The following is a 144,179-nucleotide window of genomic DNA, read 5'->3' as shown; positions in this document are numbered from 1 at the left end:
TCTGCCAACATGGCTAGTTACAGTGTGGTAATTGGTCATATTGGATCCTTAATCAAAAAGCTCATTATTTCCTGAAAAGGAACAATTACGGCCCCATGTGCTGAGATGAAATGAAACAATTACAGGTGATGGAAGCCAAAAAATCTTTTGAGGGAAATCTCTAATTCTATTCAAGACCCATAATGGAGCTAATATAGGTCACATAGAAATAATCCACATATTTATTTTATTCTTATTTTTAATTCTTATTCTGTTTGATTGTTTTTACATATTTAAAAAAGGAAATCTATTTGCAACCATTACAACGATTTGTTTACAACCAGAATGAAAGGGTGTTGTAGGTGGTTTCCATGCTTTGTGTTCAGTAGGGCTGGGAATTGATACAGATTTCCCAGTTCGATTCGATTCTGATTCACAAGCTCTCGATTCAGTTCTGATTATTGTGTATTTTATTGTTTGTAAATTGTGTTTTTAATTGTGTTTTTTACTTCTACTCCTTATCTATCTATCTATCTATCTATCTATCTATCTATCTATCTATATATATATATATATATATATATATATATATATATATATTTTTTTTTTTTTTTTTTTTTATCGTAAACTGTGGGTAGAAAAGTCATACCAAGAATTTCACTACATGTCGTACTGTGTATGGTTATGTATGTGACCAATAAAACTTGAAACTTGATTCCTCTGGGTATATTTAAGTTATAATGTCCATTTGATTACATATGAAAGAAATTCTCTCTCAGCTAATGCTGTTAATTATTCAGGGAACCTTTTAATTTGGAAATATGAAAATATAGATTTTTACTCATTTTAATTTATCATTTCTTTTCATCATTTTGGTCACATTTTATCTTCAAAAAAATGTGTGTATATATATATATATATATATATATATAAGCAATATCACATATATAGCCATACATCAGCACTGCTGTGTGTATATACAACAGTTAGTTCTGGTCCTCGAATTTGATTGGACGAGAGACGTTCCATGAGTACTGATGGTCTCACACCATCAGCACTCGGACGCTTCACTGTGTGTATCACTCCGCTTGTGTTCATGCCATTCTAAACTAAAGTGTAAGAGCAGTGCAGATGTGTTAAAGAGCACCTATTATGGTTTTTAAATGTGCCTTATTTTGTTTTAAAGGTCTCATACAATAGATTTACATGCATCCAAGGTCAAAAAACACTTTAATTTGCTCATAATTTAAATTGCAGCATTACCTTTTTTTCCCAGTCTCAAAAACGACTTGTTCAATGATCCATTCTAAAGGATTCATTCTAAACTCCTCCTTTCAGATAGCTTACTCTGCTCTGATTGGTCAGATGTCCCAGTCTGTTGTGATTGGTCTACCACTTAGTGTAGTGTTTGAGGGCGGGTCAAAGCTGTTCGCGAGCAGCAAGTGAAGACCTGAGGTGGGTTTTTTGTTACCAAATTACGTAGGTTAGTACAGGAAGTAAGTTTGGAATTACTAACGACTCGTTTCAGGTGTTCAGAATCGGTTCTTACTTTTGGGAGTCAATAACTCCATTTGTTATGCACTTTGATTTTTGAAACTTTGCAGACTTTTTTACATTCACAAACAGCTATATAACACACTACATGAAAGGTAATATTTGAAAAACCATAATAGGTGCTCTTTGAGAGCTATCTGTCTCTTTACATTTAATTTTGTGACATTACATAGTTTAGCCAGCAGGTGGAGGCAAAAGACCATTTTTGTGTGTAATATGAGCCAGTTGGTGATGTGAAGTGAGTCAGCATCACTCAGTGTTTATATTCAACAACACTCCATGATCGCTCATATTACTACTACACTTTTAAATCTAGGAAATAGCTTTGTACGGCTTTAAACTAACAACTTCAGCATTAAGACTCATCACAACTGAGAGACACAACAGACTGATTATTTACACAAACTCAAAGCACTTACCTCTTCCACATTTCAGAGGACATTGTGACAGATGTGACAGATTGCGGTTTCTATAGTGAAAGACTCTTGCGCACCGGTTACCACGAAATAAGGAGGAATACCCCTGCTTGGATGGCTATTTTTCCACTGAGAAAATAGGATGCATTTCACCAAAATGACATTATCTTCAGAAAGCCGACTAACAGATTACAGCATCATCAACAGGTGATTGCACATGCTCCATCTCTCTCTCTCTCTCTCTCTCTCTCTCACACACACACACACACACACACACACACACATACTGTACATCCTTGTTTCTCCAATAACATGTTAGAAACAGTCCAAGCCATGATACTAGTAGTTCTAAAGGGATGTTTTTGAGAGGCTTGGACACATAATATTTTTGAACCAGCAATTTAAGAAAGTAGTTCCATGCACAAACGCGTTTGATATAATGGCAAGTGATTTTCTAGTACCAAATTAGCAATTTAGCATGATTACTCAAGGATAAAGTGTTGGAGTGATGGCTGCTGGAAATGGGGCCTGTCTAGATTTGATCTAAAATGACTTTTTTCTAAATGTGATTGTGCTGTTTTTTACATCAGTAATGTCCTGACTATACTTTGTGATCAGTTGAATGCCACTTTGGTGAATTAAATTACCAATTTCCTTGTGAAACAGCAAAATCTGTACATTATTCCAAACTTTTGGCTGCCAGTGTATATATATATATATATATATATATATATATATATATATATATATATATATATATATATATATATATATATATATATTACATGTTTATTGTTAACGTTAATAATTTGTACTATTTGAAATTATTTACATTGACTTTTAGAACTTGTAGTTTTGTCGCATATGTGATTTATTAGCATCAATGTTTTTTTTTTTTTTTGGAACTGATATTGGGATCATTCAAATGAAGTTTGCGATGCATCGGAAAATCAATATTTTTACCCACCCCTTGTGTTCTGAGTGTTTATTAGCATATTAGATATTAGATTTATTAGATATTCTATCCTTTAGATATGGCTCGGGTTTCTTCTTCAATGTAAGTCTATGGGACACACCTCTCCTCAACAAGCCGCATGGTATCATTCATGTCCGTAGCACTAATGATTAGGGGTTTGTTGATCATACAAACCAATCTAAGATGTTTATATTTATGTGAGTTAAAAGAATGTATGAGCAATAGTAATAACGATACTTGCCATAGAAAGCACTACATTAAAAATGTACAGTACATGTATTACACAAACATTATCCTACTCTGTCACAGTGACACATTTATGAGTTGCTGTGAGTACCAACAAGATGTATGGAAACATAAACTAAATATGTGTTAAAATCAACAAGAGGTCACCCTCAGAGGTCATCTAGTCATCAGTAGGATACAGAAGAGGTTGCGAAAGGTCAGGCAGATAAACACCTTCATTGATGGTTGTGCAAGTCACCAGCAGGGCAGGAAATGAAGAACCCCCCCCCCCCGAGGACACAGTTTTATGACGCTGGGCAACAACACGGGCTGCTCTGGGAAAGCACAGATGAGTCTGCAGTATTGGTGAAATAAAAGTTGTGAATCACCTCCTTCCAGGCAGGCTGAGCTTTTAGTATAATGTGAACTCTTTTAAACAGCTACTGCATTGTACATTCTCCAAAAATATAATTATGCATATATGAATTAAATGAATAATTTAATTTGTTAAAAGAAATTCAATTAATTTATCAATAGTGTAAGTCATTTTAAAGATGGTGGATGCTTTTATGTTGAAAGATGATCAAAACTGGTGGCCTGTTGATGGCCCATAGGAAACTGAAAACTGCAAAGGGATTGGAAACCAAGGCTGTGCTGCTTCAAAGTAGAAACTGCATTTGAGCACTCTAATTGGAACAAGAGGTGTGATTGACATTTCTGAAAGAAAAATGACTAGCTTGACTGTGTCCATAGTGTCAAGGAGCATTTGACAGTCCGTTCCAGAACAGAAGAAGTTTCAGCATCAGACACTGATGCACAGTTCCGATCTGATTGGCTGGCTTTATGCAAGTGAACACAATGTCTAAAAATATATTTCAAAAACTTTTCTGTGCTTTCTGTACCTTTTTTTTTCATGCTGGTCTAATATAATCTATATGATAATCTATAAAGTCTATTTCTAGCCTGATCTCATTATGATTTGTGTTATTAAATATGTAACATTTACACATACAGTACATTTTTGTATGCTTAGACGCTAAAACATACAATATGGGCATATTATTGACACAACTTAAACATAAACGTTTTTATGTATTTACAGCTTTAGAACCTTAAAATGATTCTAAATCCTTTATATTATAACTATATTTGTAAAGTTAAATTCATTTTTATATTTATCTTTTTTTTATATATTTAAATCCCCCTAAACCAACGCAAACCCTAAACCAATAACAACTTCTCAACAATATAAAAAATGGAATAGGCAGATAAATGTATAAATGTGACAATAATTAATAACTAATAATTTAGTTACAGTATACTATTACTGCATGAGGATATTTTTTGAGATGCTAATCGCATCCTTACCCCTAAACCTAACCCTAAACAATTTTTAACTAAATTAAAAACATAACAAGCAGATAAATAACATTAATTTATTGCAAAAAAAAAAAAAAAAAAAAAAAAATCAGAAAGCAGTACAAAAGTAGTCCAAATGACAATGTGCAGAATTTGAAGTGTTTTCTGGTGGCATACAGTAGATTTGTGTGTGGTATAGAGAGTGGAATTTAAATTGTTAAATTCGGTCAATTTCATTGCCTTTTTTTATATTCATATTCAGAAAACTAATTTTACTTTATTTTACTTCATCTGAAGCTTTTTCAAAACTTAATTATAAAATTTTAAACTTTAAAGTCTTGGTTAAATTGATGGTATCATTTTAAACAAGATGAATACGGCACCAGAAATCATATAGAACAGAATTAAACCAAATTAATAAGTAAATGCGTAAACCGCGTTAAATAAATTGGACATTTAATTATTCTCACTGATTTTAAATACATTAAAATCAACCGAGGAATTCCATTCAATTAATATAAGGTTTCATCAATATTTGCATGTCTCTAAATTTGTTCATATGTAAAATGATTAACATTTTAGATACTGTCAATATGTCAGTATTGTACATGTCATTGTCTATGCCCACCCCTAAATGCCTCGTAAAAACAAGAAGTTCGGTTGGCCACTTTACATGTTGGTCAGACGGTTTCTTCCTGTCACAGTGGGCAGTTCTTGGTCAGAATACGCTGCAAAAAAGTCTTTATGCTGTTGTCAAAAGTCTGGTAATGCGACACTGGGACAGAAGTGGCCAGGCTAGGCATCTGAAATTAGCTTTTCCCCAATAGTTCCATTCATTCCTAGTAATTTAACCTATGTTTATGGGAGCATCTATTTTTACATGGCTGGAGCAAGATTAGGCACTCAATGACATCTCCTGAGTGATCGCTCTAAAGTCATAGGTCCAGAATATGATAATGAGAAAGCCATGACTGCACTCCATTTCTCATGCAAGTTCTTGTGAAAAATTGTAGTATTTACTCAGTACGCTAAATCTAAATGACCCAGGGATGTATTTAAGGACCATGACTTACTCTGCCTGTGTTTGTTAGTGGGAAACACACACACACATGGGCTATATATTAAGACATTCACAGGGAGGTCTCTGTTCCAAGAAGACCTTAAATAAACTGGCACATAGTGACCAGGCGGATGCAGCTGGACCATCTATCTGACTCCCAGAACTGGAGCTGAATAGACAGAGAGAGGGGAAGGGGTGGGGAGAGAGAGAGAAAGAGACTGAGTAAGTGAAAGAGAAAGAAATACAGGCGGATGAGGGCAGAAAGGAGTTCTAAACTCAAGAGCACAATGCATGCACCTGGATAAAACTCCCCCATATTGCTCAGCTCTCATCCGGCCCAGTCCGGATACACTCTAGAAAGGCTCTCTTCAAAGAACCCTGCTGTCCAAAACCCCCTCTCCCTTGTGCAACTTTCCTTTCAGTTTAATAACTCCTCTTCCTGCTCTTTGAATTATTTTTTACAGCATCACGTTTTAGCTTTAAATATTTCCTGGGACTACGGGAGGTCTTAGAACGGCTTTGTGAACCTCTTACAGAGGACATTGTAGCCTATTGTACTTAAACTTTAGCAGCAGCCATTAGTGCAAAGCTGGTCAATCCAAATTCTATAAAGAGATATCAAAACAATGAGCCATGACCTAGCGGTTTACATATAGTTTGTATTCTGACACAGTAGAGGTGCACTCAAGTAATTTTGTTCTCATTTAAAAAATTGTACAGAAAGAATTCCTGTCATATTAGAAGCCTAGGAAAAGCAGTTTTATTCTGCATGGAGCTCCGTCATGGGGGCCGCCATGTTGAGATCACATTACCAGCTGTGTCTTGCTATTTGATTGGGTTTTTAATAATATAATAAGCTTACTTTATATAGCACTTTTCTGATGCTCAAAGAGCTTTACAAAACATAAATATCTACACAAAATAAGATAACCAAACAACACAGCAACAAAACTCACAAATTAAAGGCACAATATAAAAAAGAAGCATACAAACCACCAACAACATGTGAAATGTGTTGTATAAAAAAGAAGAAAAGGAACAAAACAGCTCCAGTTTAACCTACAGAGTGAACAGTTAAAGGAATATTCCGGGTACAATATAAGTTAAGGTTGGTTGAAAGCATTTGGCATAATGTTGATTACCACAAATAATAATTTTGACTCGTTCCTTCATTAAAAAAGGCAAAAATCAAGGTTATAATGAGGCACTTACAATGAACATGAATGGGGCCAAATTTTGGAGGGTTTAAAGGCAGAAATGTGGCACTTATAATTTTATAAAAGCACTTGTATTTAATTCTTCTGTTAAACTTATGTATTATTTGAACTGTACAGTAATTTTAGGGTTTGTTGACATTAAATTGTCATCGTCAATAGTAAGCTATTTTATCACACTAAAATCACATTAATTTGCTATTGTTGTCTTGTGGCAATGCTTTTGAAATAGTGAGTATTTTAACGTTTATGGATTGACCCAATTTCACTTCCATTGTAAGTGCCTCACTGGAACACAGATTTTAGCTTTTTTTTAAAGAAAAGGAGGGGCAAGCCAAAATAAATTTTTGTGGTAATCAATATTATGCCACAAATGCAGTCGATAGGCTTAACTTGATTTGAACTCAAAATATTCCTTTAATAACGAACTTCTTGCATCCAAACCAGTTGGTGTCAGTATAAAGTCCAAGATATCTAGAGCGAATAAGAGTTGATCAAACATGCACAAAAACATACTGAATGCACCATTAAGCCATTGGTTCTTATGTGGGTGGTTTGAATATGAGTCTGAACATTTCACTGTCATTTCTTGTTCTATCTTTAAGTGTATCTATAAATAAGTGTCAAAACCTCCCAAGAAATCGTTTAGAGACTTAAAAATGTATAGTAAAAACATACTAGAAATGTCTATTGTCGATCTTTATGAATAGCAGTATATTTGACCTTGTCAGTTGTTTATATTACCCAATCTATTCAAGTCTATTTGCATGATCATTTTCTCCTCGGACCTGTTGATGAAACTATTCTGAGGAACAAAATTCAAGCCAGTTTGTCTCCCAGCATGCTGCTGCTCTATAAAAAGCCGCTTTAATGTTGAGGCAGAAAGGCCAATGGCCCTGCATAGCTCTGAGGGACAGGAGAACAGAGGGTCATCTACAGCATGGCTGATGAGGCTTTGTCTGTAACCCAACTCACTAAAGGAACAAAAGGTCACAGAGGCCACAACCCCTCACAGTCTCTCAGCTGAGTGGAGAGACAAGAGTTCAGAGAGATAAAGGAAGGATGTGGATATGGTGAGTCATTAGCTGCTATTCAGAACTGCAAGTGTCAAATATCTCAAAAACAAAGTATGTGAATATGGGAAAAGATACTGCTAATCAAAACTTTGGATGTAATTCATTATTTACAGTTTAGAAAAAAAACAAAAACATAAATAGGATAGAATGAATTAATTTAACGGCCACTAAAGGGACAACTTCAGTTTAAACCCTGTTAATCAACATTATGTCCCTCATTAAAGGGATAGTTCACCATTTACTTACCCTTATGCCATCCCAGATGTGTATGACTTTCTTTCTGCTGAAGAACATAAACAAAGATTTTTAGAAGAATATCTCAGCTCTGTTGGTCCTTACAATTCGAGTGAATGGTGACCAAACCTAGGCCACGTAAAAGTAATCTATAAGACTCCAGTTGTTTATTCCATATCTTCAGAAGTGGTATGATAGGTGCTGGTGAGAAACAGATCAATATTTAAGCCCTTTGTGATAATAAATCTCCACTTTTACTTTCACTTTAAACATTTGAAGAAAAAAAATAATACAAGTAAAAGTGGAGATTTATAGTAAAAAAGGATTCTCACCCACACCTATCATATCGTTTCAGAAGACATTGATTAAACCACTGGAGTCATATGGATTACTTTTACTGTATGTGGCCTTTATGTGATTTTTAGAACTCAAAGGTCTGGTCATACACATCTGGGATGGCATGAGGGTGAGTAAATGATGAGATAATTTTAATGTTTGGATGAAATATACCTTTAATCAAATCCAACTTCTAGAATGTGTGTGTATTCAACATTGCATAAATAAAAAACCCTGGTCATTGTTATTAAAATATAAACTCTATTGTAAGCCAATATTCCAACATATGGGTCTTGGACACCTACTCTGTATTTCTAGCCCTATTCTTTGTGTATTGTACCACCCACAATCTCAGTCATACCTCTCACCTAATAGCTGTAGCACAAGGCCCTCTGGAAGAGTCCGACTCCATAACTTATTACTGTGTCTTGTTTGATTCTGCAAGGCACTCATCGCAAGGCTATGTGAACCGATTGGAATATGGTTTCACGCCTGGCTGGTAATTTGATTAGGTATACCGAAGGTTTATGTGATAAAGCACCAGCCAGGTCTCGCTGTATGAGTAGTAAGCTCTGTTCCAATTCACAGACAAGGACAAGAAGAACACATGTACTGTACGTGACAAGCAAAGAGTTTAATATCATCTTGCTGCAGTATGTTCCACACACCTTTCTGAGAGTGTAAAGCATGATTCCTATGAGGGAAAGGCTAATTCTTCCAAATATCATATACTCACTGTCATGTCATTCCAAACCTGTATGACTTTCTGTCTTTTATGAAACACCAAAGGAGACATTTTCAAGCTGCTCTCTTCCATACAATGAATGTGAATGGGGACCAGAGGCTTCTAAGCTCCAAAAAGGACCAAAAAGCACCATAAAACTTCATAAATGTAGTCCATACAACTTATACACTATAGTGGAAGTGTTGTGAAGCCATACAATAGATTTGTGTGAGAAACTCACTGAAATTTAAGTCATTATTTACAGAAAACCTTACATGATAGCCGTGGCCACCATTCACTTTCATTGTATGGAAAACAGCAGCTTGGACATTCATAAATGACTCCTTTTGTGTTCCTCAGGAAAAATAAAGTCATATGGGTTTTATTGTTTTATTGACCTTTCAGCATTATTACAGATTCATAAAGACAGTTGTCATTAAAAACACCAAATGATTTTGCTGTTACAATGGAACATCAATATTAAGTCATTTAAAATAGACTAAATAATTTAAAATCAACCAAGATTTATAATTTGAATTAGCTAATTTAAGATCTAGTATCTCATTTCACTGACTAAATTCTAAAAACTGCTGTCATTTAGGAGTCTGCACAAATAGGGGATTGGCCGTTTCTGCGTGCCTTCCAATAATTTGGCCTGGTCTACAGTGAAAGAACTGTGCCATACAGGGATTGTGTACTCCAGTACCGGACGTACATAGCCTGCCCTGTATAGATGGAAACCAATTCTGGGTCTCGGACACCAAATTTCTACAGGTGACGCAGAGCAAATAGCTTCCTGTTCGCTGAGGTCAACATGAGTCCACCTGACTGTCCCATCTCAAGTTACCCTGGATGGTGATCTCCAGGACTTTGACAGTATCACAGACTTCCAATATGTTCTGATCAATGGAGAGAGTTGGCCGGGCTGGTGTATGTCTCATGCCGGTGACATGTAAAACTTTACATTTCTTTGGGTTTAGTTTCATTTTATCGTCCTCTACCCAAGTATCAAGACCATTCAGTGTCTGTTGGAGGGTACAGGGTAGTTGGGGCATCCACATCTCGGCCAGAGTCATATCATCCACATATTTCCAGTGATCTATTCCATCCTGGACAGCAAAGTTGATCAGTTCTATGAAGAGTATATGCCCAATAAGGTTCCCTGTGCAACTCCACATGTGGGGTATTCCCAGTCAGAGAGATGCCCCTGGTAGCACACTTTCTGGCAACGGTCAGTCATGAAGCTGCAGATCCATGGAATGAGGCCCAGTCTTACTCCAAGAACAAGGAGGCACTGTACTGCCACTGTGTGATCTACAGCATCATGGCCTTGGCAAAATCTGTTGTAATTAGTGTGCACAGTGTGCCTGAAACATCACAAGCCTTGTACACAAAGTCTATCAAACTAACTAAATTGTGTGTTGTGGAACATTTCTGTTGGCTGCCAAACTGCATAGGATCTAGATTTGGTGTGATGTCATTCAGAATCCATTATGCAGCTAACTGTTCGCAAATTTTCGAGAGCTGAGCTGTTAATGACATCGGCCTCAATTCGTCAATGTTTGGAGGGGAAGATTTCGGTATGGGGACAACAGTAGCCTCTTTCCATTGTCAAGGAACGACCCCTTCATCAAACAAACTATTGATGATGTCACAAAGAGGGATCTCACATGCAAACTCTTTCAATATTCTTGGGGGAATCATGTCTGGGCCAGGGGATTTGTAGCAATTATTGGAAGACAATCTGCTATACACATCCAACACTGGAATAGTAGGCAATGGGAGGGATGGTAAAAAAGGATATAAAGCTGAACGTTCAAAAGGCGGAAGCGACTGGGACACTTTGACAACCTTTGTGTTGGTTGCATTAGCAATTGTCACAAAGATCGGGAAATGAATTCCAGGGATATTCATTTGTTTCGCCTTTTTCACAGTTTTGCACATCGATTTAATTCTGTTGTGCCAAGCCCTTGAATTCACTTTTTCCATGCCTTCCACTTTGGATTTGTAAGTGTTTTTTATCCTTATATACAGTATTTCCTTTTGGATCGTGTTTCTGTCTAACTTCACCAGGGCACTTGATTTTATATTCTTAAAGGCTTTTTGTCTCTGGTGTATTCAGTGCTTGATCTTGGGTGTGATCCATGGTTTGTCCAAAGGATAGATTTTCACTGTCTTCATAAGGAAATATCTATCAATTTTAGGCAGTATAGTATTGTAAAAATTGTTGGCTTTTTCATTGGTGCTGTTTGTTTCATTCACCTCCTGCCGTGGATGAGTGGTAATCCACCTGCCAAACTCGCTCAAGCCAGGCTCCCTATATGTCGTAATACCTGTTTATTGTGCTGAAGAGGTCTTAATTGTGCTTTAGGGCTCCAAAGGACACAGTTATGGTCACTTGAGCTAATGGGAGGGAGAATCTCAGGTTTCAAATACACTGATTTCATATTAGTGATAATCATGTCAAGAATGTCTTCACCTCTGGTGTTGTTCTGAACCACCTGACAGAGTTTGTTATCTAGGCAGATGTCATGGACTCTGAGGTGGTAGAAGTCTCCAAGAATTACAAGTCCAATGTCTGAGTACTTAGTGCAAAGCAGGTCAGATGAGGCTATTAGATGTTCAATGAGTTTGTCCTGGTGTGGTGATTGAGGTGGTGAATACACCACACACACAGCAATAGCAGATATGTGCCATGGGAGTCTCAGGGGTCTCACTTTCACCCACAGACATTCTAGATGATCTGGAACACTGATACAAGTTAAGAGATATGTTGGAACACAGTCTCTGATATACAGTGCAATACCTCCACCACAACAAGTGGTTCAGCATTTGGAAAACAAGGTGTAGCCATCAATTCCCAATAATTCTTCAGACATGTGGGGAGTAAACAAAATTTCTGAAATTGCAGCCACTTCCATATGTTTTTTTTTTTTTTTTTTTTATCAAAACGGCCTGGAACTCATCAATCTTATTTATAAGAGATCTGGGGTTCAACATCAAGAAAGTTGGTAACATAGTGTGGCTGGATGGTCTGTTGTTCACTACCTTGTCTTTAATTAGGTTTGATTGTGATTTGTCTTCATTCCTAAATCCAAACAGTTAGAGTCTTCTGCCTACAGTCTTAATCTTGTGCAAAATGTTCTTACCCCCGCTTCATAATCTTTTCCTAGTTGGTATCCTAGTTGGTATCCTTGCCAGCCCTTCTTTGCTTAAGATCTTTCTCAGCCGAGGGCTTTGTGGAGAAGCAGATTGTTTGAGCCTCTTGAGGAATTCCATAGAGTACTTTAAAACTGGTGCCTTTTCTGCCATTATGTAAAAAAAAAAATAATAATAATTGCCCCAAAATGTTCCAGACCAGTTCATTAACACAATACTCCAAAAATAACAAGCAGATGGCTGCTCCAAAAAAGAAAAAAAAAAAAAGATTTTTATTGGATTCCAGAACCACTTCTCTATGCACAAACGCATGAGGCAGCCATCTTGGATGCTATCTTCTAAATCTAGCAACATAAGGATGAGTATTCCTTTAAATTTATAGGAAGGTCCTGTTCTTGTGAAACAGAAGCACTTATACAATGAAATGGCATTTAGAAAAATACTTTTTGATCTTCGAGCAAACTTACCATAGGCAACCTCTTTTTCAGAGAAGTGTAAGGGTGATGGTCTGGTTTGTGTCTTAGACATATTTATCTTCAGGATCATCACATTAGACTTCTTTCATTAAACCTGTCTGGGGCTGTATTATTGATTTCTGTAAATGCTACCAACTTTCAACTGCATTTATGCCAAACAGTCCCTCACATATACCAATACTGACAGACATGATTGCTGTCTTGCTGTTTTACTGTTTTCTGGCTCTCACAATAAATGTTTGTGGGTTTAGCTTTGGAGGGTAATCTGTTAAGTTTTCTGTTAGCCACCACAACCATTTGTACATTTGGCCCAAGTCTGTCTGCAGTGTGATACGAGGGGCTGCGGGCAGGCCGATTAGAAAGCTGCTTCATTACCCTTTGTCACATCAGCTCAGATTTATGGGGCCTAATGGAGGACACTCTGTTTAGGTAATTTACCAAGGGAGATGGGGAAATTAGAAGCTTTTTGCTATCCGGTTCAGTCACCACATTGTGCTGTGGAAGAGAGATTGACTTTTTCAAGCTGAGAGATGCTGTCCAAGTCAGACTCCTTGTCCTGTCAAATTGTGTCAGTATCCAAGTGGTGTCATCTATTAAAAGATGTGCTGGAAATGTGATGTGTGTTTTAAAAATTGGGATTGTAAATTATTTTGACCAACAGCATTCGTTATTCTTCAGCTGTGAAATGAAAGCCGTGTCTCCATATTGATATACGTAAACAGGGCGGCATCTGCTGGTTGTCAACATTAATGCATTCTGTCCTGTAATAATGTTAGTGGTGCTATTGCCCATAGGGATTTAAACAAACTCTTAACACTAAACAGGGACTAAAAACGGTTCAAGGAACGAAAACAAACTTTTTTTTTTTGTTTTTTGTTTTTTTGCAGAACATATCCGAAAATGGGAACAAAGTGATTTTCAATTGAAAACGTTATTTTTAAATGCAGGTAACCGGTTATAACCAGTTAATTTCATTCCGATCATGTTTTCATGAAACAAAATGGTTTATCACAGTAAATTTTTTGAATTACATCTTTTCATGTTGCCTGTAAAAATGAAACATGTGATTTGATGCTGAAGGAAACCTCTGCATCACACATTTCATTGCACAATTGTCCGCTGTGGATTAAGCATTCTGTGAATGAAGACCTATTGAACAACTACAGTTATGTATAATTACTACATATACCTGCATGATTAATCCAGATATTAGGAAAAATATAGATTTCTCAGTTTTTTCCAAGCCTTTACTGAATTTTTGTTAGATATGATGCATTAATGCAATTGCTGAGATTTGACTGAGAAGCAGATCTGTCATTAAAATTATTCTTAACTGTTAATTAACTGTATGCTTATGATTTCTATTCTGATAAATCCACCACACAGGAAAATAATATTTTGCTTATTTTCACTTATTTTGGTGAGGCAAATGGCTTATTTTGATCTTGTTTTTACAGACCAGGTTGCTTGTTTCTGTTGCGAGATCTGGCATTTTACCCACCCTTAGAACCGCATAGTCATTTTAAAAGCAACGTTATTAACGGTTCTTTTATTTTGTACTATCTAAACGGCAACCATTTGGAAAGGAGGTTGCGGAACTTCTGAACCGGAACAAAAAAATAAAATATTTGCTCAGAATGAACTGAAATGAAAAACATTTCGTTTTTAGTCCCTGACACTATTAAACTTTAGCACATAACTTGTACCGCACTTACAGACATAATGCCTCAAAGTGTGCGCCTTGTTGGATAGGTTGTGATAATATTTTTCGAAGTGATTAGACTTACGGTTTTCATAATCTTACATTTAAAAGGATAGTTCACCCAAAAATGGAACATCTCAAATCATTTACTCTCCCGCATGCCAACCCGGATGTATATGACTTTCTTTCTTCTGCAGAACACAAACAACAATTTTTAGGAGAACATCTCAGCTCCATAGATCCATTCAATGCAAGTAAATGGTGGCCAGACCTTAATTGAAGCTCCAAAAATCACATAAAGGCAGCAAAGTAATCCATATGACTCCAATGGGTTGAATATGTCTTCTGAAGCAATGCATTCACACTGGGTGAAAAACAGACCAATATTTAAATTCAGAATGTGAAAGTGGAGATTTATCGTAAAAAGGACTTGTATTTATCTGCTTCTCACCCCCACATATCATATCACTTCTGAAGATATGGATTTAACCACTGGAGTCTTATGGGTGACTTTTATGCTGCTTTTAGTGTGTTTCGGAGCTTCAAAATGTTGGTACCCATTCACTTGCATTGTATGGACCTACAAAACTGAAACATTCTTCTAAAAATCTTAATTTGTGTTCTGCAGAAGAAAAAAAGCCATACTCTTCTGGGATGGCATGAGGGTGGATAAATGAGAGAATTTCATTTTTGGGTGAACTACCCCATTAACTAATGCCCTAATTCTCTCTCCTTTGTTATTTATTTATCAGATAATCTTATCTTGATAGACATGCTATTTGTTCCATAAAATGAAATATTTTCAATCATCAATGTAACGTTGTAGGCCCAAAATATGATTAAATAACCCAAGTGCAGCTTCAATAGTGAAATACAAAAGGTACAAGAACGCTATCCAAACTCAAAAAAAACACATTACACAAACAATACCAAACGAAGAAATAAATGTATGGGGGCCTATATATACACAGACATGGGCAAATTGTATAACAAGACAACTGACAACAACCAATCACAAAACAGAACAAATTAAAGAGATAGAAAGGCTCATCAAAATAATGAACCAAGAACCAATGGCAAAATAAGACAGAACCAATAGAAACGGGACACATGCCAAAACAGGAAACAGGAAGATCACATGGCATATTCACAATAAAAGTCCACATTAAGACAAGACAGAAAACACCAACAGTAATACAAAATAAAGGACATGACCTAAATCAAGAACACATGAAACCATAAAACAGAACTGCTAATAAAGCATGAACTGTACAACATGAACAAATGAAACATGACATTGCACTTAATAAATAATTTATAATATAAATAATAAATAAATAAATAATTTCTACATATGCATTGCTGCCCAAATTGTAGCTAATGCAACAATACATCTTAATAATCTATGAATAACATAAATATATTATTAAAATATTGATAATTTAACAATATATTTTCACAAAAAAAATAAAAATAAATAAAAAAAAAAAAAAGGGAAAAAGTGTCCAAGTATGTGTTTTAGTGTTGGTTTCATCTTTATTTTTTCATTGTAAAGGCCATAATGACATTTGCTGTGGGGGTGTTTGGTGTCTAATTATTTTTGATCTGTTGCCCCCTGCTGTCTGTGTTAGTTACATCCTCTTGTGTAATGTTCTCCATGTTGGCCTGCAAAGTGAAAGCATTTATTTACCTAATGACTTAGTATTCTAAGCATTCTACATTCCTTTAGGCATATATTCTTTTTCTCGGGTGTTTCATCTCAGATTACACATCTTCGTTTACTAAAATTACCTTTTGAATTTAAATTAAGTTAAATCATTATTTACATATCAATTTTATGTTATTCTCATTATTTCTAGAGATATGCAGAATAAGATTCATTTACAAGTCTTAGTGAAGTTAGGGACGCATTTAAGATGGATGTGTTGAAGTCGAGACGGTCATCAAGGGATATGGAGACAAGCATGGATGAAGGGATATGATTGAGTTGGCATGTGGCAGGGTTGTTGGACTAAAGAAAGTTGTAGACCTCTGTGGGAAGAAAAGTGAAAGTAGTGAATGGTTAATTCCTGAAGGTGTTGTGGTAGAATTTGATAGGGCTGGAAAAGATGTATTAGTGGGCTCAACCTTATTTTTGTTAAGTTATTGGGGTAAGAGGATGGAGTGGGTGGATGTGCTTTGAAAGGTTAGAAGAAGATGTAGGAGTGCTTCATCCTGGGGTTAAACATGCAGGCAGTACAAAGGGAGTTCTTCTTGGAACTTGTAACATGTCTTGAAAGTTTAGGACGTTTTTCGAAAGAAAACAAGCCAAAAATACAGGAGAAGCACACAGGAGTAAACACACAATGAATTACCAAACCTGTGATGTACAAAATAATTTTACTTCCTGGTATAAAAATTAAACTTGCATTTTTATCTAGATACAATGAAACCTGTTGTGCTGCATTACTAGTGTGCATTAGAAAGAACGTGTTTTCAATAAGAGGTGTGACCTTGGTAAATAAAACATAATTTCCCCTTGTGCTACCAGATCAGCTTTCATCATGAAGATGCTAGTGTGTGCTCTTATTATGGTGCTCCTCTGCAGTGCCTCAGGTAAGATTTAGCCATTGATTTTTCTGTTTTATTTTAAGCTATCTGTCTGTCTGCCTTTCTGCGATTGCTAGGTCCGTCCATTTGTCTATCTGCATTGCAATATACCATTTTCTTAATCTGTATTCTTCTCTTGTTTTCCAGTAAAATTATCTAAACATCATTAAAACAAGATAACTGTAATTAAGAAGTACTTTGTTTTCAGATAATATATCTTGAATAAAAATACTCTTTAAGAAATATGTATCTAATCTAATATGTATTCTGTAATTCTGTAATCTTCATCAGTGCACTCTCTGACATGCTACAACTGTGTGGATGGGAACTGCAAGACCCCAACTGAATGTCCAGCCTCGAGCAATTACTGCAAAACTGTTTCAACACGTATGTGCTCAATATTCAAATCAAAAACAGTCAAAAACTCTTGTCAGTAATAATTATTATCCCTCAGCGTGTGATAGTTCACCCCAAAACAATTCTGTCAATATTATCATGTTCATGTTGTTCCAAACCTGAATTACTTTCTTCGGTGGAACACAAACAGACATGTTAGGCACAATGTTTGCCTTAGTTACCATGTACTTTCATAGCAACTTTCCATTCAATGAAAGGGAAGTCATATAGGTTTAAAAGAGTAAGGATAAGGTAAGGATAATATGACAGCATTTTTACCTTTGGGTGAACTATCCTTTTAAAATGAAAAATTGTGAAAGTTTCGATAGGATATTGAGCTTTGTTTCTCTATTTCTCTAAACAATAGCTGATGTTTTCGCCCGGACATGTGAGGAGTTCTGTGTCCCTGGAGTGAATGTCTACTGCTGCAATACCGACCTGTGTGACTGATCTTCTCTTAACATCACCAGTCCTGCTGATCTTAATCAGTAGAGACACTATTAGTCAGACATCAATGCTTATTGTAATAGCATAGTAAGAAAAATGGGTCATTGTAGGTGTTCATTATATTCTAAAAATTGCAGTTTTTCTAATGACCTTTTTCCACCCTGACTCAATCTGGTTTGCCTTTATGTATCACTGCTTTAAGGAATGTCTAATAAGTGATGTCTCTGTCCTCTGTATCTGATTTGATTTATGAATGAAATAAAAATACCTAACAAAATGATGTGTGTCTGTGTGTGTTTGGGTCAAGGCAGTATCAGAGAGATCTAGGTCATTTTACAGAGATGGTATGAAGCCATATGTGTCTAGATTAACTGGCACTTTTAACAGATGAGAAGGCTGGAAACTAAACATGCACTACAGGCATTAACATACCTACCTTTCACGAGAGCGAAAATGCATTGTGATTGCAAATATTGATTACTAGTGAATTCCTAATTTCATAATTACCTGTATGCATCCTCACAAGCTTCACTCTATAAGATCTACTTCATAATTTGTGCTTTGTAACTTAAGAATGGTAAAGAAATACTTTCTCAGCTTTAGTCAACAATCAGAATCAGAATCAGAATGAGCTTTACTGCCAAGTATGCTTACGCATACAAGGAATTTGTCTTGGTGACAGACACTTCCATGTTGGATAAATATAAATAGATTAAGCTGTGTATTGCACATAATTATTGCTCAATGGGGCAGTTTTAACTGTTCATGAGATGGATAGCCTGAGGGAAAAAACTGTTCCTGTGCCTGACGGTTCTGTTGCTCAGAGCTCTGTAGCGCCTGCCAGAAGGCAACAGTTCAAAAATGTACTGGGCTGGGTGAGTGGGGTCCGGAGTGATTTTTCCAGCCCTTTTCCTCACTCTGGATGTTTACAGTTCTTGAAGGGAGGGCAGGGGACAACCAATAATCCCCTCAGCAGTCCGAACTGTCCTTTGTAGTCTTCTGATATACGATTTCATAGCTCCACCAAACCAGACAGTTACTGAAATGCAGAGGACAGACTTAATGACTGCTGAGTAGAACTGTATCAGCAGCGCCTGTGGCAGGTTGAATTCCTCAACTGGTGAAGGAAATACAACCTCTGCTGGGCCTTTTTCACAATGGAGTCAATATGGGTCTCTCACTTCAGGTCCTGTGAGATGGTAGTGCCCAGGAACCTGACTGACTCCACTGCTGCCACAGTGCTGTTTAGAATGCTGAGGGGGGTCAATGTTGGGGTGTTGCTCCTAAAGTCCACAATCATTTCCACTGTTTTGAGTGTGTTCAGCTCCAGGTTGTTTTGACTACACCAGTGAGCCAGCCATTCAACCTCCCTTCTGTATACAGACTCATCGTCATCTTGGATGAGGCTGATGCCAGTAGTGTCATCTGCAAACTTCAGGAGCTTGACAGAGGGGTCCTTGGTGGTGCAGTCATTTGTATACAGGGAGAAGAGCAGTGGGGACAGCACACATCCCTGGGGGCAGCAGTGCTGATTGTACATGTACATGTACATGTACTTTCCCCTGTCTCACTAGCTGCTGCCTGTCTGTCAGAAAGCTGGCGATCCACTGATAGATAGATGTGGGAATAGAGAGTTGGTGTAATTTAGTCTGGAGAATAGTTGGGATGATGGTGTTGAAAGCTGAAATTAAGTCCACAAAAAGGATCCTTGCATATGTCCCTGGTCTGTCCAGATATTGCAGGATATTATGCAATCCCATGTTGACTGCATAATCCACAGACCTGTTTGCTCAATAAGCAAATTGAAGGGGATCTAGTAAGGGTCCAGTGAGGTGGGCCAACATTTCATGACCACAGACATCAGAGCGACAGTTCTGTAATCATTAAGTCCTGTGATTTTGGGTGACTGAGTGTTTGAAGCAGCATGGGACTTCACACTGCTCCAGTGATCTATTGAAGATCAGTGCGTAGATGGGGGATAGCTGGCTAGCACAGGATTTTAGACAAGTGGGTGAAACACCATCTGGGCCCTGTGCTTTCCTTGTCTTTTGTTTTTGGAAGACACGGCACACCTTCTCTTCACAGATCTTAAGTGCAGGTTGAGTAGCAGGAGGGGGAGGAGGGGTTGATGTTTGTGTGAAGTGAAGGTCAGAGCAGGTGTGGGGTGTGAGATTGGGCCTTTCAATTCTAGAGTAGAACACATTCAGCTCGTCAGCCAGTTGTTGGTCCGCTATAGTGTTGGGGGTAGGAGTCCTGTAGTTAGTAAATTGTTTCAGTCCACTCCACTCTGATGTAGGGTCGTTAGCTGAAAACGTATTTTTCACCTTATCAGAACAGCTTCTTTTAGCTGCTCTGATTTCCTTATTCAGTGTGTTCCTAGCCTGATTGTACAAGATTTTATCCCCACCCCTGTAAGCATCCTCTTTTCCCTGAGGAAGCTGCCTGTGTTCTTCTGTACATCTCGTTTGTCAGTGTTGTATGTTAAATAAGTCCTAGTGGGAATGCACATATCCTCACAGAAACTGATATATGATGTCACAGTATCTGTGAGCTGTATCTGCAGCCTCAAAAACACTCCAATCAGTGCAGTCAAAACAGGCTTGTAGTTCCAGCTCTGCTTCATTGGCCAATCTCTTTACAGTCTTTACTACAGGCTTAGCTGATTTTAGTTTCTACATGTAGGTTGGAAGAAGATGAACTAGACAGTGATCAGAGAGTCCCAAAGCTGTTCTAGGGACAGAGCGATATGCATCCTTTATTGTTGTGTAGCAATGATCCAGTATATTTCTGTCTCTGGTTGGGCATGTAATGTGCTGTTTGTATTTGGGCAGTTCACGTGTGAGGTTTGCCTTGTGAAAATCCCCAAGAATAATAATAACTGAGTCCAGGTATTGTTGTTCCATGTCTGTGATTTGATCAGCCAGCTGTTGCAGTGCTGCATTCACGCACGCGTGTGGTGGGATATAAACACTCACCAGAATAAACGAGGTAAACTCCAGCGGTGAGTAGAAAGGCTTACAGTTAATAAAGAGCGCTTCCAAATTAGGACAGCACATCTTCTTTAACGTTGTTACATCTGTACACCAACTTTCATTGATGTAAATGTATGTTCCACCACCTCTTGTTTTCCCTGTTAACTCCACGATGCGATCTACTCTGAACAGCTGAAAGCCCAGAAGATGTAATGCACTGTCCGTAATGGCTTTACTCAGCCAGGTTTCTGTGAAGCACAAAGCAGCAGAGGTTGAAAAGTCCTTATTTGTATGGGTGAGGAGATGTAGTTCGTCCATTTTGTTAGGAAGAGAACGGAGATTTACTAGATGAATACTCGGCAGCGCTGTTCGAAAGCCGCGCTAACGGAACTTGACCAGCGCGCTAGCTCATTTTCCTCGCCTGCGTCTCTTAACAACACAGCTGCAACTCCGACTAAAATGTCCAGCAAAGCGTCCGATTAGTCAAAAACTGGGAAAAAATTGTCTGGTATGTGCTGCCGAATGTTCAGAAGTTCGTCCCTGGTAAAACTGATTGGAAAAAGATTACTAAACACAGGACAAGCAAATAAAAACAACAAAAGAATTGGAGAGCTCCACACCGAGGCTGCCGTCCACGGCGGCATCTTGAACTTTCAATAATGGAAAGTTATCAAAATTTGTGTGAATCCTGAGAGCATTATGTTATAAGTAATCTTTAGAAACTGTATGCCATTTACTTTTAAGCACATGACTAATACAATGTAGAAAATGTTTGGTCATTTAACCTAAAAAATGTCAAGCATACAGTGGCAAGAAAAAGTATGTGAACTCTTTGGAATTACTTGAATTTATGTGTGAATTAGTTTTAAAATCTGGGTTGATCTTCATCTGTTACAAACACAATCTGATATAACTAATAACAATAAAATTATTGTATTGTTCTTATACATACTGAATACTGTGGTGAGCAGGGCGTAGCCGAGCGATAAGGATGGATGGCTGGGAGAGAATTATCGCGATCAGGTGAGAGAGCGTTAAAGAGGAGCCAGAGCCACAGTTCGAGATAGAGAGAGAGAGACACACGGAGCTGTGTGTGTGTGTGTGTGTCGATGTGTTTAACATGACTGCTGAAAAGCAGTGTGTGTCAATGTGTTTAACATGATGTTGAAAAGCAAAGTTGATGTTACACTGAAAAGTGCCAATAAAAGTGTCTTATGTTGGATTGTCCACCTGGCTCCCACTTCCTCCTTCGTAAAAAAGGCAGAGGTCTGCCACACTGGTGCCGTGACCCGGATTTTGGAGGAGGGAGGATGCGCTGTCATGGAGTCCTTGCCGTAAAAAAGGCAGAGGTCTGCCACACTGGTGCCGTGACCCGGATTTTGGAGGAGGGAGAGAGGATGCGCTGTCATGGAGTCCACAATGAAGATCCACAATGAAGAGGAGTTGCCCGATCTGGTGGTGCTGGAGCAGTTCGTCAGCTGGTGACCGAAAAGGACAGCTGAGTGGGTCCAGTGCCATTGCCTGGCATCACTGATGGTGGCAGTTCAGCTGGCTGAGGACCAGTTGGCGGCGTATTCGGGGCCAGCGAACCCTCCTCTCTCTCTCTCTCTCTCTCTCTCTCTCTCTCTCTCTCTCTCTCTCTCTCTCTCTCTCTCTCTCTCTCTCTCTCTTTGCTCTCTTTCTCTCTCCTCTCTTTTCTCCTTCATTAAAAGTGTCTTATGTTGGATTGTCCACCCGGCTCCCACTTCCTTCGTACAAGAAAGATAGAGATGTGCCACAAATACATCATTCAAACATTCACAGTGTAGGTTAGAAAAAGTATGTGAACCCCTAAGCTAATGATGTCAACAAAAGCTAATTAGAGTCAGAAGTTGGCATCCAATTTATGAACGAGATTGGAGGTGTAAGTTAGAGCTACTTTGAATTATAAAAAGCATTCAAGCGTTTTGAGTTTGCTATTCACAGGAAGCATCTGCTGACATGGAACATTCCTCACAAAAAAGAGATCTCAGAAGACCCACGATCAAGAATTGTTGCTTTGCATAAAGCTGGAAAGGGTTACAAAGTTATCCCTAGAAGTGGCCATTCAGCCAAGATGACTCAAAGGGCACACCACAGAATGGTCAATGAGGTATAAAAGAACCCTAGAGCTAAAGACTTGAAGGAATCATTGCAACTGGTTAACATGTCTGTTCATGAGTCTACTATACGGAAAACATAAAAAGGCATGGTGTCCATAGCATGACACCACAAATGAAGCCACTTCTTTCCAACAAAAACATTGCTGCGCACCCGAAGTTTGCCAAAGACCACCGTGACACACCACAAAGCTACTGGTAAAATGCTTTATAGACTTATGAGACTAAGATTGAATTGTTTGTGAAAACATGCAGCACTACTTATGGCATAAAATGGGCACCTTATTACAACATGAAAACATCATCCCAACAGTGAATTGTGGTGGAGAGAGCATCATGATTTTGCGGCTGCTTTGCTGCTTCGGGGCCTGAACCAAAATGAAACTGTAATATCTATAAAGTCTTACAGTGATCATTGTGCAGTTTGATTAAATATGATTGTAAAATGTGTATAGAAATTAAATAATTAAATAATAATTGTATTTAGAACCCCAGTGAGCAAGCCGAAGGCGACTGTGGCAAGAAACACAAAACTCCATAAGATGTTTGTTAATGGAGAAAAATAAACTTGGGAGAAACCAGGCTCACTGTGGGTGCCAGTTCCCCTCTGGCTAAACAACATGAATAATGCCAATATTAGTTATTTTGTGGATTTTTATATTCTTGGAATTATTAACAAGCCAGAATTTTGTGATCGTAATGAACGTGACGGAATATAGCGTGTCAGAAGGTCACTTAAGTACTGTGGTGCTAGACCATTCAAAGCATTGTATGTAGTTAACAGAAATGTTCATTTAACAGGTAGCCAATGTAACAACGATAAAATAGGGCTAATGTGATCATATTTCTTGGTTCTAGTCAGCACTCTGGCAGCTGCATTTTGAACCAATTGGAGTTTATTTATTAAACTTGCTGGACATCCTCCCAGTAATGCTTTACGATAATCTAGTCTTGAGGTCACGAACGAATGAATTCCTTTTTCAGCATCAGCAACAGAGAGCATGTGTCTTAATTTAGCAATATTTCGCAAGTGAAAGAATGCTGTTCTACAAACATTGGAAATTAGATTTTCAAAGGACAGATTGGTATCAAATATAACATCTAAGTTCTTTGCAGAAGAAGATGACGTAACAGTACATCCATCGAGAGTCAAATTATATTTTAGAGGCTTATTTTTAGAGGTTTTTGGTCCAATCATTAGAACCTCTGTTTTGTTGGAATTGAGTAGAAGGAAATTTCTGGCTATCCAGTCTTTGATTTCATTGAAACAAAGAATCAATAGAATCAATAGATCATAGAAGCTGGATGATGCAACAGGACAATAACCCTAAACACTGAAGTAAATCCACTACAGAACTGCCTAAATAAAAGGAAAATCCACTTTTTGGAGTGGCCCAGTCAGAGCCCAGTCCTTAATACAATAGAGATGCTGTGGAATGACTTTAAGAGAGGATTGACAAGTTATTAAATCCAATGGTTCACATACTTTTTCCACAGCACTGTGAATGTTTAATGGGATGTGTTCAATAAAAACATGAAAGATTATAACTGTTTTTGTGTAGTTAGCTTAAGCACATTGTGTTTGTCTATACTTGTAACTTTGATGAACATGAGATCTTTATGACCAAGAAATGCAGAAAACCAGCTAATTCCATAGGGTTCACATACTGTTTCTTGCCACTGTATTATTTAATATGACTCAAGCAACCTGACTACAGTATATTAAATTACACCAATGAATGAATTAATTAAATTTCACAGGTCAGGTCAATTAGATAAGCCAACCTTGGGGAGTAACGGAATACATGTAATGGAAATACATATTTAAAATACAAAATAAAAGTAACTGTATTCCACTACAGTTACAATTTAAATAATTGGTAATTAGAATACAGTTACATTAAAAAGTATTTTGATTACTGAAGAGATTACTTTGCATTTTATTGTCATTTAATATTTAGTCCTTTTAGATGGAAAGCATTTATACATATAAATGGTGCGATCCAAAGTGTATTTGAACAGCAGTGAAACACTTTCTTATGATGTGTTACATTCATACGAGCAGACAGAGAAGTAAGTTTGAAGTAAGTCTGGAAATTGTCAGATTTACGCTAAGCTAAAATGCTATTTCTAGCCATTTTACATGCACACGTTACCAAGCACGATCATATTTCACGTTGGATCATAATTTCTCTTTTCTAGTAAGACCTTTGATATTAGGGCAAAAATCGTATTCTTGATAATAATTTTTGTATTGTTTTCTTGTAAAAATATCTAAAAATCCTTAAAACAGGGGCCTAGGTAGCTCAGCGAGCATTGACGTTGACTACCACCCCTGGAGTCACGAGTTCAAATCCAGGGCGTGCTGCGTGACTCCAGCCAGGTCTCTTAAGGAACCAAATTAGCCTGGTTGCTAGGGAGGGTAGAGTCACATGGGGTAACCTCCTCGTGGTCGCTATAATGGATTGAGGCCAGTCACTACGCCACCACGAGGACTTAGAGCACACTGGGAACTGGGCATTCCAAATTGGGGAGAAAAAGGGGAGAAAATCAAAAAAAGAATTTAAATTAAATTCCTTAAAACAAGATCAGTTTGATTTATCTTGTTTTAGAAACAACACTGCATAAGATATTTAGGTTTTTCAGAGAATGTGTTTTTAATATGTATATTTTGTCTTACTGTACTGGCAGAGTTTTTATAGTCAAAACAAGCGAAAAAATCTACCAGTGCTGAAGAAGTAATCCAAAGTATTTAGAATACGTTACTGACCTTGAGTAATCTAACAGAATACGTTATAAATTACATTTTACAGCATGTATTCTGTAATCTGTAGTGGAATAGATTTCAAAAGTAACCCTCCCAACCCTGTAGATAAGTCCAACCGCACGTATCCACTTTTTACAGGATAATACATATAATAATCCTCGTTACAATAGGTATAATAGCCTACATTTGATTGCAGCCTTCTTTATTCATTCTTGCAGTGAGATCAAACATGCTCTTAGTAACACAGCACACAATGTTTTAAAAAATAGCTTCCCCCTGTACACAAGTAATTTAGTCCTGCTTCTGATATTCTTAATTCAAACAGGCAAATATTGGTCAGACATGAATTAATCCTTTTATCTTTATTTCCTTTTACATATCTATAGGGTTAGTTATTAAAGAGATTGAGGATTTTTTCCCCCCTTTAAAACTAACCAGCTGTGAACCTGAGCACTTTCATGCACCTACGCGGTGTCGAGCACAGCAATTTATCCTATCACGTTCCGTAATGGAGAGCAAAAGATTAAGAGGCCTCGATATGTTGAAATGACATTGTGTTTTTGTACATTTTCAAGTTTTTCATGTCTACGACATGAGCAAGTGAATGAACTGCTGAGAATATGAGCTTCTTGTTAAAAAAGATAGATTTCCAAGATTATTCTCGAACATTGCAAAGGAAAATAATTTAAAGGTAAAATGTGTAATTTTTTTTGTACCACTAGAGCCACCAAATAGAATTTAAAAAATGACTGATTTCTCCTCTGCCTAGACAAACAGATAGTCCCGGCCCAAACTCAAGCTATTGGTTGAGCCAATGTTGCTGTGTTTAGTTGGTTAGGGTGCTCAAACAAACAAATGTTTTGATAGCACCACAAAGTCAAAGCATGTACACTTTTCAGGGGAATCAACTTATGAATGGCTTACTTATAGATGTCCCTGCGTAGTAAGATGGGATATGAGAAAGTATAATAATTGTAATAATATCACCTTTCACCTTTTTAGGGAAACAGCACATATAAATATGATGCATTGAAATTTAACTGAATCCAAACTGAACAACACAATTCTGACAAAGTGACCTAAAATACCCAACCAGACTATATTGGCTTGGCTGTGATTAAAATGAAATCCACATCTGCTGAAACCGAGCTGAATCACAATAATAAATGCATTTAAAAATATGTAATTATAAAAACCGTGACATTTATGGGAGAACAGTAATTATTTGAGTGCAATAATTGTACTTTGACTGCCAGTCTTCCAATCACCTCAAAATGCCCTTTTCATAGTAACACACAGTATAGAAAATGAACAGATTGCATAATTTGGCAAACCTCCAACAATCAAAACAAGCAGATCATCACTGAGGCCAAACAAATGTCTAATGACCTTGATTGCATCCTCATACTGAGGAGACTGTGTGCGCTGCAAGAAAGAAACCATGAACACTTCAGTTTCATATTGACCTTCTTCTACCAGCTTAGAGATTCTTAAAGCAGATTCGCCCCCTGTCATGAGGTCTGAAACTCTACACAGTGCACCATAATCCTCTGGGCCTATTTCAAGACAACTCCAGGTATAAAAGACTTAAGGGTTGTTGACAAGACATCGCATGCACTTTGGCTAAGAAACACTCTGTGAGCTAGCAGGTAGTGTCATATGCCACGATGGTGTACTTCATACACAGCTGGGTAGATTTCCTCTTGCCCATAATGTATGTAGTGAGCTTTTCCCAAGTGACTGAAATATTAGTTATAAAAGCAATAACCTTGCCACACTCCTTGAATTGCAGTCAGGCTTTTTGAAAAGACTTGAATTATGAATTCTAGAAAGAGAATGCTGAAAAACCACCTGCTTTTCTCCCTTCCTTCTTGATGGGGCCGAATATGGCACTTGTTTAATAAAATATTTCTTACAGCAGTATTTAAGTATATTTCTGTGTCACTAGCAATGAGGTCAGAATTCCTTGTGTAGAGGGCTGCTCAGTTTACCCATAAATTCTGGTGCTCTGTTGCGACTTATATCTACATATTTGGTAAAAACAATAATTGTGTACCATTAAAGTTTTTTGTTTTTGTTCTGTGAATTCTACCCCTGGGCAAACCAGTGAACATAATCAAACACACCTGCATACATTAAGGCAAGGGTAAACTATATTATGAAGGCAGCTTTTTACAGTAAGGTTCAAATGTGTTCTTAGTACAAAGTTGTTTTTCATGAAAGTCAATTTAGATTGTCATGTTTGTTTTAAATGTTATAAAAATATATAAAATTGCAAAACAATGGTTTGATATTTTGGTAACACTTTACATTAATGTTCCCTTTGTTAAGAGTTTTATAAAGGTGTTCATTAATGTCTAATAAGTAATTTACAAAAGCTATCCAGTTATAACAACATGAATAAAAAAGAACGACTTTCATGCAATATTTGACAAAAAGTAATGAGTTTAACTCACATGTTATAAATGTTTAATAAATACACTTTTTATACTTCTATTAAGCAAAAACATAAAATGCCCTAATTCAAGATTTATGTTAAAATGCAGAAAAATATACTATTACGGAACTTTATTTACATAGGTTTCCAATATTGACAACTCTTCAAATGTGTCCACTTTACATTAAGGTACATTTAATCATCATCATAGGTTACTAATGTTGAATAAGTGTTATTAAGCATTTATAACAATATTTGGCAGGAATTGCATGAAAGCCTCCTTTTTATGCATGCTGTTATAACCTAATTTAAATTATGTATAGTGCATTTGTAAGTTAATTAATTAGTCATTAATAAAACCTTTTATAAATATTTAACAAAGTAATATTAATGTAAAGTGTTACTGATAAGTTTGAAGGTTACCTTTTCTATTTTTGTTGTTCCATGAATTATTATGAGCCTCATAATTGTTTGCCTTTTTTAATTTTGTTGAGAAGCCTCTAACAGGCTGTTTGTCCTGTGTGTAAATACACCTCCAGATCACATTTTTAAATCACACCAGTGACTCATCTTGGAATTACTCAAGTGACAGTTTTCACTTGTAAGTAAACAAGAGCAGTATTACCAAGCTCAGCACTTGATTGAGGGGCTGCCTGGAGTGGTGATGGTCCTCCACATCTATTGGATTAGAGTAAGGGATGTCATTCAGTATTAATCTGTAGAGCAGCAGGCTGCCTGTAACACTAAGCACTCTGCTCTCTGTCTGCCTGTGACTCTCGTCCCATTGTTCATTCATTGCTGTTGGCACTAGAAAGACACCACTCTTTCCAGAATGAATCTTTTCTGCTTCTCTCTGGTAAGATGTGATTCACCTTTTCTGCTCTGTGGTTTGTTGGTTGACAATGTGTGAGGATGAAACTTGAACTGCTGGAGGGTGGTAACATGACAGAGTATGAAGATCAGGAGCAATGCTTTAGTTCTTTGAGGGCCTGTTGTTTGTCTTTCATTTTTCTTTCTTTTCTTTTTATTAAGAACATGTATGCAATGAGATATGTTGGGTACTGTCTGTGCTGTAGGTTGTTATTGGTGTGATTTAAACATTTTAATTATGCTTAATGTATTTTACATGTTGCATTTAAAACATTTGTATTATAGTAAAGATAAAATATTTATTTCTCTTTTTCATTGATTAAGTCATGATTTTGAAAAACAAACTAAAATACAGTATATGTGGAGTCTGCCTGCCAGATGTTTGGTTGTTTTGCACTATTCTGGATTAATGGTCATCTCACACACACACTGGTTTTATGTAAGCGAATTAACGCATCTGGGTAGTTTTGTTTTGGCTGATCATTTGCACAAATGGATTTTTATTCAAATGAACCTTTAAAGCTTGATTTGATGAATTCAAAGATTTGAAGGGTATCAAACAGTGGATTTCAACAGGTTTTGCTTCAGGATCCAGATTTTACACTGGACATAAACCCAACACAGTACCAAAATGTATTGTACAAGTATAGAAAATGTCCTTAAAATGAAACAGTAAAATAAAAAAATAAATATATAAATAAAAATACTACTAACACTAGTGCTACTACTACTACTACTACTACTACTAATAATAATAATAATAATGATTATTATTATTATTATTATTATTATTAATATTATTGTTATTAATATTATTAGTAGTATTATTATTAGTAGTAGTAGTAATATTGTTGTTATTATTGTTATTATTATGCCAAGAATTCCCCCCACACAAACACATTGTGGTCAGCACAAACCATGTTTATCCTCTCTACAAGTGAACCTGTTTCTTTTACATTGTGTAGTTATTAAACTTTCCATGTTGGTATCTGCCTAATTTGGCTTGCCTCTACTAAGTGACAGATGAATTTGTGGCAAAACGGATGTACACACTTTAACATCAACAACAAAAGAAATACTGTAGGAAGTGTTTTCTCCTCCCTTTCAAAAATTAGATTAAAGATAGGCCTGATAAGCCTATTTATTTTGGGACAAATATATAGTTTTTTCTTTTTTCTTTTTTTTTTTTTGCATTTTTATTATGTGTGTTTAGCATTGTTTTTCACTGCTATCCATGACCCTATCAGAACAGACCTGCAACCCCTTTTCAGGTCATGACACACACATTATTACTATTACATTCCTTCATTGGCTTATTGGTGATTGTCTTATAGACTCTACATGCCATGCATGTTAGCCTCAAAGTTTGTGACTGAACTGTTGTTTTCTATGAGGGCTCTATGGACAGCCTGTATGAGGCCGTACAGCAGTCCTGTGAGGCCCAGGTGTACACCATCCCCAGCAGGTCCTGCAGCCCAGCTGTCCTCTTAGATGACAACACCAAATGGAGGAGTGCAGGCCGTTCCATCTCCATGGTAACTGTATGAGTGTCTGACAGTGGTCCTGTCCACAAAGAAGTGTAGAAGTCATCATGCCATTCTAATATTTAAAATGTCTGAATGCTAGAGCAGATTGTTTGCTTTCAGTGGCCTATCAGGTTATAAATATTTTCAGATGAAAAAGTGTAGTATGCATACTGCAATGCTAACAGAAATGTATTGACCATCTGGACGTACACAATAACATTGCTGTAGACATGATGAGATGTCATTAAATGAAAACCTGTTGCTAATAGAGTGTGCCGTAAACATATGGAAATGAAAATTCTGTCATCACTTACTCACCCTTGTGTTGTTCCAAACCCGACTTTCTTTCAGCAGAATTATAAGAGACTGACAGTCTTGTCACGATTAATTTAATTTAGTTTTTTGTTCATATAATGAAAGTGAATGGTAACTGAGACTGACGGTCCTTAACATTCTGCATAGCATCTCCTTTTCCTTTTGTGTTCCACTGTAAAAACTAATTTGTTGACCTTACTTAGATTTTTTAAGGCAATCGCTTTGCATGCTTTTTCTAAGCAAACATACTTATTCGGCTCAAATAAACTGAACTTACATTTTTTAAAGTAACATTAACTAGTTACAAGTAAATTTAACTGATCTGTGATTAAAGAATAATTGTTTTTATTTAATTAAATTGAGTTATTGCATGTCTTATACATATAAGGGAAATTATGACTGGAATCTCCTTACAGTCGCAATTTTGTACTTGATTATTTTGTGTTAGTAGTACTTGAAGCCAAAGTTTAAAGAAAGTATATATTTGAGTTATGATTCCAAAATATTTAAGTACTGATTAATTAAAACAGTAAGAATAGTAAATTAAGCTTAAGTTGAGTAAACCTTTTTTATTTATATTTATTTGAGATAACTATTAGTATTTACGGTGAGGAAGAAAGAAAGTCAAACAGGTATAGAACAACATTAGGGTGAATAAATGATGACAGAATTTTCAGTTTTGGGTGAGCTATCCCTTTAATGTCTATTTGAGAATGGTCTATGTGCAAGAAAATAAAATAGGCTTAGATAATCATGGGAACTCATTAACATGCAAGCATGATTTCACAGAGGTATACATTTTAAAATGTTACCATGACAAATTGTACTTAAATGTCTTTATGCTGTATTCATTCTCAGGAAATTTCACAAATCAACACAGACAACAACAAAAAGAAGATACGAAGGTGAGTTCAGTCAGTTTTTAAGTAAAAAAAATAAAAAAAAGATTTTACTTCCCTTCAAAGTAAAAGTGAAAGGAATGAAATGGTCCCCTTTGGTTTTCTGCATATGTAAAGATTATATTTTAAGCAGAAGATCTAAACAACGCCTCCTGTCCTTTCATGTGTAGATTTTAATAAGCCTTGTGTATCAGTCTAGAATAGTTCTTTTTCCTTAAGACAAGGCATAAGATGTGACTTGAAAGTAATAAGTAATGGCACAAGAGATTCTTCAACAGAGATACTGCAATGAATCTGAATCATATATTAAACTTTATATTTAATATCTTTAACTCTCAGTTCACACTGAATTAATAGTTTGTATATCACTCATTAAATGTCTTTAAAAGCATACAGTATGTACTTTTGATATAAAAATCAAGTTTTAGGATTTGAGTCATTTGTTCTGATAGGGAGGGAAAATCTTAAGAGATGTCAGTGTTCACTTTTTGAATACTTGCACTTGTTAACTATAACTTTTTACATAGACTAATTATAAAACAACGCTCTAAAACATGTTTCATTGTTTTATCTCTCAGATCACTACCTAAGTCTGTCTCTGAAAATGAAGCTTTAGGTATGTAAAACATTTTAAGAAATCTTAAAAAAAAATATTCCACTCTTGTTTCATTTTTTTTCTGCATCACATGACTAACTTGTAATTGCACTACTTCCTTTTTCCCGTCACACGCACATAAGAAAACGACTTTAACTACAATCACAGCACAAACCAAAAGTAATCAATTGGTAAACAATAAAAGAAAGTTTTATTTTCAGTGGTTATCAGATCATTAAGAACATAAATGAAAGCAATATTCCCTTCATTTCCTTGCTTTCAAACAAGATTTCATAAGAAGAAAAAAGTAAAAGCATGGCACATTGATGGACATTGGTGAATTAATAAACCCTTAATGGTATTAGTTTCCCTCCTGCAGATAATACCGTCTGTACTAATTCCATCTGGCAGGCCGCCAAAAAACAAGAAGACTCAGTCCTTCTGAGGAACAATCAGAATAAAGGTAAAACCGGTTTGCGGATTTATGGGTTAAGCCTTACTAGATTTCATTTACAAGACACCCACAGCTAAGCAACATCCAATCAGGTGCCCTACATTCTGATTGCGTCAAGTCCCATTCACAGTGAATGGAGAGTGGGAATAACACAACGAGCTGTGTTGTGCAGCATCAGCTCACTTACAGTAAAACATTGTCTTGTCATTTGTGGGATTAATTAAAAAACAGCAGTTCAATATAAGTTAAGCTCAGTTGAGAGCATTTGTGGCATAATGCTGATTGATCTAAAAATTTATGTTCTTAAAAAAAAAGCAGAAATCTGGGTTACAGTGAGGCACTTAAAATGGATGTGAAGGGGGTCAACCAGTGAACGTTAAAATGGTCACTGTTTCAAAAGTATGGCCAGATGAGGAAGCATTGTGTGTAAACTTTAAGTGTGTTAAAATCGATTATTAACCTTTTCTATGTAAAGTTAAGTCCAATGTTATGACTTCGTTGCCATGATGACATAATACTGTAAACCCTAAAACAACTGTAAAAACAACCATTTAAACAACATTACTGCTCAAATAATACACAAGTTTTAACAGAAGAATTAATGTAAGTGCTTTTTATAAAATTATAAGCTTCACATTTCTGCCTTTAAACCCTCCAAATACAGGACCCATTCACTTCCATTGTAAGTACCTCATTTTAACCTCGATTTTTGTTTTTGCTCTTTTTAAAGAAAAGTAGGTAAAAGTTGAAATACATTTTTTGTGGTTATCAATATTATGCCACAAATGCTGTTGATTGAACTGAACTTGTATTGAACCCGAAATATTCCTTTAATTGTAAATAGGGCACTACACTTCATACACGTACAATTATGGATTTTCACAGACAATGTATTTGCTGCATAAACTCTTCTTGAATTTTTAGGTTGGGGTTATGTGAACAAGTATGAATATATTTTAATCAGTATTTTTTTAACAGCAAGGAACAATAAGATTAGATGGGTAAAGTTTGTCATGAGAAACTATGATGTTGGCTTGACAAAATCCTGTTCTGAATGTTAGTTTCAAAAACCAATGTTTGAAGGTGATACTGTAGATAGATAGATTGATAAATAGATAGACAGACAGACAGACACAAGTACATTCCAAATCATGGTGAACATTTGTTTATGTTTGGTAGTAATGCTGTTAAACCTGTTTGCATGGATGTAACACATTTCCTTGACTAAGCAGAGTAAAATCACCTGTCAAATGGTATTTCCCTTTGTCAAAAGACATGAAAAAGCAAAACAGGAAAAGAGGTGCAAAACCACAGAGCTTTTCTCATACGGAATGTACTATTCTGAGCTCTGCTTTGGTTAACCCCCATTTCTTTACTTTTTTTTCCTTTCTTTTTTTTTTTTTTTTTTCATTACCAGATATTCTATAATGTCATGGTGTTATGTACTGAAGTCTTGCTTTAATAAAATCAATATTTGAGTATAGAGCAAAAAAGGTTCCAGTATATGTGTTTGTGCATTTCAGATCTGGTGAGAGCTCTAAGGAGGGTTGAGAGTCAGACAGTGGCGGACAGACAGACTCAGACCATCTCTAGAAACACACAGAAAGAGCCACCTGTCCAGGTCAGAACATTTTGATATTTGTGTCTGGCTAATTTACATAGCTAATATTTCAATGTGGTGACCTATTAAAAAATAAAAAATAAAAAATAAATATTCTATTTATTTAATTGTACCTGTAGTAATATATGCAAAAATTAAGACAGGAGTTCCTTTGCATTGCTTTTTATTCTTATTCTTAATTATGTTGTTGACAGATTGTCTATAATGATGGATGTAATCCAAACCAAGATCGACCAAGCAGCAGTCAGAATGCTGTGGTGAGTTTAAAACCTTTCTATCCAGGTGCTTTGTGCAGCACATACTTTATTTGATCATCATGTGTTACATAGAAACAAGAATGAGAACAACAGTTGTCCCTTAATAGGGGCAATAACATGGAACAGTTGTTGACTGCTTTGTCTGCTGTACAGATGGTTGGGTGAGGGGCAATGTTCTGCCTATGTAATCCTTTTGCCCACATGGCATTAGAGTCCCTCGAGACTGCTGAAATTGTAATGTGTTATCGTGCAAGGCCCAGAAATGAAAATGGCCAAAAATGCTCCACCCACCAAAAACTTGCTGTGGTTTGCAGTCAAGGAGGTTTATAATAATATCTGAAGAAAGCTATCGATTAGCACAGTGGTTCTTCAAGGGATAGTTCACACAAAAATTTTAATTCTCTCATCATTTACTCACCCTCATGCCATCCCAGATGTGTATGACTTTATTTCTTCGAAAAAAACACAAACAAAGATTTTTAGAAGAATATTTCAGCTCTGTAGGTCCATACAATGCAAGTTAATGGTGGCCAGAAATTTGAAGGTCCAAAAAGCACATAAAGACAGCAAATAAAGAATCCATACGAATCCAGTGGTTAAATCCATGTCGTCAGAAGCGATATGATAACTGTGGGTGAGAAACAGATCAATATTTAAGTCCTTTTTTTTTTACTATAAATTCTCCTCCCTGCCCAGTAGGTGGCGATATGCACAAAGAATGCAAATCGCCAAAAATAAAAGAAGAATGTGAAAGTAAAAGTTGAGATTTAGAGTAAAAAACATTATTAAATATTGATCTGTTTTTCACCCAAACCTACCATATTCCTTCTGAAGATATGGATTTAACAACTAAAGTCATATGGATTACTTTTATGCTGCCTTGAAATGCTTTTTGGACCTTCAGTGTTCTGGCCACCATTCACTTGCATTGAATGGACCTACAGAGCAGAGATATTTTTCTAAAAATCTTCGTTTGTGTTCAGCAGAAGAAATAAAGTCATACACATCTGTGACGGCATGAGGGTAAGTAAATGATTAGAGAATTTTCATTTTTGGGTGAACTATCCCTTTAATTGTTTAGGTCATGCCCCCTTTAAAAATAGAAGAACTTCTGCACAGTGGCGGGCCGTGCATTTAAAGTCTAGGCCTTCAGTGTTATTCATGCCATTAAGAAAGCACAGTTTTACAATGAATAAGACACCCTATGCCTTTGGGCATCATACATCATGTCGCAGCATCCACGCACGAAAGCCAGAACTTGAAAAGACACTTAATGCTCAAGCAAGCCTAAATTTTAACTGCAGCATGACTGTTTTGTGAAATGAACGTCTCTCAAGCAGACATTCAAAAATCATAATTTTCATATGAATCTACGAAGGAGGTCTATAATACCTGGAAAAATCTATCTCATAATATTTGCAATTTAAATGTTGCTTGCAATAAATTTAGTTTTGTCAGGGTACATGGTTATGCTGCGTTCCATTCAAGTTGGATGTGGGATATTCCTACTTGAAATCTCCGACCATAAATGCATTCCATTCCCTGATATTCGGAATTGCAACGCTCCCGTTAGCTTAGCAGGGGTTTGACTCTCATTAGAGATGTCTCCTAGCAACCCAACTGATAAACAATGCTGCAGCGCTAGCATTTGCGCTTCAGGTGTACGATTATCAAAAGAGATTATAATTTACCATGTTTTGTACACCTGCTTCTGCAGCAGGCGTTTGTTAAACAAGCTTTAATATCATGTAATGTGGAAACTAACTCATTTATTGATATTACTTAATAAAGTGAATGTTAATCTCTTACTTTGTATATCTCACTGAGTGTCGACATGTTTGTGTGACATCATGCCCCTGCATCTCGGCGAAATTTGTGTTGAGAATTTCTGCACGAGCCTACAAGTTGTAATTCTGACTTCAAGATGCATTCCATTGCTCTTTTCCTAGTAGGAAGTTGTAAAATCAGACTTTCCGAGTTCACTACTTTTCAAAACTTGATCCGACACTGAATGCTCAAGCAGCCTAATTTACACTTAGAAAACTCCTGATGTTGCTACAACAATGCAAAAAGCACTTACCAATTTGCTTGAAGTGAAAATCAGTCCTCCTTTCCTGTTTAATAAATTTAAGCAATCACACGGTCATGCAGAACATCTCCTGTTTTTAAATCCATAAGGATCTCTTTCTCAGTGGTGATGTGGCAGTGACAGCCAACTCGTCAGCAAGATCTTGCGCTCTTCGCTCTCAAATTACATACATCACTTAAAGCATGATTGCGTCACTCAAGACCAGCTAGAAGGCCTCGACCGGGACATATCCTAAAGATCACACCCACCAAGAACAAATAAATAAATCTGATTGGCTGATGAATCGGACAATCTGACTTTAGTTGCTCATTCATTTGCAGAGTTGAGGGATTCTACAGAAATTCTGAAGGCCTGACGTGATGGAGCTCATCTCACACGCTGCTTCGGGCATGTGATTTGTGAAACAGTTGTCACACTTTGCTTGTAAGCATCAAGGAATAAATTCTGACTGGATAAACTTTTCATTTTTCTCTATTTGTAGATTAATTAAGAGTGGAAATCGGTTAAAAATACATAGGCAAAAAGGTGATTGAGAATGAAAGGATGAAAAATATATATTTATTTGGCATGTTAGGCCAGCAGAGAAGGCTTTGCTGGCCCTGACAATTTGCCACTGCTTTTGCATCAATGTAGAAAGAAACTGTTTGCAGCCAGTTGGTGTAGTTAAGGCATCTACCAGCAGAGGCTAACTGGACCATGCTAACCAACCAAACCTTGACCTTATGCTTGCAGTTTAATTAGCATAATGAACTTGGTGGATTGCTAAATAAAAAAGACATAAAAAAATATTAAAGGTGCACTCAGTTTTTTTCTCATGAAACTCCTAAAGACATGAATTGTAATTTTGTAATATCTGTAGGAAATCATGACCAGTCACAATAAAATGAAGATTCCAGTCATATCAGTAACCTTATAAAAGCTGTTTTATTCCACATGGAAAGGGTCTGCACATGGGGGCTGCCATGTTAGAATCACATGACCAGCCGAATACTACAAGCTTAATCTCAGTAACCATCCTGTTATTTTTTTTTAAATAAATTATTTTTCCCCTTTTTTCACCCAATTTGGAATGCTCAATTCCCAATGCGCTTTTAAGTCCTCGTGGTCGCGTAGTGATTCGCCTCAATCTGGGTGGCAGAGGACAAATCCCAGCTGCCTCCGCATATGAGACTGCCAACCCGCGCATCTTATCATGTGGCTTCACGCCATCCACTGCGGCATTCACGCTCAACTCACCACGCGCCCCACCGAGAACGAACCACATTATAGCGACCACGAGGAGGTTACCCCATGTGACTCTACCCTCCCTAGCAATCGGGCCAATTTTGTTGCTTAGGAGACCTGGCTGGAGTCACTCAGCATGCCCTGGGATTTGAACTAGTGAACTCCAGGAGTAGTAGCCAGCGTCTTTTACCACTGAGCTACCCAGGCCCCAACCATCCTGTTATTTGACACTTTCACTCATTGATTAAAGTAATCATGGCTGACTGTGAATACTACATTTCTACAATGGCATCTGAATCTGAAAACTATTGATTTTAAATGATGCTGCATCCAAGCCGCTAGTGTCAGTGTAAGTCCAAGATGACTTACTATGAGTGTACGGTACCTTTAAAGAAGAAAACACTTCACTAGAGCAAAAATATTATAGATGTAACAATCTGCTTGGTCATTTAACTATATTGTCTATCAACAGACTGAGGCAGCAAATGCAGAGATGGCACAGACAAGAGGTATGAGAGTGAAAAAATTTGAGAGGAAAAGCAGTCACAGAGGGACCCCGATACAAGAGACAGCAGGTAAATATGATTTTTTACATTTCCAAGTCTACTTGCATGGCAACTCTTTTTTTTTTTTTTTTTTTTAATAGCCAATAGCTTTTAGTTTAGCTACATCAGAGAACAATAAACCATGATTCTGTAAAGCTATTGCTAGCCGGTTGCAGGTAGACAAACATTTGCATACGCCCCTGAGTGAAAGATGAGTCATTAATATTTTTGGTTTATTTTCTTAGTAAAATTTAAATGTGCATGTGTGCTTAAAGTACACTAGCATATACAGTATATGGTCTTAAAGCTAATAGACATAGGCTAAAAGCCACAAAAGTCAAATTTATATCTCATCATGGGGTCTTTAACTTTATGCAGTATTTCTGTTACAACAATGCATTTTATGGAAGGCCACCCTAGAACTGATTGTAAAAGTGTTCATGCCATTGAAAGCTATTGATTATTTATATATCATTCAAAGCTCACATCAAAGTTGCCAGCGGAATTATGCCTGTGTTAGATGTAGGAGCACAGCCACATACACAGGAGAATACCACCCCTTTTGTAGAGTCAAGGGTCATGGAGGCAGCACCCGCCAATAGACAGCGCTGGAGCAACCCCATCTGGGTACCGGCCTACAACGCCTGTCAACCTCACCCCATTGAATATCGAATTCACACCTGTGACTGCACTACATCCAGGCCTCCAAGTCAAGGAGACAAAATCAACGTTCATACCATGAAGAGAGACCCCTCGCCCAAAGGAGTTGTGTGTTCCACCACCAACGTGGATTTCTGTGCCTCTAATGTAAGTAGTTTTTCATATAAAATGGGATCTGTAGATTTAGCATTAGAGTTATACATAGGAAAACACTGGAGAAAAATGTGTTCAAATCCATATTGCTATATACAATGAATGAGGTTCAAACGGCTGAGACTACTATTGAAAATACTATTTTGCATTTTTGTAATGTAATAAATAAAATCATTAAAAATTATTTTTTAAGTATAACAATATGAGTGAAAAGTTTAATGGAAACATTAACTTAAATATTTGAATTTCATGGTATTTGATAAACATTTTTGACTTAATGCTAATATGGACTCCACAAGTTTATGCAAAACCTGATAATCCTTGTTATTCGGAATGATTTGAGAATGTTTCAAAGATCATCTTGTGTGCTTCAATGGAAGCAAAAAAATCTGACCTTTTGTACAAACAAGTTAACATGGTAAATGTCACTGGTTTGCTTATATGATTAGTGACCTATAAATAGTGCATCTTAAATATTTCTTGTTCGTCAAAACGTTTCACTGTTTTAAAACTTTCAAAATCATAAAGCTCATTATTTATTTCCAGATACAGTGTTGTGAAAAAGTATTTGCCTGATTTCTTCTGTTTTTGTGTATATCTCAAACTGAATTATTTCAAAAATTCAAACAAAATCTAACATAAAACAAAGGCAATCTGAGTAAACACAAAATAGAGTTTTTAAATGATAATGTTATTTATTGAAGCAAAAAAGTTATCCAATACCAACTGGGCCTGTATGAAAAAATTATTTGCCCCCTTAGTTACTAAATCCCCAAATCTGTGAAACTGCATTCATATTGGGGTTCAGCTGGACTAGACACACCCAGACCAAATTACTGCCAGCCCTGTTCAATCAAGTCAACACCTAAATACAACTTTTTCAGCAGTATGAAGTTGGCTAAAAGGTCACCCAGTAGCACACTATGCCAAGGTCGAAAGAAATTCCAGATATTATGAGGAAATAGGTGATTGAAATACATCAGTCTGGGAAGGGTTACAAAGCTATTTCAAAGGCTCTGGGATTTCAAAGAACCACAGTGAGAGCCATTATCTCCAAATGGAGAAGAATAGGCACAGTTGGGAACCTTCCCAGAAGTGGCTGACCTTCCAAAATTCCTCCAAGAGCACAGCGATGACTCATCCAGGTAGCCACATAAAAGCCAAGGACAACATCCAAGGAACTACAGGCCTCTTTCACATTAATAAAGGTCAATGTTCATGACACCACTATCAGAAAGACACCGGCCAAAAATGGCATCCATGGAGGAATGGCGAGGCGAAAACTATTGCTTACCCAGAAGAACATTAAGGCTCGTCTGAATTTTGCCAAACACACCTTGATGATCCTCAAACCTTTTGGGAGAATGTTCTGTGGATTGATGAGTCGAAAGTGGAACTGTTTGGAAGACAGGGGTCCCGTTACATCTGGCATAAATCAACCACAGAATTCCACCAAAAGAACATCATACCTACGGTCAAGCATGGTGGTGGTAGTGTGATGGTGTAGGGATGCTCTGCTGCTTCAGGGCCAGGGCGACTTACAATAATTGAGGGAAATATGAATTCTGCTCTCTACCAGAAAATCCTAAAGGAGAATGTCCGGTCATCAGTCTGTGAGTTGAAGCTCCAGTGCAACTGGTTTATGCAGCAAGACAATGATCCAAAGCATAGGAGTAAGTCCACCTCTGAATGGTTCAAAAGAGGCAAAATTAAAGTTTTGGTGTGGCCAAGTTAAAGTCCTGACTTGAACCTTAAACGGGCATTTCACGCTCAAAAACTCTCCAATTTGGTTGAAAAAAAAGCAGTTCTGCAAAGAAGAGTGGGCCAAAATTCCACCACAGCATTGTGAAAGACTGATCGTTTGGTTGCAGTTGTTGCTGCTAAAGGTGGCACAAAAAGCTATTAAGTTTAAGGGGGCAGTTCGTTTTTCACATGGGTGATATAGGTGTTGAATAACTTTTTTGCTTCAATAAATAACATTATCATTTAAAAACTGCATTTTGTGTTTACTCAGATTGCCTTTGTTTTATGTTAGATTTTGTTTCAATTTTTGAAAAAAATTTAGTGTAAGATACACAAAAACAGAAGAAATCAGGATCGGGGCAAATATTTTTTCATAGCACTGTATAAAGTAGATTTTGAATACTAGATTTTCCAATGTGGTCTCAGACTTTTAGCCCTGTATGTTGTATCCATGGAAGTTGCATCTCTACAACAAGTGGACAAGTTTATGCTTATATCATCTGAGCATCACTCCTGTAAAATGCTTGTATAAATAGAACTGCTATAGGCTATTGACAATTGGTCCAAGATTCTTAATAAATGCAATATAAGGTGTCAACCATCCATCAACCACATAGTGTTATTGCAACATAAGACTCAAAGTATGTCCTGGCATGGCACCCAGCATTAGGGATTAAGTGATATTTGCACACACGTTAAACATTTGAGAGTGATGAACTCCAATGTTTTTAATGGCATGTAGATAAGGGGAAAACATTATTCCAAAGAGTTTCTAGAAATCCTAATCTCAGTTAATAATCTTTTGCTGTTATGCACTGAGTAGCAACTGCATTCTCATACATTAGTCTTTCTAGCACTGAGTAAGGGGTAAACTAGAACATTGTATCACTCTCAGATAAAAGGAAGCTTTCACAAAAAGGTTAGTAAGGGTTGTTTCTTTCCGAGGACTAGTGGTGCTTGAAAAAATAAAAGATTATAATAGTGTAATCCTGGATTTTGCATGACTGATTGCACACAGCTGGATTAGGCTATGTTATTGTCCATTGGCTTTTCTTAAACAATATTGGTAGTCTGCCGCACACAGAAATCCATGTTGTAAACAGTTCCTTGTTAATGTAAATGATGGCCTGAGTTTGAAGGGTTGGATCGTGATTCTCCTTATATAAAGAGCTAACATACTGCATATGCAAAATAAATTAGACAGATGTCAGATTAAACAGCTCAATGTGCAAAAACGTTTTGCAAAAATTTCAAACTAAAATTCAGAAGGTTGTGAAAGTAGACAGGAAGTGTTTCATGAGCATGGGTCCTCTTCCTGTGCGTGCGATGGAGCTCACTTCCCATATATGTAGACCAGATTTTGCAACTCAGCCAGAGGACAAAATACGTGTGTATATTTTATTAGATTTTCATTACTGTGAATAAAGGTTGCATTAAAAGGATAGTTCACCCAAAAATGAAAATTCTCTCATCATTTTCTCACACTCATGCCATCCCAGATGTGTATGACTTTCTTTTTTCTGCTGAATAAAAACAAAGCTTTTTAGAAGAATATCTCAGCTCTGTAGGTCCATACAATGCAAGTGAATGGTGGCCAGAATTTGAAGGTCCAAAAAGCATATAAAGGCAGCATAAAAATAATCCATACGACTCAAGTGGTTAAATCCATGTCTTCAAAAGCGATATGATAGGTGTGGGTGAGAAACAGATCAATGTTTAAGTCCTTTTTTACTATAAATTCTCCTCCTTGCCCAGTAGATGATGATATGCACAAAGAATGCAAATCGCCAAAAACAAAAGAAGAAGAAGAATGTGAAAGTGAAAGTGGAGATTTATAGTAAATAAGGACTTAAATATTGATCTGTTTTTCACCCACACTTATCACTTCAGAAGACATGGATTTAACCATTGGAATCTTGTGGATTACTTTTATGCTGCCTTTATGTGCTTTTTGGACCTTCTGAATTCTGGTCACTAGGGTTGTAAGGGTACATGTATTCGTGCATGCAGTCAGACGAAGAATACATCTGACACAGGCGATCCACACTCCAATCCAGAAGGGGGCGCGCGCGGTAATGCAACGCTGTTTGCTAACAACAGGTAAAAGAGCAGAAGAAGAAGAGACCCTCTATGCACCAACCCAAAAAAGAATGGCTTCTCCTAATGCACAAGTTTTATTTTTCATTATTCTATTTTTGTACTTTTATAACACAAGAGATGCTTTTCATTTTGTATCTGATTGTGACCAAATACCTTTTGTTTTTTATCAACCCTACAAAAAAATATGGCTTATGCAAGAGTGCATTCTGTTTACTGCTTAGTGCTTAATACACTAAAGGAGGCTGTACTGTACCAACTACCTCAGGAGGGACTAAATGCCGCTAGGTGGAACAAACTGTAATTTTCACTACTGTCTGTTCAAAATAAATGAAAAAAACCTAGCATTTGGGATTTGTTGCTTTTTCCTGTTGTACCGAACTCATATCAAACCGTGACCCCAAAACCGAGGTACGTACCGAACCGTGACTTCTGTGTACCGTTACACCCCTACTGGTCACCATTCACTTTTGCATTGTGAGTACCAGCAGAGCTGAGATATTCTTCTAAAAATCTTTCTTTGTGTTCTGCAGAAGAAAGAAAGTCATACCCATCTGGGATGGCATGAAGGTGATTAAATGATGAGAGAATTTTCATTTTTGGGTGAACTATCCCTTTAATCCTAAAAGTTCTGTTAAACACATAGTAGAAGCACAATGGTCCCAAAATGGTCTACAATGGTCCCAAAAAGTGTTTGGATATTTAAAATGTATGAATTTCATTGCATTACATGACAAAATATAAAATCAAGTGGAATATGAAAACAAAAAATTATGACAGTTTTATCAGAACTAACTTCACTTTCCTAAAAGATTTTGCAATTACTTTTAAGCAACTGGTCTCAAGCTGATTTAAGTGGATGTATGAAGTCATTTCCCATTACACAGGTGTCCTAGTAGAGTACCCACAGGGGTATTTCATCACATTATTTATGGGCATATACATGTTTGACAACCAGAAAGTGTCCATATAGTTTTGCCTTAATTTTGAAGAGTTATTATATTGTTTTATCATATAGAACCTAACAAATGTCTTTTTGTTAAATGTTTTGCTTGAAATTGTGCATTTGTTATCTTTTTAAACTTCCACATCATTTTATATTTTCTACTCTAATGCAAAGACATTCACAAATTTTCAAGTGTGACTATCCATACAGTTTTTGGGGCAATGCTATCACAATCTGAGTGCCTTCATCAAATTGATATGACGCAACTAAGTGTTCAATTATGTAAATAGCACCTCTGTGGAAATTCTTTTTTTTTTTTCTTTTTTTTTTTATGCCCTTGAGTCCCACTTACCAAATTTGTGTTACTCAAAATGACTGTGAAGTGGTCAACCACAAAATGCAGACTCAAGCACTTTCCGCTGTAAAACTGATGCCTCAATAATAGACAGAATGCGCTTGGCTCACATCCTGTATGATTTGAGGAAGTTCTTATACTAAGCTGTTCTGCTGAGGCATTGCATTTTACACTTTGGAGCTGAGAGATAAAATCACTAGTTTCAGATTAGAGTATCATTGTGAACTAAACATTCACATCTAAGGCGATGCTGCATAGGACTGCTTCAAATGTTTCAGACAAACCGAAAAGTCTTAAACCAAAGGTACTGTAGGTTTTATTATTTAAAATGGTTGAGGTAATAATTTTGGTGGTGTTATTTACCTAGTTTAATCTATTAGATGTTAGATAGACAGGGATCATACAGTACTATGCCAGTAGATCTAACACTAGCAATAAAAGGGGGCCAGAAAACTGAAAATTAATTAATGGAATTTTTAACTTGACAACACGTATATAAATTGCTTTATCGAGGTCAAATTCTGTCAAATTAGGTCAGTGAACCTTGGCTCTATTGTTCTGGATTTTGCTATTTGACTGAAGTTACATTGATTACATAACACTTTAGACAATTATTTGCCATTGTCTGATTGGAAGAGATGACAGGTTTTTAACTGATTAGGAATAATTCAGTGTTTTTATCAATTTGAAAATGTCACATTAAAATGAGGACATATCAAGTTAAGTTTAATGGATGTAAGTGCTCTAAAACTTAATGACTAGTGTAACACCTTGACTAGCTCTTGGATTCTCACCAGTTTTTGGCATACTATTCATTACACCATTGCCGATTTTAAAATGTAATGTAGAATGTGTCTTGATGTTCCAACCATATGGTAAATGTGGTCTTTTTTCATTATTTGACACAGCGATCAACAAGTTTTGGAAGATTTGACACGTTCAGACATCAACACTCCCCTTCCCGGCTTGAGGAAAATGGAACAGCGGAGGTGGGAAGAGTTTACATCAAAGTGAGATTTTAGTCTGCACAGATTTTATGCAGTGAAAAACCATATCACGATACAAAATTCATTACATACTGTTGGATTCTTTGCACTATGACGTAAAATCTAAAACAATCAACTCATTTTAATTATAGTCAGCAGGTCTTATCCTTGACTTATTGACCACTGGACAGAGAAGCTTTTTCCATACTGAAGGATTTATTTTAAAACAATTTTTTATTATTTTTTTTTATGTATGTGCATGAAACAGACAGATGCTGAATCAACAGCACAGAATTGTGAGAAACCAGGAAGTCTGGGGAAAAAAATGAAGGCCATCTCTATGACTATGTGTAAACGGATGGGCAAGAAACACGTCAAATCTTTCTTGGAGGACATGGTGAGTCACACATCAAGTTCCTCATATAATTACTGACATTGATTAAGCAACTCATTTCTTCACCATCTTTAATATCAGCAAATTATCAAAGCAAGTATACCTACATCTGCAAAAAAGTGTCAATGTCCATGGCTGATATTTTGATTGGTGCAGGGTGATGACACTGAAGGAGAAATAGAGAATGGGTCTACAGTAGAGAAGAACTCAGACCAGACCAGCAACTCACTAGAAAGTCTCTGCAGTGCACAGAGCTCCTCCAGTAAGTATCTACCATCAGTAGGGGAAACTACTAAAATTGTCAAGCTACTGAGGCTTACAACTCAATCAGTTGTCAATTGATTGGTAACATTTTAAAGAAAACTTTTCAATTTTTTTTAATTATATAAATTATTATACATTATGATAATCTATTATGAGAAATGAAGAAACTGCTGAAAAAAATCTTGAGCCAAAAATTTACTTTTTTTTTTTTGACATTATATATCTCAGGGTGTAATTAAGGTAGCTCTGAAAAGCTTTTGTTTTGTTCCTAATCATGTCCCCTGTAACTGAGTAAAACTTTGTGTTGATACAACAAAGCAATCAAAAGTTATAGCATCACAAATATAATTTATCCTAGTATCCAAAAACATCTTCAACTGTCCAAAATCTTCTCCAAACAAATAAAACATAATAATTGTACATAATAACTAATTACACATGCAAATACAACAATGACTAAAGGCATGCTCTAACTGCAATGCATACAGGCATGAGTAATGAGATCTCCTTCAGTTCCATTCTGTCATTTGAGCCATCATTGAGTCTGTGTACTTGGCGCCATCTCCTGGTGGCCATATGTAATTAGAGTGAACAATCCTCTCTGCCCATATTTGGATGACTACCACCTTTGTCTTTTCATCACAATACAAAACACATAATAATCACACACAAGATCTACAGGAGACCCAATTAAAAGTAATACATCGTAATGCACAAATTTAATTCACAAATGATCACAACTGCATAACCAAATAAAAATGGAACAAGCAATCATTACACTCATCCATTGAGCAATCTAATGGCAATAGGTACAAAAGAATTCTTATAAACCTTTTTAAAAAAAAGGATGGAGCCCTGTACCGCATACCTGGTGGAAGCATTACAAATTCAGCATGCACTGGATTTGTAAAATCCGATGTTATTATCCTTGGTCATCTAAGCAATGCGTCCTCGTGATTGCGATTCAGACTGTTCAACTGAGGTAGTTGATTCCTGATTATTTTACATGCCATTATAACAATTCTAGTTAACTTCTTCTTGCTCCTTAGTCCCATGCTCCCATACCAGGCTGCAATATTAAACAGTAAGACACTCTCCACATGACTTTTCCAAAATGTATTGGTCAACATTAAATCACTTTAATCTTCGCATGAGGTACAATCTTTGACTTGCTTTCTTAAAAATATAGTCTGTATTCATGCAATAATCCAATGTTGTTTCAGTGTATGTACCCAAATATTTAAAACTCTCAGCAATCTCTACGACCTGTCCATTAAGTACTGTTCTTCTTGTCAATTGCTGTTCATCCAGTTTAACATTAAATATCAGTTCCTTAGTTTTCTTTATATTTATATGCAATGCACTTGATTGACACTATTCCTCAAGGGTCTTAACATTCTTAAAATATGTTTGCTCACTCAACGGTTGATCCTTCATGCAAGCTTCCAACAGTACCATATCATCAGCATACTTGATTAATCTAGCTGTTTGATTCTGAGTCATTAACTCATTTGTATATATTAATATATGGTATATATTGCCTCCTCTATATAATGGTATGTTGATATTTTATCATGGATATTTTATGTTCCGTTTATTAAGTTATAAGCGAAAATGCGGCTTATAAGCAAAACCATGTAACATGTATGTTAAGGACATTAACATTATTATCTAGCTATATTTTTATCTGTGAGTAAAACAGTAGAATATTGGTTGTATTCTACTCATTGAGAGCTTTCCAATGACATATGACACTTAGCTATTTGATCAGTTTGATGCTTTTACCGATTTCAATAATATGTACAGTGCAAAATTATTACTAAATTATTAAGATGGTACACTTCTGTTTTGTCTGCAAATTTCAAAGCATTTGTTCAGTTTTGGTCATAATGCTTACATACATTGTAAAGTACAGCTTCAAAGCTTTAAAACAATACCTATTTTGTGCTGGTCAAGACTGCAGTTATTCATATTTTGAGTAAAAAAAAAAAATTCTCAACAGGGCTGCCAGCTGGCCCATCCAAGCTTTAAGTGTTAAAAGTTGTTAAAGGAATATTCCGGGTTTAATACAAGTTAAAGGAGCTATAAGCAGTTGTCAAAAACAGCAGCAAAATAGCGCCCTCAACTGACAACTGTTATGAACAACATGGCATAAAATTGACATTAAGCCTCAATAATTGACTGCAACTACAATACTCTGAGAATGTGCAAAATGATTGACAGGCAGAAAGTGTTAATGACCACAGCCCGCAAATACATTTTTGTGTGCTGTATACAGTTTCTAGAGCTGTCACAGAGACTGGTGAGATATCTCAGGACAATTGTTTCATGGATATCTTTTGAGTAGGATATTTTTTTGCACACCTTTTTATAAAAAATTGCTTACAGCACCTTTAAGCTCAATCAACAGCTTTTGAGGCATAATGTTAAAAAAATATACTTGTCCCTCTTAAAAAAAAATACAAATAAATAGCAGGAAAGCACTAAAAATGGAAGTGAGTGGGCCAGTCCATAAACATTAAAATACACACTGTTTCAAAGGTATAGTCACAAGATGTTAACATTATACAAGTTAAAATTATTTTAGTGTGATAAAATTCTTTATCTGTGTAAAGTTATATCCAATATCTGGAATCTGAAGTTGAATCAGATTGTTCTGACAGTGTAATCATAGTCTTTTATGTTTATGTGTTTATTGGCTCAGGTGGTGTGGCTAGAAATTCAGATGGATCCAGTAACAGAGATAGCCTGAAACTGGAGGAGGCAGTGCCCTACACAGGCCAGTTCTGCGGACGAGCCAGAGTACATACAGACTTTGTGCCCAGCCCATATGATACAGACTCCCTCAAACTAAAGGTACAGTACCCATTTGTTCTACTTGTTCATTGATGCATTCTATTGGATAAATTAGTGAATGATGATGACTATACCAACAGAATAGGCTTGTACCTTTTAATATGAATGAAATGTGCATCTTTTTTAGGTGGGAGACATCATTAGCATTGTAAGTAAACCACCAATGGGTATATGGACTGGCATGCTCAACGGTAAAGTGGGAAATTTCAAGTTTATTTATGTGGATGTTCTGCCTGAGAAAGAGGAGGAGGAGAAGGAGGCCCCAAAAATAAGACCTGTGAAAGTTTGCAGGAAGCCACGACCGAATACACTCCTGGAGTTATTAGAGAGACTTCATTTAGAGGTAAAACCAGACAGGACATTTATGCATACATGTGAACAAATAGACACATAACTTAGAATCAAATCCACCACCTTTTGGCCAGATATACAGTACTGTGCAATAATTTTAGGCACTTGTGAAAAATTTTACATAGTGAAGATGTCTTCAAAAATAATGACATAAATAGTTTTCATTTATCACTTAATGTCATACAAAGTCCAGTAAACATAAAAAGCTAAATAAATATTCGGTGTGACCACCTTTGCGTTTAAAACAGCACCAATACTCCTAGGTACACCTGGACACAGTTTTTCTTGGTTGTTGGCAGATAGGATGTTCCAAGCTTCTTGAAGAATTCACCACAGTTCTTCTATCTATTTAGGCTGTCTCAATTGCTTCTGTCTCTTTATGTAATCTCAGACTGACACAATGTTCAGTGGGGGGCTTTGTGGGGGCCATGACATCTGTTTCAGGGCTCCCTATTCTTCTATTCTAATCTTTTCTATTTGCAAAAGTAATGTTTGGGAGTCAAACAATTATATTTCCTATTGACACACTAAAGCTGAAGATATAAATAACCATCTTAAGATAAATGCTTTTGTGAGATATCTTATGTGCCTAAGACTTTTGCACAGTACTGTAATTCACAAAGAAGGCAGTTTGGTGATTGAAAGATATTGGTATGAAATTTTAATTAGAAATGTACATGAACTTGCCCTGGACTGGAGTTTTTTTGTGTTGTATTTTAATGTTGGAAAACTCTTTTTGTCATAGCAATATGCATCCTCGTTACTCCTGAATGGCTACCAGACAGTAGATGACCTCAAACATCTCAAAGAGAGGCATTTGATTGAGCTGAATGTGATTGATCCAGATCACAGGTGCAGGTTGCTTGCTGCGTCAGAGTGCCTCTATGTCACAAGCAGTGAGTGTCAATACAACTAGTTTGATGTTCAGCTGTGGAAAAAAACTTCATGGTTTCTGAGTATTCTTTGTAAGCTTCATTTCAGGAAACATTATGACAGCATGCCTCAGGAGGGGAATAGATACTGCTAATACATCTTTGCATCCTCTATTTTTACATGTGAATTAAATGTGGTTGGTTTGAAATACACAACATTGTCTTAAAAGGTTACTTCACCCAAAAATCATCATTTACTCCCTCGTTCCAAACCTGTATAACTTTCTATCTTCCGTGGAACACAAAAGGAGATGTTAGGCAGCCCCTATAATTTACATTGTAGGGAAAAAAGTTGCTACAAAAGTGAATGGTAACTGATGCTGTCAGTTCCTCAAAATTGTGCCTATCATCTCCTTAGTGTGTGTTCTGGAGAAGAAATAAAGTCACATAGTTTTGGAACAACATATGGGTAGTTTTTATTTTTGGGTGAACTATCCCTTTAATTTAATCCACAACACTCTGTGCAGTCATGAACAGCCCCTTTACTTTAAATGCAGGTCGAGATTAATTGCTGTTTTGATGTTGGCTCAGGTGGCACATGGCTGGGCTATTCTGGCTGATGTGAATGTAGGATAATAATCAGGAAGACATACAATCATTGAATTAAAATTATTATTATTATTATTATTTATTTATTTTTATTTTATTTATTTATTTTTTTTTTTGCAAATGCAAACCTAATTTGTTAGACAGAGATTGAATTAACCAGCAAGAGTTCATGTGAGAGATTTAACCTTTCTTTGCTTTGCCCTACAGGAGATGAACAGGGAGAGATAAAGGGTGATGAGGAGGAAGACGAAGATTGTCTCAGAGACTCTGGTTGTTTTATTCCAGCAGAGTGTCCTGACAGTTGAGAGTCACTCATTAGTTGTCGAATGTCTCTCTCTTCACATATAGTATAATGATAAAGCTACAAAACAAACACAAAACTCAGCTGAGATGTTTCATTTTGTGATTATATTTGTTTGGTCCTTAATATAGTAATTGGCCTACTTTGGTTTTGTATTTACACAGTCTGTTCAGCTTTCTGTTGATGTAACCTGTTTTGTTCAATGTAAATGTTTTTGAATTTTTTACAAACCTACATGTGTGTGACAAATTGTTCACAAATGGTTATCATGACTGAATTGTATATAATATTATTCAAATAAATAAATAATTTATTCTTCAGCACATATACTTTTCTGTTACTTGTTTTGTTTGAGTTTGAATTAGGGCAGGTACACCCTTTATGTTGGGCAGTAGGTTCTCTTTTCGTCTGACCTTGGTTGTTTCGCCGTCTCCATATGTTACCAATAAACATTCACATTTAAAGGGATAGTTCACCCAAAAATTAAAATTCTATCATCATTTACTCACCCATCCCAGATGTGTATGACTTTCTTTCTTCTGCTGAACACAAATGAAGATTTTTAGAAAATATCTCAGCTCTGTAGGTCCATACAATGCAAGTGAATGGTGGTCAGAACTTTGAAGGTCCAAAAATCACATGAAGGCAGCATAAAACTAATACATATGACTCCAGTGGTAAATCCATGTCTTCAGAAGCAATATAATAGTTGTGGGTGAGAAACAGATAAATATTTAAGTCCTTTTTTACTATAAATTCTCCTACCCACATAGTAGGTGGCGATATGCACAAAGACAGCTAACAAATTTCTATTTGTTTCCATTTAGCTACAAAAGCAATCTCCAGTTAATATTCTTGCAACTCCCCTCTCTGATCAAAAGTTTTTTTTATTTTTTTTATTAACAGCTCTTTGTTGAAACAAGAGGCAGTAAAATCTGAGATTGGGAGTTGAGATTATTTTCCATTATTCATAAAAGTTTTAAAATTCTTAAACTAATAAATATTGGAGTTAAGTCAGCAGCACACTTGTCAGAAAAAAAAAAAAAAAAAAAAAAAAAAAGGTCAGTTTGACCGAGTTATGGTTGAGGTGAGACCTACTCACTCTTACAATACAATTACAAAAAAGCTTTCTGATAGTGAAAATTGTGGAAAAAGCAGAACTAGAATATATATATATATATATATATATATATATATATATATATATATATATATATATATATATATATATATATATATATTAAAAACATCATATTTCAGAAATGAAAGTATGCCAAGGATTAAAACCACGTTAAGAGTCCAATTTGTTTTGTAAATATGTCAAATATTTTAAAATTGAATTTGAAAGATTTTATTTTTAATAATTTAATTTGAGATTAAATATTTATTAAAATATAAAATATATAACATTGTTGCTATGTGTTTTTCATATTTTATATAATTGATTTATTTGAAGTGCTATTTTTAATGGTTTGGTGGTTGGTTTGTCTATTTGCATCATGCAGAGTCTGCTGCTTCGATTTGAGGTTCGTTAATGCTTGTTCGTCATTTAAATAAAAGGGAAAAATAAAACAGGAAACACGCAAAAGTCCCCTAAGACGCTTGACTTCTACCGTGCATTCTGGGAGATGTAGTTAATTGAAGTTTAGGTTCCAGTTAATCTACATATACGTTACTGTTGAAAAGAACTACAATCCCCTACACACAACAGTTCGTATAATGTTGACGTGTATATGTGCGCACATATGACACTGCTGGCTTGGTACAGTCGGCACAGATACTAAATGAGTATCTCTTGTTAAAGCTATCAGTAACATATCGGGTTGGAGACATGGCTGGAGAAATGTCCATAATAGGTAAGTGCTGAACCAAATTAAAAAACCGGGAAAGCTACATGTTACATTTTAAAAAATAACTATTTCCCGGTAGCTCTTAACTAGCTAGAAATAGAACTGACGCAGCCGGCATGAAAGTCCCCAATAACTGACTATGCGTGGATAACTAAATGAATTTGAACCAAACCAGTTGTTGATAGTTGTTACGATGTTCAGCTTGAGACAGCTGTTAGCCTCCAAGATCTGCTTTATGTACAAAGCGCCGATTAACGTATGGATGATGAGCTGATGTCCGTTATACTCTAGATGTTACAGTGTCGATGTACCAAAAACTAGTGAGCTGCCTACCTAGTCAGCAGTTTGAGCATGTCTCAACTTTGACTTTTGGCTCTTCAGATGCACAGAACTGCTAGGTAGGCAGCACTAACAAAACAATACCAAAAAGTAGAATGGCATCACCATGTCTTTTAGACATATACCATGGTAATACCATGGTGTTCTTTGAGGTACCATGCAAATACAGTGTTATAAGAATAAGGTAATCATTCAGTACCATGGTATATACCAAAGTACCACTGTATTATCATTTAATACCATCTCTCTACCATGCTACTGTTACAGTATTTTTTGTAAAGGGACTTTGAACACTGCTACAGTGCTACACTGCTACTTTCTGTAGATCAGACACATACTTGAAAATGGTCTGCAAGCCTAATTTCACTGTTCTTCTATCTGTCATATTTTATTTTGTATCCCCACAGGTTCTGTCATCCTGGCTTTATTTTTGGCAGGGTATCTGGGACAGCAGTACTTGCCCCCTCCAAAACCCAGGGTCATTGGGTTGGATCTTGGTACCACGTTCTGCTCCGTGGGAGTGTTTCAGCCTGGCACAGGGGAAATTGAAGTTATTGGAGATGAGAAAGGACGCAAAAGCATACCTAGTGTGGTGTCATTCACCTCCACTGGTGTGTACGCTGGACATGAAGGCCAAGAATTATCAGACATCAATCCTCAAAACACAATCTATGATGCCAAGAGATTTATAGGGAAGATTTTTGACCGTGAAACTTTAGAGCGAGAGAGTGCACGATACCCATTTAAGGTACACGTGTTTTTATGTCCTCTCAATACCCTCAGTTGCAGCAGATCTTTCATCGATGTTTAGCAATACAATATCTTTCTGCACTGTTTTACAGGTAATTTTCAACAATGAGAGTGCAGAATTTTTAGTCTCCACAAACAGCACTTTCACTGTTACTCCTGAATTCATTGGTTCCCGACTCCTGTTGAAAATGAGAAAGATGGCAGAGAAACAATTTGGAGTTCCCATTGAAAAAGCAGTTATATCTGTGCCGGCAGAGTTTGATGAGAGGCAAAGAAACTACACCATAAGAGCAGCTAACCTAGCAGGTCAGTTTACTATCAGTTAGTTACTCCATTCATTGCCAGATAGACACTAACTGCAAGTCTTGTGTTGTTAGAATGTGATTTTAAGCTTTTGGGACTTTAACTTAACTATGTTTTGGACACTGTTTACATAATGCATTACACCTAATGCTTCCAACAGCTGTAAAAGTAATTGATTAGTCATTGTGCATCTCTTCCTCTACCAGGGCTGGATGTCCTGCGGGTGATCAACGAGCCCACGGCAGCAGCGATGGCATATGGCCTGCATAAGGCTGAAGTGTTTAATGTGCTGGTGGTGGATCTGGGGGGAGGAACACTAGATGTGTCACTTCTCAATAAGCAGGGTGGCATGTTCCTCACCAGAGCTATGGCAGGTGAGTACACACTAGGGCTGTGTCCTAAACAAGTCAAGAGCAGAAACTTGTTATTAAGGAAATTACAGAAATTCCACACCTCATTTTTAAGCAATATTCTGGGTTCAATACAAGCTAAGCTCAATTGACAGCATTTGTGACATAATGTTGATTAGCACAAAAATAATTTTGATGTGTCCCTCCTTTTTCTTTAAAAAAGCTAAATCCGGGGTTCCAGTGAGGCACTTACAATGGAAGTGAATGGGGCCAATCCGTAAATGTTAAAATACTCACTATTTCAAAAGTATAGCCACAAGATTTATATGCGTGTTAACATGATTATAGTGTGATAAAATAATTTGCTAACCTTTTCAGTGTAAAGTTATATGCAATTTTACCACTTCCTTGCCATAATGACGTAACACTGTAAAATGGTCTATTAACTGTTCTTCAGACTCATTTACGATCTATGGGGGACAGGGCTTTTTCATGTTATGCTCCAAAATTTTAGAACTTGCTATCAGCTGATATAAGAGAAGCACAGACTTTTGGTGCATTTATATCTAGTCTTAAAACACGTTGCTTCAGGACAGCTTTTACTCAGTTATTTAAATGTAATTTAATTTCCATTCTGTTTTATTAGTAACTCTTGTTTTGAAATGCATGTTTATTTAGTCTGTGTTTTTATGCTTTTATTTTTATATTCTTGTTCTTTTCCTATGTAAAGTGCCTTGAGAAGCTACCTTTTAAAGGCACTATAATAAAAATAAAATACACAAGCAATACCCAAATACAAGTTTTTACAGAAGTATTAAAGTGCTTTTATAAAATTATAAGCTTCACATTTCTGCCTTTAAACTCTTCAAAAATTGGCCCCATTCACTTCCATTGTAAGTGCCTCACTGTAACCTTGATTTTTGCTTCTTTATTTTCTTTTAAAGAAAAGGTGATTTTGCCACAAATGCTGTCGATTGAGCTTAATTTGTACTGAACCCGGAATATTCCTTTAACCTCTTGAGACCCGAGCATGACTGCTGTGTGCATTTTCCATCTCCATTTTTGATTTGTAACTAGTAGCACTTAATAAACATATATTAAACATAACACATTTTCTAGAGAAAATAGTTTTTCTAAAAATTGATGGCAACATCCACTCAGCTGGACTAAGTTGTGAAATTGTAAATAATACCAAGCTATAGAAAGTCAGATTTTATTTGATCAAATTGTTTATGTTTCCAGGAGTGTTAGTTATTCATGTTTTTGAGACGTTATAGACATCCAATCACTGCCAACCATGTTAAAATAAAAAAATTAATTATAAATTCTGAATCTATGTACTGATTACCATTGTCCCATGTCTGCCAAACATGCTGAGTGGTCCAAACATCATCTGCAGTCTGAAACGTTTGGTCTGATTTTAGGAATGAATGCACTGAGCTGCATAGGAAAGTTATAGGATGATCTGTTGCTCCCTATTTAGTGAATGACTTAACCTCCAGTGTGCTGTCTGTCTGCACTGGTCTCAGAACAGTTCGAAATGCACCTTATGTTCATCCTAACTCCATAAAAGCCTCTCAAAGACTCTAATCGTTTGATTCAAACAGGTTTCAATGTAAAAACTTAATTAGGTTTCCTACCAGATGTAGTTTTGTTGGCTTTCTCCCTAAGACTAAATCTGCTGCGTTGTTTGGTCACATGACTCCGTACGTCGAAAGTTTAACCCTTTACTGACAGCACGGAGTCTCTTGAACTGAGATCAGTCTGTTTAAATGAATTTAAATTATGCGTTGCGTATAGCGAAGCCAAATTACAATGTCCATGTATGTGTATGAGGGGTCGCACAAGGTTAAGGTGTTTAGTAGCACATGGTGACCACAGCATCTTAATCTCCCTAGGTAATAACAAGCTTGGAGGGCAGGACTTCACCCAGCGTTTGTTGCAGTACACCATCGAGCGAGTACGGCAGCAGTATGGTTTTCCCCCCACACTTAAAGAAGACATCCACCTTCTCCGACAGGCTGTGGAGGCCATCAAGATCAACCTCACTCAGGAGGCCCATGTTCTTCTCAAAGTTCCTCTTCACTTGCAGATAACAGGAGTCAATGGAGAGCAAGAGGAAAAAGTTCTGTTCCAGGAGAAGCTGACGCGTGAACTTTTTGAGGATCTTAATGCAGATCTCTTTCAGAAGATCCTGGCACCCATTGAGACCGTTCTCATTGAGGGCCATTTAGAGAAAGGGGAGGTGGATGAGATTGTTCTGGTCGGAGGGTCTACAAGGATCCCCCGCATTAGACAGCTCATCAGTCATTACTTTGGGAAGGAACCAAACACCTCCGTGGACCCTGACCTGGCTGTAGTGATTGGGGTAGCCATTCAGGCAGGCATCATGGGTGGCTCTTGGCCTCTGCAGGTTAGCGCTATTGAAATTCCAAACAGGCACCTTCGCAAGACCAACTTCAGCTGATTGCTTCAGAGATTTAATCTGACTTTTGTCACATGACTGTTTTGTGCCAACAAACTAAAAAAACAGTTAAACGGCATGCGTTTTGTGTCTTTGCTTCTTCCAATGCATTAGCTTTGCAATGAATACCTGATATCATGCCAAACATAATGGTTACTGAAGCATTTGTACTTAATGTCTGGGCTTATTGGCCCAAGTCACGATTTATACATTATCTTCGGAAAAGATGTAGAGTATTTATTTAGTTAACTGTTATACAAATACTGTTGAGAGAATGTTTTTTCTCTTGTTATCCTGAGCAAGTGTCTGCTTGGGGCTTTAGTCACAATGACTATTACTTATTGCCATCTGTGTGCCTAACTGGTACTAACTGTGCAATAATGCTGCATTCCGTTCAACTCAGAAAGTCAGAATTTCCAACTTCCTACGTGCAAAAAGTGCAATGGAACCACTTGAACACCACTCGGACTTCCAACTTCAAAACTCATGCGGAAATCCTTAGCTTCGTTTTTGCAGAAATGCATGTACATTACATTACGTAAACATTCATTTTTAAAGGGATAGTTCACCCAAAAATGAAAATTCTCTCATCATTTACATACCCTCATGCCATCCCAGATGTGTATCATTTTCTTCTGCTGAACACAAACAAATTGTTTAGAAGAATATCTCAGCTCTGTTTGTCCATACAATGCAAGTGAATGGTGGCCAGAACTTTGAAGGTCAAAAAAGTACATAAAGGCAGCTTAAAAGTAATCCATACGACTCCAGTGGTTAAGTCCATATCTTCAGAAGCAATATGATGTGGGTGAGAAATAAATCAATATTTGAGTCCTTTTAAATATAAATTCTCCTCCCTGCCCAGTAGGTGGCAATATGCACAAAAAATGTGGAAGTGAAAGTAAAAGGGGAGATTTATAGTAAAAATTTACTTAAATATTGATGTTTCTCACACACACCTATCATATCGCTTCTGAATATATGGATTTAACCACTGGAGTCGTATGGATTACTTTAATGTTGCCTTTATGTGCTTTTTTCACCTTCAAAGTTTTGGCCACCATTCACTTGCATTTTATGGACCTACAGAGCAGAGATATTCTTCTAAAAACCTTTGTGTTCAGCAGAAGAAAGTCATACACATCTGGAATGGCATTTAGGTGAGTAAATGTGGAGAGAATTTAAATTTTTGGGTGAACTATCCTTTAAACAAATAAAACAATGATTGAACAAATGCTAGCATTACATTACATCATTTATCCTCCACAATTTGGTTGCTAGGATAACTCCCTGTTGACAGTCGAACACATGCTAAACTGTTTCCGTATGTCATCGGAGATATGAAGTCTGAATATTCCACATCTGACTTTGAATGGAACGCAACTAGGCGTTTACATTTCATTTACAAATGACTTTGTATTCAGGGAACAGCTGTTTGTATATAACTGTGACTAATCATTCCAGTCTCTGCTTTTTATGTTTATTTGCCAAGGATAGCTGTTTTCAGCTACCTGTTGTTTTCTGTCTACTGGAGTTTGCTTATGTGTTGTTATTATCGCCATTGTTATTTAAATGTGTATAGTAGACCAAGCATAGTTTTAAAGACTTGAATCGTCTTTTCATGGGAGTTCCAGTATTCAACACAGTGAAATACAGAATGCTGTGGTAGCAGTAATGCCACTTGCCAACAGTTTAATGCAAATAATCTGAACCTTAAAGGGTCTTGGAACCCAAAAACATTTTGTTACAGGTTGGACATCACCAATGTGGTATTTATTCAAGTTAAAATTCAAACAAACTTTTATATAAGAATATGATTTAAAATATTTCTGATGTTGTGTACAAAAGGAAGGAGTGCAATTCACCAAAATGGAAAAGTCCAATATTTTAGTGGAAAGCGCACATTTACTGAAACAATTGTTTATGTTTTAGTGCAGTCTACATGTATTTTGTTTGCATAATTGAGAAAAACGTCAAATAAAGCTCAACATAACAGCTGAAATGGGGGAAAAACACACATGATCAGAGTGATCATACCTAAATGCACTTTACACGTAGCAGATGATGACTTTAGTATAAAAGGAGTACAGTACATAAGGGAGACCTTTACAACTCAACTATGGTGAATAATTTGTGAATGGAACCGTCATTTAATTTGGTGTATCAAAGTTGCATTATGCACAGGACCTGATTTCTCTGTCATTAAAACCTATATAGTCTTTACATTTTTTTTGTGCCTTTCTTCCATACTTTACTACACAAAGAAAAACACAAACTGTCAAAACTGCAGACTTTTTTATTGATTGACCTCAAACACATCAATACAAAATAAAAACATCAAACAGCACAATCATTCAGCCCCCGTCAACTGTGAACAATGTAACGTCTCACATTTACCATATATTAATTCAGGGGTCATGACCTCACCCAACAGGAAGCCCTGTACTAAGTGTTTATAACATAAAATTCTGTTTAATAAAGAAGTGTTGAGAGGAGAGACTAAATTGACAATGTAACAGTTTAAAAATAAATAGAAAAAAAAAAAAGAAATCACAACAATATTGAAACACTTTATTCTTGGACAGTGTTACTTATGAGTAATACTGCACTGCATTGAAACTCCAGTCAGCTTCCTTATAAACAGTGTAAACTACAGAATCTAAGATAACTTATTTTAACAGACCCTTTTTTGATAATTTTCCCCCTTCCATTTCAGCCTAATTTTGAGATTTTGTCAAACATAAGTTCTAATATTACTTGTCCGTAGCAGAATATGTGCCAAAATTCACCATGTTATCTGCAACGGCATCAAAACAAACTGACCAAAATTGTAAGGCTGGGTGATTTCCTCCCGAAACGACAAACAAATGAACCATATGCAAAAATGTATAGGTATACACCAGTATACAGTAAATATCACTGGAAGGATAAAGGCAAGCAATCTATAAACACCTGTTTGTTCTTTCTTTAAAATTCACAACAGTTTGAACAGAAGGCATCATTAGACTGTGAATATCACACCAAATCAAGGTCTAGATCAAATAAAACATTATATATATATATATATATATATATATATATATATATATATATATATATATATATATATATATATATATAGCATAATATATGTTTTACTCAGCATTGGCTGGCTATGGATGATTAGAAAAATTAAAATCCCCAAAAACTGACAGATAAAACCCACTATATTATTACAGGCATGCTTGCAATACGAAGCAAGTAACGGGCATTCCAGCATACTCAAGCATTTAGTGGGGGCAGAGGCCACAGATTTGGTAATAGTCAACAGAAGAACTGCACTTCCTACTCTATAACTGGAAACTTCTCTTCAGTGGCCAGAATTAAGTACAAGCAAATTAACAGCAGAAGAATTTTTTTTTCTGTACATGGGTCCATCATCAACAGTAGACAGAATCGAGTCAGTAGTAAAGAGGATGCATCACAAACTGGTTCAGTATGCAATTGGTTTCTTTCCATAAAATCAAGACACATTTGTCAGCCATTGTGTCTCGTGTATTTTGCTCCTGGGGTTCAATGAGAAAGCCTTAATTGGTGTAGTAGTTAAATCCATTTTCCATATATGGTTCATCACTGCTGACTCCATTGCTCACCTCTGTGAAACAATAGGAAAAAAAAAGGCAATACAAATATAGTTTAACCCTTTAAGCTTGGAAAGTTTTTTTTTTTTTTGTTTTTTTTTTTAAGATTTCGTTTCAGTGGCATGGCCAAAATTAAAGGCTTATAACTCTACAAAAAAATACAAATAAAATAATAATAAAAAAGAAAAATACAACAAATACACACCAAAAAAAAAGGAGCAATTGTTTTGCATCATTTTAAAGAAAACTTGTCAAGTTTTTCAAACTTTTCATTTTTTTAATGATATAGATTATAATAAATTATGAGACTCTCAGCCTAAGAAACTGCTGAATTTTTTTTTTTTTAAATGTTTCTTATTTTTTTATTTGACACTATACTGTGTATCTCAGGGTGTAAATAAGGTAGCTCAGAAAAAGCTTTTGCTCTGCTCCCAATCATGTCACCTGTAACTGAGTACAATTTTGTGTTGATAAGACAAAGCAATCAAAAGTTGTAGCATTACAAAAATAATTTGTCCTAGTGTCCAAAAACATCTCCAAACAAATAAAACATAATAACTGTACATAATAAATAAATACACATGCAAATACAACAATGACTAAACATATGCTCTCTCTCCAAAGCATGCAGGCATAAGTAACGAGATCTCATTCAGTTCTATTCTGTGTCATGTACTTGGCGCCATCTCCTGGTGGTCATATATAACTAGAGTGAACGAACCTCTCTGCCCATATTTGGATGACTTCCACCTCTGGTTGCAGCGATCTGAATCCTAATACGATTGGTTTAGCGTTCCATGATGCTGGGCAACGTACTACATCATTTCCAATGAAGTCATCTGATCCAGGAAAGCTAACGTGTTTTTAGCCAGTTAGCACATTATGTGCTGTATGCACACTGTGCTTTGTGTGGATTATCTAATGATCTATGCATCTGATAACGTTGTGTGTGGGCTCGTTTAAACTGGAATCCCCTCCTCTTAAGTAATGGTATGTGATATATTATGTTCTTTTTATGTTTCATGAAGTTTTAAGTGAAAACTGTTTACATTTAACATGTATGTCAAAGACATGTACTTAGCTATTACTCGCTATATTTTTGTCTGTGTGTACAAAAATAGACTGGTTGTATTCTACTCTTTGAGAGCTTTCCAACGACAAATGACTCATGGCTATTTGATCAGTTTGATGTTTTTACTGATTACAATAATATGTACAATGCAAAATTATTAATAAATTACCAAAATGGAACACTTCTGGTTTGTCTGAAAATTTCAAAGCAGTTGTTCAGTTTTGGTCATAATGCCTACATGCAGTGTAAAGTACAGCTTCTAAGCTTTAAAATCATTGCTGTTTTGTAATGGTCAAGACTGTATTTATTAAAGGTGCAGGTTGTAAGATTCAGAAACCCTTGTTATTAATGACACCTGTGGCCGTTAATGGACTGCATCCAGCTACCTGTTGCTCGTGCTCACGCTCGTGCACACACTCCATAGGGATGCGAGTGAGCAAGCGAGCATCGGCCAAAACAATGACGTAACGTACAAAGAGACTGAACGCGATTCACCGACATCATGCTGACAGATGAGGTAGCATAATTAAAATTACACAGTTATGATTGTTTTACTACAAACTTTGAGACTGTATATTATATATGACTCTCCAGTGCTGGAACAGGGCTAAAACAAAGTGTGGATGTAGGTCTGACTATGCGAGACTGTAGTTTGAAGTAATCACTTTTCTTTGCATGATACTACATTGACTGCATTTATACGATAGCCTGTCAGCATTAGCTAGCTAGCCAGCTTAATCAACAGCTGTTAGCTAAATTTCGTGGATGATGACAGTAGCTGTTTATAAAATAGACTGTACATTATAAATATGTTGACACAATTCAGTATTGATGTGATTCCATCACAACTGTCTTTTTGATATATCGATGCGATATTGTTTTATAATAATAGAATGTATATAATTTCTGTATAACCAAGTTACGTTACACTAATGAATGGGTCTTATTGCATTATCTTGAACATTGTCTAGCATTCATTTAATGTGTTATTTTAGTTTACCTTGCTGATAAATTACAAATTAACATTGATTATGACAGTTACTGTGCAGGCAAGATCAAGTTAGCTAAAATTACACAGATCAATCCTTATGGTACTATATTTCACATGCTTTGCAGTTATGTAAGCTTACCTGTCCAATAAGAATAATGCCAATTCAGGGTCGGTTTTGATCCCCAAAACCGAACGAAGGTCCCCCCAGGAATCAAATGCCCTGCCGATGTTCACTCTAGTTTTCGCTCGACCACGATCACGTTCCCGCTTAGCCAGATGGGATTCAGTAGATAAATGTTTTTTGTTTTTGTTTTTGTTTTTTTGGCTTAATCAGAGTTTGTGTAGGAGTCGGTGTTGTGCTGGGAGCTGGATGTTTGCTGGATTCCATCTCTAAGATAACGTTACCTAGTGTTGCAGACTGTTTGTTGTCACTGTTGAATAGCGGAAGAGAAGCACTGAGGCAAGGCTCTCAGGAGCATGCATAAACGTCACATACTTTGGATATTCCCGGCAAAACCGACCCTCTCCCTTCGCATGAAAATCAGTCTACAGGCTCTAATAGGCAACCTAGGAAGTCCGGGAAGGTCTCATTTTTTAAGTTGCATTACAAGCCGTTCACACATTGGCAAAAAAAGCCAAATATTACATGAACATTTTTACATACTGCACCTTTAATATTTTTATTATAATTTTTCTCTGCGGGCCAATCCGAGCTTAAAGGGTTAAAGGCCACTGATTGATGTTTGCAAGATATCCATTATTACAATGTAAAAAGTAAAAACCAAAGAACTTCAATCATGGTTGAGACATAGTGGCTCTGTTTCAAACCCTAGTGTGCTGCCTACCTAGACAGCATTTTTAGGTGCATTCTTAGGCATAATGGGTGCACTTCCGGACACAAAGGCTTTTCCAAACTGTAAACAGACAATTTTTTCTGCCTTTATATGCTTTTGTATACCTTATATTTTTTATATTTACTTTTTATAAGTATTGTGACAGGCAAAGTTGATGGTGGACCAATAAAACTATATTTTGTTATTTGAAAACATTTCCATCTAATGACAATGAAATTTTAAACCCAATATTTATGTGTTCTATGTTTTTTGTTTTTTTGCTAATTAGTGTAACAGCTCGTTAGCTTGGCAACATGGTCCAGCCAATGTAGAGAGTTCAATTCAGTCACTTATGAGATTCCATATATTAGGATGCTGCCTGAGAAGGTAGCTGCCTATGTTGACAGCAGTCAGTGAGACAGCTCACTTGGGCTTGGAAAAGAGCCACTAATGTAAGAAAGAAGGTAGATATTCAGTTTAAATTCCACAATTCTAAATGATCCGGTCAGTTATAAGCTCTCCCATACTCACCACATGCAGGTCACAGTAACCCTGGTCACTGATGCTACAGCCCTGCATGAGCTATCATTCAAGGTGAGGGATGTCAGTCGAGAATGAATTGATGGATGAATGGATGGAGGAGGAGACGGGATGGTGGTAGACAGTGAGAGACAGGCAGGAGAGGGGAGGGAATGAGACTGAATGGGATGGAGGGATGCGGCCATAGATGGGGTGATAGTAGAAGACTCAAACCCAGGGGGTGAACAGCTACAGTGGCTGACCTTTGAGACAGGGCAAAAAAAACAAAAAAAAAACCACAAAGAGGCATGCAAACGCTGTTGGGACACATGCACACACTTCGAACAGTATTAAACTAAAAACACATTGCATGAGGGCATGCAACACAGGCATACATATATCAAACACACACGTGCATGCACACACACACACACACACAAACACACACACACACACACACACCTCCAGGAGGAGGTTGTTTGGTGGCTCTTACCAGAGAAGATGAGCTTCTCCTTCATGATGTTGACATCTCGGCTGGATCTCCTGACGGCTGCGCTCAGCATGATCTGCTCAGGGTTGTAGCTACGCATCCCACTCATTCTCCACCTGTGATCATATGCACCCAGACACAAACACACAGACCTCAGTGACTATTTCTAAACTGAATTTGCTTTGCTAGTGCTGACTACTTTGCCTACTGTTACCCAGCAATCAAAACCAGCACACAAATCCCAACCGTGTTTTACATATTTGTAACATATACGGTACAGTGTACTTACAAGTATTTATTTTAGTATAATTCATAATTTCAAAATTTAGTATAATTTCAGTATAATTTACTAAACTCTGACTTCAATTTTTATAAGAACCACAAAAGCTTTAAGTCTAAAGTCATAGTAACTAACTATTAAAGTTACAAAATTTACAAAATCTATGTGTGATAATAATAACACAAAAATTTGATAAATCCTAAAAATATTTTGGAGTGCTGTCTATCCAGAACCAGACCCTTTAAACAGGTAGGTAACTAGTAGGAAAGGATTTAATGCAAGAGAAAAATTACAGCCAAATAACATGTCTAAATATCAAAGTGAATGTTGCCCTCTAGAGGATAATGACAAAAAGGGAAGCGTGCTGCCATAGAAAAAACTATACTTCCTGTTGGTAATATTTAATTAAAGCAGTCCCTATTAATTATTTGTTAATTGAAAAGCAGTGATATTAAAGTGAAAATGGTTCCAATTGTGGGCTGTGATTTAGTAAGATGTGTTCGTTATAGCACTGACAACAAAATACAAGTAGAACAAAAACAGATAGACAGATTAAAACGGGGTTATATAGAAAAGAAGGGCAAGAAAGGGAGATACACACTGGCAGCATGGGTCAACAGCATTGACCCAATTACCTGATTATGTGATAGCTGAGAGATGCCAGAATGCAGCAGAGAAGAGGAGAGGGGCATGCACATCAGGCAGAGAGCAAGAGGAAGAGGAGAAGAGGTGGAAGAAAAGCAAAAGAGTAAAAGAAAGGGAGAGAATTAAGAGGTCAGTTCAGAAAAGCAGAAGCAAATGTCACTATGACAAGCGCAGCAAACAGAGCATCCAGAGCCCCAGATAACATTGAGTAATCAATTCACACAAATGCATTTACAAGTGATGCAGATATCATCTCACATATTTAAAATTATAATGTAAAATAACCAGCTGAGTATGCAAAACATTTAATACAACGATGCAGGATGCATTAATGTTTGTAGTTTGAAGTTCAAACAATGAGAATTTCCAATAGGAAATTACATCAGAGAAACAATGAACATATCAACAATCTAAGCAAAGTTCTTCAATGTCTGATACTAGAATTGACAATCTAGAAGCTTTGAAGGTTTTAAGTAACAATCAGTTACAAATGAAAATGCTTAACTTCATTCAAAAAATACATGTATTTGTAATATTTATATGTAAAAGAAATATCTAGATATTCTATAAACTGCAAATTTTTACTGGTTATAATATAAGTGGTATTTAATAGATTTTCATCTAAATATTAACATTCTTTACAAAAAGAGCCACTCTGATATTTCTGAGACTGAATTTTTTGGTGGTATTTACGTTTTTTTTTTCTGGTACAGTCAAGCTTGAATGCTTTGTGAAAAATGATTACCAAGATGATCACAAATGCATAATACTGTGACCGATAATTCAACAGCATCATTTAAAACTACAACTGTATGTACAGTAAATGTGTCAGCAGTGTTTGGTGTTACACAAAGGTCTTTAGGAAAAATGTAATACAAATGCTGTATAATGTGTGCAAAAAGAGTAAATAAAGAAAGAAAGAAAAAGAGGAAATGAAAAAGTAAAAAGAGAGAAAAAGAAATAAATATTAAAAAAGAAACAAGGAAAACAAGAAACAAAGAAAAAGAGAAAGAAAAAGTGGAAAAAAATAAAGAAACAAACACAAAGAAAGAAGAGAAAGAAATAAACAGAGTAAAAGAGAGTAAAAAAACAAAAGAAAGAAAAAGGAAAGAAAGAAAAAAGTAAGAAACAGAAAGAGACAAAAAAGAAAGATTGAAAGAAAGGAGAAAAAGAAAGTAAAAGAGAAAAAATAAAGAAAAAAAGAAAAAAACAGAAACACAAAGAAGAGAAAGAAAAAGTAAAAAGAAAGAAAAAATAGTAAAGAGAGCAAGAAAGAAAACTAAGAGAAAAAAATAGGAAAATAATAAATAAAAACAAAGACAGAAAGAGAAAGAGAAAAGGAAAGAAAGAAAGAGAAAAAAGGAAACAAAAAAATAAAGATTGAAAGAAATGAAAAAAGGGAAGAGTAAAAGAGAAAGAATGAGGAAAAAATAAAAAACAAAGAAAGAGGCATAGAAAAAAAGAGAAAAAGAAAAAAGACAGAGAGAATGGAAGAGAAAAAGAAAACAAACAAAGAAAGGCCATAAGTCATAGATCTACACTTACTTCTGGAATATAAATATTCCCAGTACTACAGCAAAAGAGATGAGATCAGTGGAGATCCATATCAAACTGTATTCATCTGGACTCTGGAGGGACACAAAAGCTGATGAGGCAGAGACACCACTAGATAGCGCTATGTGCCTAGAGAATGGATATTAAAACCAAGTAAAATATGCTCTGTATATTTTTAAATATACAGGTGCATCTCAATAAATTAGAATGTTGAGGAAAAGTTCATTTATTTCAGTAATTCAACTCAAATTGTGAAACTCGTGTATTAAATAAATTCAATGCACACAGACTGAAGTAGTTTAAGTCTTTGGTTCTTTTAATTGTGATGATTTTGGCTCACATTTAACAAAAACCCACCAATTCACTATCTCAAAAAATTAGAATATGGTGACATGCCAATCAGCTAATCAACTCAAAACACCTGCAAAGGTTTCCTGAGCCTTCAAAATGGTCTTTCAGTTTGGTTCACTAGGCTACACAATCTGCTGATCTGACAGTTGTCCAAAAGACAATCATTGACACCCTTCACAAGGAGGGTAAGCCACAAACATTCATTGCCAAAGAAGCTGGCTGTTCACAGAGTGCTGTATCCAAGCATGTTAACAGAAAGTTGAGTGGAAGGGAAAAGTGTGGAAGAAAAAGATGCACAACCAACTGAGAGATTGTCAAGCAAAATCGATTCAAGAATTTGGGTGAACTTCACAAGGAATGGACTGAGGCTGGGGTCAAGGCATCAAGAGCCACCACACACAGACGTGTCAAGGAATTTGGCTACAGTTGTCGTATTCCTCTTGTGAAGCCACTCCTGAACCACAGACAACATCAGAAGCGTCTTACCTGGGCTAAGGAGAAGAAGAACTGGACTGTTGCCCAGTGGTCCAAAGTCCTCTTTTCAGATGAGAGCAAGTTTTGTATTTCATTTGGAAACCAAGGTCCTAGAGTCTGGAGGAAGGGTGGAGAAGCTCATAGCCCAAGTTGCTTGAAGTCCAGTGTTAAGTTTCCACAGTCTGTGATGATTTGGGGTGCAATGTCATCTGCTGGTGTTGGTCCATTGTGTTTTTTGAAAACCAAAGTCACTGCACACATTTACCAAGAAATTTTGGAGCACTTCATGCTTCCTTCTGCTGACCAGCTTTTTAAAGATGCTGATTTCATTTTCCAGCAGGATTTGGCACCTGCCCACACTGCCAAAAGCACCAAAAGTTGGTTAAATGACCATGGTGTTGGTGTGATTGACTGGCCAGCAAACTCACCAGACCTGAACCCCATAGAGAATCTATGGGGTATTGTCAAGAGGAAAATGAGAAACAAGAGACCAAAAAATGCAGATGAGCTGAAGGCCACTGTCAAAGAAACCTGGGCTTCCATACCACCTCAGCAGTGCCACAAACTGATCATCTCCATGCCACGCCGAATTGAGGCAGTAATTAAAGCAAAAGGAGCCCCTACCAAGTATTGAGTACATATACAGTAAATGAACATACTTTCCAGAAGGCCAACAATTCACTAAAAATGTTTTTTTTTATTGGTCTTATGATGTATTCTAATTTTTCGAGATAGTGAATTGGTGGGTTTTTGTTAAATGTGAGCCAAAATCATCACAATTAAAAGAACCAAAGACTTAAACTACTTCAGTCTGTGTGCATTTAATTTATTTAATACACGAGTTTCACAATTTGAGTTGAATTACTGAAATAAATGAACTTTTCCACGACATTCTAATTTATCGAGATGCACCTGTATATAAAAAATAGAAATGTCCATGACTTTTTAAGATTTTATTAATTTACATGACATCTGCAGGCCTGGAAATGACACTTAATATTCCCTGATATTTCCAGGTTTTCCATAACAATGGGGGCCCTGTATATTGCATGGTGTAATATAATATTATCAATAGATATCATTTATGAAGTGGCTTCAACTCAAGTGAAGAAGTTATTTTTCCCTAATGTGTTTAACAGATTTATGTAATGCTTCAAAAAGCAATTAAGTATACATTCAATAAAGCAGTATGCCACTTATTTTGAAAGGTCAATGTAGCAGATGTAATGCAATAGATATCTTGGCAAAGTCAAATGACGGCTTGGTGCCATTGGCCACTATTGCAACTGTCTAATGAAGTAGCTGCAAACAGAGGAGGGCTCGTACCATGAGCCAGAGTGGCGAATGCAACTTCCTCAACAACTGCGGGGCCTCAGAAGACACAGACGGCACCCCACTGCACCACAGCAGAGAATACAGCCATGGCTCGTTCACCATATACATAGTCACACTGATGTTGTTTTCATTATACAGCCTATTAAAATAAACACACAGAGATTGATCAACGCATTTTACAAACTTGACTGGGGACTAAAGACCAGTTTCTACTTTTAGCTCCACTTTTTAGTTGCTGTTATGGCTTTTTTATGTTCCACATTTTTAGAGACACAAAAAGTTTGAAACCATATAGAATGCCAGCTCTAGACCCAAGTTTAAATCTCATTGGTTGGTCAATTTCTTTCTACTTTTATTTATTTATTTATTTATTTTATTTTACATTTTATGCATTTAGCAGATGCTTTAACCCAAAGTGACTTAAAGTGCATTTGCGATATACTCAGGGTTGGGGAGTAACGGAATACATGTAACAGGATTACGTATTTAAAATACAAAATATAAGTAACTGTATTCCACTACAATTACAATTTAAATCATTGGTAATTAGAATACAGTTACATTAAAAAGTATTTTGATTACTGAAGAGATTACTTTGCATTTTATTGTCATTTAATATTTAGTCCTTTCAGATGGAAAACATTTATCCATATAAATGATGCGATCAAAAGTGTATTTGAACAGCGGTGAAACACTTTCTTATGATGTGTTACATTCATACGAGCAGACAGAGAAGTAAGTTTGAAGTAAGTTTGGAGCAGAAGAAATAGAAATAAACCTTGTGTAAATTGTCAGCTTTACGCTAAGCTAAAATGCTATTTCTAGCCATTTTTCATGCACATGTTACCAAGCATGATCATATTTTTTTTATCAAGAAAATTCATGTTAGATCATAATTTTTTTTTCCTAGTAAGATCTTTGATATTAGGGTAAAAATCGTATTCTTGATCATATTTTTTTTTATTGTTTTCCTGTAAAAATTTCTTAAAATCCTTAAAACAACATCAATTTGATTGATCTTGTTTTAGAAACAACACTGCATAAGATATTTACGTTTTTCAGAGAATGTATTTTTAACGTGTATTTTGTCTTAAATGTACTGGCAGAGTTTTTATAGTCAAAACAAATGAAAAAAATCTACCAGTGCTGAAGAAGTAATCCAAAGTATTTAGAATACATTACTGACCTTGTGTAATCTAATTAAATACATTACAAATTACATTTTACAGCATGTATTCTGTAATCTGTAGTGGAATACACTTCAAAAGCAACCCTCCCAACCCTGGATATAATTTGATTTTATCAGTCCCTGTGTTCCCTGAAAAACAAACCTATTTACTTGCCGTCACTAGTGCCATGCCCTGCCAGTTACAGGAAAAAATTAAAGATTATCATTATTAAAAAAAAAGAAAAAAACACTGAAAACTCCCTGACCTACTCACTGGGGAAATAATAATAATTAAAAAAAAACACACTGGAAATTGTCTCACTGCATATTGGGATGGATTGATTTGTTTTAAAATATTGCCATGCTGAAATTCTGCACTAAATGTAAATAGGCCTAAACAAGTTTTTGTGATGCTGTAGCTATTGTTTCTAAACTGTGCTCTAGCAGTGCATATACTGTTATTGAGTCCAGGTGTCTGCAAGTAGGACAGTAGCCTACCGGACGTCCTGCGCAGATGCCTGATTATAGCGCAGCAGGACTCTGCTGATGCCTTTATGATGAAGAGTGTCCAGGGGAAGCTTCTGTACAGACGTCTGCTGTAAACCAGGAGCCACTTGCTTCACAATTTCCCTGTCACTGTCTGCAGTCCACATCACCTACACAAACTGAATGTTACTCAAAGACACTGCCATGCTCAGGAGCTTACGGGTCCCAGTATATTTTGCCGGGCTCCAGTTAGAGTGCACACCCTGGAATGCCTGTAGTTATACCACTGGCTATGCTGGCATAGAAAAGGTCTATATAGTGTGTGTTAATGTTACTCACAGAAAGTGGGTGCTACTATACAACACCATTTACTAATGAACAGATTTTAAATTGTATCTCTAATACTGTACTTCCTTCAACCCCAGGCAAAGGACAATGAGATATCTAGTAGCACATTAAGATCAACACTAACCTGCCGCTGTGGTATGCCTGACCTCAGAACAGTGTCCAGGGTGAGGTTGACCCAGTCAAGGTGGTGTGGGTGACCGGCTGGCGGTCTGCGCATTCTGAACACAGCCGAGCTCTTGGACCGAGATGCTAGTTTCAGCATCTGTTCCAGGCTGCACACTGTCTGGTTCCCCACCAACCAGCGCTCTGACATCGACATGTACTGCACCGTGCAGAATGGATCATCCTGCATTTATTGAAGTCAGTTAGTCCAGTAAGTCAATAGTTCTAAATGAAGAAAATATATGTTGATTTTCAAATACACAAGTACTTGGGTCTGCAGTGTAATCTGAACTGCCAGCAGATGAGGACAATTTTTGGAGGGTTTAAAAAGCAGAAATGTGAAGCTTATTTTATAAAAGCACTTACATAAATTCTTCTGTTAAAACTCATGTATTTTTTGAGCTGTAAATTTGTTTAAATCATCATTTTTACAGTCATTTTGGGTATTAGGGTTTGTTGACATTACATAGTCATGGCAATGCAGTTGTAAAATTGGCTGAACTTTACACAGAAAAGGTTAGTAAGTGATTTTATCACACTAAAATCATGTTAACGCATATTGTTTGTGTCTTGTGACTATACTTTTGAAATAGTGAGTATTTTTATGTTTATTGATTGGCCTCATTCACGTCCATTGTAAGTGCCTCACTGGAACCCAGATTTGTGCTTTTTTTAAAGAAAAGGAGGGATGAGTCTAAATGAATTTTTTGTGGTAATCAATATTATGCCACAAATGCTGTCAATTGAGTTTAAATTTGAACCCAGAATATTCCTTTAAGATCAATATGTTAGGTTCTAAAGACGACATGAAACTAGATTAATAAAGTATTTAAGATTTTAACAATATTAGCATGAGACAATTTAGGGTGGGACTTGAATTAACTAACTGGATTTTAATGGGTAAAAAAAAAAAAAAAAAAAAAAAAAAAATGGCAAAAAGCACACTTCTGGAATAAAAGGAATATAAGGAAATGAGACTTAACCATTTGGATTTTATTGGGTGAAATCATGGTATGCTATGATATTATTGGTTACAATTATTTTTCCCCGCCTTATAGATTGGAAATGTCAGTAGAAAAAAATTATAATTCCAAAGACGGGGATTATATTAGTTATTATATTTTGATTAGGGCTGCCAATAAATTCAAAATTGTAATCAAATTAATTACATCATATGCCGATTAATTAATCACAATTAATCGCATTAATCAATATTTGCTGGGAAAGGCCCCATATTCAATGTATAATGATTAAATTATTATAAATGATTATAAATATAAAATATAATAAATATAAATCAGATCATATAAATATGCACTACATTATTGTGGAATACATTGGCCTGGAGTGCACAGCAATCCATTTTACGTTTTTAGGACACGGTGTCAAGTTAACGTAATTTGAAAGTTGCGCTCCATTCAGCTGTGTTCGAAAGCAAGAAAACATCCTCATCTTGTGTTGTCTGCTGTGGTTCGCTGTCTGTACAGCTGCGCATTGCCTGTAGAGCTAGAGTTGTGCTTACTAATCCCTGCTGACTGACAAAGGTAAAAACATGAAGGTGGTACTTCAAGCTTGAATGCTAGAAAAATTCATTTTTGAGGTTTGAGGAATGATTTATTGCTTACATTTTTTGAAGCATTTATTTTTTATATAATTAATTGCACTGAATTAATGTGTTAAATTGACAGCCCTAATTTTAATAAAATATTATGAGAAAAAAAAAATGTTTTCTTTAAGAATAATATGAACTGATTATGCACAATGTCGAAGTGCCTTACATTGGCTAACACTAACACCTAGTGGCTTAGATTCTGCATCATTCAAACACAGTAGTTTCAGTTACCAATGCCATTGCAGAAATACACTATATATAGTAAACCAGAATTACTTTAATCCATGAACAAAAGTGTCCAATAACAGCGCAGTTACTGAGATTAAGTGAGTAGTATGCAGCTGTTCATGTGATGCTAACTTAGCTGCCCCCATGAGGCACCCCTGCCACATGTAGAATAAAATAGGTTACTGATATGACCGAACTCTTCATCTCACATGAGTGGTCATGATTTTATACATACTGTATGCTTTACAATTACTATTCATTTCTTTATAAGTAAAACATTTTAAATGAGGCAAAAATTACTGAGTGAACCTTTAATAAAGTTGCAATTCTGAATTTACAGTTTGTTATCTTTAAAATCCAATCACAACTCCTCTGCATTAAGTTATCATGAAAATGTACTATGAGCAATATGTTACATATTCATTCAGCTTTATGGACATTGTTTGGAACCAAAACTTCCTGCACCTTAAGAAACCATTGCCCAGTGTTAAGCGAGCGCAGATCAGTCCAATTGAAGAGGGAGGCATCGTCATACTGTCTCTCTGGAAACATTTTCTTCACATCTGTGGTTCTTCTTAACGTCCGGTCTTTCATGAGGAAGGGCACACCATCTAGACTGCAACCAGAGTTACACAGCGGTGTATATGATTAGACAGCACTTAGATTGCAAGGGAGAAAGCTCTTCCATTAGAGCTCCATCTGCCAGTGCTGTAGAGTAATACCCAATGATACAAGACAGAAGCAGCCCTGCATGCTGATTGTCAGAAAAATGTCAGAATGCACTTACTACAATAGTGCGATTGTTCCGCAACAGAATTAATATTATAGCAATCCATTATTTTTAATATAGCAGATGCTTTTTTTTAATCCAGAGCATAATGGTGGTAACTCATAAACCCCCCTTTCTAGGAATTGAACCATTGGGTTACCAACCATATTTAATCACTAAGCCATATCAACCCATTTCATTTTAATATAATTTTATACCAGTCCCACCTGTGAAAAAAAGGCAAGATATTTATCAACACCAGATGCTCTTAACCTAGACAATTTGCAGCCTGCACAAGCAACCATAAAAGCTTTAAGGGCCCACAACAAGAATTAATTTTAATTTCAACTTATTTGAATAGTGCTTTTCACAACAGTAGCTTTAGAAACTTTTCTTAATTGACTTTGGGTTTCAACTACAGTACATTAAATGTTACACAATGATCAAGATGGATAATATAATCAAGAGAAAAAAGACATTAAACTGAACTGTGTATTTTTTTTCTGTTATCCTCTTTTTTTTATGTGCAAATACAACTACAAGTAAGCCATTTGTAAGTCGATTCCTCTGAAAGGCGTTTACTTTCCTCTGTGGCGCTATCAAAACATTTGTTTGTTTGAGCATGCCGACCAACCAGACAGCAATACTGGCTCAACCATTAGTGTGAGTTTCTGACCAATAGAAGACCGGAGGGTGTTTTGCGAAACCTATTTGAAGGATCCATTTGGTGACACTTAGAAATAACACACTTCATAAATTTACATGTAATGTGTACATAAGAACTGAGAAAGAAGAGTCTAAGAAAACAGATCTAAAATCTAAAACCCTGAGTGGTGATTGCATTTAACTAAGATAAATTACAAACAACATATTTCTGCTCCACTATCTAAGGATACCTGACCTGTTAAGCAGGCAGGTAGATTATAGCTTAAGGGGGCTTATATAAAGTCTTCCTGTCAGTCGCAGTGTTCAATTACTATGCACGCTGGTGGGCTCTGTGATGTCACAGCAACCTCTCATTACCGCAGTCTCATACTGTTAAACAAATGCTCACACTTTGAGAGATACACTGTAGCCTTGTGCCTTTAGATCAGACACACACACACACACACAGGGCTCTGTATACTCCATTGACTGAACTATACAGAGAAGGAGTACCAGACAGAATAAAATGAATGAATACCTGATGGCCACATCCACCTCCAACCCACTGACATTCCTCTGCAGAGCTCTGTGGAAGGAAAGTAGAGTGTTCTCTGGAGCCAGCTGAACGAGACAGAAAGAGAGATAGAAGGAAAGTACATGAACTAGATTGTGACCAAATAGCCAAAACATCAAGCACTGAGAGTAAACAGGGTGAATCTCATTAAACTGGTCATGAGCATATTTTATTGCAAAACCATAAGATAGATTAAAAAAAGAAAAAAAAAAGATTTTTTTTTTTTTTAAATCATTTTCCTATACTGCAAAAAAAGGGTTTATACACTGGTAGTATTTGTTGTGCTGCCTTTAATTGTTGCTGATTTAAATACAAAAAATCATTTTATTATAGTATTTTTTTGGTAACATTTTACAATAAGGTTGTATAATGTACATTAACATTAATTTATTAGGTATCATGAACTAACAACAATATATTTTATATTTTTTTATATTTTTATAAATATTCTACTGTTCATTGTTTGTTCATGTTATTTCATAATGCATTAATTACTGTTAAAATATGTGTAACAGACTCCGAAAAAACTGAGTTTTAGATCTATGTGTGGTTTATTAGTAAAAGTGCAAATCATAAACAGATAGGCAGGGTAAATCTGCAGCGATGGAATAGCGTAGACAAATTAGAGTTGTGGTCATAAACAGGTGAGGTTCAGGGCAGGCAGAAAACAATCAAAGTTGAAATCCAGGTAAACAGACGTAATCAAAGTCAGGCAGCAGAGAATCAAACGGTGGGTAAACAGGCAGGAGTCAAAAACAGACAGGCAGTAACAACAGTATAAACGCTCAGAAATGTCAGCTAGGCAAAACAAGACTTCGCAAAGAGTTGAGTTAGTGCAGTGCTTAAACAGTTATCGGAACTGGGAACAGGTGTGGGAGTAATCAGTCCGGGTAGGCATGCTGGGAAGTGTAGTTCCTGAAGCTCTCAAAACTCGGGTGAGAGAGACCTCTGGTGGTGAGTGGAGGAAGTCCTTGAGTTCGTGATAATATGTTTATATATTTTAATTTATATGTAGTAACTAGTGGTCGACCAATTCGATACATCACCGAGGCAGATAAATTGGCTGATATTTGAAATTGTTTTAATTATCAGCAGATACATTTTCCTGTTTGGCTGATTTTTTTCTTAGGACCGCGAGGGCGCTGTGAATCGCCTGCTTGAATGTGAAGCGTCTAAAACATGTAAACGACCAATCACAGTTTTTTTTTGTTACGTGCCATTGTGTTACTACAATAATAGATCGGTGTGCAACAACTCCTCATTTAAACGGTCCACATATCAGAGCGCTAGACGTGTTTGAACTCATAATGTTAAAGTGCTCGCGTTTCACACTCATTCTCTCTCCTCAACACTCACTCACTCTCACTCTTCCCTGTAACTTTTAACTGTCTTGTCTAATTATTAAAAGGCAAATATCAATGAAACTAATATCATACACTGTCTGCAAATATGCAGATATCTCTTTTAAATGGATGTAATAAACAAACCTCACAAAACTTTAGGAAACCCATGAAGTATTTCTTCCTCTAAAGCATGTTTTCTGTCAGCCACTCCTCAGCAATTCTCTGTAACTTAACTTTCTTGTCTAATGCTAAAAAGGCAAATATCATACTTTTATCATATACCCTCTGCAAATATGCAGATGTCTTGTTTAAACAGATGTAATTCATGAACCTCACGAAAATCAATCTGTTTCTTCCCATCGAATGCTCTTCTAATATCTTCCTCTGAAGCGCGTATTCTAGTATGAGCCAGAATCAAAACTTCAGGATCAGGATCAAAAGTTCCTCTAATTTACAAATCATGACGATCAGTTTGTAACAACCCATGCAGGTGATTCAGCCCATTTAAACTGTCAGGAGATTTCTGCTCACGCTGGATCCACACGAGCATGCAAGTACGACCTTAAAGTAAAAGCGCATCACGTGCGCTAGGAGTAAATGTCATATTCACTATGCGCTGTATGTACAATGATTTTGATTCAGCCTTTTGTGAGAAAATGCTATTACTAATGCTCACATGCCATCCATGGTTGCTGGTGTGTACTGTTATATCCTTCTTCCTAATACATTATCAGTTTCTTCATGTGCAAATAAATTACTAAAAGTTGATGACTAAACAGAAATCAGAAGAGACTGCTATCTACCGTTTAAAATACAATCTTATTAAAAGATTCTTTTATTTTTATTTTTTATAAAGTTTTGTGTAAAATTGAGTAAATATAGTGCTAAATAAGCAATTTTATGTTTATGTTATACTATATTAAATTGTGCGGTATATCTGCATTTTATCAGCCAAACTGCTCTCTGGATATCGGCATCGGCCATTAAAAATATTTATTCAATGTTACTTCATTCTATTACATTAATATTAATGTATACCTCCTTATTGTAAATGATTACCAATATTTTTAATGTAATACAGTAAAAAAAATTACTGCATTACAATAATGAAAATCTACTGGGAATCACCACTGTGAATAAAGGAAATTAAGACATCTAAAAAGACATCAAAAGTAAAATCATAATGGTCCTAAAGCAGGTTTCATTTTCATTATGAAAATTTAGTTATTTTATTTTCATTTTAGGGTGAAATGTGACCTGGACATGTTTTTGTGGGATTCACCTTACAAGATACAGGAAAAAAGGTGGAAATGGTAGAGTAAGATACAAAAATGATTTAGAGGTGCAAAGACAGAGATAATACATTGTTGCACCAATGAGAGGATCAACATGGAACCAGGCTGTGAGACCCTTCTCGCTCTGGATATTAGCAGTAGCTAAACTCTTCCATGCTATTTGGGTATAGATCAATAACTCTTCTCATAGAGGGTTCACTGAGTACTTGAGGGCCAGACAGATGCTCAGTCTACACAGCTCCTCTGTGGTTCATGCTTATGCAATGACATGAAAGCAGCAACATAATATCATCTACACACATCAGATGTAGATGTACTAGTATGTTTGACATTGATGCAGAATGAGGGTGAGAAGCTTCCTCTGAAGCATAAGAGAATAAGGAGAGAAATACAATAAGGTTCAAGTGAACCTGTATGCTATGTGTCTTTTGAGAGCACTTATGTTATGACCCTACTATTTGTGCCTTGGCTTTTAAAGTCATGGTGGTCAATACTACACCTACATTCTCCAGCCAGCAACTGTGGTGTTGTGAAGGCGTTTTCAACCCAAGTTTGGGTGTTTACTGCTGTAGCTAGGAGTGGTGTTCTCTCAGCGGACAATTATGCTCTTCCAAAAAAAGACGGATGATTACACATCGTTAACTAAATGCCGAGCTGACATTTTACATAACACTGGGCAAAACTGTACAGAAACTAGTCAGCCACCAGTGCTGTGATACTGCTGAAGGAACAGTTCACCCAGAAATTAAATTCTATAATTATTTCCTCCCCTAATGTAATGCTCAAACAGAATTACTTATTCACTTGGAATGTAGCGCAAGTCATATGGACTACTTTTGTGGTGCTTTTGCACCATTTTTGAAGCTTGAAAACTTCAGTCTCCAGTTATTGTAACTGCATCGAAAAGAGTGACCAGCAGTCTTTGGAATTTTTCCTTTTGTGTTTCACATAAAGTCAGTCATAGGTTTGGAATGACATGAGGGTGAGTAAATTATGACAGAATGTTTATATTTGGGTGAACTATCCCTTTAATGTTCCCTTTCATTAATTGTTTTTTGACTACAAAATGTAGAAGTATGTTTGCAGATTTGTGTGCCATTGCAAAACAGTAACAACAACATGTACGTAAAACCCAAAGCATATATGCTAAATTAGAACTAAATGATTCTAATGATACGAGTATATATTTAAAAAAACATTCATAACCAGCAAACCTTGAGAGACGCCTACACAGAGAATCTCAATGGCTCTTTCCAGAATTATTTTTAGCAATGAGGATCAAGGGAAAGAAATATGAGAAAGATAAACGGATGAAGAGAAAGAGAAAGAGAGAGAGAGAGAGAGAGAGAGAGAGAGAGAGAGAGAGAGAGAGAGGGTGATATGCCAAGACACAGGGAAGAGATAGAGGAAGAGAGAGAGAGAGAGAGAGAGAGAGAGAGGGAGAAGACTGCCTCCAGTAATGTATGATGCAGCCTGAGAGACAGGAAGCTTATTGTGGCAGCTCACCATTGGAGCTCCTTGATGACCAATGATGGTAGGGGCCGCTTTGAGTCTCCCACGCTCCATGATGCATGGGGAGGTGATTGACAGCGGAATGAAGTAGAGTGTGAGGAGAACACTCAGGTAGATGAGGAGCACCATCACCTGGAACCCTAGGAGAACCAACATTTTGGACTTAGCATAGTCTGATTTAAAGGGATAGTTGACCCAAAAAAGAAAAATCTGTCACCATTTAATCACCCTCATGTCATTCCTAACCTGTATGACTTTCTTCTGTTAAACTCAAAAGGACATGTTAGCCTCAGTCACCATTCATTATTTTTTTTCCCATACAATGAAAGTGAATGGTGACTGAAGCGGTTTGTCCCTAACATTCTGCCTAACACCATCTTTTGTGTTCCATGGAAGAAAGTCAGTCATGGATTTGGAACAATATGAGTGTGAGTAAATGATACAGAATTTTAATTTTTGGCTGAACTATCCCATTAAGAACTAAGACACAGATAAATGCTAAATAGCATTTGTGTGGGGATCAATTCTTTCACAGTAGCCAATTGGCTGACCTGCGTTTTTCCAAGATGAAACATCTAAAATTAAACTTTATTCTCTAAAGGAGAATGACAGGTTTCTTGGGCCCTATCACTTCTAGAAAACTTAGAGAACTCTAGAGATCACCAAGACAAAATTTGAACTATGAAAGGCAGCGTCATCCAGTGCATTCTTGATGAATTTCTTATCTTCAATTTATTTGAAATAAAACTTTTGAATAACTAAATACTAAGCCAGTTAAAGGTGCTGTTAGAGATTTTTTCATGGAAAGGTATGCAAAAAAATAAATAAAAAAAATGGCATACTCCCTAAAAGATATCACTGACATACACTGATGAGCCAAAACATGCCTAATATGCTGTTGGTCCTCCATGTGCCACCAAAACAGTGCCGACCCACCGAGGCATGGACTCTACAAGACCCCTGAAGGTGTCCTGTGGTATCTGGCACTAAGACATTAGCAGCAGATCCTTCATGTCTTCTAAGTTGCAAGGGGAGCCACCGTGGATCGGACTTGTTTGTCCAGCACATCCCACAGATGCTCAATCAGATTGAGATCTGGGGAATTTGGAGGCCAGGGCAGCACCTTGAACTCTTCATCATGCTCCTCAAACCATTCCAGAACAATGTGTGCAGTGTGGCAGGGCGCATTATCTTGCTGAAAGAGGCCACTGCCATCAGGAAATACCATTGCCATGAAGGGGTGTACCTGGTCTGCAACGATGTTTAGGTAGGTGGCACGTGTCAAATTGACGTTCACATGAGTGGCCAGACCCAAGGTTTCCCAGCAGAACATTTCCCAGGGCATAACACCCCTTCCACCAGCTTCCCACAGTGCATCCTGGTACCATCACTTCCCCAGGTAAACGGCACACACGTACACGACCGTTCACGTGATGTAAAAGAAAACGGGACTCATCGGACCAGGCGACCTTCTTCCACTGCTCCAAGGATCAGTTCTGATGCTCGCGTGCCCGCTGTAGGCGCTTTCGACGGTGGACAGTGGTCATCATGGGCACTCTGACAGGTCTGTGGCTACGCAGCCCCATACGCAGCAGGGTGCAATGCACTTTGTGTTGGGACACATTCCTCCTGTAACCATATTGTAACCTTGTTCCACAGTAGACCTTCTGTTGGTTCGGACCAGACGGGATAGCCTTCATTGCCCTGGTGCACTGATGATCCTTGGGCACCCAACACCCTTTTGCCAGATTGTCGTCTGTCCCTCCTCGGACATCTGTTGGTAGGTACTCACCACTGCTGACTGGGAGCACCCCACAAGCCTTGCAGTTTCAGAGATGCTCTGACCCAGTCGTCTGGGCATAACAATTTGGCCCTTGTCAAAGTCGCTCAGGTCTTTACTCTTGCCCATTTCTCCAGCATTCAACACGTTGACTACGAGAACTGATTGTTCGCTTACAATCTAATTTACCCAAACCTTGACATGTGGCCTTGTTAGGAGATGATCAACAATAATCATGTCACCTGAAAGTGGTCTTAATTTTTTGGCTCATCAGTGTTAAGTGTCCTGAGATATCACACCTGTAATCCAGATATTGGATATAAATTTACACAGATAAGGCAAGCAATTTTATCACACAAAATCATTTTAACTTGGATAATGTTTACGTCTTATGGCTATACATTTGAAACAGTGTGTATTTTAATGTGTGTTATTATGGACTGGCCCATTCACTTCAATTGTTAGTGCTTTCCTGCTAATTATTTGTATTTTTTTAAAGAGGGACGAGTCTGTTTTTTTAACATTATGCCTCAAAAGGTGTTGATTGAGCTTAAAAGGTGCTGTAAGCAATTTTTGCAAAAAAATGTCCTACTCCCTGAAAGATATTCATGAAATAATTGTCCTGAGATATCTCACCATTGACCGCTCTAGACTCTATAAAAAGCAAACAAAAATGTGTCTGCGGTCTCTGACGCTTTCTGCACGTTCTCATAGTATTGTTGTTGCAGCGAAATATTGAGGCTTAATGCTATTTTATGCCATGTCTTTCATAAAAGTGGTTAGTTGAGGGTGCTATTTTACTATCGTTGTGTTTGACAATCGTGGGATGAAGCTCTTCTACTCGGTGTCCGTCTCTACAATATCTTTCATGTGCAGGGTTTTGGAAAAAGGGGCCATGACATATTCAACGGCTCAGGTCGTGGAAATTTCAGAACGGCAAAATCGTATACAGCACCTTTAAATGTGCACTAGTTTGAATCAGATGGGTTTGGTTAAACGGAAATTAGGAATCAATAGGAATGTATTAATTTTTCCCCTAATGCTGTAACATGAAACAACCAGTGCATTGAGCTAGTGGAGATAACACAATGTCTCTTGCTGTAACAGAGGGTTTCTCTTATATATCGCTCTTTAATAATTAACATCTGGTCAATAGTGAGTCATAACTGAGAGGCTGATCTGTGAGTGAGGGGGTGGATGCAGGCTTACTGGTTTTCTCCACTCGAGCCACCTGTCCCGCTATCACCCAGGCCAGAGCGGTGACCGCAGCTAAAGCACCGATGTGTAGGAAAGGTCCTGTAGCCTGAACAAGAGTTGGAGATACTCACTTCACATACATTATACACCTACATTATAAATGCAGTAAAATTTACACCAGTGATACATATTAATCTCTAAAATTACATACAGTATTAAGAGAAATATCTAGATGCACAACAGAGTAACCTCACAGTTTCTGCACAAATCAAACGAGATCTGTAACAGGATTAAAGAGTGAAATCTTTTAACTGACAAAGAGTCAAGAGTGCCATCAGTCAAATCTGACTAGAGAGCTGGCCACAATACCACTTCCAGCACAGACAACGTCTCAGCTCTGTAGAATTTGTGATGGATTTCCAAATGCCAGTTTCCAACAACACCAAAAATACCACTAACAAAATGGAAATGTTAGTTCTCCGATCAAAAAGAACATACCTGCAAAGAAATCCACACTACATCCCATTCCTCTCCCCACATCTGAGTGACAGATATCACAGCAATTATTGTAGTGAGCAAAGCAAATGTCACACCAATCTAGTAAGGCAGAAACAAACAGACCAATCAGTTAAAGGGAAAATTCAATCATTATTTACTCACCCTAGTGTTTTTCTAAACCCATATGACTTTCTATTTCGGAATACAACTGAAAAAGACAAAAAAAAATAAAATAAAATAAAAAAAATAAAAACCTTTCTGCTCACTGATGTCATACAATGGCATCTAAAAAAATTCTCCCTTTGTGCACCCAAAAAAAAAAAAAAAAAAAAAAAAAAAAACATGAAAGGAGGATATGTAAAGAATGACTGAAATTTTATTTTGAGGTAAACTATCCCTTTAAAAGTCATTCATTTATTTTACGCAAACTAACCTAAGTCGCAATGCTCCATTTTCATTCATAAATGAACAGGAAATAGTACTTCACTTTGCCAATGTGGTCACACTCCCTCAGGGCATAACAAGTTATTTGTGACACTGTGTCAAGGTTAATTTGGTTTGTCTTGCACAAATGTACAAGACTTTTTCTATTCTGGGAAAAAATCAGTTCAGAGGTTGATGTGTACCTTGTGGAGCCAGTGTAGGTTTAACTGCTGACCAACAGCAACATGGCACAGGGCTAAAATCTGCAACAAATTAGAACAAGGACAAATATCACTGAATTAAAGCCAAATTGGAGTGAAATGCAGAATGGGTGACAGCAATTGCTTAGATAAAGTGATAAATCATGGTATGGAGCTAACCCTGCTGAAAAAAAAAAAAAACGTCTAAAGCCAGCCTAAGATGGTTGGCTTGTCTTGGCTGTTTTACACTGGTCTAAGCTGGTGATTCAACCTGGCCAAGATTGTCTAGCTGGTCTCCCAGCCTGACCAGCTAAAAAGTAGGTCTGGGTAAAAATAGCGATTTTCCGATGCATTGTGATCTTTGTTTGAACAATCTCAATATCGATTCTTAAATCCCAAAATCGATCTTTCACTATATATGGCAACCCTCTATAATGCAAGTAAATAATTCGCATGAGCAACCAAATCTCACGCTATGTGACTAAAAATGTCTATGATTAGCCACTGGCTAGTAAATGTTTAGATTTCACTCACAAGTTATTAAGTAGTACAGTGGAGAGACGTTATTAGCAAAGAGGTCTTTTCACTGCGTGTTGAGAGTAAAAGTTTAGGTTTAACTTTGTGTCCAAAGACAAGGTCCACGGATCCATATGTCATTGCATAATGTCTCTTTTAATACCCTTTCTGTTTTTTACAGTCAGCTGTTGATTAAAAACAACAAAAAAGGAACATTAAATTCTATTCACACACGGATGCACTAAAGAAACCACACACGTCTACTCTCGTTATATGCCCTAACTGGCTGATGTCGGTATCTTAAAGAGAATTGTACCTAGAAGGGTTGCCTAGAATGTTCCTTTATATCAAAGAGCATTAAATGAGAGATAATTTATTTTATATATAAGCAAAATGGACATTGAAACCGAAATGTACCCATATGAATCAATATAGAAATCGAGAGCTTGTGAATCAGAATCGAATCTGGAAATCTGAATCAATACCCAGCACTACTAAAAAGTGCCCAAAGCCCATCTAAAACCAGCCACATGAACATGCTGGGCAGCCAGCTAAGATAGCTTAAGCTGGTTGTAGCTGGTTGTTTCAGAGAGAGGTAGTAACAGCATTGGTGGTTTTGGAGTGCAAAGCAGAACAGTATCAGTGCTACAGGGTAATGACAACTCACCATTAAAAATGCAATGTAGGTGAAGCCTGCAGCTGTGGTGGCAAATATGGGAATGGTACCATCGCTCCACTCCCCTGAGCGGTTATATAAAAACCTGTGAGAGCACAATATCGGCAAAACGTTAGAAACTGATTATTCAGCATTACAATGCTTGGGTGTCTTATGTCTGATGGCCTCCATAATGGTCAGACTGCATTTAAGTCTAACAAAATAACCTGAGCTCCTGAAAAACAGAGGGTACTTTTGACAGGATCCACAATTCTCCAGCTCACTTTCGTGAGAACTGGGGATTATATAACTATAATTTTGCCAAAAGGGGAGGATGACAGATGCATCTGTTTTTCAATAAAGCAACCAATGCCTATTGGGCATCTTTGAAACAAAAGGAGATAAAACATATCCGATCATGGGGCACAGATTCCGTATTGACTTTCTTAGCATCTAAACACTATGGTTATGTTCAGAATAGATTACTAATATACTACTTACTGAATTTTGTATAAAAATCTTACCATTATTTACAATATGTACATTATATACTGTGCACAGTGTACATACTCTATACTGCAGCATTTGTAAGAGTATTGTGGTAGTATGCTTTTCCAAACATACCCGAGAAGCACAAAGGGGGGCTGATCCTAGCTCAGCCCTAATTACTCCTTGGGCACTGATTGGCTGAAGCTCAGTGGGAGAGGCCATATCAATGATCTACTGGCTAGATGCATCTCCTGCCTTATCATTGATTCTATGGGCACTGTCCCACAGAGTATTAGCTGATGGTTGCTGTGAATCAGCCCTCTTGTCCTCTACAGTAACATCAAGGACTCACATAGTACCCATGAGACTGTGTAGGGGGGTGGGGGTGGAGGCCACATAACAGAGGTGACATTGAAAAGCAAAAGCAAACAAGAGATGAAAGAATGATATAACAGGAGAAAACGACCTTGAGGGACAAATACAACTATGTCTTTTCAGTGTTTCACTGTCAATGTTGTTTTCAATGTCTTGAGTAAATATGTGCCTCCTGGAAGATTCTCTGAGAATGGGTACTGTATAATGTCCTTAATTTAATAGCTATACTAACAATGAATGCAAGTATAATGCAATGAATGTTTCTCATGTGATGTGAATATTATGCGGAATTATGCAGATAACAACTACAAAAAAACAAAAAAAAACAAAACAGCAAAAGATCTGGACAGAATGTCTCTGGGTTCTTATAATAACTTAACATTTGAAACAGCATACTACTTTTACTATTTCTGCAGTATATAGAATGCATACTGTGCATAGTATGCAAACCTTCTGTTTGCATGAAATACCTGTGCAGTATACAACAAAGAACACTACAAAGAATACTGTATAATGCAATGTGCTAAACTTGACCTTCTATTTCTAGTGTGATGAATGAATCATTCACTCTTTTTAACATCTTTACTGACACTGCTGTTTCACCATTTCTTTAAAAAAAAAAAAAAAAAAAAAAAAGGTAGTATACAGTGTATACTGCACAGTATTCGATAAGCAGCAAGCTAGTATTCCCAAGTCTTTGCCTGCGTTCCACTTCACTTTAAACATCCACTTGCTAACTCCCCTAAGCGCTTCCCCTCGGGACAATCCCCACCACCATTTTGGGAGTCCATTCCACTTGGTTAAGTGGGTGAGGGAAGTTTCTGTTGACAGACCCTCAACCCCTTAATTATGACAGAGGGAGCAAGCCTACTCAGATGTACACTTGAGGCAGCTCCATATCCCACAATGCAACTCGATTGGGATTTCACAGCACAGATTGTGCTTACTACCCCACCCCAAACAACTCAATTAACCTAACTTTACTTCCATCATACAATAAAGCATTTTATAAAAGTTCTATTGAAATTTGACAGCATTATACTTGTAGCTATCTTAAACCTTTAAACCTACCTTTGTTACACAGCCATAGCTTGTGTTCATTGTAATGTTACCATTTTCGTTTTTGTAAAACTTGATTAATCCTTTCTAACAATTAATATCAATAAAAAAAAAATGTTTTCTTAAAAGACCAAATTTATACATAAGACTTTTAAATTACAACTAAACTTTACCTGAATTTGTGATTGCATCGATCTCCAAAAATGTCTCCACAAGAAGTCTTCTTGTGGGCAAAAATCACTAAATAAATTCCAAAAATTGACATCAGCCTTCAACGTGGTCAAAGTGATCAAGGGCTTAGGGTGTTCCAGTTAAACGCATTGCACAGATTCTGCCACTAGTAGGCATTCGCACAACGTAAGCAATGATGTACATCCGAGTCCATGAGACGGAGGGAAGTTAGCGAGGGAAGGACATAAACAGCCTTTCTAGAAAGTCTGTCCACTCGGCGGCTACCTTTGGAATACTCTCTGGCAGCTATTTGTCTATGTAAACAAGCAGCATACAAGAGCAACTCCTATCTACTTGAATGGGGAAAGGCCGAAATCTCCAAAACGGTTGGTTAAGATTACAATCAAAGGACATATTTCAAATTAGGAGTAAAATCTGTCAACACTGGAATCATAAATAGTGGTTCTTTCCCGCAGATTACGAAAAAGAAAAAAGCTATTTTCCCGGCTTGTATAGCTAATGCGCATGTGCGTTCTCGAGTTAATTGACCTGTAAGGTGGGACTTCCTTTCTACATCCGTTGACCGTTGGGCATTCTAATTTCTCCCATTCGTTTTAATAGAAGTGGCTCTTCTCTGCTAAATAGTCTCTGGCATTCCACAGCATACTGCCAGACTACTCTTACCATTTCAGCAGTAAACATATTTGCTGTACACATGAAATACCCAGATGACCTTCTACACTTCGCAAAATGTGCAAATCTTTTCATTTCTGGTGTGACAAATTCACAGAAATTAATATCAGTCTTGGTTTTTTACATATTTTTCTTGATACATTCTTTGATCAGACTGCCAAAAGCTAACACATTTTTACACAAAATTGGATAAAGAAATGCAGAATATCCATAATTAATATTTTTGAGATAATAACTGGACACCACTTGCTGAATTAAAGATGCAACTTGATGAGGCCATGTGACAAAATTGTTACATACTGATCTCTAAAATGTTTATTGTTGCATAATAAAAATAGTAGGCAATACACAGTATATACTGCAAAGTATGCAGTAGGCTATTATTTCCATTCCACACATAGCCAAAACAACAGCCCAGCCCTTATCAAATTATGTGCAATCTGTTTTTTTACCAGTGATCTCTGCATGAATTCTGGATTACATTAAGCATAGCATTTTCCCACATTTGTTTCGGGAAAGCTTATGATGTTCTTTGACACATCTCTGCAGAGATTCAGAGATGAAAGTGTACAATATTATAAAGCTTACTCACCAGTTAAACTCGTTGTAGTCATTGTGGGCCTCCCACCAGAAGTAAAACCACACCAGCAGCAAGGAAAAAGTGCAGAAGAGAATGAATGACCACAAACACTCCCACTGGAACAGAAAAAAAAACAAATACAATACACAAATTAAAATGGTAAAGGGCAGGTCAAATAAATCTGGTTACACATTTTCTGTCTATCAATATCAATATTATTAAATAGGGCTGGCATCTGTATGCATCAACACAGTGACACACTGTGCCAAAAGATAATCTTGGTAGTTAAAAGTATTTTGAAGAATTGTTCCCCATTTAACATGGTTTTAAAAAAATGAGAGAAATGTAACAAAGTTCTCACAGTACCTCAGGATATGACTGCATCCTCAATATAAAACATCAATTAAGCTAAACAGAGCTGCTTTAAAAGTGAGACCAATCAGAAGAGTTTCATTAGAAAAACATTAGTTCTGTTCTTGGCAGGGCACAGGAGTTGGCGTTCGATAAGGGCAATCCATCTGTACATACTGTTAATACATAACACCCTGCCAGGTGTCACAACATTATAAAACACTATGACTACAAAGTGCAGCATATGTGCAGCACATATAGATAATCGTAGAACCCTCTGTCACAGGAGTTACAGCTCTGCCGTTGCATGATCAGAGGTCTAATCACTGGTTTGAGAGGCGGAGACCAGTGGCAGACTGGTTTAATGATCAGAACGTTAACATCAGGTGTCAACAGGGCCACACTGTCAATATTGCTTTGCATTGAATAGTGTTTGAATGTGACTCACTGTAATTTTTTATCACCTCTCTGATATATGCACAGAATACTGTGGGATTTCCCAGGGACTTAAGTAGGGGCACAGGCATACTGGTATTTGTTCAACAGTTGAAACCATTCCTAGTGGACAATAATTGTGCATTGAGTCTCAACAAGCATTACCCTGACAATGCAGTAATGAAGATTATATTCTTGGAGAGAGAGATTATTTTTCAGCATATCACTGGCACAGCCAATCTCTTAGTAATAACCAATGTACCATGAATAAAGCCCGCACTTAAGAATATCACCATTTGTTTGGCTAAAAGAGAACTAACTGTTTTTTTCCAGTCTATTTAGAAGCGCACATAATGAAATTACAGACCGTGCATTGGTAGATTAATGAAATGGCTACTGTGCAATTAAAAACCATAAAAACAATAAAAGATTAAAGCATTATTTACATCTGAACAAATGAATGTTTGAATGGGGCCACAAATGTTCTCAGAATTTTTAAATTATCATAATGTTTCTTAATGGTTCTCTTCTTTAATCCATTATTGAGATTCGTTGTCAATGCGTTATATGGCAGCCAGGCTGATTATCAGGCAAATGAAGTTCCTGTAATTGCTGCACATTACTTGAATGTGCTTTCCTCGAGGCAGAAGACAGACAGAATGTAGACACATTACATAATTAAACCATCAAACTTTAGAAACCAAACAACAAACCTCAACACTGTGTGATGCCTTATAAGAGATCTAGTACAGCATGGGATATTTAACATTTCTGATTTCTAAATGTACAATTTCCTTATATTTGATTACATACTGAAATTTACTCTGATTTTTTAGGATCTTTAAAATCTACATGAAATGCAAATAGACCCTATTTACTATCTTAATGCAGGATAATAATCTTATTGTGAATGATTCATCTCTGCCAGGGGCATATATTCCAGGCGGGGTGGGGTGGGAGGGCACTAGAATTCACCCGTAAAACAAAGCAAGAACACCGCCCCCCCCCCCCATTTATTATGGATAAAATCAATTCCTGTTCAGCATTTTTTCCTCTAACCTGTTTGACTAGAAAACATAAGTCACATTACAGAAGTAAAATGGGTTGCAAATGGAGATTCACATTGATTTTAATGAGAAATAAAGACAAATGTAAAATGACAGTAGTTACTTCAGTAAAACTCAGTTTGGGCACAAAGAATTCACACTGTCACAATCTTCCACATTTTTTAACACAGGGAATAAAACCATAGTTTGTCATGAGGGGGGCAGGGCAATGAACTCAGTTTTGTTCAGAACTGAATGATCCTTTTGGCACATGAAAAGCAGTTAGAAAGCATGTATTAATTCCTAAAGCCCCATCATCCAAAAACAACTAAATATAGACAGATAAAGAGGATTAGGAGTAATTCTAAGCAGAAAAATCATACACACAAATAAAATGCTGCTAAACCTGAGATCACCCATCAGTAGCACAGTCAGTCTGAATGTATAAAAATCAATTGCACACCATAAAATAGGTCAATTTTCAAATGTGCTATTGTGTTTCCAAATGATTTTTCCATCAAGCGTTAAAATGACACCAGGATGAGAACAACAATAATGTTTAGCATGGACTAATCACATAAATTTGACATTTTCTGAAGAAAATATCAGAGGTGCTTGCCAGGGCCAAAATCACTGCCACAATGCTTGGTTGTTGATGGTGGTTGCATGGGTGTTCTGGGTTGCTGCCAGGCCCAAGTCAAAAGAGTCCACCTCAAAGTCTTTATGATATTCTGGTCCCTAGATATTACTCGGGGCCCTATAATGAAGTCTTAATACTTTTGAATGAACAAATGACATTGCTTTTGTGTATTTATGAAATGTAAAATAAAATATGAAATGTATAAACATATTATTTCAAAAATTAAGGCATTTTCAATAGACTAGCATTTTGGCTATGAACTTGCAGAATGATACAGAAATACCAATGCAGAACTCTAAATGCAAATGATAAGGTGTAGGTTTGACACAGAATTATAAACTGGCCTTTACGCACAGAAGTTAAATACTTGGGGTCAGAGATTTGAACGCTTCCTGAGGAGAAAGTAGAATTTACACTACCAGTCAAAACTTTTGAAACACTTGACTGAAATGTTTCACATGATCTTAAAAATCTTTTGATCTGAAGGCATATGCTTAAATGTCTGAAATTAGTTTTGTAGACAAAAATATAATTGTGCCACTAAATTAATTTAATTATAAAACTAAAATTGTATTTAAAAAAATATGTTTTTGAAATTGATGACTTGGACCAAATAATAAAGAAATGCAGCCAATAAGTGCCCAACATAGATGGGAACTCCTTCAATACTGTTTAAAAAGCATCCCAGGGTGATACCTCAAGAAGTTGGTTGAGAAAATGTCAAGGAGTACATTTCTGCAAATTCTAGGCAAAGGGTGACTACTTTGAAGACGCTAAAATATAACACAATTTTGATTTATTTTGGAATGTTTAGTCACAACATAATTCCCGTAGTTCCATTTATGTTACTCCATAGTTTTGATGACTTTACTATTATTCTATAAAAAAAAAAAAAAAAAAAAATATATATATATATATATATATATATATATATATATATATATATATATATATATATATAATAAAGAATGAGTAACTGTTTCAAAACTTTTGACCAGTAGTGTATATTCTGTGAAACAGAGTCAGACAGTGTACAGACAGTGTCTGTTCCTTTTACAATTACAAAGTTATATCAGTGTCTTTGGAGGCACAGAAACACCTGAAGAACTCTTGCCTTCAAAACTCTTATCACAAGTTAAAATCAATGTGATATATCACATAAAAAATCCCTTCCAAGCTTTCCATGCCACATTTGTCTAAATGCTGTAATTAAAGTAAATGCAGTGTGGACTCTGGCTAATTAGTTAAGGTGGGGCGATATGTTAAAGTGGCTGGTTTTAATGATCTTCATTAAGTTAAAGAGGCCTATGCTGAAATATTGAGCATACAACAATATCTCTCACTAGGATCTGCAGAGCACTGGCTACAATTATGACAATTATGCCAAAAGTTTCTTTAGTATTTCCTGAGCCAACAAAAATGGCATTCTACAAGCTGAATCAAAGGCCCAAAACAGTGTCCACAAAGGAGAAAGCCACTTTATTAAGACACATTTCCATGGAGTGGCTTGACTTTGATCTGGCATCATATAATTTATTCATACAGTAAAGTGTTTGCCGCACATCTGTTCCCTTGAGGCACAAACTATAGTTCAAAATCCCACTGACTACTAAATATCCCATCCACAGAGCCAAAGGGCAAAGTGCACAGGGAGGCCAGCTGCCCGTGGTGAGAGAAACAGAGGGGGAGAGGTAGAGAGAGAGAGATTAGCTCAACACCTTTCATAAGAGTATCACTCAGTGGTAATCAGTATATGGGCTGCAAAATCAAGTCTCTTTTTACAAAATGGACTGACCTCGTCTCGACCAGATCTCACACAATCCATTAACAGAACCTGTAAAAAGCATTTTCAATCCACTTTTATATGGCGCTGCATATTAGTCTCAAAAACTAGATAACACAACTGAAAAGAGACAGGGTTGGTATGTCAACGGAGGTAGAATTTAGGTCAGGTAGAATTGAGGATATTGTAGCACTATAAACATAATCCACAGAGTAGTAAATTAAATATGGCTAATGGAGTTAAATTGGAATTCACCGCTCTGTGGGTTAGGGGAGATAATTTCTACTGTATAGTCCAGTACTAAAAGTGAAAAAGGAGCATTAGAAATTCTCAGCATAGTTCTGGTATTTACAGTACATAAGGATATTTTTGGCTCTAAAAGTTTCCCTGGAGCACGTGATGTCTGGCTAAAGTTACAACCAGAAATGCTTGATCTTTCAATGAAAATGCTGTGATCTTGATTAGTGGTCGACCAATATGGGTTTTATAATGGTCGATGCTGGAATCCAGAGTGCAGGGTGGCCGATAAGCCAATATAATGCTGATATATCACACAATTTAATATAGTAAATAACAAACATAGAATTGCTTAAAAATGAATAAACTCTTATTTAGCACTATATTTACTCTAAAGTTTAACTTTGTAAAAAATTATCTTAAAAAATAAAATAAAATTGTTTTAAATGGTAGATCACATTTTCTTCTGATTTCTGTTTAGTCATCCAATTTTAGCAATTTATTTCCACATAAACAAATTGTTAATACATTAGGAAGAAGGAAATAACAGTGCACCAAATAGTTCAGCAACCACGGGTGGCATACGTGCATTAGCAATCGAAATTGTCAAACTAATTGTACATACATTGCACAGACATGTACTCAGCACACGTGAAGCATTTTTACTTTGAAGTTGGTCTCACGAGCTCAGGAACTGAGTTTTGATTGAGACTGATAGAATACGAGCTTCAGAGGAAGATATTATACGAGCGCTCAACTTGAAGATGCTGGATTTGTGTGAGGTTCGTGAATTACATCTGTTTAAACCAGATTTTCGCATATTTGCAGACGGTATATGATAGAAGTAGTGCCCAACCGATATATCGGTCGGCTGATATTATCGGCAGATATTAGCCTTTCACCGATATATCGGTATCTGCGTATATTTTACAGATATGCGCCGATATGGAAACTTTTATTATAATGCAGAAAACAATGCTTTAGAATTGGTGTCATAGCGTAGTTTGTCCAGCAGTGCGCACTCCGACTCCATTGTTTACAGAGCTGACTCTGAGCTGACGTTGGCTCTGCAGTTCAACGGTGTCATCACAGTAAGTTGTTAACTAGTTTGTTAAATACATACTGGAAACTTAAATGACCCCATCATTTTCCCTTTTCAATATAACTAATATAATGTTAACCTTGTCCCTGACAACCATGTGACTCATGTCTGTTTGCTGTTAGCCAGCTATAGTTTGTCAGTGCAGTAAGTAATGTAGCAGATTGAAAGGTAAACATCAGAGCAACTTTTTGCAGCTCAGCAGACAACGGTGCGGTGGTGGATTGTGTCTGGTGAGTGTTGATTTCAGGCTATGTTGTTACTTAGTTGGTGAGACACAATGCTGGAAAGTAAAATAAACAATGTCCGTTTTTTACTCTCCGTGACAACGAGCTTATAGCTAACTAGCTAATCATGTAGCTACTTTCATTGTTGTCAGCTGAGTGGAAGCTAATGAGTAAAAATGTTTAACCAAACTGTTTTGTTCAGGATTCACAGTTTGGTATCTCCTTCAACTGAACAATTCCAGTCGAGTAATTTATAAAATGTAATATTTAGAAGTCTGCTTTTCCACCGTTGAAAGTTTCCCCTGAACTTGTATAACAGAATACGGTGTAACACCGCTGTTTTTCTCTTGACTCGGCAGTATTAATATAGTCAGCATTTGACTGATATTAAACAGTAATACTGATGTTTATTTAGCTATTTATTGTATTTTCTATTTATTCTTTATTTAAATGGTCAGCAATTGACTGATACTAAACAGTACTGATGTTTATTTAGCTATTTATTGTATTTTTATTTATTCTTTATTTTCTCAGTGTTCATTTTTAGAATTTGTTGACAATGTATAATGTCAAATATTCTTTGATAAAAATATTTAAGCAGCCTTCTGAGTACCTTTGCATAGTCATATCGGTGCAAAATCAGTGTGAAATCCACATAGAAAAGGTCTGTTTTCATTCCAGCTCAAAATTAAAATATATCGGCCACCATATCCGTTATCGGTGAATTTTCCCTCTCTAAAATCGGTATCGGTCTCAAAAATCCCATATCGGTCGAGCTCTAGATAGATGTATGATATCTACCTTTGAATCATTAGACAAGAAAGTTAAAATTTACAGGGAACTGTTGGGGAGAGAGTGGGAGAAAGAAATAGCGCACACTTTAACATTATGATCTCCTGGGGTCTGATGTGCGGACAGTTTAAATGAGACTGTGTTGCAAACATTCTAATATTGTAGTAACACGATGGCACGTCAACAAAACTAACTGCGATTGCTCGTTTACATGTCTCAGACAGCTCCTTCAAGTGCAAATAGGCAATTCTCATCGCAGTCGCAGCTTAAGATCGGCCAAAATCAAAAATGTAATCGCCCGATGCAGATAATTAAAATATTCAAAATATCGGCCGATTTATCTGCCTCGCCGATATATTGGTCAACCACTAATCTTCATAAATTTTCACTTGAAATTACACTCTCTTTGTTTCTATTCAGAATGTTTCCATTGATGTTTATTGTGTTGCTGGGACAAAGACATGCTACCTTTGTCCATATGAAAAAAAGACAAAATGGGAGGTTTTTTCAACATGGAACTTTGACAAAGACTCTGTCACCTTTCACTTTCATTGCTTCTCTTTTGCATGAGGGTGAGTAAATGATGACAAAATTTTAATATTTGGGTGAACTATCCCTTTAAATCTCGCAAGAAGATGCATTAGGTCACCTTGTAGGAAACATGCCGGCACTAGAATTCACCCGTAGACATATTCATCAAAGCCGTTTAAATGCTGACGTGCTCATGTAAAAACATGAGCCCTGAAACAGAGTGACAGCACTGACAAGAGAGTGTGGAGGTGCAAACTAACTGGAGACTCCTATATCTGCATCCAAATTACTTTTTCCAAAGACAACATCTAGGGAACATAAAGTAATTACAGACATGGTCATGTATGAATTACATATGGCATGACTTTAAGAGTCCCGTTGTTATACTGATGCTATATGAAGATACATGTACATCACTGTGTGTGTGTGTGTGTTCTCTCCACTTCAATGGACATTGTCAGTCGCCCATGTATTCACCCTGAGGGAGAACACTGATTGGCTGGGTGGCCTCTTGCACAGTCAGTGGCTGTGCAGAACCTGCTGTAGGCTGGAGCCACCATCTGTCACTTTGCATCATGTCAGGGTTTTTCTGAAAACACTTTCAAACAGGTATGTCAGAGTTTGATTTGTCCTACCTAGTGTTCACATGAAACTTACACCTCTGAAGGTAATGCAATTTTTTTTGTCCAGATCTTTTACATTAAAAATACATAAAAAAATGCAATTCACACAAACCATTTACTTGAATACACCTCTTCTATGATGCGCATATTTTCAATTTCTGAGTATAAAGTCATACTGATATTTTTTCTGGGGCTTAAAAGTGAAAAATGTCATGTGGTGTCCACAGACACAGTCTCATTAAACGCTATAATGTTGGCTTGACTAGTGCAGAATAATCTTTTAATATTATTTATTAAAAACAAATAAAAAAATTAAAAAAAAAAAAGCAGTGAAACAATTGTGTTTTAAATATGATTCATATTTAAAAATGCTTTTGTCCACCAAATCAAAGTTGTGGTGTAACCAACATGTAGGAAGCCATTTTGTTGTTTATGTTGACCATAAAAACCACAAAACAGAGGGGACACTTTTAGACCCTCAAGACTGCGCACGAAGCTTTAAAAAACATCTGATATTTATTTTTATATTTTTCTGAAAAGGCACATTTTGTTCCAAGTCATGTGGTGCAACCCTTGAAAACTTTTATTTTTTTTATTTTTTTGGAAATTAATGATTACGTTTATACACTCATGTATTCAAGGTGCAAATAAAGTATTATTATACTTTTTACTTGGTTACACCACATGACAATTTGAAAGTTTAAAATATTTTTGTCAAAAATGCTAAAAAGGTTCTTTAGAAATGTATGAAATCAAATTGGACACAAAGATTACATTTATGAGAACTTGACACAAGTGTTCTTAACTAGATTATTAAAAGATTTCTTATTTTTAACACCTTGTCACCTTTGACAACACCTTCCCCCTTGATTTTTTTTTTTTTTTTTTTTACAAATCGACCACTGCTTATAACTGTGGGTTATTCTTGTCTGTCAACCTCTCTCAGGTTATGAAAAAATGGCAGAAAATAAGGGTGTTGTGTGGTTGGAGAAAGAGATAAAACTCCTGCTAATAATGTATGTATGCAATATGGAGACTTTACCTTAAAGTATCACCTTTATTGCACATTTCAAGATGTATTTATCACATGAATTCAAATTAAACTGATCTCAGTTGTTGCATTTCATGTCAACCACTGGGGTGGTATTGTGCTATGAGTTGTTTTGGCTTTTACAAACAAGGGGCCCATGGGAGAAGAGTGCACTCCTATTCACAGGCCCTTTGTGTTGGCGGTAAAGGGATGCCTAAATGGAAAAACTCTCAATTATTACTGAGGAGGGATCTTTTTTCAGTGGAGCACACAGTAGCCTAAACAGATTAAACTGGATGCGGTCACACATACTGTATTTTTTCTAACACGTACACACATGCGCTAACCAGGCACAAAGACAAGTTTCAGACAGGTTAATTCAACAAAACAAGTTAACAGTTGCAACTCCTTACTCAATCTCCTTGTATTCTGTGTGAAAAGAATGCATCCATCCAGAATATGTATAAACTGCCTGCTCCCCTCATACCACAGACTGGAGTCTAGAGTCTGGAATTATGAAATTTAGATGCTCATTGCATCATCACTGGCCTACAGTATAACAGCCGGCACAAAAAAAAAAAAAAAAGATCAAAGTTTAAATGTCACATGGGGGCAAAACCTTGGCTCTAAAACTATCAACTTAGGCAGAATGGGACAAAGGTCAAATTCTTGTGTGCAAGTAAAGAAAGTATATCCTGTTTCTTTTTAAAAGTGAAAGGAAATTACATTAACTGTATTCATTGTAGACTGATTGTAAATTCATTGGCCCCAGACTCTCTTGCTCGCTCTCTCTCCGACAGCTGAACTGGCTCAGGGTCAGGCATCCCGCTGCGGACAGTCAAGAGTGAGCCAAAATCGCTGACAGCACACTATACGCAGCTGAGAGCCAAAGCACAACAGGAAACCAGGGTAATGGCTTACTTTCCCTTTGTGGAATAAAAATGGAAATCTATATCTGCTCCTTTATAGCTCATTTTATTGTATTAGGCATTGATCTGAATGGACAGGGATTGTATATATGTGATTGTGACAAGGAGGAGGGCGTGGCCAGGCACAGCCGGCACTGAATCAACTGATCAGCAGGAAAGTGAGATAAAGGGGAGCCGGAGGCGCCAGTTAGAGAGCGATAGAGATGCACGTGGCCACACTGCATGTGTGTCTGTGTCCTTATGTTTTATGTCAAGTTCATTTATATCATTACATTTTATGTTGACTGTTCAGCCGGTTCCTGCCTCCTCTTTGCCCGTCCTTGAACTGTTATAGTGGTGCCAAAACCCGGGGGGGAGGAGGGATGTGTTGTCGTGGAGTCCTTGCCGCTGCCATCCGCCAGGGGAGCAGCCGGCCGCCAAGAGCCGGAGGAACCACTGCCATCCACTGAAGAAAGGGAGGAGTGGTTCTGTCCGCCAGGGGCCGGAGGACTCACTGCCATCCGCCGGAGGAGGAGCAAGCTGGCATCACCAGAGGGCGGAGGAGTAGTTGAGGACCGGGCGACAGCGCGTCCGGAAGCCGGCGAGCAAGTTCTTCTCTCTCTCTCTCCTCTCTCTCGGTGTCTCCGTTCAACCTTTCCCTCTCCCCACGCCTCCACTCGTCTCTCCCCTAGGTTCACAGTAGGCGGGGTGGACCACCGGCTGACAGAACAGCCGGAAGGGCAGCATCTCCCCTCCAGAGATGTGGGGAACTTGAACTGTTACAGTGATAGGCATAGCTGCACCTGGCTGTGTCACAAATCTAAATACTAAAATGGTTTGGTCAAACCAATGTACAGTACTGATATCAGATAGTCTGGAATACACTCATTGAGCACTTTGAGGAAAACCTGAACACCTACTTATTCATGACACTTTCTAATCAGCCAATGGTGTGGCAGCAGTGCAATGCATAAAATCATGCAGATACAGGTCAAGAGCTTCAGTTGTGAACTGTGGCATGATTGTTGGTGCCAGATGGGCTGGTTTGAGTATTTCTGTAACTGCTGATCTCCTGGGATTTTCACGCACAACAGTCTCTAGAGTTTACTCAGAATGGTGCCACAAAAAAAAAAAAAAAAAGAAAAAAACATCCAGTGAGCGGCAGTTCCGAGGATGGAAATGCCTTGTAGATGAGAGAGGTCAACAGAGAATGGCCAGACTGGTTCAAGCTGACAGAAAGGCTATGGTAACTAAGATAACCCCTCTGTACAATTGTGGTGAGAAGAACAGCATCTCAGAATGCACAACATGTCGAACCTTGAGGCAGATGGGCTACAACAGCAGAAGACTATGTCAGGAACTTTATTAGGACCATATTGTACCAAATAAAGTGCTCAGTGAGTATATATCTAATGTACCAGACATATTAAACCACTGTATACACTTTGAAATCTTTGTATTTCCATGGTACATGCCCCCCAAAAAACATAGTAATACCATAAAACTTTTTGTTAGTGGCTGCTCAGAAAATAACTTACTTTAAACTGCCTACTTCAAGGTAACTAAAAGTGCTTTACATTAAAATTTACAAATATTGTTTGACACAACAGTATAATAAATAACTGATGTAAATACTTAAGCACTAGAAATTAAAATACTTTTCAAGTGTGCTAAATTACTTAATTATAGATTCTTTGGACAATTATGTACTTTCTCATGTATCATGAAATGGTTCTCCTTTTGTTATCGACATGCAATTCTACTTATAAGACACTTTATCTTGTTTTCTCTAACAATCATCTCTACTGATCCTCTCAGCTACATGACCACACAAAATCTGTGTCACCGATTTTCAACACAAAGTCTTCACCTTTCACTCCCGTCTCGTCTTACAGCCCGTTTCTCTGACAAGACATTTTTCTCCAACTTACCTTTTATAACTGTGGGTTACTGTTTACCTTTACAAAGGTAAACAGTAACCTGAAAACAGTACTGCTCCTTAAGGCAACAACCTCTCTAAAGGAAAACAAACCATTTAATGAACATGCCTCAAGGGAGTTTTTGATCAACACAATTAAAACAACTTGCATGACAAGACAGATCTCTTGATCTTCAATTTAGTGTGGCTTTAAAAAGTATTTAGACACAAAGTATTTGGATGTATGAATGTCTTCGCATTAAGAAAATATCAAACCAAATGGAATACAAAAAAAAAAAAGTACATTTTCTTTGTACCAACTTCACATATTTAGCCATTTTTGCAATGATTTTTAACAAAGGTCATTTTTAGTGGATGTATCAAATTCATCACATTAACTATGAACATGTATCCACGAACTTTAGACAACCAGAAAGTGTCCAAACAAATTTGCCTTCATTTTAAACACCATAATAATGTAAAAACATTTTTTTATTTAATGCTTCACTTGAAATGTGTGCTTGTACGTTCTTAACAACATCAAATCAAGTGTCATTTATTTTTAATCTAATGCAATGACATTTAGACATTTTGAAATGTGGTTTAAGTGTCCAAATACTTTTTGGGGCCACGGTATACTTTTTGTATACTTGTGTGCTTTTTATGAAGGTAAATCTGTCACAAAACTCGAGAGCGGCATCAGTCGTTCCAGCTCTAGTGATTGGTCACGACTTCATTGGCCCCGCCCCCACCCAGCACTGGTAGTCTGCTCTCTCACATCTTGATTTACAAGCGCACAAGTGAGTTTTGCTACAGATTTGTTTTTTTTGTTTTTTTGCAAAAGTTGTTGCAAAAGGCAAGGTGGGAAGATTTGAAGTTGCAGTGGCAGATCTGAGAGGTTGTTAATGACGATTTGTGGTTGTACTGCGAAAGTGAATTAAAGTGCAAAAGTAAATATGTAATACATGGTTGTGTCTGTAATTGTATTTATATGAATGTAATTTGACACATTTGTGACTATTTGTCTGCAACTCTGAATTCAAAACACAGGTTTTGGATTATTGTCTGTGAGTGCAGATTGCAGCATTCAACTTCAGATTTGTATTTTACAAGTTTTCACATCGGGACTGTGAGTGTAAATTTCAACTTACAAGTACAAATATTTATTGTACAAGAATTCAAATTAAAATCTACAAGCTCTTGAGTTTTGCTACAGATTTACCTTCATAGTTTTTGAGCTAACCACAAACTTATCAAAATGAACAGGCCATTGGAGAGAGTGTGGGAAAATAAATAAAACCCGTACATGTTTACATGTTTTTCCCTTACAATAGCAAATGAAAGGGTATATACAGCTTCAAAGAGCACATATTCCCTTGAGAAAAATCACACCACAGTTACATATTCTGCTAACATGAAAGTTATATAGACCTGCCATGTTTCGATAAAAGTCTTCTATTGATAAATGTCCCCAATGAGGATAATACCATATGTTGGCTCTCTGGAGGCAGCACTTTCAACACACATAATGTAAAAATTCCCCATGTCCTTTAATTAACTGCATGGAAATCGTATCCTAGATATGCTTTTATACATCAGATCAATCTGATCGTTAGTTACTTTATTAAAGAAGCAGACATGAGCAAATGTATCAAAAGTGCCCAAACAAAAACATTATGATTCCTCATTAGATGTTTTAACCTAAGAATTAGTGTCTAGTAGCTGTTAATCAATTTCTAGAGCATTATCTAATATGATAAAATAAGTATTATTATCTAACCAAATGTTCAGGACTGGGGGGACCAAATAAGTCATTTACAAATCAAACATTGCAAACCCCATAGCCTATTAGTCAACAACTAATCAAAATATTGGGAGGGGATGTGGCCCTCTTCAATGGTTATGGGGGTACGGTCCAGATCAGGGTAAAAATGCCACCAATCATGACAAAAATGCCCCTGAGATTTATGGGAGCAAAAAATGCCCTCGTAATGACTCCTTTTGTTTTTTATTTGTTATCTAATATTTCTTAATATTTTATTATAGTTCAAGATATGCACTGCATTTCAAACTCCCTAAATTATGCTTTCACAGGGCACTTAGAAGGGAGAACCAACGTGGAAGCCAAACTGTAAGTTCGTTTCAAACTATATTAAAAGTGTATTACAAATAACTTATTTTTAAGCCTCATACTTTTCAGCCCTCCGAAGCTCTTACAGGGGAAAGTAAAGTCTTAAAATGGAATAGGGCATAGGGAGGATCACTTCCAAATGGATCAATACACCCATACATATGGCAGCATAAAATATGAGTTGATGTTGTAAGAGGTAAAAAATTCTTAAGAATTTGTTTTAATGAATTGATTAAATCAACATATTTGACATAAAAGTAAGAAAAACAGTTTATGTTTAAATGGTTAGAAAAAAACTTGCCCCTAAAGGTAAAATATGACACTGGTCCAGATCGAATGATGGGTCCAAACTCCCTTGTATGCTTTTTTTCTGAATAAGGTTTACTAGTCTGTTTAATTGACATGTATGCAAATGTTGTTTCAGAATACACTCACTTGAGATAGTTCTGGCTTTTTAAATGCTTGGTAATTTGACCAAAATTCAGTTTATTAAGGTGAAACTGTCCACTCTAAAACTGACCTCTTGATGACCTAGACTTAAATTTGATAATCAGCTTATCAAATTTAAAATCAAAATCATATTGAGACAACATCCATATCTATGCACAAAACAAAGACAATAGATAATATACACAGTAACTATGGGATTATAGATGTGTTACAGTGGTCTGGTTGATACAGTAGATAGAGAACACAAGAGAACATTAAGTGAGCTTTGCCCTGACCCCTTAATTCTCCGTGAGCTTTGAATAATCTGAACTTTGATCTTCCCGAAAATACTTGTTTTCTTGGAAATTGACTCATCATGTGACCTGAAAATTTTCCAATCCTAGTTAACCTATTACCCTTTTAAAACAGCCTAGATATTTGAAGGTTGTTATGTAAATATTATGAACACCTACACTGCTGTCAAACACCATGTCTGTACACATGTGGTAATCTGTTATGGTCACAATGTCCTGGTCCCTTCAAACACAGAAAGTAAATCACAAAAATACTTAAAGGGATAGTTCATTCAAAATTTTTTATTCTGTCATAATATACTGGCCCTCAGACATTCATTCTTCCAAAGAACAAAAGAGATGCTAAATAGTATATTAGGGACTGCCAGTCTCAGTCACCATTCGCTTTCATTTCATCTTTTTTCCATACAATGAATATGAATTATGTTTAAAAAGCTGTAAGGCCCAAACATTCTTCCTAACATCACCTTACGTGTTCAATGGAAAAAAGAAAGAATGTCATATGGATTTGTAACAACATGAGTGAGAAAATGAGGACAGAATTTAGATTTTTGGGTGAATTAACCCTTTAAGTAAGAGAACATGTGTGATACTGTGAGGTTTGAATTTAATCAAGAAATTTGAACATGTCCGCCAGATGGCTTGATGACGGGATAACTCACCTTGGTGGTGTCATCATGTGACCGCTGGTAGCGTTTCCAGCGGCAGCCATAGATCCCCGTCAGACATGACAAACACAGCTGTCTCTCATAGACCTGTAAGGGTTGGTGCTTCACCATGCTCCTTCAATCCAGACTCCACTCCACCTCACTATCATCCCACTGACAGCCAAGGACCCTGCAGATAGACAGTAGCACACACAGAGGGCACTGAATAAACAAACAGCAGATTAGCATTAGCACGTGTGAAGCTATCTGAAAAAGCTGACACAACCATAAACCCATATGAGGGGAGGGGTGGAACGGTGGGTCCATTTCCAACACTGTCTCGGTGTAAAGCTGTTCCAGATCTCAATACATAAATACTGTAGTTTCAGAATTTCAAATCCCAAATCACAGTATTCAATTTCATGTCTTTAAGCGGTTAATGCTAATGTGGCACAGCTAATAAGGCTTTTTTTCATTTTTATTGATATAGATCAGGTGTTTTCAAAGTCTTAAACAGTAAGCCCCCACCCCTGACAAAATTTACAAGACTGCGCCCCCCTTAATTAGGTGCATCATTAACGGCTATAAATATTTCTATTAATAATAGGAAACCATATTCTGCATTATTTTTTATAAAAAATGCATGTTTGCCCTTATGACAATGGAATTACTTAAATGTTTTTTAGCCTATCTTTGTGATAAACTCACACCACATGAGCCAGTGTCCATCTCTATGTGAAACTGCACTTGTCAAACACATGAAGACACATCGACCCGATATCATGTTGAACTCGTTACAATGGGCACGTCATGATGGATGAACAGCGGTAGAGCTATATGGCTTTATAATAGATTCGTGAGTGCACAAGACATGTTTTGAGCATGCACACGCACTCTGAGCGAGAGCAGGGAGATTTCATAAGTCCCGTTCACACTGCCAGCGACACTGCACGAGACTGCAACACCATCCCATTCATTTTCAATGAGAGCACAGCGACTTCCGGTGGAGAGCGACAAATTGAGAAAATTTAAACTATGCAAATGGAGAGCGACATTCGCGAGCGACTACCAATGAAAGGTAAGATAGTGGCGCTCACATCATCTGTCTCCTGGCAGACTGCAGACGGGTACAGGCAAGACAGAGGAGAAGGTTCAGCTTTGTGTGGGATGTTTACTTGTCTGAAACCACATGCATGGATATAATAAAACAATGATGCAAGAAAAGCGTGTCAGAAACGGTCTGCATTCCTAGTGAGTTTGATTCCTTCATTCATGATAGATCGATCGATCGTCTTGTTAATGCTTGAATGCACTGAACACTGCTGCACATTTTATAAAACACTCTACACTGCAGAATGTAAAATTTTTGAGACAAGAAAACTGATTCTTTGTCAAATTGTAATCTTATCTTGATCTTAATTTTACCGGTATTAGGCCTCATCTGTGATCAAATTTCAAAAGCTATGGCCAGACGTGCATTCTTCCAATAACGTTACAGCGACAAACAGTAGGAACGCCCACTAGCTACACAGATCGCAGAGTCTAGTGACACCAAGCCACAAAGTTGCTGGCAGTGTGAACGGGGCTAGAGAGCAGCGTATATTTGAGAGCACACGTTCAGTTTGGTGCAAGAACGAACGACATCCGCGGAGAGATTCGCACTCGTGCAACCAGTACATGGATGCGCTCTCGCATGATATGCATTCGTTCATGACATTTAATAGTATTATAACACCAGCTACGGTCTATTAAGCTGGACTACGGTCCATTAAGCTATTAATTTTCATTTATCTTGACAATACATTTTTATTGTATTTATGCATCTATTGATTTTACTTGGTGAATTTATCATCAATCTCCATGCCTCCCCTGACAAGCTCTGGTGCCCCCTATGGAGGCACGCCTCCCAGTTTGAAAACCATGGATAGTCGACGGATGACAGGAAATGATGGGGAGAAATAAATCAGGCAATGACACAAACTGGACTCGAACTCATGTTCCTTTATGAGCACCAACAATCGACTAATCAATTAGTGAGCTCGACTAGTTCATCTAGATTTTTCTCATATTTGTTTTAAATATTTTCTGAAATGCTAGTAATTTAATTAACATGCAACCAGCGTGCTATGCGTTATATGTTAGACATTTTGCACTGTAAAACCCTCTCAGTAATCTTTCATCTTTAAATAAATCCCCTTTAAGGCATCATTGCTATAGCCATACACATGCAGACAGGAGTCCTTGGCTATTGCGACTGTTGTTTTCTTGTGCATCTTGTGCCATGAGCATTGCTTTAAGATGGTGTGTCAAGTTAAAAATAGTTAAACTTTTAAAAACATCTCACAACACCTACGTTAATTTTCATTCCATTGTGCTCCACTCAGCTGTTTTGAATATGACGCATCCTATATGAACGTCTCTTAAAAAAACACGTCTGATGGGGGTCAAGTAAACTCTAAAACCAACTTAATTATTCAGGGCTTCATTAAAACCGATTGGTAAACTAGTCATTCAGGCAACCCACCAACTAGTTGATTTTAAAAATACGTAGCTTTGCACATTCATAGCGCTAACTGCTAATTTGATTCAAATGTATTTTATGGTACACTTTAGACTTTGATACCACATGCAATCAATGGTGGTGATGTTTTAATCTGTCTATAGGTCCCACTAGCCCCTGAAAACTGCCAGCCTGTGGAACAGTCCTGGACCCTAAACCAGTCTTTCGTTCATGTGTGCCAGGCAGCAGATACAGGCACGTAATAATAGTCACTGAATTAGTCAAGAGAATAAAATCACATTTCTGCAGCTTTAGCTCAAGAGATTTTTCCACTGCTTATCACTGTAAGAGAGGTACTAAGCCCCTGGGACTCTTATCGGGGATGCCAGGGTGACACTGGGATCAGCCAAAACATAGTCATTCAATGAGACAGCTTTTTAATTTACCTAAATCCTAGCTCAGTGTACAGTCACAGAAGTGATTTCACTGTTAGCAACTATGGAATTTTTGTAATAATTTGCAAAGAATTGTAGTGTCAAAGGCCACATTTGCCCACACTAATCAGTTTTCGGCTGAAAATGCATAAATTTAGCTACAATTGCCTCTTATCCACACTGGAACAGTGTTTTCCTCAGGGACTAAAAACAAAATAGTTTTCATTTCGGTTCGTTCTGAGCAGAAACTGTATTTGTTTTGTTACGGCTCTAGCATTCCGCTGCCTCCTTCCAATTGGTAACTGGTTAGACCGAAATAAGAGCCGTTAATTTAGAATTACACTGTGCAAAGGTAGGTAATATACCAGGTCCAGTAAGGCCAGCTCTGACAAGAGAAACAAGCGACCTGGTCTGAAAGAAAAAAAAAAAAAAAAAAAAAAAAAAAAAGTTCAAAATAAGGGACTTGCCTCACTCAAAATAAGCAAAAATATAAGCAATTATTATTTTTTTTATTTTTTTCCACATGGAAACCATTATAAGCATAGAAATCATAGCAAGCATAGTATACAGTAGCCTATATAAAATATCTTTTCAATAAATGTTTTCTTAATATAAAATATATATCCCCAAAATATACATCTGGCCATCTAAAATCAATTAATACCATAAATCTCTCTCTCCTGCATACACACACACAAACTGCGTGAGCATGTCTGGACTAAACGTCACCATATGTAAATGATTTTATTTTAATTATTGATTATTCTATTTTAATTATTTGTTTTAATTAAAGATCTGCTTCTCAGTCAAAACCCGGCAGCATCAAATCTGTATTAATGCATAATAGCTAACAATAATTCAGTGAAGACTTGGAAACAACTGAGAATTTTCCCATAATTTTTTCTTTCTATCTGGATTAATCATGTATGTATATGTAGAAATTATATTTATTTGCCAAAATGGTCTTCAGCATGTCAAGGAAGGAAATGTGTTCTGCAGCTGTTTCCTTCAGGATCAAAGCACATGATGATGTTCTACTAAAAAAAGAGTGAAGCACCATTTTTTGGGAAACAGGAAGTGGTATAATTACACAAATCCTTTGGCCTGTGGTTTCATAAAAAAAAAAAAAAAAAAAAAAAAAAATTATCGGAACAAAATTATTAAACGGCTACCAACATTTAAACAATGTTTTCAATCCGGAACAATTGAAAGGGACTTTGTTCCCATTTGCAGGTTAACTTCTGCAAATAACTTTGTTAGTTTTTGTTTCTTGAACCTTTTTAGTCCCTGGTTTTCCTCTAACAAAAATGGATACTAGTGCGGCATACTTTGGAAAAGTTTCAGGAAATTTCAAGCGAAAATGGATTAGTGTGACCTAAAGGTTGGTTTCACACTGCCCCAACAAAGGGGCAAGGAACAGAATGCATGTGTCTTAAAAGTTCTTTTTAACTTGTTTGACACATGGCACAGCGTTCAAAGAGATGGATCTTGCACATATTTACATTAAAAAAAAAAACTGTATGCAAAAATGTTCGTGTGAACGGCCCCTTGACAATGCTGAGAAGCATAACAGTCATTTTCACACTGCTCCAAGAAACATCAACAAGGTTAACAAACTGATCCAACAAAACCAAACAACCCAAAATGGAAGTCATTTTTCAGTAAAAATCTTCAATCTATTTCACATTCATGAGTGCTATGAGAGAAGCTTGTTCACAGTGGCACACGTTCATGCAAGTACTTGCATTGTTTTTAGCACTAAAAACATGATCCACTGCAAACAAGCTTCTCTCATGCGCTCATGAATGTTCAACAGATGTCAGGATTTATTCCTTAAAAATGACTAACATTTTGGGTTGCTTCTAACCAAAACCGATTGTATGCCTTCAGAAGACTTCTTTCATTATATTTTTGTGACCTTTTTTAAGCTTTAAAGCGAGTCACTATCAACGGCCATGGGATTGAAAAGACAGAGGGGAATATTCATATAAATTAATAAATATGTGATTCATATAAAGAAAGTCATACTTGTTTGGAACAACATGAGGGTGAGTAGATCGCAGAATTTTCATTTTTGGGTGAACTATCCCTTTAAGGAACAATAATAACAGTTTGGAATGTAAAATTAAAATGTTCCTGCAAATGACAATCTTGGCAAAAAGTGAAAAAAAAACACAACAACAACAACGTAAAATCTAATCACCAGGCTTACACTCTTGAGAGCCACTATATTCAAAAGCATGGCACATCATATTTCCAGGTACCCTCTCTGCTGAGTGCATCTAAATGCTAATCAAGGACTTTTACAAGGGAGAACGAAACCAAGGTTGTGCAATGTATGGCTAAATGACTACTTGTGTAACCAAAATGTGCTTCAAATGGGTCTTTTGTTCATTACAGTAAATGAGCTGTCAGTGTGTGTTAATTGAAAATAAAGTAATAATTCTTGCACTCCCATGCTGAGGACTGAATCCATTTAAAAGAACTGTTGAATAATTAAGCACCCCCTGTATTTACTGCTGGGTGTGTCGCAGATACACTGTAAGCGAGAACAGTAATCTATGGAGCTGGTGGGATAATATGAGGATGAACCTGATGAACCTGATATGGCCAAACATTGTTCATTTTGATGCCTTTTGTCTGGAAGAGTAAACATGGATTATGAACAATCTGAATAGAGTATGACCGGAGACAATCCATTTTAAGACCCCATGAAATGGCTTGAGAAGTGCAGTTTTCTTTCCTATTTTGACAAATTGCTTATTGAAACAGAAAGTTGAGACATAGCCTATCGAAAGGGCTCATCCCTTTTTCTAAATAGCCACTAGTCTTTATTATACAATTTAGGACTGGGTAACGATACAGATTTCCCGATTCAATTCTGTTTCACAAGCTCTCGATTCGATATCGTTTCATTTGGGTATATTTCAGTTATAATATCCCTTTTGCTTACATATGAAAGAAATTCTCTCCCAGCTATTGTTGTTAATTATACAGGGAACATTACGAAAATATTTATTTTACTAATTATATTTTATAGTTTTTCATCATTTTGGTCACATTTTAGCTTTTAAAAATGAGCAAATCCATGTATTCAGTCAATAAATATAATAAACTGTATATATTATTTTTGTTACATGTTTGTTTAATAACATAATTTGTACTACTTGCAGTTATTTACATGATTTGTTGAACACGTGTTAAAAACCAGTACACTCTCTTTAACAAAACCGGCATTTTTGTAAACAGCAAAAATAAATGAGCGCATGTTAACAAGAGAGACTCAGAAAGCTTTATCTCATCTGTCCTATGCGTGATTAGAAATAAATGTTTCTTTTTTGTTGTTTTTGATCAACAACTGACTGTAGAGAACAGAAAGGGTATTAAAAGACACATTATTCAATGGCAAATGGGTCGCACGGATGTCGTCTTTACACGGAACAACTTTTACTCTCAACACGCAGTGAAAGACTCTAGCTGCTGAATACTCAACCACTATACTACACAATCACTGGTGAGTGGAATCTAAACATTTACCAGCCAGTTGCCAAATATATAGGTGCATCTCAATAAATTAGAATGTCGTGGAAAAGTTCATTTATTTCAGTAATTCAACTCAAATTGTGAAACTCGTGTATTAAATAAATTCAATGCACACAGACTCAAGTAGTTTAAGTCTTTGGTTCTTTTAATTGTGATGATTTTGGCTCACATTTAACAAAAACCCACCAATTCACTATCTCAAAAAATTAGAATATGGTGACATGCCAATCAGCTAATCAACTCAAAACACCTGCAAAGGTTTCCTGAGCCTTCAAAATGGTTTCTCAGTTTGGTTCACTAGGCTACACAATCATGGGGAAAACTGCTGATCTGACAGTTGTCCAGAAGACAATCATTGACACCCTTCACAAGGAGAGTAAGCCACAAACATTCATTGCCAAAGAAGCTGGCTGTTCACAGAGTGCTGTATCCAAGCATGTTAACAGAAAGTTGAGTGGAAGGAAAAAGTGTGGAAGAAAAAGATGCACAACCAACCAAGAGAACTGCAGCCTTATGATTGTCAAGCAAAATCTATTCAAGAATTTGGGTGAACTTCACAAGGAATGGACTGAGGCTGGGGTCAAGGCATCAAGAGCCACCACACACAGACGTGTCAAGGAATTTGGCTACAGTTGTCGTATTCCCCTTGTTAAGCCACTCCTGAACCACAGACAACGTCAGAGGCGTCTTACCTGGGCTAAGGAGAAGAAGAACTGGACTGCTGCCCAGTGGTCCAAAGTCTTCTTTTCAGATGAGAGCAAGTTTTGTATTTCATAAGGTCCTAGAGTCTGGAGGAAGGGTGGAGAAGCTCATAGCCCAAGTTGCTTGAAGTCCAGTGTTAAGTTTCCACAGTCTGTGATGATTTGGGGTGCAATGTCATCTGCTGGTGTTGGTCCATTGTGTTTTTTGAAAACCAAAGTCACTGCACCCGTTTACCAAGAAATTTTGGAGCACTTCATGCTTCCTTCTGCTGACCAGCTTTTTAAAGATGCTGATTTCATTTTCCAGCAGGATTTGGCACCTGCCCACACTGCCAAAAGCACCAAAAGTTGGTTAAATGACCATGGTGTTGGTGTGCTTGACTGGCCAGCAAACTCACCAGACCTGAACCCCATAGAGAATCTATGGGGTATTGTCAAGAGGAAAATGAGAAACAAGAGACCAAAAAATGCAGATGAGCTGAAGGCCACTGTCAAAGAAACCTGGGCTTCCATACCACCTCAGCAGTACCACAAACTGATCACCTCCATGCCACGCCGAATTGACGCAGTAATTAAAGCAAAAAGGAGCCCGTACCAAGTATTGAGTACATATACAGTAAATGAACATACTTTCCAGAAGGCCAACAATTCACTAAAAATGTTTTTTTATATTGGTCTTATGATGCATTCTAATTTTTTGAGATAGTGAATTGGTGGGTTTTTGTTAAATGTGAGCCAAAATCATCACAATTAAAAGAACCAAAGACTTAAACTACTTCAGTCTGTGTGCATTGAATTTATTTAATACACGAGTTTCACAATTTGAGTTGAATTACTGAAATAAATGAACTTTTCCACGACATTCTAATTTATTGAGATGCACCTGTATACATGTTAGTCACATAGCGCAAAACTTAGCTTAGCATAGCTAATGCAAGCCATTTCCTCTCATTTTAGTTGAGGGTTGTGCATAGAGTAAATGATCGATATTGGGATTTAAGAATCGATATCGAGATCGTTTAAACGAAGAACGCAATACATCAGAAAATCTATATTTTTACCCACACCAATTACAATTACATCACAGCCATGAACCATGCTTTGCTACATGCTATTACTTGTCAGTGGTAGGTGGCATTTATAATTTAGCGCTAGGGGCCATTCGTACTCTAGTGAGTTTTTTTATTGTTTGTATGACAAATTGGTTGTGAAGTTTACTCATAGTCCTTTTGGATAAAATGTATGTGGAAATGCAATTGTAAAATGTCATTTTATTGGACAAAAGGTTTGTATTCGTTCACGCAAGATTACCAATATTTTTACCAATCTATTTTCCCAGAAGAGAAAAACTCTTAATTTATAATAACTCTTAAAAAGCGTATTTTAGCTATAAATTAATGTTAACTTTCTAGGAGTACACTAGCATTTACAGTAGATGGCTTCAAAGCTAGCAGACATGAACTAGAAGCAACAAAACTTCCATTTTAAATACATATTTTATATTTCACTCTTCCGTCGGCAAGTGAATGACTTTTTGGCCTTTTTTTACTTTTTTGTTCGAGTGCCAAGAACACATCCAAAATAATCAACTTTGTATACAAAATAATACATATTAATACAATCCAAACACTGCATGGCTTGAGTTTATAAAGTAAATAGCACAAAAGGTAATAACTGTAGGGATAAGGATTAGTCACTGTTGTTATGAACTGGTGATGAAATGCAGTTGTCAGCCGTTTTTTGACTCAACACAGCCCTCAGAAAGGGAAAACAGCTATTACACAAAACCACGGTGAAGTCACACTGCAGTGCACTAGAGCATTTAAAGGGCAGTGGTGAAGGTCTACAAAACTCTGTACTTTCATTTAATATGTCACAATTCTACAGTGTCACCAGTTACCTTAATTATCAGGTGAAAAAGAAAAAGGTACAACTTGCCAAGCACCTAAGAAGCAACCAGTGTTTCATAGATTCACTTTTAACCATCAACGTCAATAGAATTGAGTTTAGAATTTACACCAAGTGACTTGAATAGCATTGAAGAAGACCGAGGAATAAATATCTTTCAGATAGAGGCACAAAAAGTCACACTAAAGCGATGAAAATTCTGTTATCATTTACTCTCTATGGCGTTCCAAACCTGGTTGACTTTCTCTTCAGTGGAACACTAAAGAAGATGTTAGGCAGTAAATTATGTAACTGATAAAAGAATCTTCATGCTTGGGTGAACTATCCCTTTAACCCGCCCCCCACCTTTCCTGTAATCCTCATTTTGACACTTATGCTTACCCTAACCCCTACAAATGAATGGTGACATTTCAACACTGAATTCATGAGTCACAGCCAGACAGAAATGAGCAAAAGTTAAATGGAAACAATTCCTACAAGAACTGTTACAGGGAAGTCAAAGTCTTGTCACCCCAATTAGCTCTAGAGTTCAAACTTTCATGCAAACAAATTGATTCTTGCTCCATATTTTTAAGGTTTTGAGAGGGGTGAGACAGAAAAATTAGGAAGAACAGTCTCCTTTCTGCTGCCTCATTTCCTTTTGTCAGAAAACAGTGAAAACAACCTCCATTAAAGGAAACGGTTCAGCAATTTGAATCTCAGACTACATTACAAATGACAGAAGCAGCCAACATGATATCAAAATTGCACCAATTTAATTTCTTAATGCACATTCCTGGTCTTAATATGTATACAATTCATTGTTTCATGTTATTCCATTTTTTTTTTAAATAATGAAAAAATAATAACTTGCTATGTCTCTAAAACAACTTTCTTTTTCAGCTGACATCACAAATCAGTCATATTTTTCAACATCTCCCCACCAATCACCTGCCTCCATTCTGGTATGTTAACACCCACTTTTCATCATCCAATTAATTGGTGATGGGTAAAATGAAGTCCTGCCCTAAACTTTTTTTTTTATTGAATATCCTGTTTTACTTTGAAAATATGTCCAATTACAGAAGTAAAATGGGTTGCGAATAACATTTAATGTTGACTAAAAGTTACCTCCTGTGGCAAAAAACAATCATTAATAGTGGTCTTAGGAAATAATTACATGTATGTGAGTTGATCCACCATTATTAAACCTAAATCTTAAACGTGTTAAACCATTTATGGTTTGTTGACAAACTAAAAACCCCTGTGCCATTACTAAAGATGTCATTGTGCCATGGTCAATCTGGAGAAACATTCAAAGTAACCACAGACAATCAAGTGCTCTTCGATCTGATGCGCTACAAATTACTACCATTGCTGCTTGACAAGTGAAGAGACAATTGCAGAAAATGAGAAATCAACTCTTAGCTATAGAGAAAGGTTGCAGACATTTTGTTTTTATTCAGTGGCAAGATACAGTGCCAAAGCCAGACAATTTAAAGGACAAATGGGTTTTATTTTTTAATGGTTGGAAACTTGTTCTTAATGTTTCTCAGATTAATTGTTACAGCACTACGAAAAAACATTTATCACACACTTTTAAAAGTACAACTGTAAAACTTAGGCAGTGTCTTCTAATAACTAATCAATTGAAAACATCAGAAACTGAAAACAGAGTTTTCAAACGGATTAGGCAACATCCACATTAATCCAGATACATTTGAAAATAGCGTTTTCTTTATCGAAAAACTCTTATCCAACCTGCCATTTTCAAGTGTTTCCCAAAAGTTGCTCGGTCACACCAAAAAGTATGAACATTCTTAAATCCCCTTACTACGCATGCAAAAAAATTGTTGTTCCATGTACGGACTGAAACGTTCTTGTCCTTGTGTTCCTTCGCTGGACAGAAATTCTGAGTAAACTTCAAATTTATACACTTGGGAGAGCATTTTTAAAAAGCTCAGTTTTTGCTGTCAAAAATGGCATCTCAGTGTGGACAGAAGGCCAAAACGTAGTGAAAAAGATGCGTTTAAAAAAAATTAAAAAAATGTATTCGTTTAGACGTGGTGTTTCATTTCGAAAATGTTGTAAGTATACTAATGTCATAGCTTTCCAAAGTATGCCATAGAGAACGTATTTGAAAGTCTCCATTTTCAGTGGAGGAAAATTTTGTTCTAGTATGGATGATGTGTAAATGAAACAAAAGTCAATGCGTTCTACTGAAAGTGGCCTTAAACATTACGTCTAAATCCCTGTTTAGATCTAAATATTCTTTGAGTTATCCATTTAAAATGCAGTTAAGCAGTATCTCAAACTATAGTCTAAACTATTATTATTATTTTAAATACTAAATGACAGCAAGTAAGCGACTGGCTAATCCACCCTTGTCAATCTCTTTGAAGATATCAATGCTTATACTAAATGGGGTGATAGAGGTGATGCTACACACTCCACCATGACCTGACATATATTAGCAGGTTGTTTATGTTCAACTCTCTTCTGACTGGATTCGCTTCAATGATGTGTCAGCAGCCCCCCACCCCACACCCTCTCTTTAACAGCTAAAGATTTTCAGGTCACCGACTGTTTGCTAAAAACTGCCACATACCTTACACGAAGCCCAAACTAAAATACTCCCTTACAAAGGAGTATGGCCTCACAGATTTAATGTGCTTAATGCACCCAGCCCTGTATAAAAACGCTTTATGTCTGGAATTTACAAAGACCACAAATAGTTCACACTTGACTTCATCAACAGCACACCTAAAAAACACAGACAGGGTCATAGGGATAATTGAAAATTTGGGCTGGCTGAAGTTTTATATATTAGGGCTGTGAATCTAATTTTTTTTTTAAAATATGTTTAACTAATTAATCGTACAGTTTTCTATGATTAATGTCAATGAATCACAGTACATTAAAGCAAACATTAAAATACAATCATAAATATTTACTTTATATGTTGCCTCAAAGAACTTGCAAGACTCAATTTAAATATGTACATGTAAAAAATATTTGCTGATAGATAAGTCTAATTTTTACAGATATAAATCTTGGATGCAACTATGTATACAAGCCATAAAATGAATGGACATACTGTAATTAAAAGTTTGGCAAAATCTTCTGCCGTTTTCCAGGTGGACTTTTTCCATAATAGGATCAAATGGTCAGATTAAATTCACTGAGCTTTATTGGCAAGACAAACTTAAGAGTACATTTCCAATGCATTATTAGACAATATACATCCAGATACAAACCAAACTCAATGCTGAAATTTGATTTGATGAAGTTTAAAATCTCAAAACTGTTATTTTCTCTGGTTGCCGTTTAGTCTCTATCACGCAGACGCTGACTCTCTTGTGTGGTTTCACTTTTGACACTGGTTCAGATGAAAATGAGTGAGCATTTTCAGACGATGCAAAAAGAGAGTACGGCAGCTTACCTGTATCTCTCCCACACCTGGTTCACCACTTGCGGGTGAAGTCTCCATTCTCTGTACACTAAATCCTCTCATGTTTATTACAGTATGCCCAGGACATGCGTGATCCTTATTCATTATGCATGCACTGCTCAACACAATCAATTTCTGTGCTAGGATGTGCAGTCGAGTCAAGTGTGTAACACCTGGAAATTTATATAAATTTTAATCACAGGAAGAAAAAAAAAAGTCAGTAAAGTTTAAGGAAGCGACTTTTTTTTTTTAAAGCGTTAAACAGTCAACTATTAAATCGCAGAAATAATAATGTTAAATTTGCCAGCCCTATTATTTATATATATATATATATATATATATATATATATACACACACACACACAGTATACATATATATATATATATATATATATATATATATATATATATATATATATATATATAATGTCTGTGCTGCGCTGTTTAGAGCTTGAGACCGGTCCACGATTAAACGCACCTGCCCGGTGCTAGCGGGAGTGCTGTTTCATTCTGCTTTACAAGCATCTGCAGTTTCATGCTGTTTTTAAAATGCAACAGAAAAAAATCAGCACATAATCAAAAATAATTCAAAATGCAACCATTTAGTGGCAGGCTGGAGCCCTATTGTCATTTAGAATAAAATATTGTTTGAGTAACATTCTGCCTATTGAACAAAAAAATGATGCATTAACTTATTTGTTGTGGTGCTTATTAACTTGGCCTTCTTTTTTTTATTTTTTTTTTATTCTAGGGCTGCAACTAACGATTATTTTGATAATCGATTAATCTTTGATTATTTTTTTGATTAATCAGATGACAAAAAATTATTTTATTATTTACTGTGTTTTATTAAAATGTGATTTGTTTTTAATTAAATTATAAAGGGCGCGAGTATTTGGTATGACTTACGGTACTGAATTCTACTACACAATTCTATACTCACAAAATTTTGAACAAAGCCAGAATCATGAAAGTGTGAATTTATTATTATTTACATTCAGGACATATAGCCATATCACCCTGTAGCTCAAAACCGGTTGCCCACTGAAGATAAGCAGGGTTGAGTCTGGTCAGTACCTGGATGGGAGACCTCCTGGGGAAAACCAAGGTTGCTGCTGGAAGAGGTATTAGGTAGGCCAGCAGGGGGTGCTCACTACAGATGTTAAACTGAGGTCCTGACTCGCTGTGCTCATTAAAAATCCCAGGACACTTCTCGAAATAAAGAGTAGGGGTGCAACCCTGGTGTCCTGGCCAAATTCCCCCATTGGCCCTAATCAATCATGGCCTCCTAATAATCCCCTTTCGTGAATTGGCTCTATCACTCTACTCTTTCCTCTCCACCAATAGCTGGTGTGTGGTGAGCGTACTGGTGCACTATGACTGCTGTTGCATCATCTAGGTGGATGCTGCTCACTGGTGGTGGTTCAGGAGAGTCCCCTGTTCACTGTGTAAAGTGCTTTGAGTGCCTAGAAAAGCGCTATATAAATAAACTCAGCAAAAAAAGAAACGTCCCTATTTCAATACACTGTATTTTAAAGATAATTTTGTAAAAATCCAAAAACCTTTACAGATCTTTATTTTAAAGGGTTTAAACAATGTTTTCCATGCTTGTTCAATGAACCATAAACAATTAATGAACATGCACCTGTGGAACGGTCGTTAAGACACTCACAGCTTACAGAAGGTCACTGTTATAAAAACTTAGGACACTAAAGAGACCTTTCTACTGACTCTGAAAAACACCAAAAGAATGATGCCCAGAGTCCCTGCTCATCTGCGTGAACTTGCCTTAAGCATGCTGCATGAAGGCATGAGGACTGCAGATGTGGCAAGGTCAATAAATTGCAATGTCCGTACTATGAGACGCCTAAGACAGCGATACAGGGAGACAGGAAAGACAGCTGATCATCCTCGCAGTGGCAGACCACGTGTAACAACACCTGCACAGGATCGGTACATCCGAATATCACACCTGCGGGACAGGTACAGGATGGTGGCAAAAACAACTGCCCGAGTTACACCAGGAAAACAATCCCTCCATCAGTGCTCAGACTGTCCGCAATAGGCTGAGAGAGGCTGGACTGAGGGCTTGTAGGCCTGTTGTAATGCAGGTCCTTACCAGATATCACCGGCAACAACGTCGCCTATGGGAACAAACCCACCTTCGCTGGACCAGACAGGACAGGAGTCACGGTTTTGTCTCACCAGGGGTGATGGTCGGACTCGCGTTTATCGTCGAAGTAACGAGCGTTACACCGAAGCCTGTACTCTGGAGCGGGATCGATTTGGAGGTGGAGGGTCCGTCATGGTCTGGGGCGGTGTGTCAGAGCATCATCGGACTGAGCTTGTTGTCATTGCAGGCAATCTCAACGCTGTGCGTTACAAGGAAGACATCCTCCTCCCTCATGTGGTACCCTTCCTGCAGGCTCATCCTGACATAACCCTCCAGCATGACAATGCTACCAGCCATACTGCTCATTCTGTGCATGATTTCCTGCAAGACAGGAATGTCAGTGTTCTGCCATGTCCAGTGAAGAGCCCGGATCTCAATCCCATGGAGCATGTCTGGGACCTGTTGGATCGGAGGGTGAGGGCTAGGCCTATTCCCTCTAGAAATGTCCGGGAACTTGCAAGTGCCTTGGTGGAACAGTGGGGTAACATCTCACAGCAAAACTGGCAAATCTGGTGCAGGAGATGCACTGCAGTACTTAATGCAGCTGGTGGCCACACCAGATACTGACTGTTACTTTTAATTTTGACCCCCCCTTTGTTCAGGGACACATTATTCCATTTCTGTTAGTCACATGTCTGTGAAACTTGTTCAGTTTATGTCTTAGTTGTTGAATCTTTTTATGTTCATACAAATTTTTACACATGTTAATTTTGCTGAAAATAAAAGCAGTTGAAAGTGAGAGGACGTTTCTTTTTTGCTGAGTTTATAAGGAATTATTATATGCAAAACAGTTCCTTTACTTGTAAAGCTTAACAAAAAGTACTATTCATTAAAGAGTAAAATGATTGGGGGCCTGGGTAACTCAGCAAGTAAAGACGCTGACTACCACACCTGGAGTCGCAAGTTCAAATCCAGTGCATGCTGAGTGACTCCAGTCAGGCTTCCTAAGCAACCAATTGGCCCGGTTGCTAGGGTGGGTATAGTCACGTTGGGTTAACCTCCTCGTGGTTGCTATAATGTGGTTCTCACTCTCGGTGGGGCGTGTGGAGAGTTGTGCGTGGATGCTGCAGAGAATAGCGTGAGCCTCCACACGCGCTAGGTCTCTGCGGTAAAGCGTTCAACAAGCCACGTGACAAAATGGGCAGACTGACTGTCTCAGACGCAGTGGCGACTGAGATTTGTCCTCAGCCACCCAGATTGAGGCGAGTCACCATGCTACCACGAGGACCTAAAGCGCATTGGGAATACCAAATTGGGGAGAAAAGGGGAGAAAATCCTCCACAAAAAAAGATCTATCAGGGATGGATTGGGACAAACAAAAAAAAAAAAAAAATCAGCCCAGCAGAGGGCAAAATGACACCAGAATATAAAAATAAATAATTCTGCCCAGCTGAAAAAATAAATAAATGTGTTACTGATTACATACATTTTAAGTATTTAATATTCATATTGTAATTTTTAATGTTTCTAAACTATTCTTTTCAAATAAACACTTCTAATGGTAGTGTAACCTATCCAGCAAAATAATGTTTGCCATAGTATAAATTTACTGGTGAAATCAGACATTACATTTGGCATTATCAAGACTATCAAATATCAGGACCCTTAGCATTATTATACATTAATAGTACAATCATCAGATTCACTCTCGCGCTTAAGTCTCATCCTAGAATTTTGTAAGCTATTGTATTACATGCTCTTACATGACAAGAAACCATCTAAAACACTTTAAAAGCCATCACACTTGGACCTCTGAGACATTGTGACATCCGTGAAAGCTGCATAATTGATTACATTGAAACTGAAATCGCAGTATGATGTTGCACACGTGTAATCAAAATGATTGCGCTCCCTTTCTCCATTGCAATCGGTTTGATTGACGTGGATGCGCACGCTCGCATGCTCGGTAAAGTTGAACGGAGACTCGCTTGTGGTAATGGAAATACACGCCTGATTTTGAATTCAAACACGTATACATGACAAAACATAGAAAATAGCAGTAAAATGCAAGTTATGAGCTAGAGAGAAACAAGTCTTAAGCGCATGAAACAGCACAAGACCCTTTCAATGCACCTCATGCAGCAACTGCTCCACTATAAACTGTATGCTTATTATGATCTTCACTGAAGTGTTTATAAAGCGCTCTCGTGTGATGGGCATCTTGGGTCATGTTTTTTCTGCTTCAACTGGTCTCTGTCATTTTTCAAACAAGTTTTCACTGGGCTGTAAAGTGATGTCACTGACGGATAATCGATAATGAAATTTGTTGTCAATTTTCATTATCGATAAAAAACATTTTTATTGATTAGTTGTGCAGCCCTAATAAATTAATTCTACTCAGAATTTCTATCCATCTGTCCACAGTGACAGTAAACTGCTGAACAATGGGCCACAATTATATTTATTTATAATGTTTCATGTACAGTCATGAGGAGCGGGATTTTGGGCTAATGAGATCGTACAGGCAGGGAAATATAGCACGATGCTGCAGAAATAGAACCCAATCAATAAAAAATAAAGAGAGGAAAAAAATTTAAAATCGCTTTTATCGTTTGTCTCGTCATTGTGTTAAACCACAAAACCCATGCCACGTCCACACTAATATGTTACATAGTCTATCTACGTAGTCGATCATCTTATGTGGGGCAACAATACATCCAAGCACTGTCAAATCTACCAAGGGTGGTTTTAAAATGGGTCCAATGGTATCAAAAACAGAAATCACAACTAAAACTAATGCTTCTAATAATTTTCATACAGATATTGCGGTGTCTCGACCTCAAGGATGAAGCTTTTTTTTAAATATGCTAAGATGCAACGCTGTATAAGGAAACCCTGCTAAAGTCCAATTAAGCTTATTCTTGGTGACAGAATGGACAAAGGTCCATGTATGATTGATTTCCAACATCGACCCATTTCATCCGAGGTATCAGTGGTGAAGAAAGATGTGCAGCCTGCTCAGAATGCTCATAAGCACAGCAAAATGCTGATGTGGAAATATGCTAATTCAAAGAGTCCAAAATGCAAACATACGTTACGTCGTAAGATGTATTTAATGTGGTGTAACTTTGTATCCGTTTTAGTTCTGTATTTTGGGGTGGGAATGTCTAGTGTGGCATGTCTGTTTTTTCCCCTGACTTTTCTCCTCTCTCTCGTTCTCACTCTCACTCCAATCACTACCAATTGTTATGATTCATAGACAGAGGAGCCCCCAATTGTTTTGATTAGTCCCAGTCTAGGTTGGGAAAACCATAGCAAGAAGGTTGTGATTCCCCTCTTCTGTCCAAGCACTCACTAGTCAAGTTTTAACAATGCAAAATAAGGTATTTCTTTGACATTAAATGAGAAAGGAGGCAAAAAAGGCTTCAGGAGGGGGGAAAAGGCCAAAATAACCAACAAAAGTTCACTACTTCCTAAAGGGGGTGTCAACTAACTTACCCCCGAAAGGAAAATAAACAACAAACATATTCTCACTCCCTTTCTACCCAAAAATAAGAGAAAATTGATTTTAAACAAAATGGCACCCACCTCCATACAAATGCTCCCAAAGTAATCAGTCCAAGGCACACTTGACTTGGGATAATACCTTTTAACAACAGTTCACTCAATAGGCACAAATGCAATCTCAAGTGATATACAACAAATTCACTAGAGAGTATAACAACACATCCGGGAGAGGGGAGACAGGGAATAAAGCTTTCCAGCAGCTTTTATCCTCCAGCAGCCAGACAGATCAGGAGAACTCCTCGTTAGTGCTCTCACCTGGTAGTGATGAGAGAGAGAGAGAGAGAGAGAGAGAGAGAGAGAGAGAGAGAGAGAAGACAGGGGGAAAACAGGCATGCCACACTAGACATTCCCACCCCAAAATACATAATCAAAACGGATACAATGTTACACCACATTGAATACTTCTTGGGATGCATCACATAACACAAAATTACGGTTGTGTATTTATGCAATGTTTTCTAACCATTATAAGGCAGCCGAGGATTCAAATGACACAGACGATGTCAATTTTTCCCCCAAGTCATTTATTACCTCATTTGTCAAGATATTTGAAATGAGCCCATAGAGGAAGCTTGAGGACTTTAATCTATATAGGCAGACAGTAAAAATCTGACCACGTGAAATTTAATGTAAAGACAGGACCACATAACTCTTCGTATTGTCAAGAAAACAATGGAACTTTCTAGCCATAAGTCATATTGTCACATGGGCAGGCCCAAAAAAATTTGTGGGGATCATAAAAAAGGAGTAGAAATTAAACTATAGCACATTCCATATAAAATGCTTTATCACGTGTCTACTGGGGCTGTCAACACGGCTGAGAAAGTAAATTCACATTTTTACCCTAAAAATGACCAAAATTCAAATTGAAAATCACAGTACTACTGCCACAGTACTACCCCAGACTTAAACTTCATAAAAATGGCGATATACCACAGTATTTTCTATTATAGTTGTATGTACTGTAATAATATCCTCAGATATTAGTTGTATTGAGGATGAATGCAGTGAAGCGGCTCAGACTCTGAGCCAAGGGGCTGTTAAAATAGACGGAGCACAACAGAATGTAGCAGAATGCAAGGATCTCAAGACGCACATTTCTAAATTGAACTCCTTTACTGACAAAGCGTTAAAACACATTGCTCATTCTGAGAAACGCTGATAAGAGAGCAAGACACAACTGCCAATGACCTCCACCCAAGGGGCTGTTCACAGCAAACACTTTATCGTCCATCCACACAGTTTTACAATGTAAACATGCGCTAGACGGACATCTATGACCGTTTCATAGTTTATTCAATGTCTAGTGCAGGAGTGCTATGTTGTTAAGATTCAGTGTCCAGTTCAAAAGAACTTTACCCTTTAAAAATACATCTTGAGACACATGCGTTCTGTTAAACTGTATTTGTTGTACTGCATCTAGCCTTTTAGAGCCAGAATGCATTTAAGTCATTGTCAGTGCTTGGCACACACCCAAAATGCAAAGTTTCAGCATTTAAATGTGCATTTTTATTTTAAAATTGAAGACTGTTAGAATTTTTTGACAGACTAAGAGTCTACTTATTACACAAGGTGCTTTTTGTAGCCAAAAAAATAAATAAATGAAATAAATAAAAAAATTATAATACCGTACTAAGAATGTAATCATTAATGTAAGAATTTATTAATAATTCTGTAAAGACTGCATATAAAAGCATGAAATGTAATATAAAATTTTACACAGAGCATTCAAAGTCTTTTTCTATCCAAAGTTTATCAGTCCAAATGGCCTCTGAGCCCTGATTTACACAAGCTATGGTGTCAAGGCACGACCTGATCTACAGCTGTACTCAAAAATTTGCATACCCTTGGAGAATTGGTAATATATGTACCATTTTTAAAGAAAACATGAGTGAGCAGGAAAAACACATTTCTTTTATTTCTTATGGGATTCATATTCAACTGTAGGTTATAACAGAATAGCACAATCATAAAACAAACATGGCAACAATGAAAAAAATGAAATGACCCCTGTTCAAAAGTCTGCATACCCTTAGTTCTTAATACTGTGTATTGCCCCCTTTAGCATCAATGACAGCATGCAGTCTTTTGTAATAGTTGTCTATGAGGCCCCAAATTCTTGCAGGTGGTATAGCTGCCCATTCGTCTTAGCAAAATGCCTCCAGGTCATGCAAAGTCTTTGGTCGTCTTGCATGAACCACACATTTGAGATCTCCCCAGAGTGTCTCGATGATATTAATGTCAGGAGACTGTGATGGCCACTCCAGAACCTTCACCTTTTTCTGCTGTAACCACTGCAGGGTCAACTTGGCCTTGTGCTTAGGGTCATTGTCATGCTGGAAAGTCCAAGAGCGTCCCATGTGCAGCTTTCGTGCATAAGAATGCAAATTGTCTGCCAGTATTTTCTGATAACATGCTGCATTTATCTTGCCATCAATTTTCACAAGATTCCCCGTGCCTTTAGAGCTCACACACCCCCAAAACATCAGTGAGCCACCACCATGCTTCACAGTGGGGATGGTATTCTTTTCACTATAGGCCTTGTTGACCCCTCTCCAAACATAGCGCTTATGGTTGTGACCATAAAGCTCTATTTTGGTCTCGTCACTCCAAATTACAGTGTGTCAGAAGCTGTGAGGCATATCAAGGTGTTGTCAGGCATATCGTAACCAGGCTTTTTTGTGGCATTGGCGCAGTAAAGGCTTCTTTCTGGCAACTCATCCACGCAGCTCATATTTGTTCAAGTATCGTCATATTGTGCTCCTCGAAACAACCACACTGTCTTTTTCCAGAGCAGCCTGTATTCCTCCTGAGGTTACCTGTGGGTTTTTCTTTGTATCCCGAACAATTCTTCTGGCAGTTGTGGCTGAAATCTTTTTTGGTCTACCTGACCTTGGCTTGGTATCAAGAGATCCCCGAATTTTCCACTTCTTAATAAGTGATTGAACAGTACTGACTGGCATTTTCAAGGCTTTGGATTTCTTTTTATATCCTTTTCCATCTTTATAAAGTTCCATTACCTTGTTACGCAGGTCTTTTGACAGTTCTTTTCTGCTCCCCATGGCTCACTATCTAGCCTGCTCAGTGCATCCACGTGAAAGCTAACAAACTCATTGACTATTTATACACAGGCACTAATTGCAATTTAAAAAGCCACAGGTGTGGGAAATTAACCTTTAATTGCCATTTAAACCTGTGTGTGTCACCTTGTGTGTCTGTAAAAAGGCCAAACATTCAAGGGTATGTAAACTTTTGATCAGGGCCATTTGGGTGATTTCTGTTATCATTATGATTTAAAAAGGAGCCAAACTATGTGATGATAAATGGCTTCATATGATCACTATCCTTAAATAAAGGACAGTTTTTTTGCATGATCAGTCATATTTTAAAAACATCAATGCCAACATTTCACAATTTCTGCCAGGGTATGCAAACTTTTGAGCACAACTGTATGTATAAGCCACCTACTTGTGAATGTGGTCAGAGTTTAGCCTTACTGTAAAAGACAGTTCTGAAAATTGTTACATAACATGCCACGGTCAATTATATTGCACGGCTCAAGAAGTAAATCAAATGGAATTTCACTGAAATAAGTTCTTCTATACATCCTCAATACACAAAAACAGAGAATTAAGGAAGACCAGCATGTAAGCTTATAAAAACAAGCACTGACCAAATTATTTACTATACCACTTTGCACAATAATGGAACTTTTTGAAAAACAGTGGATTTTAACTGTGAAAAAATTAAGCAGCATTTTTATCAGTACCTCATGACAGTCTCTGCCATGTAAATATATTTAAGACTGGTTTATGGACAAATATGGCTAATGACAAGTCACTGTCAGTGATCATGATAAACCACTGTAGAACCAGATATGGGAATTAACTGGGTCAGGTGTCCAATAAGCATCCATATTCATTTTTCACTCACTGTGCACTCTGAGCTCTGTCTTGGGTGGAGGTCAAGCAAACTATTTTCATCTTTTCTTGTAGGCCAAGGAAAGGACATCTTCAGTGGAGAAAAAACAAACCTCAGAGTCAGCAGAACGCTGAGCCATGAATATCTGAAGGAAGACCTTGATTGATCGATCTAAGACACTGTAATAGCTTTGGGTTAAATATAGCTCCTTTCCTCTACTATATAAGCTACTGCAGCCCTGGACACTGCTGTTAGATCCAACATAATTTTTTCACTTGATGTCTTTGTGGAAGAAACACTGATCGTCTAGGTAAGGGAAAAAAACAAATCGCACTGCTGTAACTGCGTTACATTTTTTAGAATAATATTTTTTGGAAGAAAAAAATTGAGAGACTGACCACCATTCAAGTGCTCAGAAAAGAAATGGGCAAGGCACCGTTCATACAGAAAGAGTTTTTTTTGGACACCTTTGTCTTCGTCTCACTGCCTTTTCAGCACCTTGTGTTATGAGCGCACCGTTTTTAGTTGAATTTTTTTTCAAACACGTCTCGAGACATCTGCATTCTATTCTATTCTTGAACTTGAAGAGTTGCATTCACAATTAATGTAAGTGTGAAGTGTTCTGTAGAAATAAAGCAAACTAAACTTCAAGCACCTCCTGAGATGCTCTGAGGTAATTTAATGAATTCTCATAGACGACAATATTCTTGCAAACAGTTTTCAGATGACTGAAACAGAGAAGACGTTACATGCACATTCCACAAGACACTCCTGCCGCACACCTCTGAACAAACAGCGCAGACACGGCATTGATATATAATAAAGTGTGTTTTTTCAAGTGTGTGTCTCTGTGTTTAACAGCATTTCTTGTCATGTGTCACTCCGAGACGTCTTACAGGTCGCCCACCACTGTTGCAAATTACCCGCGCATGAAATGCCCATATTCAGCCTCGTCATTTGGCGTGTGGCAGGTGTAAATTTCACACCCTGGGATAATGTTTAATATATCGGTCAACTTCCCAGATCCATAGTTTTGCCATTTATTGATACTGTCAATCATCATCTGTCACTGAGTTTCGAAATCGACATCGGGAGATTTGTAAGACATCATCATGTCGTAGCCCATATATCGATATAACATCTTATTGCCAGGTCCTTGCTAATTCCCATTGTCAGGAAATAGAAACTGCCATTAAAACAAATGGAAGGAAAATTGTACATTGGCTGTAATTAAAAGTCGTAAGTAAACTTTACAGGCAATTACTAGCTAACTAATTGCGAAAAAGGTGCATTTATATATCTGACAGCTACTTTCAGACAGTATAATTCACCACCTAGAGGAAAGCACAATTAAAAGTACACTGTAAAAAATTTAGATTTTGACAAATTTATAGAACTGAGAATTAAATGTTTGCTCAATTAAAGACATGCAAATAATTGCCCCAATACATAAATATGTATTGTGGTGATAACATCTGAAAGTTTTAAATTAAAATTCAAAATTCATATTCACCGAGCACATTTAAATGTCTTCAGTCAATACGTCAAGTCGAACTGAAATCTTTTTCTCGGCTGAACAAATCTTAGTAAACGGAAAACCATCTATGCATGCGCAGCCTGACAAACCGTACTTTCAAAACTCGAAAGGTGAATGTACGTACATATTGCGTTCCCAGCACTGGTCCATCGTGCATTTCATTTCATTGAAATTTTTCAATTGGCACAATTAAAATTCTGTGAATTGAATATTCTCTGTTGCGGCAACAGTCTTTTAACATTGGCTCAATCTGTTGAGCCAATGCTAAAATACTCGAGACTAAAAGACTAAAATTCTAAAAAATTGTACATTGTAGTCATTTTTTAACAGTTCTGTGACAAGTGGCATGAAGAGCTTTTCATACACCAACTACCTACGTTTTACAGTACTGAATGCCCATCAGAGTAATTATAAGGCTTGCAATATAGCATTACAGATGCTTTCTTTTTCTCAGGATGGACACAGACTATGATTTAAGATGCCAAAGATGAGACCTGGGCTGTGTCTGCGGACTCTGGATATTTTAGTTACTTTCTGACACTAATTAAAAACAGCAGGTGGTGCCATTTGGGAAAAAAGTGAGACAGTAGAGGAACAAAAGCCAAAATCATGACTGCCCTGCAACCCATATTATATTTTTCACAAGTGAGCAACAGTTTAATTCAGAAGTTTACATACACTAACCAAATACATTTAAACTCAGTTTTTCACAATTCCTGACATTTAATCATAGTAAACATTCCCTGTCTTAGGTCAGTTAGGATCACTACTTTATTTTAAGAATGTGAATGTCAGAATAATAGTAGAAAGAATTATTTATTTCAGCTTTTATTGCTTTCATCACATTCCCAGTGGGTCAGAAGTTTACATACACTTTGTTAGCATTTGGTAGCATTGCCTTTAAATTGTATAACCTGGGTCAAACATTTTGGGTAGCCTTCCACAAGCTTTTCACAATAGGTTGCTGGAATTTTGGCCAATTCCTCCAGACAGAACTGGTGTAACTGAGTCAGGTTTGTAGGCCTCCTTGCTCTCACACGCTTTTTCAGTTCTGCCCACAAAGTTTCTATGGGATTGAGGTCAGGACTTTGTGATGGCCGCTCCAATACCTTGACTTTGTTGTCCTTAAGCCATTTTGCCACAACTTTGGAGGTATGCTTGGGTTACTGTCCATCTGGAAGACCCATTTGCGACCGAGCTTTAACTTCCTGGCTGATGTCTTGAGATGTTGCTTCAATATATCCACATAATTTTCCTTCCTCGTGATGCCATCTATTTTGTGAAGTGCACCAGTCACTCCAGCAGCAAAGCACCCCCACAACATGATGCTGCCACCTGCATGCTTCACGGTTGGGATGGTGATCTTCAGCTTGCAAGCCTCACCCTTTTTCCTACAAACATATCGATGGTCATTATGGCCAAACAGTTACGTTTTGTTTCATATGACCACAGTACATTTCTCCAAAAAGTAAGTTATTTGTACCCATGTGCACTTGCAAACTGTAGTCTGGCTTTTTTATGGCAGTTTTGGAGCAGTGGCTTCTTCCTTGCTGAGCAGCCTTTCAGGTTATGTCGATATAGGACTCGTTTTACTGTGGATATACATACTTGTCTACCTGTTTCCTCCAGCATCTTCACAAGGTCCTTTGCTGTTTTTCTGGGATTGATTTGCACTTTTCACACAAAACTACGTTCATCTCTAGGAGACAGAATGTGTCTCTTTCCTGAGCAGTATGATGGCTGCATGATCCCATGGTGTTTATACTTGCATATTATTGTTTGTACAGATGAACGTGATACCTTCAGGCATTTGGAAATTGCTCCCAAAGATGAACCAGACTTGAGGAGGTCCACAGTTTTTTTCTGAGGTCTTGGCTGATTTCTTTTTGTTTTCCCATGATGTCAATCAAAGAGGCACTGAGTTTGAAGGTAGGCCTTAAAATACATCCACAGGTACACCTCCAATTGACTCCAATTAGCCAAGAAGCTAATTGTCTAAAGGCTTGACATAATTTTCTGAAATTTTCCAAGCTGCTTAAAGGCACAGTTAACTTAGTGTATGTAAACTTCTGACCCACTGGAATTGTGATATAGTCAATTGAAAGTTAAACAATCTGTCTGTAAACAATTGTTGGAAAGATTACACATGTCATGCACAAAGTAGATGTCCTAAACCTCTTGCCAAAACTATAGTTTGCTAATATGAAATCTGTGGAGTGGTTAAAAAAAATTAGTTTTAATGACTTCAACCTAAGTGTATGTTAACTTCTGACTTCAGCTGTAACAACGACCAATAAGTCATTTTCTCAAGGATATTATTTTTTTTTAACTATCGTTTGTTTTCTTTATTTTTTTATATTATTATGGCTCATTACCATCAAAATTGCTTTTCAGCATATGCAAGTTTATCCTCCTATTTTGTCAGATTACAATTCATTTCCAAATTAAATGTGACTCTTTGCAAGAAATCATGGATGGACACTGGCTTCATACAACAGTTGATTAAATAGGCTCTCGCACTCTCTCTTTCTGACATATTTCACTAGAGATTTAGCTTATTAATGCACATCAGAGACAATATAGTTAATTATTAGTTGGATAATGCATCATACTGCTGATGTGGAACAACAGCATTTTAGAAAGATTAACTGTGGCTAATTTAATGCCCCATCATTTATTCACAAGAGTAATGGAGATAAAGACATAACACCACTGAGTGGTGCTCTTTAAGTAATCATTCCTCAGCTGTCAAATTGACTGCCTGCAATCGACTATCTTTGGTTAGAATATACTCCTTCACCAAGCTTTTTCTGCTTGTGTTATGCAGGCCATCTTACTTAAGAGAATGAAAGTATGGAATGCCTATTAATACTGATCATATTTGGATTTTATTTTATTTTTTTATTATTTAAAAGGGAAGTGTGTCATTTAAAATGGCATTGCAAATATAATTTGTTTTCAAACAGGTTTCCCGAACACTCAATGCAGCAGTTTTCCACTGGTCAGATATACAGAGAGCCCCACCCCAAACTCACGCCATTCATTGAGCTAAAGTTGATGTGCCAGGCTGGTTAAAAATCTCAATCAAACATTTTGAGAATGCACACCGTTTACACATTTCGGAGAAATCAGTCTACGAATGGTTTACAAAGCTGTCTCTGCATATTAAACTGAGATAGCAGAAAGTATTTAAAGATAAAAAAAAAATTACACACATTTTAAACAAAATATTTATTGTTTCATTTCTAAAGAAGAGTGATTCTCTAATGCAAAATCCATCTCAATTTAATCCCAAATAAGCAGCAAAACTTATATGGTTTGAGAGCCCTGTCGTAAAACAAATAAAATGTTTTCGAAAATATCTTCAGACAGTGAGACAAAATGAAGGGCTTAACACCTCCTAAACATGAGGGAGAGTTCAAAATGAACAACAAACCAGGATAAACATACTGCGCTCAGATGGCTTTACTCACTTCAAACAGAGGGATGCTGAGCTTGGCACATTCTCCTTCCAGCTGAATCCATTGCCCTCCTGAATACTAATACAGAAAGCAAAAGAACCATCTTATGGAACCATTTGAAACAACCCCAGGTGATTAAGTCCAGGGAACTGGTGAGAAGGTTATGTGGGACCAGACCTTAATCATACAGTAGGTGCTGATACATTTCCCTGGAAAACCAGCACCTGACAAAGGCATGCAAGGCATGCAGATAAAGAGGGAACACTGTTCTGGTTGAAATGAAGGCCATCAAAGCCTTAACTCCTTCAGTGCTTCCTGAAAACCATGAGGCATTAAGCACAGGTGTCATCTGTCCCAACGAGCAACAGGGGATACATGGTCAATGCCTGTGGAGCATACTAGAAGCTGTCTATGACAAGAATCACATTAATGCAGCAGTGACTGACTGCCTAATGAAGGATGTGTAGCTGACAGCATAGTATAAAGTACACTTCATCCATGTGAACTGTCATGCCCAGACAATGCTGATACTGGTGAACTCATCTGGAATAAAAGGTATCTAGCCTGTCTGAATCATCAAACATCAAGTGAAAAATGCTGCCTTCACAGGCATTATATGGAGGTGGAAGGTATTAAGGCACATACACTCACTTAGCACTTTATTAGGAACACTATACTAATACTCGTTAGGGCCTCCATGGATTCTTGCTGTTGGCACTAAATTCTGATTCTACCTTCTGTGTGCCTCAGCAGAAATCAAGATTCATCAGACCAGGCTACATTTTTCCAGTCTTCAACTGTCCAGTTTTAGTGAGTCTGTGCCCACTGCAGCCTCAGATTTCTGTTCTTGGCTGACAGAAGTGGAACCCGACATGGTCTTCTGCTGTTTTAGCCCATCCGTCTTAAGGTTCGACGTGTTGTGCATTCTGAGACGCTTTTCTGCTCACTACAATTGTACACAGTGGTTATCTGAGTTAGCATAGCCTTTCTGTCAGCTCGAACCAGTCTGGCCATTTTCTGTTGACCCCTCTCTTCAACAAGGCATTTCTCTTCAACAAGGCGTTTCTATCCACAGAACTGCCGCTCACTGGATGTTTTTTGTTTTTGGCACCATTTTGAGTAAATTCTGAGATTGTTGTGCCTGGAAATCACAGGAGATCAGCAGTTACAGAAATTCTCAAACCAGACCATCTGGCACCAACAATCATGCCACGGTTGAAATCACTGAGATCACATGTTTTCCCCATTCTGATGGTTGATGTCAACATTAACTGAAGCTCCTGACCTGTATCTGTGTGATTTTATGCATTGCACTGCTGCCACACGATTGGCTGACTAGATAATTGCAAGAATAAGTAGGAGTACAGGTGTTCCTAATAAAGTGATTAGTGAGTGTACATACAAATCCAATGTTTGTGTAACACCTTGTTTACCAAGATGCCTTCATCTGGTCAGTTTATGAGGACAACAGATGTCTCCATAGCTGTCTATCCTATCTCACAATCCTGTGCTTGCATTTCGGTGGTTGATGAAAAGAATTAAAACTGTGATGGATCGATTGAAAGTAGCAAATTCATTCATAGATGTCCAGTTTTTTCAAACTATGATTCCATTCCTACCAAGACATAAGCATTGTTGTCATTACAGGGCTCCAGACTGCAACTAAAATGGTCGCAAATGCGACCAAAAATAAACGACTGCGACAACAATTTAAAATCTAGTCGCCATTGGTGACAGTCGGTTTGGTCAGATATCATCTAGTGAGTTATTGAATAAATTTTTAGAACGAGCACAACCAGTGTGTCTCGTGCCACTTTTCACCTGTTCTGTTTCTGATGAGCTCACAGCACCACACGCAGAAAAAAAAACCAGTGCGAGAGAGTCTAACAAATTACTCTTTTGAACCGGGACTTTTTTATGAATCACCCGAAAAGAACTGAGGTTTGAACTCAGGAGTTCAGGTTAGCAGTTTGAATAAGATTCACTTTCTCAGCGAATCAGCTGCAAGTGAGCTCACAACTGGGAGTGCAGACATTTCAAAATAAGAGTCCAATATGTATTTCGGACTTCTTTATAATTAAAAGTCACGTATTGTATATATGTTTTTTCTTCTTCTGGTAATTATTGATTGGGATTGGAGTAGCACAATAAACTGCATCTGGGATTTCATTCAATTTGCACTCTTGTAGTCTTTGTGTCTGAGCCATCTAGTCACGTTAAAGAAAGACTAAGGCAATACTATAAAACAATATATATATATATGAGATCAAGATTTTGACACTTAGGAGAATCTTTTATCTCTTATATTTGTATATATTATGAAAGGGGTGTGAACATTTATGAGACAAAAGGGGATGCAAATTTATCTTCTCAACTATATATACTGTATATTAAACCTCTGATTAATGGGCTATCAGCTGTCTTCCTTTTCTTTGGCTTTCTATCTGGTTTCTTTTTCTCCCCAATTTGGCATGCCCATTTCCCAATGCACTCCAAGTCCTCGTGGTGGCGTAGTGACTCACCAAAATCCGGGTGGCTGAGGACGAATCTCAGTTGCCTCCACGTCTGAGACCATCAATCCACACAACTTATCACGTGGCTTGTTGAGCGCGTTACCACGGAGACCTAGCGCATTTGGAGGCTCACGCTATTCTCCGCGGCATCCACACAACTCACCACGTTGTATTTCGGTGCTCTATGGACCGAAGGCAAACAGTTAACATGTCACAGCCAACTGGGGTACATAGTTGATTTAATTGCTGACAATTAGTAGAGAAAATCTTTACTGATCGAAAAACAACGAACAGGGACTTCTGCATTAAGTACAGAGTTAAAAATCGCCCTATGTCAAACACAATGAAGATTATAAAGAGTCCCGGGTTTCAAAGCACAGCCCATCAAATGCAGTTTCTCAAGAGGGAACACATAATTTGGTGCACTCGTGATGTAATGCTGAGCTTTGAGTCTCCGATTCCCATCCATTATTCCTGGTATGTGGGAGGGGGGTGTGGACTAATCAAAGACAGCACATGGCTCAGCTCCCACAGGACTAGCAATAATAATAGGTCATCTCACAGCATCACCCGTCTCACTTACGATAAGAAGGGTTAATTCAACGTTACACCCGCCAAGCCATGCTAGATAAATGCAGACTGTTTCCTTAGAGATAGACAACAGTGATTCTTTTTATAGCTAACACATCTTTGAACAGATCTTATAGTCTTCAATGCTTTAGAGGCCAGATTAAAGCTAAAATAAAAGATGGTATAATACAAGTATAGTTTATGTCACTGTTCTAATAGTGTGTGTTTATGCAGTGGGATGACTAATAACACTAATAAAATGGGACATGAATTCATTAAAGACTTCATGTAGCCACAAAGAAATTGGCATAAAACAATTAAAAAGGTGCTTCCAATATTTGGTGCTGTTGGATATAGTCTTTTGGTGTAACTGGAAAGGGAGGAATAATAAATATACATGTCCTAAATGACAAATGTGACTTACAGGGGCGTGTCCAGGATTTTACACATGGGGTGGCTAAGGGGTGGCAAGAGAAGAAAAAGGGGTGGCACCACGTAAGTATGTCGATGTCCGATGGGGAGGGGGGCTAAGCTCGTTTTAGGGTGCCACCCTTGTGGACATGCCCCTGCTCACTTTGAATGAACTGGGATATCTGTGTTGACATCTATCAGGTCAAACTCTTTAGTGCTACTCTAGAGATTATTCTGATAAAACTTGTGTATTATTTGAGTGGTAAAGTTGTTTAAATCATAATTTTTACTGTCATGGTTTATTGGCATTACATCATCATGGCAACAAAGTTGTAAAATTGGCTATAACTTCACACAGAAAAGGTTAGTAAGTGATTTTATTACACTAAAATCATGTACACGCATATTGTTTATGTCTTGTCGCTATACTTTTGAAACAGTGAGTATTTTTAACATTTAAGGATTGGCCATTCATTGTAAGTGTCTTACTGGAACCCAGATTTTTGCTTTTTTAAAGAAAAGGAGGGATGAGTAGAATTTTTTTTTTTTTGTGGTAATCAATATTGCCACAAATTTGCTCTCGAATGAGCTTAACTTGTACTGAACCCGTAAATTTCCTTTAAACAATCTTAACTAGTGGACTGACCTGCAGGGTTTTAGGGTTTGGGCTGTGATTAACTGATAGAAAACTAGTTTGAAGACCATTAAAGGATGCTGAACCAGGAATATGTCTTACCTGGGTAAATCACGTTGTACTATCTGCTGTAACCCCTGAACTATGGAGCCAGAATGATCTCAAAAAGAAAATCTTTACAAAATACAATTCATAAAAGCACAGCACAATACACATTCACAAAATCCGATTCATAAATCCAAAATACAATTCATAAATATTAGGGGTGTAACGGTACACAGAAGTCACGGTTCGGTACGTACCTCGGTTTATGGGTCACGGTTCGATACGAGTTCGGTACAACTGGAAAAAGCAACACACATCCCAAATGCAAGGTTTCTTTTCATTTATTTTGAACAGACAGTAGTGCAAATTACAGTTTGTTCCACCTAGCGGCATTTAGTCCCCCCGAGGTAGTTGGTACAGTACAGCCTCCTTTAGTGTATTAAGCACTAAGAAGTAAACAGAATGCACTCTTGCATAGGTCATATTTTTTTGTAGGGCTGATAAAAAACAAAAGGTATTTGGTCACAATCAGCTACAAAACTGAAAAGCATCTCTTCTGTTATAAAAGTACAAAATAAATAGAATAATGAAAAATAAAACTTGTTTTGGGTTGGTGCAAAGATGGTCTCTTCTTCTGCTCTTCTTCCTGTTGTGGCGGTTAGCAAACAGCATTGCACTACCACACGCGCGCCCCCTTCTGGATTGGAGTGTGGATCGCCTGTGACTGACTCAGATGTATTCTTCGTCTGACTGCATGCACCGAACCGTGACCGTTCGGGACGAATACATGTACCGTTACAATTTTCCCAATTGCCCACACAAATACTTCTCACTTAAATAAATTCATAACGTTTTTACAAATACGTATCCATCAAGTTCTTGAATTAATTTGCATAGAAACATTTGTGAATGTTGATACATCTATTTATGGATCATTGAATCTGCATTCGCAAATCGTTATGTGTGTGGATCGCTTTGGAATTGTGTGTGGGTTTTCTGAGACTTTCCTGCAAGGTTTCGTTTCACAAATTGCTTTTTTTAGGAAGTCCTCTTTAGCCAATCACATTGAGCTTTTAATCCACCAATCATAACAGGCCTTGCTGAACTCTGGTGTATATCCGTACCCCGTTACCATAGTTACTCATTCATTCCTATGAGAACAACAGGGAGAAATATCCGATAGATTTGGCTATTTTAACATGAAAAACATGACGGAAAGCGGTTGTGTAGCTTTTTGCACTTCAGACAAAGGCAAAAAAAAAAACTGAAATGATTTTTTATTGCCTTTCAACCTACAAAATAGAAGCCTAAAGAAGACCACTGTGGCTGCAATCAACCAAAAGCTGGATACGTGGTTTAGCGAGTTTGAGAAACATCCGAGCGGATTCAAAAATAAATCAATCATCATATTATCACAACAGCGGTTCCAGTAGAGACATAATGATGACTTAACACCAGAGAACAAGACAGAACTTGACATGATCGAAGTGGCGTGCTTCTTATATTGGTTTTCATACTTTAATCAATCAAACCTTGTGCTTATCGTTCAGTTTGGCAAAGTGTTTAATGAGGTAAAGTTGCTGTAAAAACTTTTAGGTACACAGTATTGGTTATGAACGTATACTCATCACCATTAGCACTGTCTTTACTGCCAAACAAAGTACTTAAGAAGAATCAATAATGACAACTGCTTATTTTTGTAGCATTGATTGTTATTACATTGCATATTACTGCATATTTCTTGTTTAATCAAATTTATCTCATCCCCATAATTATTGCATCCTCCTTTGTGTTTTTTGTTTATAGTTTTATTGTATGTGTACTATTTTAACCTTACCAGAGTTTAAGCCTCCTTGCATTGTCCGCTGAGGCTGTAAATTGTCAAATTAAAATAAAGGTATTCCATTGTAATCGCGTCAGCCATATCACAGGTTTAACCTCTTAAATGTTTTTCAAAATATTCAAAATGGCCTTTTATCGATAAAATGATGTGTGTGATGACGTGCATCATGCTTAAAAAAACACTTTGTCGCATAAGTTTTGGTTTATCGCAAAAGAAACCTGCCCTTAAGCAGTTTCCATACCGAAATGTGTGTGTATCTTGTGTCTTTGTAAAATGGGGAGAATATTGAGACAGTTCATTGAAATTAGCCAGCTTACTGTCATTTTAATTTCACAAATAAATGCAATCAGAAGACGAGGAATTGCAATTAAATGGAACAGCTGCCCTTCTGATAGGACAGTAATACTGGTCCTGATGTTGCGCCTACCGCAGGTTGCCACCAGTTCCGACCCGAAAGTGAATCGTCACAGTCCTTCTCAAGCTAGCAATCTGCACCAAGTAGTCTTAGTAAGGACCATCCATCTATGTGTATGTGCTCTGTACACAGCTATTAAAGAAAAACTGATGCAGTGTAATATCAGGGTTTATATATAGTATGATACGTTCCTGATATTCAATAAGCTATTTTGAACAATCATCTAATCTAATGCATTGCCATCACAACTGCATTATGTTCCGCATATTTGTCCAGCAACTTTTAATGACCAACTGAACTTGATTGTCATCTAAATTTTATTTTAGCATCATAATGCAATTTACATTTTCTGAAGAAGCTCAGCAAATGAGATCTGAGGTAAAGAGGGTTAGATTAAAAATATTTAAAAGTTTTAAAATGTTCAAAAGCTCGTTTTCTGAAAGTGAACTCAGCATTGGACAAATATTTCTGATAGTTTATAGTCTTGACAAAATGTGTAGAACATTCTGAGAATGTCAATCAGCCGACTTTTTTCATCTACAAAACAAGATAAGACTAATTTAAGTTTGTGTAAAGAAAAGACAATTATATAGACCTAACAATATTATTTTTTCGTTTGGTAATTTTTATTTTAATGTTTTTTTAATTTGGTAATTTTTTATTCATTTAATACAGGGAATTTTGCCGGCATTTTTTTCAAAAGCTAAACAATAATTTTATAGAGTTGGCTATGTTAGTGTTCCAAAAAAGCACACTGAAGCTTTTCTCCTAGTATTGTGTATTTATTTTTAATTTAAAACATCTTTGTGCACAGAAGTTATATGTTTTTTGTATTGTGGACTAATTCTGTGACTGCCGTCTATTATTTTGAATGGTGTGGAAAAGCAACTTTAATGAATAAACGGATGGCTACCACGATTAAATTAATCGCAAAGAGTGGCCATTCATTTGTTCTCCGTGCACTTGTCGATGACAGGTGCATGATACAAGATATTTGTGGTGGCACTCCTGGAAGTGTCATGATGCAGATGTGTTTGCAACATCGGATCTGTGCAAGTATGCCGTTAAGACCAATCCATAACAGTGCGAGTAATGCTTCACGTACAATAAATTGGCTTTCAACCTTGTCATCATGATCAACACAGGCTAACAACTGGGGTAAACTCTGTCATGTGACACTATATTTTTGCATTAATGCCGATTTTCTCGACAAAAAGTATTTCCAAACCAGTTTTTTGTGACATTTGAAATATTGACATAGAGTTTATGCGCTAGAGTTAAATGGAAAAATATTATGTCGATACTTGTGGAATTTTAGCGATTTCGTTTCCATCAGCTATATCTGTATCTATAAAACTTTTTGATGCCCTACACTTTTTGTTGTTAAAAAAAACCCTTGGAGGGAAACATTGTTTATGGTAAAGCGGAAACGATATCCACTAGAGTTCAGCAAAATCTGTTATGATTGGTGGATTAAAAGCTCAATGTGATTGGCTAAAGAAGACTTCCTAAAAAAAATAAAAAAATAATAATAATATAATAAGTGAATCGAAACCTGGCAGGAAAGTCTCAAAAAAGCCACACACAAATCCAAAGCGATCCACACACGTGGCGATTTGCACATGCAGATTCAACAATCCATAAATAAATGTATTTAATCCATTTATAAATGTAATAAATGTAAATTGCATCACAAATGTTTTGATGCAAATTAATTCAAGAACTTGATAAATACATATTTGTAAAAAAGAAATACATTTATTTAAGTGAGAAGTATTTGTGTGGAAAATTGGGGGAATTTTTGTGCCCTCAATTATATATTTATGAATTGTATTTTGCATTTATGAATCGGACTTTGTGAATGAGAACTGTGCTGTGCATTTATGAATGTTATTTTGTAAATATATTATCTTTTGAGATCATTCTGGCTCCATATTGAACTCCCATGTGCTGAGGGGGGAACAGATAAGTCACCTGGTATCAACACAACGGGCGTTTCCGCGTGCCATGGGCGAGTAATTCCAAACAACAACAAGTTTGTTTACTAAATCTATCACATTTAGACCTATACTCATACAATATGTAAAATGATACTTCCAATACACCTTTCATGCAAAAACTAAAGACCAGTCATTCAGGATATAGAGTAAATGTCCAAATCTGCGCCTTATACCCATATAAATGTAAACAACTGGTTGCCATGCAGTTAATACATTACATTAACACCCTATATGAATTCAACACAATATACTTTGGTTTAAACGGTTTATTCAAATATATACAAGTGTTGTTCGATAAAACAAATCATTTTAAAGAGTGAATAACGACAGTTTTCTTACCTTATCTAGACGTGTTTGCCCTCTCGTTTCTCCTCAAGAAAAGTTTGGAGAAACGTTTCCTCTGTGCGTTCCTTCAACACCTAACGGGACAGGTACAACTGACACAAAAACTCAACCAAAGAATTTAAAATAAAATAAAAATGACAGAATTAAAACACTGGCATCGGAACACACGAGAAGCACCTTGAATTTTTTAAAGTGTCTAAAAAATACACGCTGTCTGTTTGAGTCCGTGTGATCTTTGTGCTGACAGTGTAGTGAAGTACCTGAGCTCGTGCTTATGGCAGTGAGACAGCAGCAGCCCTGACGATTGGTTGTGGGCGGGGGTAAATTATTGTGGGTGTGGCTAAACGCTTCTCTGTCTATTAGTGCGCCCTACTGTCCAGTTTAAAGATCCTTCTGAATGATACGGCAATATTGTAAATGCTGACAATCATGCAAATAAAGCTTTGTTGACTCTTCAATGATATTGGTTTAGAATAAAAATGTATTTATTATTATTATTATTATTATTATTATTATTATTATTATTATTATTATAAAATAACATTCATAATTGTAAGTGGTCAAAGAGAAACCTCAATTTTCATGGTTTAAAATAGAATTTGAACATATAGTGGAAAGAATGACCTCCAAAACATGGGGAAATGTGGATTATTAGAAAACTTTGAAACCCTATTCAATCTGATTTCAGCAACGTATAGGCCTATTATTTCTGTAACGTGTTTTTTCTCTTTTTAATAACTTTCTTCCCTTTATTGCTTATTGTCAGCAGTTTATACTATTTCATTAAAAAATTGCATTCTTTTTTAATTTTTTTTTTTCAATGTTCCCTTAAAGGTGTAATGCATTTGACAGTTACTAGATATTACTTAGAGACTGTCATTACTATGTCATACAAGAAAACTTCAGTGATCCCCAGCAGTGTGTAATAATGTGTGTGTGTGTGTGTGTGTGTAGAGAGAGAGAGAGAGAGAGAGAGAGAGAGAGAGAGAGAGCATGTTTGCTCAGGTTGGAGGGTAATTGCTTCTCCTGACATTTCAGGCCCTGTGCAAATAAAATGGCCTATCATCTCTAATCAGCTGTTAGTCCCTGCATTCAGCTGTTTAGTTATCTAAAAAAACAAGCTTTGACATGAGTGTTAGATGCTGGAAGTGGGGAGAGACCATGAGAGAAAACAGAAACACGCTTTTCCATATAACTGATAAGGTCAAAAGAATGTATTTTGATGCATTTGTTTGTTGGCCTACTTGAGTTATTTGCATGACTCAGAGGATACTGTTGCATCTGAATAGTGACTGTTATTTCCAATAAGTTTCAACTCACCAGGAAGTGTAGATATATGTTTTGAGAGTTTATCTGGACTACAAAATGTGACCTATAATAATTCAAATACCAATCAGTTATGTTCAGCTAGTAGCTAGTAGTACCATATTACTAATGGGACAGTTGAATGATTGCTCCTCTTTACTGATGCTGTTATTTATATTTTATAAATCATTGCTCATGAAGATATGATATTTCCATTTAAATGGCTATTCTTCTGTGGATAAGCACATTTGCACCTTAAAGGGACAGTTCACCCAAAAATGAAAATTCTCTCATCATTTACTCACCGCATGCCATCCCAGATGTGTATGACTTTCTTTCTTCTGCAGAACACAAACTAAGATTTTTAGAAAAATATCTCAGCTCTGTAGGTCCATACAATGCAAGTGAATGGAGATCAGACCTTTGAAGATCCAAAAATCACATAAAGGCAGCATAAAAGTTATCTATTCGACTCCAGTGTTTTAATATATGTCTTTTGAAGTGATGTAATCACTTTGGGTAAGAAACAGATCAATATTTAAATCCTGTTTTACTATAAATCTCCACTTTCACTTTCACTTGAAGATTTATAATAAAATGACTTAAATATTGATCTGTTTCTCACCCACACCTATCATATCCAGGGGTGGATTATGACTAACAAGGGCCCCCAGGCCAATTATCTTTTAGACTGAATTATATTTTAAAGCTGAGATCCACACAATCCATTTTTGTTTATTTATTTAAGTCTCTTTTTATACCTGTTCTGTTATTTACAGACAGATTAATTCAAACACACAGCACGGACGTGGTAAAGAAACCACTCAACTATTCGCTGAACAGCCACTGTTCTGTAAGAGACAGTACTATTTTAGCATTTGTTATACATATGTAAACTCAATGTAAGTACTTGTAAATACAACAAATTATGCATACATAAAAACAAAAACAAAACAAAAAACAAGCATGTAACAAAATGTGTAAAGGTGCATATATTTAAATGGGCAGTAAAGATTATTAAATATTTTAAATTCAAACACTTTAAATACTGAAGAATTAAAAAAATAGGCTCTTACAGCATCTTATAGCATGCAAGGGTTTGGTGAAACTCGGCAAAGTGTTCAGGCAGTTCTGGCTTGCGCTGCCATATCTTTTCTAACTCATCAGCATTCCACTCAGAAGTGATCATCCCTCTACGCTATTTATACCCTTTTTAAAACAATTTAAATCTTTAAGACAAGGTTTTGTCAAACCAACATTTTATTTTGTCTCTACAAACTTTACGTATCTAGTTAAATAAGTACTTTTGTACCACACAAAATTAAATATAAAAATCTTATTTTTCCCAACCACCAGAGCCAAGTTATTTTTGTAATGTAGGGCAAACATGCAGTTATAGCAATGAATGGTATATAGTTTGTGTGTCTAAAGATTATACCTTGGGCCAGGGGCGGACTGGCCATAGGGAGAACCGCGATACGCCGAAGCGGAGAGGGAAATCACACTTCAAATATATCTTGTCTTAAAAATTATATGTCAGTATTTTAAAAGGTTTTTTTATTGTGGTGGATATGAATGGAATGGAATGATGATTGAGAGATATACCTCAAAAGCCTGTTGTATCGTATTTGATACACAAATTTTCAACACGATTTGTCTATAAAATCATGAAATTTGAAGTAAGCACATGTTGCTTCAATTCAATAAATACTAATTTTGAAATATCAGTAAAAAATATAATCGTTATTGTTCATTTTACTTTATCAAAATCAGCAAAGATTTCACATTAAAAAGAAGAGTACATCACAATGTGAAGGTAGCCATTTTGGAAAATATATTACAAGGTCTTCTTCTTCCAGAAGAGAATGGAAACTTTCACCAGGAGGCAGTAAACATCTAGTACACAACATACAACAGGTTTTTCAGCTAAGTTTTAATCATGCTGATGAGGTAGAGGCTCTAGAAAGTCATGTATCAAATATGATACAAGCGGCATTATAGGGTTGAAGAGTGGCTTGAAAAATGTAATTAGAAACAGGAAGGAAAAAGGGTTCTATAAGAGGACTGAGGTCCTTCATAGTCACAGGGGCCTACTGAGGGGGCCTTTTATAAGCTGTGGGGCCCACATATTCAAGCTTATATTCAATATTCATTTTCAAATTAGATGGGCCGCGAGACCTTACTGCCCAGGGCCCTCCCAGGCCCCTGGTAGCCAAGGGCCCTTGGGCACTGGTCCCACTGGCCCAGTCTGTAATTTGCCTATGATCATATCACTTTTAAAGACATAAATTTAACCACTGGAGTCATATGGATTACTTTTATGCTGCCTTTACGTTATTTTTGGTGCTTCAGAGGTCTGGCCACCATTCACTTGCACTGTATGGACATACAGAGCTGAAATACTCTTCTAAAATCTTCATTTGTGTTCTGCAGAAGAAAGTCATACACATCTGGGATGACATGAGAGTAAGTAAATGATGAGAGAATTTTCATTTTTGGGTTGAGCATGTTTTAGGTGAAGCTTCTATCACCAAGACAAATTCCTTGTATGTGTAAGCATACTTGACAATAAAGCTAATTCTGATTCTGATTCTGATTAACATGTCATGAAAGATCTCCAAAATGCAGATTTGGAAAGGTGCTATTTTGTACAGATGTCTGATAAAGGGAGAATAAATAAGTGAAATAAGTGAAAACCTCACACAAAGTCAAAATTTCACTTTGATTAATGAGGTCATTTGCAAGGAACATACAGTATTACACATGAATTTGGGATCTAACACTGTTGGATAACTGCTTTATTTGTTCGCCATCTAGTGGTGTACATGGTATTGGCTAAAAGATAAATTGAGAGTTTTACAACTTTTTGAATCTAATTCAAGGGTAAGGCAATCTGAATAATTACACTGAAACTTAAAAGATACCTATTTGGTCAGGAAAGAGCCAACATCAATATATAATGATTCTCATCTGTTGTACAAATGAACCAGGGCAGCACTCAGGAAAGAGCAGCAGTTATTGGAGTGATTGTTGCTGTTTTTGTTTGTTTTGTGCAAACTTTATTTTGTTATCTTAATGTGAACATATAAACCTTTAAAATGATAGTTAGTTTTATAAATGAAAATTCTGTCATTATTTACTCACCTTCATGTTGTTCCAAACCTGTATGACTTTCTTTCTTCGTCGAACACAAAAGGAGATAGAATGTTCAGTCTCACAGTCACTAATTAACTTTCATTTTATGGAAAAAGATGCAATGAAAGTATATGGTGACTGAGGCTAACATTCTACCTAATCTCCTTTTTGTATTCCATGGAAGAAAGAAAGTCATTCAGGTTTGGAAAAACATACAGGTGAGGAAATGTTTAGTTGAGTTTTCATTTTTGGGTTGTGCTGTAAATCTGATAACTGCAACCTAAGAGATGGAGATTAATTGAGAAGGCATGTCTCTTACAACAAATATTTATTTATTTATTTATTTATTTTTACTGCATAATCAGACCAACATGAGCATTACTAAATTAAAATTAATTAAATTTAGTAAATTAAAGTACCAATAAATTATGGTATTTTATATTACTTGCATAAATTCAAGTAGGAAATGAATGAATAAGTTTTGCACAAAA

At 36.8% G+C, this 144,179-nt stretch overlaps 4 protein-coding genes and 1 long non-coding RNA gene across 11 annotated transcripts; 3 read left to right on the top strand and 2 right to left on the bottom strand.

Annotated features, from left to right (window-relative positions):
* Positions 1-2,091: 2,091 nt before the first annotated feature.
* LOC127421760 (lymphocyte antigen 6D-like) lies at positions 2,092-18,194 on the top strand. Its single transcript, XM_051664863.1, has 4 exons — positions 2,092-2,156; positions 17,021-17,085; positions 17,371-17,466; positions 17,843-18,194. Exons 1-4 carry the CDS (start codon positions 2,092-2,094, stop codon positions 17,923-17,925), a joined length of 309 nt encoding a protein of 102 aa, XP_051520823.1. The 3' UTR covers positions 17,926-18,194.
* Positions 18,195-29,053: 10,859 nt separating this feature from the next.
* On the top strand, positions 29,054-51,543 carry samsn1a (SAM domain, SH3 domain and nuclear localisation signals 1a). The gene is made up of 16 exons (XM_051664864.1): positions 29,054-29,093; positions 30,499-30,641; positions 31,806-31,852; positions 32,425-32,462; positions 32,821-32,904; positions 34,419-34,516; positions 34,711-34,773; positions 38,559-38,661; positions 39,113-39,438; positions 45,494-45,574; positions 45,840-45,968; positions 46,122-46,228; positions 48,929-49,085; positions 49,213-49,428; positions 50,182-50,332; positions 51,125-51,543. Exons 1-16 carry the CDS (start codon positions 29,069-29,071, stop codon positions 51,220-51,222), a joined length of 1,866 nt encoding a protein of 621 aa, XP_051520824.1. The 5' UTR covers positions 29,054-29,068; the 3' UTR covers positions 51,223-51,543.
* LOC127421762 (uncharacterized) lies at positions 30,643-41,272 on the bottom strand. The gene is made up of 3 exons (XR_007894089.1): positions 40,918-41,272; positions 40,739-40,840; positions 30,643-30,669 (listed from the first exon to the last, which is right to left on the bottom strand). It is a non-coding gene; the product is annotated as an uncharacterized LOC127421762 (long non-coding RNA).
* Positions 51,544-52,936: 1,393 nt separating the features above from the next.
* On the top strand, positions 52,937-59,497 carry hspa13 (heat shock protein 70 family, member 13). The gene is made up of 5 exons (XM_051664860.1): positions 52,937-53,074; positions 53,815-54,155; positions 54,250-54,463; positions 54,667-54,834; positions 56,709-59,497. Exons 1-5 carry the CDS (start codon positions 53,050-53,052, stop codon positions 57,275-57,277), a joined length of 1,317 nt encoding a protein of 438 aa, XP_051520820.1. The 5' UTR covers positions 52,937-53,049; the 3' UTR covers positions 57,278-59,497.
* An 890-nt stretch (positions 59,498-60,387) lies between these two features.
* On the bottom strand, positions 60,388-139,526 carry LOC127421756 (glycerophosphodiester phosphodiesterase domain-containing protein 5-like). 7 transcript variants are annotated; one of them, XM_051664856.1, is made up of 19 exons: positions 139,243-139,502; positions 130,485-130,550; positions 125,487-125,564; positions 103,373-103,547; positions 88,229-88,332; positions 84,862-84,955; positions 83,682-83,741; positions 83,056-83,154; positions 82,570-82,663; positions 79,575-79,720; positions 75,395-75,477; positions 73,908-74,058; positions 71,565-71,786; positions 71,105-71,262; positions 69,430-69,577; positions 67,270-67,352; positions 65,715-65,729; positions 64,803-64,915; positions 60,388-60,908 (listed from the first exon to the last, which is right to left on the bottom strand). In XM_051664856.1, the coding sequence occupies exons 4-19, from the start codon at positions 103,487-103,489 to the stop codon at positions 60,841-60,843; spliced, it is 1,755 nt and encodes a 584-aa protein (XP_051520816.1). In that variant the 5' UTR covers positions 103,490-103,547; positions 125,487-125,564; positions 130,485-130,550; positions 139,243-139,502; the 3' UTR covers positions 60,388-60,840. The 7 variants fall into 7 exon arrangements, 5 of the variants coding, with proteins under 5 accessions (XP_051520816.1, XP_051520815.1, XP_051520817.1 ...); XR_007894087.1 differs by lacking the exons at positions 125,487-125,564; positions 130,485-130,550 and adding an exon at positions 64,322-64,572; XM_051664855.1 differs by lacking the exons at positions 125,487-125,564; positions 130,485-130,550 and adding an exon at positions 139,509-139,526 and having other exon boundaries at positions 139,243-139,322.
* Between the last annotated feature and the right edge of the window lie 4,653 nt (positions 139,527-144,179).

The sequence above is a fragment of the Myxocyprinus asiaticus genome, chromosome 31 (assembly GCF_019703515.2).
Source record: "Myxocyprinus asiaticus isolate MX2 ecotype Aquarium Trade chromosome 31, UBuf_Myxa_2, whole genome shotgun sequence".
Classification (NCBI taxonomy): Eukaryota; Metazoa; Chordata; class Actinopteri; order Cypriniformes; family Catostomidae; genus Myxocyprinus; species Myxocyprinus asiaticus.
This window is presented reverse-complemented; position numbering and strand designations above follow the sequence as displayed.

Bases quoted from the DNA above. Each gene is read 5' to 3' on its own strand.
- hspa13 (XM_051664860.1), top strand. From the start codon at position 53,050: ATGGCTGGAGAAATGTCCATAATAG. The intron at 53,075-53,814 runs GTAAGTGCTGAA...GTATCCCCACAG, and splicing joins TGGAGAAATGTCCATAATAG to GTTCTGTCATCCTGGCTTTA. The intron at 54,156-54,249 runs GTACACGTGTTT...ACTGTTTTACAG, and splicing joins GTGCACGATACCCATTTAAG to GTAATTTTCAACAATGAGAG.
- LOC127421756 (XM_051664855.1), bottom strand. From the start codon at position 103,489: ATGGTGAAGCACCAACCCTTACAGGTCTATGAGAGACAGCTGTGTTTG. The intron at 84,956-88,228 runs GTGAGTAAGCTT...GTGCTCTCACAG, and splicing joins GACTACAACGAGTTTAACTG to GTTTTTATATAACCGCTCAG. The intron at 71,263-71,564 runs GTTAGTGTTGAT...CAGTTTGTGTAG, and splicing joins CAGGCATACCACAGCGGCAG to GTGATGTGGACTGCAGACAG.
- LOC127421760 (XM_051664863.1), top strand. From the start codon at position 2,092: ATGCATTTCACCAAAATGACATTATCTTCAGAAAGCCGACTAACAGAT. The intron at 17,086-17,370 runs GTAAGATTTAGC...AATCTTCATCAG, and splicing joins GCTCCTCTGCAGTGCCTCAG to TGCACTCTCTGACATGCTAC. The intron at 17,467-17,842 runs GTATGTGCTCAA...TCTAAACAATAG, and splicing joins CTGCAAAACTGTTTCAACAC to CTGATGTTTTCGCCCGGACA.
- samsn1a (XM_051664864.1), top strand. From the start codon at position 29,069: ATGAATCTTTTCTGCTTCTCTCTGG. The intron at 34,517-34,710 runs GTCAGAACATTT...TGTTGTTGACAG, and splicing joins AGAAAGAGCCACCTGTCCAG to ATTGTCTATAATGATGGATG. The intron at 39,439-45,493 runs GTAAGTAGTTTT...TATTTGACACAG, and splicing joins TGGATTTCTGTGCCTCTAAT to CGATCAACAAGTTTTGGAAG.